At 36.9% G+C, this 121,896-nt stretch overlaps 8 protein-coding genes and 1 pseudogene across 17 annotated transcripts; 3 read left to right on the top strand and 6 right to left on the bottom strand.

Annotated features, from left to right (window-relative positions):
- Positions 1 to 1,260: 1,260 nt before the first annotated feature.
- LOC306868869 (peptide YY-A-like) lies at positions 1,261 to 3,393 on the top strand (the record flags this gene model as incomplete). Its single annotated transcript, XM_079415304.1, has 3 exons — positions 1,261 to 1,448; positions 2,766 to 2,846; positions 3,369 to 3,393. The coding sequence occupies 3 exons, from the start codon at positions 1,261 to 1,263 to the stop codon at positions 3,391 to 3,393; spliced, it is 294 nt and encodes a 97-aa protein (XP_079271430.1).
- A 942-nt stretch (positions 3,394 to 4,335) lies between these two features.
- Positions 4,336 to 24,843, top strand: LOC306868929 (MAGUK p55 subfamily member 2-like). The gene is made up of 13 exons (XM_079415406.1): positions 4,336 to 4,380; positions 9,977 to 10,019; positions 13,992 to 14,092; positions 15,134 to 15,286; positions 15,379 to 15,534; positions 16,695 to 16,922; positions 17,693 to 17,824; positions 18,011 to 18,113; positions 20,544 to 20,612; positions 20,708 to 20,869; positions 21,052 to 21,254; positions 21,381 to 21,506; positions 22,680 to 24,843. The coding sequence occupies exons 2-13, from the start codon at positions 9,989 to 9,991 to the stop codon at positions 22,854 to 22,856; spliced, it is 1,641 nt and encodes a 546-aa protein (XP_079271532.1). The 5' UTR covers positions 4,336 to 4,380; positions 9,977 to 9,988; the 3' UTR covers positions 22,857 to 24,843.
- A 10,506-nt stretch (positions 24,844 to 35,349) lies between these two features.
- On the bottom strand, positions 35,350 to 47,395 carry LOC306862378 (abl interactor 1-like). Of its 4 annotated transcripts, none has more exons than XM_079405161.1 (11): positions 47,133 to 47,395; positions 45,936 to 46,106; positions 43,884 to 44,063; positions 41,876 to 41,934; positions 40,779 to 40,877; positions 40,386 to 40,684; positions 38,124 to 38,243; positions 37,770 to 37,901; positions 37,459 to 37,554; positions 36,206 to 36,331; positions 35,402 to 36,041 (listed from the first exon to the last, which is right to left on the bottom strand). In XM_079405161.1, exons 1-11 carry the CDS (start codon positions 47,262 to 47,264, stop codon positions 35,878 to 35,880), a joined length of 1,578 nt encoding a protein of 525 aa, XP_079261287.1. In that variant the 5' UTR covers positions 47,265 to 47,395; the 3' UTR covers positions 35,402 to 35,877. The 4 variants fall into 4 exon arrangements, with proteins under 4 accessions (XP_079261288.1, XP_079261287.1, XP_079261286.1 ...); XM_079405160.1 differs by having other exon boundaries at positions 45,936 to 46,109; positions 47,133 to 47,366; XM_079405162.1 differs by lacking the exons at positions 37,459 to 37,554; positions 37,770 to 37,901 and having other exon boundaries at positions 35,350 to 36,041; positions 45,936 to 46,109; positions 47,133 to 47,389.
- An 896-nt stretch (positions 47,396 to 48,291) lies between these two features.
- Positions 48,292 to 51,046, bottom strand: LOC306865816 (dynein axonemal assembly factor 19-like). Its single transcript, XM_079410643.1, has 3 exons — positions 50,774 to 51,046; positions 50,241 to 50,370; positions 48,292 to 50,127 (listed from the first exon to the last, which is right to left on the bottom strand). The coding sequence occupies exons 1-3, from the start codon at positions 50,899 to 50,901 to the stop codon at positions 50,119 to 50,121; spliced, it is 267 nt and encodes an 88-aa protein (XP_079266769.1). The 5' UTR covers positions 50,902 to 51,046; the 3' UTR covers positions 48,292 to 50,118.
- LOC306865814 (Ig-like V-type domain-containing protein FAM187A) lies at positions 48,324 to 49,632 on the bottom strand (annotated as a pseudogene). Its single transcript has one exon. The product of its transcript is annotated as an Ig-like V-type domain-containing protein FAM187A (transcript).
- Positions 51,047 to 51,679: 633 nt separating the features above from the next.
- LOC306865808 (large ribosomal subunit protein uL14) lies at positions 51,680 to 53,765 on the bottom strand. The gene is made up of 5 exons (XM_079410615.1): positions 53,708 to 53,765; positions 52,672 to 52,755; positions 52,255 to 52,383; positions 52,053 to 52,166; positions 51,680 to 51,804 (listed from the first exon to the last, which is right to left on the bottom strand). The coding sequence occupies exons 1-5, from the start codon at positions 53,718 to 53,720 to the stop codon at positions 51,722 to 51,724; spliced, it is 423 nt and encodes a 140-aa protein (XP_079266741.1). The 5' UTR covers positions 53,721 to 53,765; the 3' UTR covers positions 51,680 to 51,721.
- A 1,268-nt stretch (positions 53,766 to 55,033) lies between these two features.
- LOC306866258 (brorin-like) lies at positions 55,034 to 57,734 on the bottom strand. Its single transcript, XM_079411351.1, has 3 exons — positions 57,319 to 57,734; positions 56,852 to 56,981; positions 55,034 to 56,006 (listed from the first exon to the last, which is right to left on the bottom strand). Exons 1-3 carry the CDS (start codon positions 57,670 to 57,672, stop codon positions 55,756 to 55,758), a joined length of 735 nt encoding a protein of 244 aa, XP_079267477.1. The 5' UTR covers positions 57,673 to 57,734; the 3' UTR covers positions 55,034 to 55,755.
- A 1,875-nt stretch (positions 57,735 to 59,609) lies between these two features.
- Positions 59,610 to 72,502, top strand: LOC306869009 (GTP-binding protein 1-like). Of its 4 annotated transcripts, none has more exons than XM_079415539.1 (13): positions 59,610 to 60,131; positions 61,964 to 62,075; positions 62,154 to 62,334; positions 63,923 to 64,271; positions 64,659 to 64,782; positions 64,881 to 64,995; positions 65,083 to 65,227; positions 65,301 to 65,483; positions 68,421 to 68,556; positions 68,645 to 68,823; positions 68,936 to 69,100; positions 69,401 to 69,439; positions 71,360 to 72,502. In XM_079415539.1, exons 1-13 carry the CDS (start codon positions 59,943 to 59,945, stop codon positions 71,456 to 71,458), a joined length of 2,016 nt encoding a protein of 671 aa, XP_079271665.1. In that variant the 5' UTR covers positions 59,610 to 59,942; the 3' UTR covers positions 71,459 to 72,502. The 4 variants fall into 4 exon arrangements, with proteins under 4 accessions (XP_079271665.1, XP_079271667.1, XP_079271668.1 ...); XM_079415541.1 differs by having other exon boundaries at positions 68,990 to 69,100; positions 71,360 to 72,501; XM_079415542.1 differs by lacking the exon at positions 69,401 to 69,439 and having other exon boundaries at positions 68,990 to 69,100.
- A 2,832-nt stretch (positions 72,503 to 75,334) lies between these two features.
- LOC306869008 (small G protein signaling modulator 3-like) lies at positions 75,335 to 97,029 on the bottom strand. Of its 3 annotated transcripts, XM_079415538.1 has the most exons (22): positions 96,847 to 97,014; positions 90,306 to 90,392; positions 90,125 to 90,213; positions 88,350 to 88,413; positions 87,481 to 87,614; positions 85,922 to 86,133; positions 85,464 to 85,571; positions 84,691 to 84,834; positions 84,404 to 84,599; positions 84,129 to 84,274; positions 83,768 to 84,001; positions 83,466 to 83,648; positions 82,471 to 82,626; positions 82,330 to 82,384; positions 82,163 to 82,212; positions 81,920 to 82,072; positions 81,536 to 81,606; positions 81,401 to 81,449; positions 81,208 to 81,293; positions 80,988 to 81,110; positions 78,532 to 78,592; positions 75,335 to 76,565 (listed from the first exon to the last, which is right to left on the bottom strand). In XM_079415538.1, the coding sequence occupies exons 5-22, from the start codon at positions 87,485 to 87,487 to the stop codon at positions 76,482 to 76,484; spliced, it is 2,118 nt and encodes a 705-aa protein (XP_079271664.1). In that variant the 5' UTR covers positions 87,488 to 87,614; positions 88,350 to 88,413; positions 90,125 to 90,213; positions 90,306 to 90,392; positions 96,847 to 97,014; the 3' UTR covers positions 75,335 to 76,481. The 3 variants fall into 3 exon arrangements, with proteins under 3 accessions (XP_079271664.1, XP_079271662.1, XP_079271663.1); XM_079415536.1 differs by lacking the exon at positions 87,481 to 87,614 and having other exon boundaries at positions 96,847 to 97,029; XM_079415537.1 differs by lacking the exons at positions 87,481 to 87,614; positions 96,847 to 97,014 and adding an exon at positions 90,610 to 90,823.
- Positions 97,030 to 121,896: the final 24,867 nt, after the last annotated feature.

The raw sequence follows: 121,896 nt of genomic DNA, 5'->3' as shown, positions 1-121,896 counted from the left end.
GTCTTGTCTGAGTTTTGTTCAGCCGCTGCAATCAATGTAATCTTGCATGGAGCATCATCTACTGTTTTTGATGTAAACTGAAGGCCACTTGAACTTAATTCCTTTCATCAGAAACTGAACTGAACTTGATGAAAATTCTACTTGACAGACACTTGTTGCTACCTATTAATAAAGAATGGGGTATTAATAATAAGCAACTTTCATGGGAAAATCATGTATATAAATGAGTTTTAAGAATGTTATTGATATTAATTTAAATTAGCCTAAGTCTCAGATTCAGGTAATTGATCTGCAGCTGAACAACAGCAATCTTCATGAAACTGTCTCGTGAGTCGTATTACGAATGTGTTTATGATTGACGCTGGAAGTGGTGCTGGGGGCAGAGCTCCTGTCATTTCCACCGCTCGTCTCGTGTTTACGCAAGGACCTGCACCGTATATAAAGCGCTTGAGGTGCGGCCAGGACAGAACAGATCCGTGAGTGGAGTGGACAACAACTTATTTCTGAAAGACCTCGCAAAGACTCGGGAGACGCGAAAAAGAACATTGGAACACGAAACTTCAAGGTTCCACTCCAGAGAAATAACTGTAGACTGCGCTGAAAGTAAGTTTGTCTTGTGGTTATCATTCTGCATGTGGAGGTGCCAAATTAAAACTTTTGAAAGATGTATAAATTCTAGCCTAGGCATTATTGTTTTCATTCCTGTTAAATTCTGTTCATTTTGTGTGTGTGTGTGTGTGTGTGTATACAAAAGATGTTTTCAGAGTCATTTTTATTAGTACTGGCACATTCAGCACCATGGACAGCAATCACTGTGACGATTAACGATTTAGATTAGTTCATACTACTTTTAATTAGCTGCTGTGAAACCTATATAGTCGTTTTTATTTTTATTTATGCTATATAATCATTCAATTTATACAATTATTCCATTTCACATGTGCTTTTAAACATACACAAACTAAAGTGATTCGTTTCTTAATGCGTGTGTTTTTGTTTCTGATTTTCGATTGATTTGAATAGTTCTGTGAAGTCATTCCGAATTTCAAAGAGATATATTTTTATTATTGTTTAAAATGAAGTTTTTGGCGTCGTGTTGACTACTAACTCGCTAAACTATTACAAAACTGTATTTTACGCAACTACTACACTTTCCCGATCTATCCAGACGTCTTATAAAACGCAGTTTCTTTTAAAGTAACCACATTAAATATACATGTTCATTTGATCATGGAATTAAAAAACGCGAGTTTTTTTCAGATGGCTGTCATGCTGAAACCCTGGACCGTCATCGCTACTCTCCTCTTCTGCGTGCTCCTGTGTCTCGGGACATTTGTGGACGCCTATCCTCCTAAACCAGAGAATCCCGGAGATGACGCTCCTCCGGAGGAACTCGCCAAATATTACACCGCGCTGAGACACTACATCAACCTCATCACGAGACAACGGTGAGAAAGGCACCTGTAACTATGCATGTTTGCTTTAAATGTTCTTATCACCCCACTTCGGATGTCGACTAGGTGACCATGATAAAAATGATTTCCCGTTGGTGCCATTGCACCATCTCCCATTAATATGTCAGAAAAAAATGACCAAGTTCTGCAGTAGGATTGTGAAATTGCATTATGGTCCACTTTTCAGTGGCCAAAGGCTCTTTGTATAACAAATCTGAGTGGTAAAACCCAAACAGATGCACCTCGGAGAAGCCTCAAAGATTGAATAGGCTACTCATCCATCATAGATTGATGTTTCTTTCAGCCCTGCTTTATAGAGGACTACATTTATTTACATATTTATAGTCTTCTAACAGGCCTTTGACATTTAGGACTCAGAAAATGAGTGACACATTCCAATAAAAAAATTACAGTAAATCATTTATCTCCCCAGAATATACTTTAATTCCAGTTTATTCCAAGAGAGGAACTAATTTCAGCCTCATCTTTTTTCCAATGCCTTGCTAGTCCATCAAAAAATCTTACGTCTTGCCTGTAAGAGGTTTAAATAAAAATCTATGATGAATTTCTAAGAGAAACCAACAGACATGATGGTTCAAGTAGCTATGTGTGCATCACAGTCGTGACTGCATTAAATGAAGCCTGGCCTCTTCACAAAGTATTGCTGACGTCCATAATGGGGAGCAGGTGAGATTCTGTAGAGCTCATGTTTCAGAAATAGCTTTAACATTAGTTTGGTCTCAGCCTCATTGATATAGCTCGTATCTATCGAGGAGGAATCTGAGCATGAAATTGCTTTGTTTTTTCGAGTGCCAAACCGTTGCCCTTAGCTTGATTTCAGTGTAGGCCTATTCATCTTGCAGATGCCATTCTGAGAGAACAGAACTAGTCAAGTATTATTGTCTCAGCTCCATAATACAACTTTTTTTCTCCATTTCCACTAAATGTTCTCTAGAACTGACAGTCATGTTTTGTCTGAAGATAGAGGCTTTGTGCCTTTCATCTGTGTGATCAGTGTCAGAGTCTTCTCGGTGATGTGTCTCAAGCACATTCAGCTGTCAAGCAGTCAAAAAACATTTAACTGCTAAATTATATTCATAACGTCTGGGGTGAAAAGACAGTTTGCATTTGTATCAGTGATTGGTGTCTGACAGATAAAGTGGGCTGACTAGTTCTTTTCACTTCCCGACACTTTCACACACCACAATGAGCGATTTGAAATCATTATTTCAGTACCAAAATGTTCCCAGCTAAGCTACACGGCTGGAATGAAGTAATGAGGGAATAAATTGTCACAATTCTTACATACAGGTATGGAAAAAGGTCCCCTTCGGAGGATGTGATGGCTGAGTTGTTGTTCGGAGATGACACAGAGCACAAACAGAGATCAAGGTGGGACTCTTTCTTTTAATGGTAGCTGCAATTTTAAAGTTAAATGCTAATAGAGTTGTCGTGCAACAATTAGATGGACAAATAAGTTTCCTGATTTAAATGGTATTCTAAAGGTATTTGGGGTAAATGCAGTTTTTTGAATCCTCAAGGAACACACTGGGTTGTGTGTTAATAGGAAGGAGGAACAACTCATGAATTTTTCACACCTGTTGAGGAATCAGGGGACAGATGGGATCCCTGGCTTCTTTTCTCTCTGTCCGTCAGGAAGGGAGTGGGTTAGGGAACATGACGCACACTGAATATTTGAAAGGCCTTGACATTTAACAGCCCTAATTAGGCCTCAAAAAGGAAGAAATCGCACTGTGCTTACTAATTGAAAACTGTAAATCACTGACAGAAATTGGAGCATTAATGAAATACTGAAGGTGAAATAGTATCAGTGAAACATCCTGATATTCCTTATTGATGTCAGAATAAAACTAGCAATATTGATTGCAAATTAATTACATTAATCTCTTTCAGATATGATGACTCTTATATGTGGTGAAGTTCAGAGATCCCTGTGTCACCTGTCCTGAGCTAAGCCCACCTGTGCCTCCCACAGAAAACCTCCAGACAACTATATGAGAACCATCAGACAACCTCATCCACCTCTTTATTAAATACATCCTCTCTTTGTCTTTCATGTGCACAGAACAAATTTCATTAACAACTGTACATAATATATTATAATAGGAACTAACAATGGAAATGTATATGTGTATACTTCATTGTGTCATACAGAAATTATGAGTTTTTGATTGTACCATGTAAATTATTCTATGTGATTAAAAGTTTATTGGATGAATCGGGATATTTATTTTGCTCTGGTGGTTTTTGAACAAGCTGTACCATATGCCATAAAGAAAAAGAGCAAGTCGTTTTAAAACAGTTATAATAACAGTTTGATCATAGTAGATTTTCAATACTTAGTTTTTTATGAGGTTATTTCTAAATGACCAGCAGATGTCCCTGCTGTAATATAAAACAGAGCTCTGTTAGATCCCACACGGCAATAGCATAACATTTACTTAATACTCTAATTTTATTCATTTCTTTGACCACAAGTCAAAACAGCAACTGCTCATTCAATATTTAACAGCACAATTATATAAATAACAGTTAACACAGAAAACTAGGGTCACTATATTATTAGCTAATATTTATTTAATGCTGTGAGGCTCTCTTTATAAATTTATATAACATGTTAAACAAGTTAATAAAACTAGTTGAACCTGCTATTGCATGTTACTGAACTGATTAGCACTGTTATGTAAATTAGTGAAGAACATTTAAAGCGGGTTGTCGAGAACATTCTATTGTTGACACAGCCCTATAACCAAACACTGGCTGGTGGGTCCCACCTACTGAGTCGCTTGAGCGTTGCCCCTTTATGTATACGCAATGGCTAGACTCTGATTTGATGCTTTGTAGCGGTTCAGACAGCTCTCACATAATCAAAACAACGATACGAAGCGTCTACGATACTGGAAAGGTTAGTATCTCTTTTTAGGATTCACATATTTCCAATTTTATGTATTTTTGCTTGTTGACGCATCCCGAAACGCGTGTTCCATTCAGGAATGCGAACCATATAATCGTTCCATCTTCTGTGATATACGTTAGTATAGTGTTGTTGTCTTATTGTTGTTATGCGGTTAGGAATTAAGCAAAATTATGAATTCATCCGTTGTTTGATTCGTCTGGAGGTTATTGCTGTTTTTTATCAGCATGATTTTCTTTCATTCATCATAGTTAATTTCAGATGAAAATGCCAATTTTGTGTAAAATGAAGGCTGCATCAGATATGTTTGGTATCGCTTCCGTCCATGTTGTTGGTGGTGAGTGAAATCATTGAACTTCTGATATTTATCACTATCATCAGCAAATTCATTATAATATTAAGACTAAAGTTTACAATTATTAATTCCTAACTGCAAGTGATCAAAATGTAGAAATAGACACTGTACTTTTTTTCCATATGAATTCAGCTATAATATATTTGGAATGTAACAAAGGTATAAAATAGTAACTGAAACATTAATATTAAGTTTAGAAGACATTATACAGTATTTAGTTCTGGTCCTCTAATCAGATAACAAGAGGTCTGATATTTATTATAACAGCTCTGGGACGGGACGCTTTACTTGCTTTGCCTAAAATCACCTTTATCTCTATGGTGTTCAAAATCATAGTAAAGTGGGTTGTCTAGTGCACTCATTTAATAACAACAATAACCAAAAAAAACCCCACAAATAATCAACTAACAGTTGACAGCTGGTGGTGCTTTTGTTGTGTGTTTTGTGAGTGCACTAAAAACACTTTCTTGATACCATTACAGTTGCAGATTAAAGCGTTAGTACACATGAATATTTATGTGCTGTCAAAACCATAACGAGTTTCTCGTTACGGTTCCTTAAAGGGGGCGCAGGCCTATTTGTGTGTGTTGGAGACAGATGGGCCATGCCGCCTTCTGGCTCGAGGGAGCAGATGGAGATCATGGCTGCTTGTGATGTGGGCTGGGCCAGACCAGGGTGTTATTAGCGCAGGGGCTCAGCGGGGTCTGCAGGAAGAATGGGAATGGAAGGAAGTGGGTGCTCAGGAGTTGCCGAGCCATGATAAATTCACCAGCCTTCTCTTTTGTAAAGGGCTGGAGGAAGACCCCCTCACACTTTCTCTCAGGGGATCTCACTCAGATGCTGAGTTTGCATTCATACCTGGCCAAAAAGCACTAGAGCAAGTTTGTTGGTAATGAGATTGGAATGTGAGCTTGAGCATCTCTCATGTTTGGCTGACAGCATTCAAAGACTTTTGAGATCAAGAATTAGAAAACCCTTCAGCTAGAGCCAGTCTGAGAGTGATTTGGGCAGCTGAATGAACTTGACAGTAAGAGAAAATGTAAGAAAGAATGGGTTGAATATTACACCAACATTAAATAATATTTTTTTTACAATTTACAAATTCCTTATATTATTGCTAATATAATAAAATAATGCTATTTTGACAAATTATAAAAAAATTAAATATATACTTTAAATTGTAACATTTAAAAGTAGAAATATATAAATATAATAATACATCAATGTATGTATATATATATATATATGTTTAAACTGATGTACTAAAATAACTACAACTAAAACCAAAATTAAAATGAATAAAAACTGTATAGACATATAAAAAAAAAACTCTAATAAAAATGACAAAAAAATTCAATATTAAATGAAATGGAAACTTAAGATATAAAATGTAAAATATTAATACAAACTATAATAGTATCACAAAGATACTATAATAACACTGATCTGGACACTTTAAAATAACTAGCATAATTTATTTGAATATTATTGTTTGTAATTGTTTTAATTGTCATTTATGAGTTCAAATACTTTTTGGGGCTCATTTTATTTTAAATTGTAATACTATAATTTACTTTATTGTTTCTTTGGCAACATTGCTAATATTAAAATGCTAATATTGTGCTGTGATGTTCAATATTTAAAGGTTTAATCAAATGCCTTGACCAGAGAAGCAATTTATGTCCTGTTATTGTGCCTGTAGGTTAACAATAAAACCTGTTTGTGTTGTTTGGGTTAATACAAGCATAGACGATGGAGCCCTGAGGGGGTCTGTGATTAAAGATGGTGGAATAACTAGGGGAACAACAAAAAATCAGAGGCGCTTGAGGCGTTCACAGCACCTATATATCCAAAGAAAGCACATCCAACACCCATTAATATAGACCTGCAGGAAAGGAGTTGCTGGAAATGAGCTAGGGGAAACATTTGACTCCATTTAAATGAGTGTCTGTGTATGCCTGAACTGAGCTGACACTTCATCCCAGTATAGCAGCATCACTCTGAACACTGTCGTGCTTGTGAATAAGCCAGAGTGTGTGAAACAGAGGTGTGTGTGAAGTCTGACCTCTCCGTCCCACTGGGACTGATCTCAGCTACATAAACAACAGATCCACACTAGCATCACAAATCCACATCACCAAAGCTCCCATGTTTTTTCCTCTGATTAAATGTGATGACGGCCCAGCAAAATCATAGTATTTGTATATAGTAAAGTGAATAGAATAAGTCGTCAGTCAAAGTCTCTCCAGGAGTTTACATTTATGCATTTAGCATATACTTTTATCCAAAGCAACTTATAAGTAATTTGTCCTACTACAGATGGCAATATTCATAGTTATTAGAAAGCTACACTATAAAATAAGCTAAAGTGAAGGTGAATTGCAATAAAAATAATTTTTTTTATTTTTTCAAAAAGCCGATTACCTCAAAAGTAGGTTTATTTGAACTTGTTTAACCTTTTACCTCTAAATATATTGAGCACAGGCTTTTAAAATGAAGATCATTTAAACCTTCTCAAGTGATTTCAGGACTGTTCTTGTTCATGTTTAATAGGATAGTTATATAACTCACCCTCATGTCATTCCAAACCTTTATGACTTTCTTTGTTTTGCGATACACAAAAGAATATATTTTGAAAAATGTTGGTAACAGTTTTGGTGCCCATTGACTAACATTGTATGGACATTTCTCAAAATATATTTGTGAAAAAAAAGAAAGTAAGTCATACAGGTTTGGAACGATATGAGGGTGAGTAACTGATGACAATTTAAATTTTTGAGTGACATATCTGTCTAATAACTTTATAACGGCAATCAAATAGTCCAGATTTTTAAGTAAGACGTTCCAGCTTCCTGAGCTTCTACTTGAATTCCGGGAAGCTGGAATGTAAGGCATCTACTTTACCCTTTAGGGAAGCAGGCTACTAGTCACTTAGCTCATAACCTACGTAACGTGGGAGAAAAGGGATCACTATAGCAACCACCTCCGTCATACAGTGTATGTGAAAATGGTTCATGGTTGCATAGGATTTTTGAGAATACTTTGCTCCCATTATTTGTATTGAAAGCCTCATAATGTCAGCAGAATGGTGTGTTGTTAATGCTCCCATGGGAAGATCCCTCTTTGAGCTGAAGTAATGAAGGCAGTGTAGTCATCTCTAGCATAAACACGGCTAATTTATATGCCCACTGTGGGCTGTATCAGTACATACGTTACATAATACATCCTGTTTTGTAATATGATTGACAGCGCAGCTACTGTTTGTGAGAAAGTGTCGCAAAATCACAACAGATGTCCAGAGAAAACAATTGTTTGCCTATTAGTTGGATTAGCATTTGTGTGTGTGTGTGTGTGTGTGTGTGACAAATGAGAGAGAGAGAGAAGGTGTGTCAGGTCTTAACCTCCTCTGATCCTTCAGGTCTTTGAGGGATTACTTCTTTCTGGGAAAGGTTTTCACAGTTTTAGAGCAGGAATTATGGGAAAGAAAATTTTACGGATTAAGCATCATATTGAATTTGAATCTGTCTGTCTGTCTGTTTTTCTGTCTGTCTGTCTGTTTTTCTGTCTGTCTGTCTGTCTGTCTCTCTGTTTAACTATCTATCTATCCATAGTGTAACTATTTCAAATACTTTATTAAAGTAATGTAACCGATTACATTTTATTACTTTTTGAATACTTTTCATTCCTTTTTTCAACTTTTAATAATTTTCATGCATTTAAAGCAGACAGGGTTAACCTTACAGTAGTACTGTAATGTCACTCAAAAAAACAGTTAATCTTATAAAATAAAGCAAAAAAGCATAAAAATCAAATATACGATAAACCAAATAGGAAATAAAACAATTATTGAATAAGCATGTGTCCCACTCTGTGTCCTAAACTCCTCAAATACTGGTGTCTCATTTTAGAGCAGTCAATGAAATTTGGGAAAGAAATCAATAAAAGTGTGTGTGTGTGTGTGTGTGTGTGTGTGCGCACGTTGTTTTGTGACAAATGAGGACATAAATTTGTATAATGACACAGGTATGACATAGGTATTACTAGGTGAAGGTGACTTATGAGGACATTGCCCCATGTCCCCACTTTTCAAAACGCTTATAAATCATACAGAGTGAGTTTTTTGGGGGGAAAGACAAGTAGAAGCACAGTCTCCTGTGAGGGCTAAGTTTAGGTGTAGGGTTGGTGTAGGGCAATAACACATACAGTTTGTACAGTATAAAAACCATTACGCCTATGGGATGTCCCCACTTTTCACAAAAAAACAAACGTGTGTGTGTGTGTGTGTGTGTGTGTGTGTGTGTGTGTGTGTGTGTGAAAATATTCAGATGTAACCCCCTTTGTAATCATTAACATTTTCATAAGTTACTGTAATTTAATTACACTTTTTTTTCTCAGTAGCTGTAACTGATTAGTTACATTTATTTTGTAGTACATACATATCTATCTATCTATCTATCTATCTATCTATCTATCTATCTATCTATCTATCTATCTATCTATCTATCTATCTATCTATCTATCTATCTATCTATCTATCTATCTATCTATCTATCCGTACGCCTGGCAGTCTGTTATATGGCGTAATGTACAGTCAGTGCTCAGTAAAGCAACTAATCAGGACCATGTGTTTCAGTTACTTCATAATAATGACCAGCAGACAGAACATTACCATGCCTAATAACACGAATCACTGATTTAGTTGTTAGAAATGATTTTATTATATTGGAACAGCACCTGGGACAGCACAGCGGCCATTTATACAGAATCATTTGACAGTAGGATGCAGCGATTGACCAAACTGAATCAAGTATTCCAGAAAGTCTATAATGAATACAAATAATAAAAATCATTCAGTCTTATTCTCAGCACTTCTGTCACTCCCACTCTCCATCTCCCCTCTCCTCCTCCTCCTACTGTGACTCGTGTCTCTATGCACCTGCTCCCTGTCATGCTTTCATTTGGAGGACAGGGCAGAATCTAAGCAACCCCCTAAAAACCATTCATTCTCTCCCTCCCACCTCTTAACACACACACACACACACACAAGTCTGCATATCTCATTTTATTGTATATATTGTCATAGCAGCTGCAGCTTACTAGTGAATTCCCCCACTCTTTTACATTTCTTTTCATTTCCCATCTTTCTTTTGCTTATACTTACTCTACCCTCTATTCCTAATGATGATGTTAAATATTAATGTTAAATGTCTCTCTCTGATGCTTTGGTTGCAGATTTCAAACATCATGCCTGTGGCAGCCACCAGCACAGAGCATGGTAAGTATCATCATAAATAAGAGTGTTTTTGGCCCTATGGAACTTTATAAAATAAACTTATAAAACACATTTTTTACATTCTCACTGTTGAATGTTTATTTAATGTATCCAATAACAATATCTAACAGTGAACATACTGGCATCCAAAGAAATTCCTTTCACTTTTGTCACTTTTTCTGTGTATATTTCCACCAGTGTCATTTCCATCACATTTCAAATCATGTATTGTGTTCAGTAGCATTCTGTGATGAAATAACAGTGGTGAAAATGATGCTTTAAACATTTTTAATGACAAAGCTTATTTGTCCTGCTCAATTTAATGTTGTAGTTAGTCCATCCTAAATGCCCTTCATTTAAATATTTTTTTGAATTTTTAGCTGTTTGCCAAATAAAGGATGAATGCATTGTGACCAAAATGTGGTGCTTTAATGTTATGTTTAGTCAAACAAAACAAGTTTAAATCAATTTATTTTAATGAATGATTTTGATCTACTATAAAAGCATTTATTTACAGCATATACAGTGCCCTCCAAAAGTATTGGAACAGTAAGACCACTTCCTTTATTTTTGCTGTAGACTGAAAACATTTGGGTTTGACATCAAAAGATGAATATGAGATGAGAGATTAACATTTCAGCTTTTATTTACAGGTCATTTTCATCTGGATCTGATACACAATTTAGAAGATAGCACCTTTTGTTTGAACCCACCCATTTTTCATGTTACCAAAAGTATTGGAAGAGACAGAATTAACATAGATTAAAGTGAAAAAGACTTAATATTTAGTTGGCAATCCTTTGCTTTCAATAACTGCATCAAGCCTGTGACCCATTGACATCACCAAACTTTTGCATTCTTCTTTTGTGATGCTTTTCCAGGCTTTCACCGCAGCCTCTTTCAGTTTTGGGGGGTTACTCCCTTCAGTCTCTTCTTTAGAATCAGAATCAGAATGAGCTTTATTGCCAGGTATGTTTGCACATACGAGGAATTTGTTTTAGTGACAGTAGCTCCACAGTGCGACGGAATGACAGCAACAGGACAGGACACAGATAATAAAAAATAAAAATAAAATAATGTACAAATATACAAAAATGGACAATGTGCCAAATAGCACAAACACAATAGACAATTCGGTATGTACATGTATGTTAGGTGCAAATTTGAAATGTAATAAGTATGTGTGTAAAATAAAATAAAAAGTATGATAGTGTTGTGTGTTTCATGTTTATTGTTAAGAGTTCAAATGTTCATGAGATGGATTGCCTGAGGGAAGAAACTGTTACTGTGTCTGGTCGTTCTGGTGCACAGAGCTCTGTAGCGTCGACCAGACGGTAACAGTTCAAAGAGGGAGTGCGCTGGATGTGAGGGGTCCAGAGTGATTTTACCAGCCCTTTTGCTCACTCTGGATAAGTACAGCTCTTGGAGAGTGGGAAGGGTTGTACCAATGATTCGCTCAGCAGTCCGGACTACCCTCTGTAGTCGTCTGAGGTCAGATTTGGTAGCTGAGCTTAACCAGACAGTTATTGAAGTGCAGAGGATGGATTCAATGATGGCGGAGTAGAACTGTTTCAGCAGCTCCTGTGGCAGGTTGAACTTCCTCAGCTGGTGAAGGAAGTACAACCTCTGCTGGGCCTTTTTCTCAATGCAATCTATGTGAATGTCCCACTTCAGGTCCTGAGAAATTGTGGTGCCCAGGAACCTGAATGACTCCACTGCAGTCACAGGGCTGTTCATGATGGTTAGTGGGGGGGGGGGGGGGGGAGCAGGGGGGTTTCTCCTGAAGTCCACGGTCATCTCCACAGTTTTGAGCGTGTTGAGCTCCAGGTTGTTGAGACTGCACCAGACAGCCAGCTCCTTTAACCTTCTGTCTGTAAGAAGAATCGTCACCATCCTGAATGAGGCCAATCAGTGTGGTGTCGTCTGCAAACTTCAGGAGCTTGACAAAGGGGTCTTTAGATGTGCAGTCGTTGATGTAGAGGGAGAAGAGCAGTGGGGAGAGAACGCAGCCCTGAGGAGCTCCAGTGCTGATGGAACGGGTGCTGGATGAGAATATTCCCTAGCTGCTGCCTGTCTGTCAGGAAGCTGTTGATCCACTGCAGTCTGTAGTCGTTAAATCCTGTAATCTTGGGTTTCTTTGGGATGGGGATTATGGTGGAGCGTTTGAAGCATGAGGGGACTTCACACAGCTCCAGTGATCTGTTGAAGATCTGTGTGAAGATGGGGGCCAGCTGGTCAGCACAGGATTTCAGACAGGCTGGTGTCACACCGTCTGGGCCTGGTGCCTTCCTTCTCTTGTTCTTTTTGAAGACCTGGCGCACCTCATTTTCTGTTATCTGCAGTTCAGGTGTGGGGGAGAGAGGGGTTGCAGGAGGTGTGGATGGTGCTTTTTCAAACCTACAATAGAACTCATTAAGATCGTCTGCCAGTTGTTGATTCTCCACAGTGCTGGGGGATGGTGTCTTGTAATTGGTGATGTCTTTCAGACCTTTCCACACTGAAGCCGTGTCACTGGAAGAGAATTGGATCCTTAACTTATCGGAATAATTCCTCTTTGCCACTCTGATCTCCTTTTCCAGTGTGTATTTGGTCTGTTTATACAAGACTCTGTCCCCATTCCTGTAAGCATTTTCTTTGGCCTGACCTTAATGAGTGGTTTGCATCTTCTGGTGTAGCCTCTGTACTTTTGTTCATGAAGTCTTCTGCGAACAGTAGATTGTGATACCTTCACTCCTGCCCCCTGATGTCACTAACAGTTGTTTTAGGGTCTTTCTTTACAGCTGTCACGATATTTCTGTCATCAACTGCAGATGTTTTCCTTGATCTACCCGTTTGAGGTGTGTTACTTAGTACACCAGTGGTTTCTTTCTTCCTCAGGAGATTCCAAATGGTTGTACTTGCTATTGCCAGTGTTTGTGCAATGGTTTGATTGATTTTTCATCTTCTCTCAGCTTCACAATTGCTTGTTTTTCACCCATAGACACCTCTCTGGTTTTCATGTTGGTTACACGTCTAACTAACTATAAATGCAGTCTGCACGGATCTGAAACTGAGCGCAGACATTCAGTGCTATTTATTGTTTGAATAATCAATTAATAGGACACACCAGGGCAACAAAACACACCTGTCAGTCACATGTTCCAATACTTTTGGTAACATGAAAAATGAGTGGGTTCAAACAAAAGGTGCTATCTTCTAAGTTGTGTATCAGATCCAGATGAAAATACCTGTAAATAAAAGCTGAAATGTTAATCCCTCATCTCATATTCATCTTTTGATGTCAAACCCAAATATTTACAGTCTACAGCAAAAATAAAGGAATTGGCCTTACTGTTCCAATACTTTTGGAGGGCACTGTATATTTTTTCTTTGCATGTCTTTGGACCCTAATGCAGAAGGCTTAGCATCATTTCAGCAAACTAGTGTTGCTTTGTGCCTGTAGCGTAAACAATGGCCACAACAAAGTTGTTTCATTCTATGAATTTGAAGTTGAGTCAAAACAGTGCAGATCACAACAGATGAATCACAGATATGATGGTCACTAAAGGTAATTTGGCTGTTTGCTGAGAGGATTTTCCTGGCGCTGTACTTATAAACATGGACACCCTTGTGCCACAGATGGCTGGTACACACAGGGATACCCAGCTTCAATGATATCATTCCCTGGAGATCCACTTGACATTTTTGTGCTCTGCAGTGTCTGCTAATTAATACTGTGTGATTCTGATATATTAAGGTGCAGTGATCTACCCTTATTGTTTACACACCCAGTCATATTTCAGTAGTTAAAGACATAGCTCAAGGGGGCTTCACAAAGTTGTGGTTCATATTTCATATACATTTGAGCTGTACATATAAAAAAGAACTAATATTGTCCATATGGTAAGATGTAAGTATAAAACAGATTTCGGGTTTGATCAAAGAGCACAGTGTTACATAAGCAGCTGTATAATCAGGTCTCTGTCCCCCCCACAGCAGTGCTGCAGGTGCTGGACACACTGAGTGACAGCACCAGCTCCACCACTGCCAATGACCTGGACCTCATCTTCCTCAAGGGCATCATGGAGAGCCCAGTGGTCAGTTTTCAGCCCCAAACATACCACAGTCATTATTTACAAAAAAAACCCCAAAAACAGTATCAGTATCCCACTTATAGCTACTCAGAAAGTAAATACATTTATGAGATATTGATTTAAAATTAAGTTAAAAATAATTTATACCACCTGTCAAAAATGTGGAATAATTAAGATTTGTAATGTTTTTGAAAGGACTCTTTTATGCTCACTACGGCTACATTTATTTGACCACAAGTACAGTAATACAATTTAATTTAACATTTTTCTATTTGAAAATGTTTTAAAATGTTAGTTATTTCTGCAAAATTCCTAAAATTTAAATGATTAATAATGGTTCTTATTATTATAAATGCTGAAAATTTGCTGCTGAATTTGTGGAAACTGTGCTACATTTTCTCTGGATTCTTTAAAGAATAGAAAGAAACAATTCAAATTTCTTTTTTTTTTTTTTTATCTTCCTTGCTATAAACTATCGAATGGTACTAGTACCAGTTACCTATTAACAGTTTTCAACATTAATAATAATAATAAATGTCTCTTGAGCACCAAATCAGCATATCAGAATGATTTCTGAAGGATCGCGTGACACTAAAGACTGGAGTAATGACTGCTGAAATAACCATTTTCATAATTTTCACTACAATTAATAATTGAGACACAAGACGGAGACATTTGTATTTGTATGAAACAAGAGTCTACGAGCCTGCAGATGAAAATAAATATGATGAGAGGTAGTTTTAGTGGTTAATAAGTTGTCGATTCTTTCATGTATTTTGATGTATCTTAACCAGTATCAGTTTGAAAAATATTAGAATAATATTGTATAAGAAACATGCATGCACACACATAAATAAGAGAATAGTAAATAATGTGTAAGAATAAATACATGATAAATGTATTTTAAATACATCTGAATATGAATAAAATAAGAAATTATCTTGTCGAAGTTATCAAAAGCAAGAGTAGCAATATAGGCATTCTCTCATGACAAACCAATAACTGATCATGAATATGGCTCTTAAAACCTGACTGATCTTCTAGAGTGCAGAGAGTCTGGAGGAGACACGACTGGAGGCCGTGAGGGACAATAATGTGGAGCTGGTGCAGGACATCCTGAGAGAGCTGAGCCCATTTACACACCATAGCAACACCGCCGCAGAGCTGTCAAGCATACTCAACCAGCCGCACTTCCAGGTACACAGCTGCAGACCAGTAAACCGGTCAAATCAAATGGGAATAATAGACAATCTGATTAGTGACTGACGCGCTGTGCTTTTGATGATCAGTCTCTTTTGGAGACGCATGACTCTGTGGCCTCTCAGACGTGTGAGACTCCGCCCTCGAGCCCCTGTGCTTTCATGGAGCCGCCCATCAACAGTGTACCGGTGCCAGCTGATGCCATCCGCATGGTGGGCATCCGCAAAGTGGCTGGAGAGCATTTGGTAAGATTGCATTCACAGTGTTTCTATGTGCAGATCAGATTTTGAGCTTTGCTAATCTCTCATACTCAAGATCTCTCATACCTTTTCCTTGATATTGGTTCCCACAGTAACAAAACTTGTATATTTTTTTCCACACCTGGAACAGAAATGAAAAAAAAGAAGAAAAAAAAGTCGGTAACACTTTATTTTAAGGTGTCCTTGTTACACGTTACATGTACTTAATATTATAATAACAATACATTATGCATAATTACATAGAAGTAACCCTAACTATATAGTAAGTACATGCAATTAATATTACTCAGTCCTTAAATGTATAATTACACTGTAACAAGGACACCTAAAAATAAAGTAACCAAAAAGTCATATAAATTTCTGCAGAGAATATACATTTTATAATTATGCTGTTCTCTAAAGTATGAAATTGTACAAAATTGTAAGTGATTATGCTTTGTATATTGATTAAATTATATAATTACATATTTTATCGTATAATACTAATGCTATATTAAATTATGATATTTAATGTAATTTTATAATATTATTAAATTGTAATACTAATATTATATTTTAGAGCAAACCATAATGATAGCATAAAACAATATGTATGGTTATGCTCTGCTTTAAATTATGAGAATAATATACATTTTACAAGGTTTCTGTTTGTAATTATATATTTTATAACAATAAATGATTTAATTATAATTATATAATATATGATATTTCCATATATTTGTAATATTATATTAAATTATCACATAATTTTATTTGAATTCTAATATTATTTTTCAGAGCAGAGCATTATGAAATTATTAAAGCAAATTTATGGTTATGTTCTTGTTATATTATATTATTATATGTTAAATTATATTATTATTTATTATATGTATGTATATAACACTAATATTATATTTTAGATCATAATAATAGGATGAAATGTAATATGTAGTTATGCTTGCTTGCTCTAAAATATTACGTTAATATTCATTATATGAAATTCTACAGTGAGTATATAATTTTTTTGTTAGTATGCTTCACTCTAAAATAGTAAATTAATATATAAAGTTCATGGAAAAGTCATGGAAACTGATTGATCAGATTCCAAATGTGCTTAGAGTGTTTTGACTACTAGTTTCTGACTTGTCCTGTTGTTTTGTCAGGGTGTGACGTTCCGTATCGAGAACGGAGAGCTGGTGATCGCCCGCATTCTCCACGGGGGGATGATCGACCAGCAGGGTCTGCTCCACGTGGGTGACATCATCAAAGAGGTGAACGGGCGAGAGGTGGGTGACGACCCTCGTGTGCTGCAGGAGATGCTGCAGGAGGCCAGCTGCAGTGTGGTGCTCAAAATCCTTCCCAGTTACCAGGAACCGCATCCCCCCAGACAGGTACCATGTAAATACACAATGGGACATGTTCAGTGTACTTGCATGCAAAGGGCATCAGTGACCCTGTTTTCACCTGGTATTATGTCTCAGGCCACCAGTGGTTTAGAAATGCTGGTGGCTCCACATATGCACATCACTGCTACCTACTTTCCTCTTGTTTTTCTCTGCTGCTCTTTCGTGGTTGTCATGGATACCAGAGTAAGGAGTGAGCGCCGTCTCACTCTCGGTTAAAGCCAGATGTGTTCACTGTCATCTCAGATCATTTAAGGGTTGGATCCAGACTGAAGCTTCTGTCATTCCTAGTCATTCCCTGTCATTAAATGTATTAGAATAAATTATTTGAAAACTGACCTATTTTCTTAATGTTAATCATTTTCAGATTTTGAATTATTGGAAATAGTCAGTGCTGCGTAGTACCTGATTGCATGTAATCTGGATTACATAATCAGATTCCGAAAATTACAATTTTAAATTTTAAAACGCTCATAATCCGTTTTTCAATAGGTTACCTGATTACTTATTATTCACACAATGGCAGTAAATTATTCATAATTTATTGATTCTCTCTACTTTTCTTCATTACATTTTTCTTACAAAAAAATATTACAGGTTATATACATAAATCTTTCAGTTTAATGGAGCAGCGCTCACCAGCAGTTTCTGACATTTAATTTGTAATCAGTAACAAACTACTGGAAATAGTTCACATCTGTAACTTGTAAATGTAAAATGTATTTCAATCATGATTGTACTTATCGTTGTCTCTACAGGTTTTTGTGAAGTGCCATTGTGATTATGACCCTGCCAATGACAACCTCATCCCTTGCAAGGAGGCGGGACTACAGTTTTCCAGTGGAGACATTCTGCAGATTGTTAACCAGGAAGATGTGAACTGGTGGCAGGTCGGTCAGTCAACTTAGAAGCACTACGGTATCTTTGTGCTAAAAATTATGTGTTCATTTACCTTTTTTGAGGACCTAAAGTCACGTTTGCTTTTTAGTTAAAATGTAAGATCTCAGCCTAGTAAAATTATAACAAACAAACTAAAAATATGCTCAGTGGCTTGTTTGTACATGATGTCTCCACAGGCACGTCATGTAGAGGGAGGCAGTGCTGGCCTGATTCCCAGTCAACTTCTGGAGGAGAAGAGGAAAGCTTTTGTGAAGAAAGATGTTGACCTTTCACCAGCAGGTAATAATATACAATTTAAAGGGGACCTATTATGCAAAAATCACTTTTATAAGGTGTTTGAACACAGTTGTGTGGCCGCAGTGTGTGAAAACAACCAGCCTATAATGGTAAAAATTCACCAGCTCATTTATTTATCATCTAAAAAACTCATAAACAGTGTCTCAGAACGAGCAGTTTCAGATTCTGCCTCTGTTCACGTCACCGAGGGGAAAAAGTCCTGCCCATTTGTGACGCTGCCCTATAAGCATAGATACAGCCCTGAGTGAGAAGCTGTGGTCCGCCTCTGCCATTACTGATTACTTGCTGTAGCTGCTGGAGATATACATGTCAGCGCCAAAGAGGCATTTCAAGTGATCTGTTTTGGGATGCACTAATGAACATAGGATTCTCCATAGACTCCCTCCATATGAGCCGCTGAGGACACAGTGGTTAAGTTTCATTGTCTAAGGAAATCTCCTGGAAAAAATCCGTAAAGCCCCCAATACGTGTAGGGATCAATACCAACGCTTCGTGCGCAAACGTTTCTTTCGGAAATGTCCGATTTGAGAACCGATGATTTGATGATACTGCGCTTGCGTCATTTTTTCAAGCGGACGAAAAGCTATCCAAGTATTTTGTTAAACATCAGAAAGTGTGATAATATAAAACATATTTTATAAAAAAAAAAAAAGAAAAAGATGAATGTAATGTATCTAATCTGTGTATTTTGTTCAGTTGAAGATTCTGTTAGGTTATAGGCAAGAATCGGTTGCAACGGTTTTCGGATCAACTGTACACTGAACCGAGAACTGTTTCTTTCGGACACGTCCGATTTGAGAAGCGATGAGCTGACACAGCACGTCTGAACCAAACTAACGTTAGTTCTTTTGGACTGATTCTGTGCTAATGCTATATGGCGCGGGTAAACCGAGGACCTGAATGAGGGCGAAACGTAAGTTTATTTAATAAGAAATAAATCGCAATGGATTATGTATACATTTACATTACATTTATGCATTTAGCGGACGCTTTTATCCAAAGCGACTTACATTGCATTCAAGTTACAGTTTTTTTTGGTTTGTTTTTTTTTATCAGCTCTTGCTTTCCCTGGGAATCGAACCCATGACCTTGGCGTTGCTAGCGCCATGCTCTACTATTTGAGCTACGGGAAAGCCTATAGTATAGTAAGTGGATTATGGTTTCTGCGCTGATGACAACTAATTTATTCACTTTATATCTTCAAGACTTTAATCCTATGCACATCACTCCCTGTACCAGTATTTGGGTGCTTGCGAAACTTAATTGTAAAGTTTAAAGATCATGATTATGATGTTTTAACAGACTGAAGTTATGATTACTGACTTTATATTTTTGAATATGTATTTTTATCCCAGCCCAGGACGATAGATTATATCATTAGGTCATCGCGAATGATGTCATTACGTTAGGGCGTAAAAGAACCGATGATCTGGTTTTTTGAACCGGTTCATTGAAACGAACTGTCCGAAAGAACCGGTTCGCAAAAAAGAACTGGACTTCCCATCACTATAATGCGGAGCTGGAGCTCTTGAAGCTCCGCCCTCTTCTCCGGGAGCACCAGCTCATTTGCATTAAAGCAACATACTCAAATACAGTGCGTTTTGGCTCATACCCTAAAAGTGGCAATTTTAACAAGCTATAAAAAAATGATCTGTGGGGTATTTTGAGCTAAAACTTCACACACACACACTCAGATATCAGATACTTATTTTACATCTTGTAAAAAGGAGCATAATAGTTCCCCTTTAAAATGTCTATTTTTTATATATTTTCAAATATAATTTATTCTTGTGATGCGAAGCTGAATTTTCTGCATCATTGCTCCAGTCTTCAGTGTCACATGATCCTTCAGAAATCATTCTAATATGCTGATTTACTGCAAAAAAGAAAACAGTTGTGCTGCTTAATATTTTTTTCAGTATTCTTTGAACAGAAAGTTTAAAAGAACTGCATTAATTTGAAGTATTGTTTTTATTAACATAGTAGATGTCTTTACTATCAATTTCGATTAATTTAATGCATCCTTGCTGAATAAAAGTATTATTATTGTTTATATTTTTAGTTGTTTTTTAACCCAGCCCTATTAAATGGTTGGTTTGTGCATACTGCCCCCTGGTGGAATTAATGTGAACGTTACAATGTCTAATCCTCTAACCCAGGGGTGTCAAACTCCAACACATAAACCATGTAGTTTTCAAATAAGCCTGAAGGACTTGATTAGTTGGATCAGGAGTGTTTAATTAGGGTTGCATCTAAACTCTGCAGGGCTCCGGCCCTCCAGGAACTGAGTTTGACACCCCTGCTCTAATCAAACGTTCTTAAAGCAATGCAAACAGTTAAGGTGCAAACTTTGTTAAAGGTACAGTAATGCAGTAAATATTTGTGTATGAATAATATCACTGTGTATTACAGCCAATCTCTGCACTGGAATGGTTGGCAAGAAGAAGAAGAAAATTATGTATCTAACTACAAAAAATGCAGGTTTGTTTTTCTTTTTACTTAAATACATGTCTTTTGAAACTGCATGTCTTTTTTGTTTTCCAATCTTTTATTCTTTCTTTTTTAATCCCTGTCAGAATTTGACAGACATGAGTTACTGATCTATGAGGAGGTGGCAAAAGTCCCACCTTTTCGCAGGAAGACGCTGGTTCTGATTGGTGCACCTGGAGTGGGCCGACGAAGTCTGAAGAATAAGTTGCTAGTGTCAGACCCTCAGGACTACGGCACTACCGTCCCCTGTGAGTCGTCTCTTGGTGTATTAGGCACAGTTTTCATTAGTCTGGGGGTTCAGACTCATTCCTGTTGCAAATATTTCTTCCCTTTAATGTGAGACATTTTTGGACACAACCAAAATGTTGTGCTAATCTGTTAATAAACATAAATGAATGATTCATCTGGGCTGCCACGTACCTGTCCACAGACACCTCTAGGAAGCCCAAATCAGCAGACAGAGAGAACATGATGTATGCCTTCACATCCCGGAGTAAGATGGAAGCTGATATTAAAGCTGGCCACTATCTTGAACATGGTGAATATGACGGTAACCTCTACGGCACCAAGATTGACTCCATTCATGAAGTAGTGGAGGCTGGACGCATCTGTATCCTGGACGTCAACCCACAGGTAAGGGACTCTCAAGCTGAGGACAAGATCAGAATCTATGAGATTTCATAAGCACATGATGCTGTTTTATATAATTCTTTATGAAAACCACTTTTTGATTCTGATATTTTAATTTTTTTGCCATAGACCCTGAAAGTTCTCAGGACATCAGAGTTTTTGCCGGATGTGGTGTTCATCAAAGCCCCAGAGTTTGAGGTGCTGAAGGCCATGAACAGATCTGGGATGGAGGCAGGAGTGACCAAACTCCGAACAGTAAGTTTAAAGGGATAGTTCACCCAAAAATGAAAATTACCGCATGATTTACTCACCCTCAAGCCATCCTAGGTGTATAGGACTTTCTTCTTTTAGACAAATACAATCAGAGTTATATTTAAAAACGTCCTGGCTCTTCAAAGCTTTAGGTGTTGAGATTTTAAAGTCCACTAATTTTTATTTTAAAGTCCATCCATCCATCATAAAAAGTACTCCACGCAGCTCTGGAGGTTAATAAAGGCCTTAAGCAAAGCGGTGTATTTGTGTAACAAAAATATCCATATTTAAAACTTTATAAACCGTAATCTGTAGCTTCTACTAACTGTGTACACACGTTCACGAGAGAGTGGTGTCCAGCGGGTGACGTAGGATGTAGGCGTAGCGTAAACTCCGGTGAGAAGTGACGAACACGGAAGCACAGAGGAGAGAGCAAAACAAAACAAAGATCATGAATTAGAAGTACAAAAACGAGAATTTATAAAGATAAATGTGAGAGGATTTCAATATAAGCCCAGAGGAGAATGGTTTTCCTTTGCTGTAAACAAAACTTGGTTCTCACAAGACTAGCATCTTCTCACTGGAGCTTACGCTACACCTACATCGCACAGGGGCTAGAGATTACGGTTTATAAAGTTGTAAGGTAACACTTTATTTTAAAGTGTCCTTGTTATACGTTACATGTTCTTGCTTTTATAATAGCAATAAATTATGCATAATTACATGCAAATAACCTTAAACCAAACCCTAATCCTAACACTAACCATATAGTAAGTACATGTAGTTAATTAATATTACTTGGTACTTAAATGTATAATTAGTAACAAGGACACCTTAAAATAAAGTGTAACCAGTTGTAAATAAATACAGATATTTTTATTACACAAATGCATCGCTTTGCTTCAGAAGCCTTTCATTAACCTCCCAAAGCTACAGTATGTGGAGCACTTTTTATGATGGATGGACGGACTTTATTGGACTTTCAACATTTCAACACCCAAAGAAGAAAGTCATATACACCTAGGATGACTTGAGGGTGAGTAAATCATGGGCTAATTTTCATTTCTGGGTGAACTATCCCTTTAAGTCCAATTTAGTAGCTGTATTCTAAACATGGTTCTCTTGAAACTCTAGTTTTGCCTATCCTAAAAACCTTCATCTGTCTCTTCTCAACAGGACGCTGAGCTGAAGAGGACAGTGGATGAGAGCGCCAAGATTCAGAGAGTGTATGGACACTACTTCGACCTCACCATAGTAAATGACGATTTGGAACAAGCGTACAGGGACCTCAAATCTTCCTTAGAGAAGTTAAAGGGAGCTCAGCAGTGGGTTCCGGTTGGGTGGGTGTTTTAGAGCTCAGTACAGCAACTAGTGGATGATTCATGTGACACTTTATACCAGTGTGAACTGGTTTAAATCATCAAACTCGTGCCAAGGGTGTACACTGATCAGAGAGCTTATATGAGTGCGTGTGTGAGTGTGTGAAATCACTATCTATACTTTACAAATACAGCGACATACTGATACAAACCTCAGAAACAAGCTTATAGCTAACTCTTGTGTCAGAATTTAGCTACAGTCTCATCTTTTTGTTTACAGTAAATGTTCAAGTTTCAGTTCAGATGTTTTTTCAAATTTTAGATAATTTTTTAAATGTTTTACACAAAATATCTGAACATCCTTTAAGTTAAAAATAGTAGTCTCTCAAAGAAAAAGATACATTTATTTTAGAAACAAAACTGTAAGACAAGACTATATTTTGCAGAATATATCTTGAATTTATAATGAAAAATGTTTTTTTTGTTGTTGTTGTTGTTTGTTTAAATGTAACTTTTTCAAAAGTTTGTTAGATTTATTGGGTTAAAACAAAGAAACACATTTATCAAACTTGTACTACTGTTCAAAAGTTTGGGGTCAGTAATATTTTAAGAAATTAATACTTGAATAATTGATTACAAGTGACAGTAAAGACATGTTACAAAAGATTTCTATTAAAATAAAAGCTGTACTTATGAACTTTCTAAACCCCAAAAAATGTATCACAGTTTCCACAAAAACATTTAAGCAGCACAACTGATAAGATATGTTCCTTGACAGCATTTTAGAATGATTTTTGAAGACTGTAATAATGGCTGCTGAAATTTCAGCTTTAATATCACAGGAATAAATTACATTTTAAAATAAAAACTTAAAAACGTGTTAAATTGTAATAATATTACACAACTGCTACTGTTTTGCTGTGCTGTTTATCAAATAAATGCAGTCTTGATATGCATAAGAAACTAAAATCTAAATCGATCCCAACTTTTGAATGATAGTATGTATTCTCTAAAAACAAATCTTATGCGGATTTGCTTCTCAAGTAAATTTAACAAGTTACATTGTTTAAAAATTATTTTCATTTAAAATCCACAGTTTAGTACATAAATTCTGTTAGCATAGGTGGTAGATGATTGGACAGTGTTTCACCTCTGAATTATATTTTTATTATAAGGCTCTATTTTGCTCAGCTCCTGTTGTTGTGTCAGGAACATGACTTTTGTACAGCTTTTTTTTCATATGCATCCACACTACAGCATTATTATTTTCTGAATGTAGTGCAGGAATATATGGGAATGTGATCATATACAGATTAAAAGCACACTGAGAAACAGAAACAGCGGGCAGAAAATATTTACACAATATAAACTGTGCAGAAGGTCAATGAAAGCAGCATATAATTGATTTCAGATCAATTCATTTGTATTTACATATTTAGTTATGTTAGAAACAATATACATATGTATTTATGTATTTGAATAAGGACCAAACCTCATTGTTACACTTTAATTGGACAAGAACCTGTGAATTGAAGGGAAGAACAGTGCTAGAGCACGACATTAAGACCTTTATATAAATATCTATGAACACGCTGTCAGTGTAAAATGTTGTGACTGCATGTATCTGTGTATCTGCTCTTATTCACAGCTATTTATTCTAATGCTGTTTATGCTTATTGGATGAAAATATCTCTTTTTCTTACAGACAACCCCTCTCTAATTTTTTATTACGAACGATCGTTCAAGTGCTAATTTATATTCACTGATTATCATTCATGCCAATGATATTTGGCTTGAATATTGGCAGCTATTGTTTATTTATTAGTTTTTTTATCATTTATATCTGTGTGTGAGGTGTTAGGATTTAAGTTTTGATATTGATATTACATTTTCTACATATCAGATAATGGAATAAGCTAGAGGCAGATACTGTATAGTAGTCATGTTTCATGTACAAAATCAGTGAATGATTAGAAGAACAAACTGTAAACTGCCTGATTTCTGAAATAAAATGTTTGGGTAAATAATGTGTTAATAAATGAATCATTAATTGAATGAGTTTAACAAGTCAGAAAAAATGCGGAAAGCATTTTATACACCTTTTAACTTCAATCTGTATGGCTAATGAATTAACTTTCTATAAATGTAACTAAAGTAGCATCCATATAAATCTGTCATTTTTAAGATTTTTTTAATAAGAAATTTCAGAAATATATTTAAACGTAAACGTGAAATTAACACATTGTCTTATGATATATTGTGTTTTTCTGTCTGCGAAAGGGAAACATATGAATATCTTTTATATATTTAGCATTTATAAAGATATGAACCGATTTATCATTCAGGTCAGCTCACATAATTGCTCGTCGTAATTTATTCTGAGCAGATTATTTAACTGGTTTCACCAGCAGAGGAAAGAGTTGGTCCCACAAATACATCACTTCAGAGGCTGTGTGCCAGTCGAGTGTGTAGTGGAAATCCGACCAACATCGAGGTACATGAACATTTGTTAAATATCATGATCTGCCAAGCTGCGGTATTGATAATGTATTGTTTAGAGTCTATAAATGAATCTTTATTAATAGTTTGTTTATTTGGAGGGAACGGCTTGGTTTTCCATTTGATTTAAGCATAAGGTACGAGAGAGACCACGTCTCAATACTGTAGCTGCACTCAGCTTCTTTAACCATGAAAATAATAATAAGCAAGCAGCGATGACGGGGCCAAGCACATCAGCAGCAAAATTAGGAGCTAAGCATAGCATGGAGCATCAGATCAACTACAGAAATGAGTAATAAAAGCCATTTTAGGATTATTTTAGTCAAAATAGCTAAAAAATAATAAATAAACCTCTAGTAGATTTATTGTTTTATCACGTTTGACCAACAGGTGGCACCGTTATCAAATCGATGTGGTGTTTTCTGTGTGAGGTGACAATGGCACGCACAAAGATTGGTGTCAATATGCCAAAGCATTTTTGCAGAGATATGGCCTCAAGTGTCATTTTGGCATCATGCCTCAAATTTGTTGTTGTGATATGTGAATACCGTTTTGTCTATCAACATGAAATCCATAACTTTTTGTCAGCATGGTCTGAAGATGACATGATTCGATTTTGGTGAAAATCGGACCAACGGTGTAGGAGGTGCATTCCGCTTTTGGATAATAAGGCACGACCATAAATGGAAAGATCACGCTGTAACCAGCAGTTTAACAGGTACTTCTTGGCCAATCAGATACTATGACTATTTGCATGTTATGTGCGTTTCATTAAAATAATAATAATAAAAAATCTAGCTCTAAATCCTTTCACGGCCTTATGTTAAGAGATAGTTTATCCAAAAATGAAACTTCTGTCATCATGTAATCACTCTCATGTCATTCCAAACCTGTATGTGTTTCTTTCTTCTTTGAGCTCAAAAGAAGATATTTTGAAGAACTGACAGTGGCGCTGACTTCCTAGTGTTTCCTCCTTGCCCTCCCCCCTGCCATCAACCAACATTCTTCAAAATACTTTTTTCTACTTTTTTTTGTACTCAAGAGAACAAAGACACATGTACAGGTTTGCATTGAAATGAGTAACTAATGACAGCATTTTCATTTTTGGGTGAACTAACCCTTTAACCTGTATAGGCTACTAAAAAAAGCTGCTTCCTTGAACTCACTTAATGCAAAATATATGTGTATTTATAATATAACTCCTTATTGCCACTCCCCTCACTAACCTGATTTATCTTCCCACACATGTGGAGGTAAAAACAGGACGTATTCCTTCTTAGATAACCTGTAGAAATGTAGATGCGTTTAAAATGGCCAAACTATTCATTAAGAGAAGATCATTTATAGCCTGAAAGCAAGTCCTTCTCTGCAGCAGGTTAAGTTGACCTTGTACTTCAGATATGTTCAGCCATTTACTTTTATTGACCCAGTAGCTCTGAGAAAACTATGAGAGGCTATGCATGATGTTACCTCACTGGACCCACAGTCTTCCATTTGTATATTCAATACTTTATTCAGTTTTCATCTAAAACATATTTTAACTGCAAGCAAACAGGAAATAGCTATCTTTTTATGTTTCTATTGGTCATATAGTGGATGATGGCGGATCATTGGGGTCATTTCTGAGAATATGTGATGATATGATGACATGGGTGTGTTTTATGTTTTTTTCCCCACTGACTTAAGACGTGATGTACAAGGACAATAGTCTACGTAAGACGTGATGCACAGGTACAATACTAATGTAGACCTTTGTACCGGTAAACATTCCATTGCAACCATATTTCCATTGCAGTTACAACACAGACACAGTAAAAGCTTTAACACTTCCACAGATTATGTGTCATGAGAAATGAGGATGATAGTAAAGATGGATTATTTAAGCATGTTTTCTAATCTAGAACTCTCAAGCCTCTTGAATTTGCAGATAATATAAAACATGCCACAAACTGAACTGTTCTGAAATGATGCAGTTTTGATTATCATCATCTTGTATTTTCTGAAGTCATAAGATATTATTTCTAAATTATAAGTAGCCCATGTAAATAATGAATTGGCATAACTTAATTTGGTGGTAGATATTTAATAAGAAATCAATTAATTAAATCAATCAAACTGACATTAAAGTGTTTGAAGAGGTAGATAGAAACTATGCTTTTATGTTGCATTTTTCTATTTTATGTTGTATGTTTGCATTTATTTTAATTTTTTGGTTTTACATATTCTGTTTACTAACAAAATTGCACTTATGTGACTGTGTGTGTATTTAACAGTCAATGCACCTTCATAAATAGCCAAAGGTGTGAATCCTCCAAAGGTGACGTTTTAACTATATGGTTCATATTTTATGAGTTATAATAAATGCATCTGCTTCTGTCTGTGAAGGACTGTGAGGACAGTGGCAGTGGTAATGCAGGAGGCGGAGCTTCACCTCCTCTGTTGTAACAGCGCTGGACTTTGGTTCCTGAGGGTGCAGCTCAGGAGGCATGTTGACTATGAAGAGTGACAGTAAGAAAGATGGTTTATACATTGTTTCTTATCTCTCGATAACTTTATCATATTCTCAGGTATATACTGAGGATATTATTAAGTGGCAATGTTTATACAACATTATTTTAATCATACAGTTTCAGCTGTACACAGGTCAACCATTTACAATATTTATTATAAATGAACACATTTCACAAAGTTAACAAAAAAGGTTTAGCTATAGCTTTATTTATTATACAAAATTGATAAATATTCACAAAACAAAACATTTATATATATATATATACTTTTACATTTTTAACCAAGTTCTACTGCTCATTCTACAAGAAAGTCTTTCTTTGTGACCCTGTTGGACATGTTCAAAATCCCAACAGAGTTACAGATTATTATAACTGACATTTTCTTTCTCAGCATTTACACCTTCGCATAGGTAGCATGAGTAGTAGTCCTTGGAAAAGTCATGAGAATATGATGTTGCCTGTTATTTTTCCTTTAGCCAGTCCAAGTGCTTGAGATGCGCTTATGATCATGAATGTGACGGTGAAGGAGAGACTGATTCTGAATATGCAGGAGGGGGTTCCACAGGACAAGCCTCGGGCTTCAGGTTCAACTGCAAATGCAGGAATTAATCGTGTATTATCATTAACAGTGAAGATAAAAACATTTCAGGACAAGATATTTTAGATGATGGTGTTGACAACTTAAACTTAATATACTGAGGTGCTTGATGTGCTTGATATTATACACTTTAAAATACTGAATACACTTTAAAGCTGTGAAGTCAATGAATCCATTTACCTTATGAACTGAATAAATTTAATTAAGTAGATAGGAATAACAACTTTTGGTGTCATGACAAATACAACTATATATATATATATACACACATACTATAATACATACTATACTTTTTCATACTATAAAAGTCAGACAGATATATATATATATACAGCAGGTAAAATAAGTATTGAACACGTCACCATTTTTCTTAGTAAATATGTTTCTAAAGGTCCTGTTGACATGGTTTATTACCGACATCTGGTAAACATTTCAAGTAATCCACACATACAAACAAAACAAACAATTTCAGAAATTAAGTTCTGTGTAATAAAATGGAATGACACAGGGAAAAAGTATTGAACACGCTTACTGAAATTGATTTAATACTTTGTACAAAAGCCTTTGTTGGTAATGACAGCTTCAAGACTCCTCAAGTCGCATGCATTGCTCAGGTGTGATTTTGGCACATTCTTCCACAGAGTCTTCAAATCTTGAAGGTTTCATGGGCCTCTTCTATGAACTCTGATCTTTAGTTCTTTCTATTGATTTTCTATTGGATTCAAGTCAGGTGATTGGCTGGGACATTCTAGCAGCTTTAATTTCTGTCTCTGAAACCAGTTGAGAGTTTCCTTGGCTGTGTTTGGGATCATTGTCTTGCTGAAATGTCCACCCTTGTTTCATCTTCATCATCCTGGTAGGTGTTGGGACTGAACCAGCTAATATTAATTGACAAGGGGCAGGATGGCTTACTAATTACTGATTGACTTTCCATGCCTTTTTGCACCTCCCTTTCTTCATGTGCACAATTCTTTTCCCGGTGTCATTACATATAACTTCATTTCTGAACTTATTTGTTTTGTTTTGTTTGCATGTATGGATTACATTTGTTGTTATCGACATCTGGTGAAAATTTCATGTCAACAGCATCTTTAGAAATATATTTACTGAGAAAAATGGTGACGTGTTCAATACTTATTTTACCCACTGTATATATATATATCTGTCTGACTTTTATAGTATGAAACAAAATTCTATGATCTTGAAAATATCTTATTTTGTGTTCAGTGGAAGAAAGAAACTCATACAGGTTTGGAACAACTTGAGGGCGGGTACATGATGACAGAATTAAAATTTTTGTGTAAACCTTAGTTTCCTAGATTATTTGAGTTGGAAATACCAAATACCATATCCTATACTGTATTTATATGTTCAACAGAAGAACGATACTCATACAGATTTGGAGCAACTTGAGTAAAAGATGACAGGCTTTTCATTTTTGGGTGAACTATTTCTTAAAGTTATTATTGTGATATTTACAAAGCCACTGAATTGTTTTACAGTATATTACACAATATGTGCAAGGTTACCTCGTGATAAGCAGGAGGCGGCTCGTAGAACTGTACAGTGCTGTAGCGCGGTGGTCTGTGCAGCTCATCTTCAGACAGAGAGATCGGAATGACGTAGACAGACGGTTGATCCATGGCTCGAACCTGAGCCTGCACATGCTCCTCGCGCTCCTTACGAACCCGCTGGAATATTTTACAGAAGCCAACACAGCAGATTGACAAAAAACCAAAGGTTACGATAGGTACGAAGATCCTGAAAGAACAAAGATTGAGTTTTGTTAAGATACAGCATGAGTGTGAGCATGTGTGCTCATGTGATTTGGAGTTGTTAGTGATGATAAAGAACATAAACCATTCATATATCCTACAGATACATAAAAAAATAAAAGCAAATATTATTTTTTACATTTCATGATCTTCAAATGTCAAAAAAAAAACTAATGCACAATAGAAAAATGCCATTTAAATCAGCTTTTAATATATTGTAAACACAAATATATAATACCACACAAACTGATCTTATGTGTGGTTCAGTTTTATTAAAGAGTATTGAAACCTACTTAAATACTAAAAAAGGATTTTCACTCCTCTCCATGGCAATGAAGAAATTCACAACTCAGAAGCAACTCTGTTAGGGAAATAAATAAATAAATTATATTCGGTGATGACATTTAATTTGTGTATAATCATTAAAATACATATACTATTGAATTCATTGTGGACTGGACAGGCAAGAGCTTGATATAATCATCAAATATAATAGTATTTCATACCTAAAACATTTAAGAGGCAAATTTATATTGGACAGTACTTGAAACTACTGAAATGCAAAAACATACAAAAACCCTCATTTTACTCATTTCTGTTAGAAATCTGGAATTCCACAAGGCTTGTATATCATTTAATGAGTAAATGTTAAGTAAATAAAGAATTTTGCAATTCATAGACCGTTGAAAATCAATGTGCGAATATTTAACCGTATTTAACCACCATAATAAACTTTTGTAACCTAATGAGTCAAGACAGTGATGTGTGGCGTCTTGCTAACCGGAAATGTCCCAATTCTGTATTGAGGACAGATGAATGATAACAAACCAGTTATAAAGCAATATATATAAACTCTTTGGAAGTCAGATACATTTTCTGAAGTAAAGAACAAGGTTTTCCATTCATCATTTGTCATTTACTATAAGTCACGGCTGTTGCTAAGGGCCATCAAGGTCATCTATATGGGATAGCTTACTCACTGGTCCCAAGTGGGCTAAAAATCTTGTCCCAGGCCCTGTAAAGTTTTGTGAATGCCTTGCTGTAGGCCTATATGTTAGAGCAGCACCCGTTCAACACCCATCAAGAAACACTTCTACTGACACCATAAAACAACAGCTGCCATGTTGCTTTCTCCTATGTTCACTTACTGCCAGCAGTGTGTTCCAACAAAGGAATCACAGAATCGCAAAACAAAAAAGAAACTCTTGCTAATATAGAAAAGTTTAAGCTGTCGGAAAACTATGCCTTTAACATTATTAAAAAGCCCACAGATCCATGTATTTATACAAGCCCAGTCACACGTCAGTGATATTCTACTAGGACAGGTGAACATCATACACATTTTATGTAGATAGTTCATTTCTTAAACCCAGCAAGTTGTCAAGCACATCTATGAAAAACAAATAGAAGTCTTACCTCAAAGAACACAGGTGATTACGGCAATAAAGTAGATGTTGAATTGCACTGCTCTGATTTGAGACTGAGCCTTATCTGAGGGAGGGTTTAAAGTGCTGATAGTGAATTTTGAATACTTTTATGGTGACTGTCTGGTGTTTAAAGACACAGTGCCTATATTACAGGTGTTTCTGTATGGAAATTTTGGTTTTGCATCACTTCATTAATTTCAGTTATTGCACACTCTCAGGAAAAAAAGGTATAAAAGTTATCACTGGGGCAGTAGCCTTTTAAAAGTTACTAAATGATTTACTAATGAAGTACTAATATGCACTTTCGAGGTACTAATATGCAGCTTTTGAGGGGTAAATAAGTAACAAATTTGCAAAAAGTTACCACCTCAGTGACTGTTTTGTTTTTTTAGTACCTTTTTTTTCTAGAAGAGTGCACCATCAACAGTGTGCTTCATTATTTGTCTTTTATTTACCTCAATTACCTTACCATTAAAGAACAGGCATTATATCGCCTCTACCATTATATTGCCTCTCCCTGATGAAAGTGAAAGCTTCCTTACAAAAAAGTCCAGGCTGGTTTGTGGTGTTTTGGTACAGCTGGTGGATCAATATGACCTTTCTGGCAAAGACAGCTGATCAAGAACGTCTGACTATTTAATCTAGATAAGATGTCTGGTGTAGTGACTCAAGTACATCAGTGTTCAAAACAGCTGTGCTCACATTATATCTAGCCAGAATTTCCCCTTTCATTTATGTGAAATAAAGAGAAACACAGTTAAGTTTAGGAATGGTGCTGATGAGCCAGTTCCCCATGAATGAACTCCTAAAATAAACCTACCATTGTATATTATGAATTTTGTTGGTTCCTTGACAAACTGCTTTTGTTTTATCGTTTGTAAATCGCTTTGGATAAGTGTTTGCTAAATGTAAAATGAAGAGGTCAAACGATCTTATAAATAAGGTGAAAAGAGAGAGGATGGTTAGAAATGACATAAAAAATGCAACTTCATTCCCAGACATTACCGTCAACAGTTTATTGATTCTATGGACTGTAAATGTTAACTTTGTATCATAAAACATTGAAATTGTGACTGAATTGGGCCAATGTGGTGTACATTAACATTTAATTAGGGCTGTAGTACTCGAGTCCGGTTTTTCTGTCGTCTCGGACTTGTCTTGGACTCGTTGGTATTTGGACTCGGACTTGTCTCAGACTTGGTCATTGGACTCGCCAAATGTTCTAGTTGGTCTCGACCGAGTCATATATGCTTTTTTTTCTCTTTCAAAACAAAACCATTAATCTGGCTCGCTTGTTCGGAAAATAGGTAATGCAATTGGTTTAATTTACAATCCATCTAGAACGGGCATTGCCATTGGTTGCCTGGTAAATGCACGGCTGCGTCATATGCCTGGCTCTGAGTGTGCCATTTTTATTGTGGCCACAGACAATGTCGGCGACTTGCATAATACAGTTTGGTTTTACAAAGTTTGTTGGAGTTTTCCCTCTCTTCCACCAGACTTTCCTTCGCTTTTATATAGCTTATAAATGCCCGAGCGCATTTTAGCCTACTTTTACTTTCAATAACGCAATTGCGCGTCAATTGCTTATCTATTACTTACAACGACACATTTTCTGCAATAAACATGGTACTTTTATTAATAAAACGAATACACCATATGCTATAAGCCTATATAAAATAACAAACTTACAAATGTTTAAAAGTAAAAAAAAAAAAAAAACGTTGTGGAACCAAATGAATTAGAACAGAACGAATAAGGGCAAAATGAATAAAGCCTGGAGGATCAAACACCTTGAAGTAAAATAAAATAAATAAATTACACAAAATTTAAATAAATTAAAAATAAGCAAACACTGGGGCTATGGCTGGGCGATTTTTTCAGATTTTATGGATTCATTTTATAGAATTTAATGTTTTGCCACAAATTTATTTTTTTGTAAATAGAGGAATCGCGATTTTGAATAGAAATATTACCAAACGCTAGAATTAGACACTTTGACAATAACAGTAAAGAGAGAAGAACAATCCAACCGCATGTCATGATTAACCGCTCTCTTGTGATGCTCTCTATGCCATTCACACAGAATGCGCTTTTGTGTTGACAAAGATGCGACGCGGGCAGTGGAATAGGAAAAAATGCAAGAAGATTGGAGTTAAACATCTTTTAATAACGTTTTTAGAAAGCTGTTTCATGCACGAGACACTGCAAGAGAAGCGAACAGAAAAAACAATGGAAAAGCAGCGTAATCGAATAAAAAACCCGCGAAGAACTACTACTGTATGTCTGATATTTCATGTTCGCATCAGGGTGACAGGCTGAAAACTGAAAATTGTTTTTACAGAGCATAGTTAATAATAGCCCTCTAGGTGTTATACCTTCAGTCATTTTGAATTACTTAAGAATTTTTAAAGCATTTTTCTTGTATTATTTCTGAACATATATGCATAAGAAAAGTTTGTACAATATGTAGTTGTAGTTCATGCATCTTTTCTGCAAAGATATTTAGTGATTTATTTAACATTTACATCATGATGACAACTTCATGTGTGTGGTGCACTTAGAATATAATTTTCTTTAACTAGAGGTTTAATAAAGAAAGAGTTGCTTGAATCATGTTGTAGTTATATTTTCAAGTTGACTAGTTAAAATTGTACAAAATCGAGAATTGGTCAAATATTCTATGAATTTTCTTCTTTTTTTTTTGCGCCATATCGTCCAGCCTAGAAACAAATAAAAAACCTTCCAATTTTTAATTTCTTTAATATTTTAATCTTTAATTGTCTATTCTCTAACCAAACTAAATGATTTTTATTTCTACTATTAAAAATGGCCTCAGCTTAACACCTGTAATACTGTCTATATCCCCCTATCCCCGGGGGATATATATTGCACCTATATTATATGGCCTAAGGTAAACAGCAAACAAATGCATGCGCAGCCACACACAGGCACACAGACCTGAAGGTGTTTATATGCTACACAGCCTTGCTTGGGAGGGTTATATTGTACTGTGGTTTCTTTAGGACAGGGGTTTCAAAACTTGGTCCTGGAGGGCTGGTGTCCAGCAGAATTCAGCTCCAACCCTTATCAAACACACCTGAAACAGCTAATCTAAGCGTACTAGAAACTTTCAGGCAGGTGTTTTGAGGCAAGTTAGAGCTAAACTCTGCAGGACACCGGCCCTCCAGGACTGAGTTTGGACACCCTGCTTTAGAACAAGTAACAAGTTCAAGAATGGGAACGTGTTCTTTGTAATATTTTCCATTGGCAGCCCAGAATGTGATTGTTACACTATAATAAAAATGCTGAAAATGTGAAGTTGCACTTCAGCTTATGTGACTTTAGTGAAACTGCTAAACCTAAAGTAAATAAAATAGCCTAATTTGATCCTACAGTGTTGCTGCACATGCTTTTAGATCATTACAAATAATAATGCAAAAAGATTATCTTAGAATAGAAGATATGCTGTCTCTCGTATCACATAAATGATCAATAGTTAAGCATGTGGTTTTGAAGAAGATGCTTTTATTTTCTTTCTCTGTTTTGACTGTCTCATTTGGACTTGACTTGACTTGGACTCGAACCTCTTGGACTTGGACTTGAACCTCTTGGACTCGGTCTTGACTCAGACTCGATAGTCCTGGTCTTGGACTCGACAATGGTGGACTTGACTACAGCCCTACATTTAATGAACTAAATAGAGCATAAAATGTTTGGGAAAATACTGTATTTGCAAGGGAATCAAGAAAATGATATCAATTAAATGTAATTTATCATGAGTAATAAAGGTTTTTAATTAGGAAACTGCATTATAATATATTACACATATCTGTTATATATTACTTCATTATTTACTTTGCACAATTGCCTATTCAAACAAGCCATGAAAATATGTTTACAGAATTAACCACTAAACATCCGACTTTGTGAACTTAACTTATCAAATACATCTAAATGTACAAAATGTTTCTTAATATGTTGTACATTACGATTATAACTTACAAGTCCTGAGAGATCAATTATGATCATCATTATTTAAGACCAAAGTAAACTTTCAAATACAAACTCATCTCTGCTGGAATCAGTCAGCATGTTAATTACATTTAAAATATTTTAAATGGTCAACATGGTATAAAAACATTCATATCATACAGCTGATTTCACTGTTTTACTTTAGAAATAGAAATACAAGGTGCCTTCGGTCTCAGTAATTCATTCACTGACATTGTCTTCTCACGGCCAGTTAAGCGGTGGACTCCACATAGTTGCCAGGAAAATATCCCTTTACTCCGTTGAGAAAGCCCTCACACCATCCATCCTCATTCCTGCTGGTGAGGTAGATGATTTCGCCCTCATGAAACACCAGGTCACCTGGCTTGCCTGTGTCATAGTTATATAGTGCCACCACTTGGTAGGAAAAATAATTACAATGACAAAATCAGTACCTGAAGATATTTTTAATATCTCATGTTCTGAATGTGTTATTACAGAACGATCTGTCTTAGATGTCAAAACAGTCATTTTCACAGTGCTAACTCTTTACCTGAAGGAGTCATCATAAATGAGCCTACCTTTCTCCAAATAGTCGGCTGGTGCAGTTATATCGTAATCAATGGGGGGAGGTAGAGTGGGCAACTCTTCAAAGTTGTCAAAACTGTCTAGTGGTGGTGATGGGGGTGGTGCTGGAATCTCAAGGTCTAAATGTGCATTGACACACAAAGTTAACAAACTGGCAAAGTGCAAATCCACCTTTGTGATCACAAGTGTGTTTGAAGGAGAAGTGGGAGATTTCCGTTCAACATGCCACAAGCAAAATTGTGAAAATAATTGTTTCCATCTGAAACATATGGATGCCCACACAAACAATACAACTAACAACAATGCATCTATAATTTGATCAAATACAATTATGTCAGACAAATTCAGACGCATCTCAAGTCCTAACCAGTCTGCCCACACTGAACATTAAAGTAAGATTAACATTAAACGTTGGTACGATTTTTATTTAATTTTATTTAATTTTATTTATGTAAAACAGTATTTAATAGTTTAGGATGTCTGATGATGCCCTTGAAGCTGGTCGAAATTGCAGTTTTTTTTTTTTTTTTTTAAGTTATCTACAGTTGGTTGAGCACCTGCTTTTCAATTTTGGTAATAGTTTTACTTAATAACAACAATGTTGTAATGCATAAGTTGCATGGATTTTTTTCTATGATGCCTTTTTGGTTCTTCTATTTCCTCTTGGCAGCTAAAGGCTAGAATACACTAAATGACTTTTTCCCCCGATTTTCCCCCATTCACAGTTAGGATAAGTCGACACTAATTGCCGAAAGTCAGAGCTAGTCTGCAGATTTGAGTTGACAGATTTAATAGAAAATTGTGTTTGTGTATGATAGTCACAGATTTTTTAGCTTTAGACTAAGGATATCAAACATGTTTGATATTTTCAGCCGATTTTAGAACTTTGTGACTGTTCAAGTCAGTAAGTGTATGTTGTGTAAATGTAATCTGTTCAGATTTTAAAAGTCATGTAGTGTATTCCAGTCTTAAAAGTTGAGTTGAGTACAGGTTTGAGTACAAGTTATTAGACTGTTCATTTTTGGCTGAACTATTCCTTTAAAATCACTCAACTCATTGAGTTTATAACAGAGAGATCTAACTTGGCTGAGGATGAAGATCAAGTGTCCTGTTGTGTGCAGGGTGGTGTGATATATGAGGTCGCATTATGTGCTGTTTTTGCTTGCTGAAGAGCAGACTGGGGAAGTGGCAATTATAGAGGAAGAGAAGAGCGTCAGACAGCAAGGCAGAGAGAGGCCTCACTTACCCAGGTGCTCCAGACGGGCAGGGATCCTGCACAATGGGCTGAACGAAACCGGCGGAGCCAGAGGAGGTGGGTATGGAGGGGGTGGGGGTATCATGACTGACAGGTATTTATCAAGGGAACAAATGTGAGACTTTTTTTAAGGGTTGAACAAAAAAAATGAACTAAATGGTCTTTGGATGGTATGCATGGCTAAATAAGAATCTATTTTTGGTATGTGGTGTCAATATATTTGATACCAAAATGAGAAACTATCAATGAAATCTAAGGGGTGGCTTTAACGAATGAGGTCTCAGGAAGGAGGGGGGCCTTACGTGATTGAGCAGAAGGCAGAAAAAGCGAGCGCGTGTACAGCGAGCGAGCGCTGGGGCCCATGCGGACCCTGAGAGACAGCGAGCGAGAGCTAGGAGGATGACGTCGCACCCGTGAGCGGCGAGAGCGCGGAGCTGAGTGAGAATAGAGAGAGACAAGTGTGAAAATAAGAGCATAGAGTATAACAGCTCACAGAAATAAGTAACAGCAACACAAAGATAAAAAGCATAGATAAGCTGCCTGTAAGACACAGCAAACATGCAATCATACAAACTGAGCATTCTGAAGCAAGATATAATGCATCATACGAAACAAAACCTTTAGACAAACGTGCTTTTGTTTTGCCACTTTTGTACCTTCAAAGCTCTCATCACACGGCAGAGGCGGTGGAGTTGGAAGATCAAGGCCATCAGGAGCTGGTGGAGGAGGCATGTCAATGGGAGCTTCTGGTAGAGGAAATCCATTCTCCTCGGCCACTAGACACAAACATTCTCTATTCAATTTTATTACACTATAGTATTTTCAATTTTTAACTGGTCATTGGATTCTTCACTACAGAGTACAAATATGCTTACTGACTGGATTGTATCCTTACAAGACATTTATATTTTCAGAACATACTTTATTTTTATTTAATTTTTTTTTTTTTGTGGATAGTTTATCATTTTTCTAGTTTTTAGTCGTATACATTTTTTTTAAGTGTAAGTTCTATATCAAATGTAGTACATACTCGAACAGTACACAATTTCAGATGCAAGTCTTAACCAGTCTGTCCACACTTAACATGAAACAGCTCTGCAATATGATAGTCACAACCTCTCAGATAATAATTAATGTTTTACACTCCTGTTTAAAAGTTTGGGGTCAGTAATATACAGGTACATCTAAAAAAAATTTGAATATCATGAAAAAGGTCAATATTTTTTGTCACTCATTTCAGAAAGAGAAACCCGTATATTATATAGATTCATTACACATAGAGTGAAATATTTAAAGCCTTTATTTCTTGAAATTTTGATGATTATGGCTTACAGATAATGAAAACCCAAAATTCAGTGTCTCAGAAAATGAGAATATTACATCAATAAAAATTTCCTGGTAAATGGCTGCGTTGACTGTGGACTTCAGAAAACACAGTGGACCAACACCAGCAGATGACATGGCAGCCCAAATCATCACTGACTGTGGAAACTTCACACTGGACTTCAAGCAACATGGATTCTGTGCCTCTCCACTCTTCCTCCAGACTCTGGGACCTTGATTTCCAAATGAAATGCAAAATTTACTTTCATCTGAAAAGAGGACTTTGAACCACTGAGCAACAGTCCAGTTCTTTTTCTCCACAGCCCAGGTAAGACGCTTCTGATGTTGTCTCTGGTTCAGAAGTGGCTTGGTAGCCCTTTTCCTGAAGATGTCTGAGCGTGGTGACTCTTGATGCACTGACTCCAGCTTCAGTCCACTCCTTGTGAAGCTCTCCCAAGTGTTTGAATCTGCTTTGCTTGACAGTATTCTCAAGCTTGCGGTCATCCCTGTTGCTTGTGCACCTTTTCCTACCCAAATTCTTCCTTCCAGTCAACTTTGCATTTAATATGCTTTGATACAGCACTCTGTAAACAGCCACACCTTCCAGTAATGACCCTCTGTGACTTACCCTCTTTGTGGAGGGCGTCAATGTTAGTCTTCTGGATCATTGCCAAGTCAGCAGTCTTCCCTATTATTGTGGTTTCAAAGAACAAGAGATACCCGGAATTTATACTGTAGAGATGGTCATTAATTGCAACTCAAATGTAAATATTCAAATATTTTGAGATACTGATGATAATGAGCTGTATCTAATCATCCAAATTAAAACAAAAAAACTTTTGAAATGTTTTACTTTACATGTAATGAATCTAAAATATATGAAAGTTTCACTTTTTGAAATAAGTTACAATAAAAAAAAAAAAAAAACTTTTTCATGATATTTTAATTTTTTTAGATGCACCTGTATATTATTTAAAGAAATTAATACTTGTATTCAGCAAGGACGCATTAAATTGATCAATAGTGACAGTAAAGACATTTATAATGTTACAAAATATTTCTATATCAAATAAATGCTTCTTTTTTATATATTTATATATAAAATATTAATATTACGAAAATATTAAGCAGCACTACTGTTTTCAACATTCATTATAATAAGAAATGATTCTTAAGCAGCAAATTAGCATATGAGAATGATTTCTAAAGGATCGTGCAGTAAGACAGTAATGACTGCTGAAAATTCAACTTTACCATCACCTGAATAAATTACATTTTAAAAATGCATTAAAATACAAAACATGCATTTTAAATTGTAATAATATTACTGTTTTATTCTTTCTGACCAAATCAATGCAACATAAATCCAGCTTTGATGAGAAGCTTATTTTAAAATATAAAAAAAAAAAGAAATCTTACAAACTCCAAAAATTTGATCGTTTATATTTAGTAGTTGATCAACTGGTTAGGACAAAACATTTATCACACCTTTATCACACGTCACATCTAGCTGTGTAGTCATATGGTGTAGCCTCCTGGCCTCCTTTAAATGACCTGCCGTGAATGCTGAAATCTGTCAAGCAGCACACACTAACCTGTTTCAAGAGGTGGAGCTGGTGGAGGAGGTGGTATGGTCATGAGGCTGCTGGGATCAGGTGTATTCACTGAGGTGGGCATAGTAGGGGGCGGGGGGATGTTGGTACAGTCGAGGGGTGGGGGTGGAGGTGGAGGTGGTGGACTGGTCTCCAGCCCATGATCCTGTTCGCCCTCTGCCTCCATCAGTGGGGGTGGTGGAGGAGGCCCTTCACCCAGCAGCGTGTAGATGATGTCAACCTCAGAGCTGGTGGGACAGCTGGGCACTACAGGAGGCGGCACGGCTTTACCAAAACTTGAACTGCAGTGATGGAAGACATCCAGTTATGATAAGTGATATAAATATGATGTTAGAATTATAATCAGAAATTATATAACGCTTTATGTGCTCTTACGCAATAGACTTGTCATTGAGTGAGGTGAGGGACGCTCCATGAGAGAGAGTGGGAGCCACAGGACACTGGACAGGCTCAGGAGGTGGACGGCTGCCTCGACTTAATCAACATACAAACACAGACACACACATTGAGCTGTCAGAGAGTTCATATTAGGCATGTACTTCTGTATTTTCTGCAGAAAGCCACTTAGGACACTGTTCTAAAAAGACTCAATGCTCAAATGCTCATTCAGAGAAACTAAAGTTACCGCAATGCAAACCGTGTTGCTTTCAGGCAGTGCAAAGAGGGGAAGTGGGTAAAACAAAACTAAAATCACTTTCTGGAGAAAGGCCCTCTAACTGAGAAGGAAGAGGAACAGAAGTCTGAGACGTGAGGTTAGTAGAAGTAATATATCAGATGTATTTTCTTTTATTATTATTAACAACAGACATTTTTGGTGGAGTATCTAATCCAGAATAAAAAGAGATGTGATGACTACCATTATAGTTACTCATAGGGTGGCTGTGGTGATGTGGGTGACAGGTGATGAATAAACACAGGATGCATATTTGTGATCAAAAACAGGTGGATACTGCATTACAATGAAATTGTACAAATGTCTCGAGATAATGTTTTTAAAAGTAAACCGCATCACAGCACTCAAGGCGCAAGATGCTGAAAAAATATTCAGACACTTCTCAGTGGTCACAGACTCCCCATATATAGCACATATTAAAACAGAAATGTTGTTTTATTGTTGACTAAAAGTATTAAGAATCATTTTCATTATCTGAAATAAAATAAAAAATATTAGAACTTAAAGAAAACTTATATTAGAATATTATAACTTAAAGGACTTAAAGAAAACATTAAAAAATTAGAAGTCATACATAAGTATTAAAATGACTAAAACGGAAAATAAAAGCTAAATGAAAATATTTATAAAAAGTAAATATGACAAATGCACCTAGCAAAATGACTACAACTAAAATGAAAAGTGAAAATGTAAATATAAATGGTAATTTAAAATATTAATGAACACTATAAACTATTATAGTATATACTATAATAATACTAAAATAACACTCGTCCTGTGTGAACAGAACTGGACGTACCTCAGTGTGCTGCCGCTCCGCGTCATGGTAGCTGTTTTTAGCTGCGGCTGACCAGAATCCTGAAAACAACAAATCTGCAGATTAGCCATTTTTTAATGGAACTAGATTATAATATCCAAACAAAAACAATCCACAGACAAACTAAAGACTGACCACCCTGACTCTTTCTATTTGCATTAGCCAACCTCACATGTTTGCTGTGTTTTCCTGAGAATGCAGAATATATTGAAAACAAAATACCTGCACATTTACTCCAGGAATATAAACTATATTTACTAGCTAACCCCAAAAGGTGTAAACACTGTGGCTTAGTGATGCTATCAATACATTTCTGTTTGTTTGATCAAATCTACACAGCAACACTGGCTCAACTAATAGAGTTGAGTCTGTTTGACTGACTAGTGCGTGCAGTGTTCAGGGAAACATGCTTGAAAACATTTTCATCATTATTTTTGTATTTCTTTTTAATGAAATCGCACACTTCAGCTTTACATTCAAACATGAAGTGAATAAATATATATTTATATTACCAAGTTTCTGCAAGAGGTCTTTCATGCTTATCAAGGCTGCATTGGTCAAAATACAGTAAAAACAGTAATATTGTTAAATATTTAAAAAAGTTCTAAATAACTTTTTTAATTTGAATATTTTTTTAAATGTAATTTATTCCTGTGATGGCAAAGCTGAATTTTCAGCAGCCCTTACTCCAGTCTTCAGTGTCACATGATCTACAACGAAGTCGTGCTGCTTCACAGAACAGAACGTTTAAAAAGCAGCATTTATTTGAAACAGAAAAAACACTGTAAAAGCCTGTCTTTTTGATCAATTTAATGCATGATCTTGCTGAAGAGTGTAAAAATCTTGCACTAACTTGTGTAGAGGATCAATTTATGATTAAAACAACACTTCACATGAAAAACTACCTTCTATAAGTATATCAACACATAAAAATATGTGTTTGTGTTTACATGTGTTAAGTCTTCATGTGTGTGTGTGTGAGCTACATGATAGACTTCATATAAATGTGTGCCTCAACAATCTTCTGTGGCTTTGTGCCAATGTATCTACAAGCCTGACAAGTGCATTCCTGTGAAATTATTGAAGCTTTGTGTTTGTTTGTCTGCTCACTGCAATAGGGACCTAGCGGGGGTACCAATGAGCTAGCTTAGCATGGGTAACACCAATTAATGACTAGCTGCTTTTCCCACGCTGCTTAGTGGCTGGTAGCCAGCCAACTGTGTGTGTGTGTGTGTGTGTGTGTGTGTGTTTGAGGGAAAAGAAGTGTAGAGGAGGTAGGAAAAAAGAGTGATCTGCATGTGCCGTTGCTCTGAGTGTGTGTGTATGTTAATTGATGTAAGACAAACTGCTGTATAACAGGATGTGGTCAAGTGTGACAAAACTAACAAAAGCTAAACTAACATCGAATGATACTTTCACCAATTTGCCTTTTTGTGATGGGAAGAAATTGAACGTTACATGATGAAACAGTTAAAATGCTCTTTCTTAAAATTTCTAAATGTTAATTGTTAATCCTGTGTCATAGTAAACATTGGGTCATCTTGGTGTATATTATTCCATTTTGTTTGTACTTTACCCTAAGCAACTCAATAATCTTGGGTAGTCAGGTTTTGAGATTTCACATTGTACAACTGTAAACCCTGGGTTAACATTTCTTTTTGCATATTTAAGGTGTTCAAATCAGTACAGAAAGCAACAAGCATGCAATTTCTGTGGGAACAATGGCAAATGCACCTGATATAGTAGTATTGAATGTTTGGATAATACAAAAACACTGTCTCTTCTTCATTCCAGGTAATGTATTTGCCATTGCATTTGAATGTGTTTTCCCCTCAGACACTAAATCTAAAGAAAACATTATGTATATATTTAATGGGGAAAGCACTGATGATAAATAACATTCTAGCACCCCAATGCATACCTTTGGCAGCACAATTTAAAGGGCAAACTATGCTTTGTACTCACTTCATGAAATTATATGTGTGCTCACCTTCACACCATGGCCGACTGAGTCCAGGCTAGAGAAAGAGATGGGTGTGCGAGAGTACTTGATCTTGGCTTCTTTATTTTTTGCTGGGGGGACCACCTTATGATTGCGTGGAACCCTCTTGGCAACCGTGAAAGCGCCGATCTCTCGGCGGGCCACCTTCTCCCTGTGCATGTCCACTGTCTGTATACAAGTACAGATATTGGGGGAAAAATTACTCCTAGAAATCTCTAAAACAATTTTTTGAAAAATTAATAAATATTCCCAATCTGCATGCCACATTGTCATCACTCATTAAATGGTTCTCTGGAAAACCTCATTCTGAGTAAAAAATATATATATTTTTATTATACTATGGATCTGTTGAGGAAAGATGTACAATTATATTTCAGCAAACACAGCAGACTTTCCAGGCATATTTATTAATAATGACTGATAAATTATTGTTGCAGATAACACATAAAATATTTAAAATGCTATGTATTCACATTCATTTTTATTAATTTATTAACTAATATTAAATTTAATATTTTTACATCTAGTTTACTAACCATGTATTCACAATTCAACAATGGTACACCTGCTGTTAACTAAAATATAAATCATTACAAACATTAAAATAGAAATATTAGAAATATAGAAAATAGAAATATACCTTAAAACTTTGAGTTTTAAAACAAAAAATAAGTAGTTAATTTAATAAATAGTTCAAAATAAATACATAGAAATAAATGCTTATTCAAAATATTAATAAATACTATAATAGTATATAAATAATACCAAAAAACAATCTACTGGAGTGTAATATTAAAAATATGCTTTTTAAATACAAGAGAGCATGCTTTTACATAAACTGGAGCATAATCTAGTATTTACACCCACCACAAAATAAAGCTCATAGCCATTTATGCTGTTCCGGTCTACTCAACTCCCTCTGTAAAAGTTTAGTTTGTCATGTAGGAGGAACTGATGTTGATCGGCCTTGCTAAGACATTAGATATTTCTTAAAACACAAATCTGGCCTTCCTCTGTGAGCCCTGAAACAGGGTGAGAACGCCATTATTCCAGGCCTGCTTGTTACAGCTCTTCCTGGGCACCGGGCAGACAATGGAGAACATCAATCAGGGTTCAAACTTTGTTTCTGAGCGAGAGAACAGTGGCCCTTTCATTCCAAGTCTGGGATCTGGCTTACCCCCGCTTTAGCCCTGCCTCAGGTGACCTGGTTAGGCAGGCTGGGCACGGAGCGCGCTGGAATGCTGTGCTGGAGTCCCAGCCGCAGTGAGAGGAGCCAAGGGAATCGAGGGGGCCGTGGTGGCACAAAGTATTATCACCCGGGTGACAGGGGCCCCAAACAGTGACTACCTACACTGAGCTTTGGGACACTTCCACAACAGCACTCTGTCCTTAACCACTTGACAGTAGGAAAGCTTTTACCAAGAGACCAGGAGTAATTTTGCAGTCAAGCTATTTTTTATTTTTACTTAAATGTTCTTACAAGTTTTTAGCAAGCAGATTCATGCTCACTTAAAATGTATCACAAAACGGATGGTCATCATAATAATTTAGAAGTCTTATCACATTCTCTTATATATCTTATAGTCTTATATACCTAGGATGCAGAATTGTATTTTGAAACTAAAATAAAAAAATAGAATTAAAATGGAAAATGGAAAGAAATTAATGTAAATGCTGCAAATATAGTTTTTACGTGTTTTCATAGGCTACCTACAACACAGGTGTTTTTTTTGTTTGTTTTTTTACTTTCAGAAACCAGGTATTTGAAAAAAAAAAAACATTTGTATTTAATTTTTCAATCTTTTTTTATTATATTTAATAACTTATTATTTACTTTAAAATGTTGAAGTAAATTTTTATTTTTTATAAAGCCAGATGTCAATATGGTCAACATTTGGTGGTGATATGGCACAATTAAAATTAATTGTACCAGTATTCAATTACTAATGGAAATGAGGAACCAGCACATGAAAAAACAGCTGAATTCAGTGTAGGACAACTTCCATCTCCCTAAGAGACAAAGAGGAATGGGCCTGATACCTGTCCGATCTGGTTGACGGAGGACTCTATCTTGCGGAGCTGCAGGGTCTGTGCATCCAGAAGCTTGAGCACATTGGCGGCCATAGAGCTGATCTGATAGGCCACACTAGCCAAGGACTGAGTAGTGAAGGCCTTGGTCTCCTCCAGGGCTTTGGTGGTGTCATTTCCAGCCTGCTGAATTACAAACATACTTTAATTAAACTGTTAAACAGATGATATATGAAATCATGTTTCAACCAACTTCATCTTAATGTACATTAATAGCTTTCATGGTGTTGCATGTAATACGTGACCTTAACATCCTGCAGCAATTAAAGAAAAGGGAACAAACTTTTTGTGTGTGTAGATAAGTACATTTTCATTTGTTGTTCTTCTTTCCATTTACTTCTATTGTTTGTATACTATGCCAATGGTATTATTAACTGGCTAAAGCCTACTCGTCAACGCAAAACTTTTAGCATTATTACATTTTCATCATTTAATATATTTACTAAGCAATTTCTGTCGTTTTGCTGTCTTTGTGGGGAGCAAATGTAATGTGAAAAAACTTGACCGCACACAAGGTTCGAGTCAGATACTGTCTCTATTCTTAGGTTGACAATCTTCTCACTTGTTGAATGCTGTACAGCAGCACATTTACACTGAACACCAGTCTAATAAATAGCAACATGAGTGTCAATAAGAGTGTAGGCTACTGAGGGACTTCAAACACTCCTGAGGAAAACAGATACACCAATCTGTGTATTATTTACATTCAGTAACACATTTGAGTAGGCTACTGTTCACACACTGACTGTATAAACTGATTTTTGCATTGACGTGTTAGACGTGCCATTCACACATAATGCGTTTTGGGACGCAGGGCAGAGGAATGGGGTAAAACGCAAGGTTCTAGTAACTGATTTTAATTTAAGTGTCACGTTTTTAGGACGCAATGTCTTGCGAGAGACGCTGCGATAAACGCGAGCGCAACGAGCCAACACATCTGTCAAGCGCGTTTACATGAAAAATAATAAAAAAGCAGTGCAGTGGATATGCAAAAACGCATTCTGTGTCCAATGCACTGACGTATCACTCAAGTATGCTGTAAAATAATTAAAGTGTTTCTTTGTAAATAACACGTCTCATCGTTTCTCTACCGGTGTCAGAATGACTCTGTGTGGGATGCGAAGCTGCTCGATCGTGCGAGTGTCTTACCTGCAGGTAGTTGCTCTCGCAGTACTCCGCTACTTTGTATAAATTGTCGTAGTTGTCTAAAAGTGCTTTGCGAGCGGAGGGGGCCTCCTCCAGTATTTTTGTAACTTCTTCGGAGTAGTTTTGATCCTTCATTGCGCGACGGAATGACAGACCGTTCAGGAACAACTCCGGAAACCTCCGTGCGACAGCAGCCTACTGATATCTGTCAGTCAGACTCTGACCCCATCCGCCACTGCCTTCCTCTGTCAGCACACACTAGTTCTGCTTTGATGCTGCAAGAACATATCTGCACAAGGGCTCTGCGACCATGCGGAAACGAGAAAGTCCAGCCATTTATATTTAAACCTGCAATAAATTAGCAGCCGGAGAGACTTCTAGAAACATAAAATAATTCTATTGATAGTACTTAGCTGTTTCAAAAATAGGTGGTCCCCCTCAGCGGTGAAATCACGCCCTCTAGCGATTGTGACCAAGTGTGTATATACTGTATAAATGTGAAATATTTGAACAGCGATGGAAAATCTTATTATTTAACAGCAGAAAATAAAAAGAAGCTCGCAATAAAATGAGCTAAAACAACTAAAGATCAAGATGTTTATTATTTTAATTACAACACCTTTTTTTCTTTGAAGAACCAGGATTCCCCCAGTCTCGTAAAACCTGAATAATGTAAATTAGTAAATAATAATAATAATAAAAACTTTTAATCTTTACAAATCGTACGCCAAGCTCTATAAAATATTTTGAAATATTCCCAAAAAATATTTTATAAATAAAAATATTTATATGAATCACAAACGAGTGGAACATTCACAAATTCATTGGTTAAAAAAATTACAATCAGCTTTTAAGTCTTGAATTCTAAAATTATTGATTATACAGCATCGAGTGTTCACAGATTAAAATTAAGAGAGCATTGTTTTTGAAACTATTCACACACACACACACATATATATATATATATATATATATATATATAAACAATCAATTAGTAACATAACATAAAATAGATTGTAAAATCACTTTTGAACCCTCACGGTTTATGTAATGTTTCTCTCTTTTTTCTTCAATTTTCACAATAAAATAAAAATACATAGTGATTTATTACCAGTCACTCTCAGTCTGAAACAAAAACAAAAACATTAAAATTCAGAAAATTCATTTAACCAGCATATTTATTCAATTCCACCTTGCACTTCACATTAAATGTGCATCAGTATAACTACAGCAAATTCAAGTTAATATCTACAGATGTTTCTTCCTTGCTTATCTGCCAAATAAATCTGACTATCACAGTGAGGAGAAACATAGCAGAAATGCCAGCGTAGCAAGCAAGTATAACTTGTAGTGCGTAGACAGACTCTGGGTCCGAGATTTGACGCAAACGTCCCAAGAGCAAATACACCCCCAATCTGATCTCTGCAGCCAGCTCTCCTTGGAGCCAGCAGAAATAGGAGCCTTTGTCTTCCAGCCGCACGGGTCTGAAGTGTAGGTGGTGACCGGTGTCAATGAAGACACAAGATGTCTTATTAAGTCCCTCCATATACTGAGAACGGTAAAGCGGTGCTGGACCTTTATCCCAGGCCACAGCGTACTGCGGTTTGGCGCCAGGACAGGTCAAGACCAGATCAGAGTCTGTGGGGTGGTTTTGATAGTGGATGGTGACACCTGAAGAAGATCGATCGTCAAACTCAAGGAATTTCATCAGAGCTTGTCTCTCTGGAGATGTCATAGGTTTTGGAGGACAGGGGGTGTGACACTTCCTCACCTCAAGCTCGGCTCCGTAGCTACTACCAGGAAGGCCATACTGTTGGGGAACGGCTGAGGAACCACAGGGAGCCTCTGTGTCCGTTTCACGCTGATAGCGTACATGGAGGTAAATGCTTTTGATGTAACAAAGTCCTACACGCATCTGCTCCCCCCGGACGTCACAGCAGTCACATTTAGACCACGGCCCGTACCTGGTGAACACCTGAAACTTTTCAGTTTTTATGCTGATGATCTCTGCTTCTTGTACTTGAGTCCTCTGTTTGACGTTCTAGGGAAATAAAACGTTATGGACCTCCTGGACATCAACATCGTAGCCGTAGAAGAATTCACCAGAGGACGTGCCGCAAATATAGTGCCCTGAGTCAGCTTTCTGCACCCTGAAGATGAGAAGACTAAACAAACGGATGGAAAAGTGACTATGCAGATCGGACCCTCTGCCGACTTTGGATGATTCCACCACCGTAGTGCCCTCGAAGTCTGTGAGGACTTTGGTGTTCATGGAGCCAACTTGTTTTTGATAGTACCATACCACTGAATGAGTCTCCTCTGGTTTACAGTGACAAGGAAGTTCAATGGTCATATCAGCTAGGAAGCAAGCAGAGTCAAAGACAAGAAATGCAGGACAAGCCCTGCAGGCAAAGATGTCCTCCTTATCTTCAGGAGCCTCGTAGGCTGAAAGTAACAATGGGTAAATGGCCCAAAAACAAATGGCCAGCACTTCTCTTAACATATTTCTGCCAGCACAAAAAACGAAAAAGTAATAAAATCTGTTTATTTTATAAAACTGGAATTTCAATATGAACTATTTTTGGATGCCATATTTTCTCATTAATGCTTTCAGTTTTGCTGTAAGACTGGCCTCACGAACCATTGAAGTGTCAGAAGAATCACCTGCTGCAATTTGTAGCTTGTGGAAAAGCTCCTCACAGGCTTTTTGTTCTGTCTGACTAAGAAGAGACAGGTTAAGGCCAAAACGGCCAGTTCTGGAAAGTTCGTCCAGCACTCCGATCACTATTTCCTCATCCCCTGACTTAAGACACTGTGACAGAATCAGAAGGAACTCTCCGAGAAGACCAAGGCCAACCTCAGTTCTGAAGATTTCCTGCAGAGCCCTGCCTCACAGACTCACGAGGAGTCTGTACTTTTCCAACGAGCTTCCTGCAAACCTGCGCCAGTCACGGATGAATTCTGATGCACTTCTTGGCTGGATCTCAGATCACTTTGGCTGAAAGTAAATTCAGAATTTAGTTAGTTTTACACTTCATTCTCAGGTGAGATGATGTATTGTTGAGATCTAGCATTTAACATATAGATGATTTGTATCATAAAATGTCTCACCTGGACCTCCTCAGATAAAGTACTTTCATGCTTTGAGCCAAAAGCAATAGGATTCCATGGCTGCTTTCTAGGTGCACTGGAGATGTCCTTTCTGTCAAGGGGCTTTAAGTGGGATGCAAGTACTATGTCCCTAAAATCATAACATATAAAACGGTTAAAAGAGGCACCAGTTTTATTTTAGTATCACTGAGATACAAAAAATATTTTATTAATATTTTGAATATTGATATTTTCTGTTTTCATTATCATTTAAGTTTTAGTACATTTGTTCTTTTTAGTCAATTTATTAATATTTTTTGAATGTCTATAATAGTTTTTTTTTTAATTAATGATCCTTTTAGTTTTGGTTAATAACTTCTGCATTGTCTTTTTATTTCAGTTAACGTTTATTTTATTTCAAATATCATTTTGTGTGTGATTTTAGCTTTAGTTTAATAACTCCGAGACACATGGAGTTGCTACTCGGTAAAATGGAGAGCTAAGGTTTTACAGCTATTAAATGTAAATTTTAGTTCTATAAAACACAAACGTACCTGAATTCTTCATAACCGGTGACATTTTGGTTTAAAGCACGAAACTTGGCATCATTTTCCCTCTGATATTTCCTGGCCGCTTGTAGCTCTTTTTCAAGAGAACTGAAATTTATATCATTTTTCTCCATACCTGCTCTTAATGTTACGTTAAAAGCCCCCAATTTACTTCTATGAGGAGAACTGATGTTATTTACCTCAAAAGACAGAAATTCAGCAACTGAATACCAACAGCTAAGGTTAACTTGCTAGCTCAAGCCTCCAACCACGCAACCTATTCACGCTTTGGAGGTAACGTTAGCGAAACGTATTTAAAACACATGTATATTTTACAAGAAATACTGTGCAACATTATAAACACACAGAAGTACAATTTACCTACTTTAAAAAGATTGAATTATCATATAGACGTGCAGCTCAGATTGTATTTAGCAACATCTCAAAAACAGTTGAACAATGCATTTTGTATTTTCTGGATTTATTTGTGCATAATCATCTGGTGTATGAGGTTTAAAAACGTATTTTACCTTTCAATTTCTTAAATGCATACACTTTTTAACCAGGGAGTCTATTAATATGAAATATTAATTTCATGTTAACATTACTTATCTGTTAAGAATGAATTGTAATTTTAACATTTCATGCTCTTCAAGTTAATGCATTAGTGAATATTTAGTTTTCATATACTCATTTCTGAAATGTCAATACTCAAGACAATATTTATCACGGAAAACGTATTTACCACATATACTGAAGTAAAAAAATATATATATATACTCAGTCTGTAAAACTTTTTTGCATTAAATATCTATAACGATATAAAACGTTTACACAAATTAAAAAAAATTGCAGTTTTAACTTTACAGCGTCAAGACCAAACTCCCTGGAATCAACAGACAGGGACACATGTAATCTGAGGATTTTATTGAAAACGACAAGCCACATTTGCGCTCAGGCGATGCTACCAGCATTGGAAGCAATCCTGGGCCACAGGTCTGCGCATTCCTTGGCTACGGGTCCTGTGATAGCCGAGCCTACAAAAGACAACAAAAACAATTTAGCACTGCATCGGAGCAAAACGCAGAATATCAAGTTAAAATGACAGGTCTCAAGAAGAACATGTTCCATCACGGATTGAGATTTAACAGCACATGGCGACTGCCATCTCACCCAAGAGCAATGGGATTTACTATTCCTTCATTGACGACTCACCCAGCCACAGAGCAGACAAAGCAAGTGCTTTAAGAAGGGTACAAAACAAGATCTTATATTCATAACTCACCTTTCATTTCTCCTTTGTTATTCACTATGACCCCTGCATTGTCTTCAAAGTATAGAAACACGCCATCTTTTCGCCGATACGACTTCCGCTGTCGTATCACCACCGCAGGATGCACTAGATTAAAAGGGGAAAGTTGTACAAGCATACATATCATTCAGATCAGCAATACTCATGTGATAAATCCGGTTCTGCAAACACTCACCCTTTTTCCTGAGCTCTGGCTTGCCTTTCTTCACTGTGGCCATGACCATGTCGCCCACACCAGCGGCGGGGAGCCTGTTCAGACGACCCTTGATGCCTTTGACGGATATGATGTACAGGTTCTTGGCACCTGTGTGCGAGAGAAAAGCCAAAGATCAGCGGAGGTCAACTCAGCATTTTATAATATTTCTATGCTTAAAGTTAGACGTACAGGTCTGCTAACACTCAGCTGGGCCATCAAAAACAAGCTAACATTTGTTCCATCACGGATTGAGATTTAACAGCACATGGCGACTGCCATCTCACCCAAAAGCAATGGGATTTACTATTCCTTCATTGACGACTCACCCAGCCACAGAGCAGACAAAGCAAGTGCTTTAAGAAGGATAACAAGCACAAATGCTGGCAGATCTCATACCTGTGTTGTCAGCGCAGTTGATGACCGCTCCCACTGGGAGACCCAGTGAAATACGAAACTTGGCTCCCGATGACCCACCACGTCCTAAACAAGAGGAACACATTGAGAGTTTACAACAGTAGGATAAAACAACCATTATATGCCAGTCACATTTGCTTTTTGCTTAGCTAGTCTTCATTTACAATTGATTGCCAAAATGCAGCGACTTTAAATACCAACTACATACACAAGCAGACAGTTGTCTACTCAAGCAGAGAACCGTTCTGCCAGTAACACTGCAAAGACTTTGAAAGTATTTTCATCCCATCATGAAGGAAAGATCTGGTGCAATACTCTTTGCAGTGATAGAGGCATCAGTCACTATAGGCTTTCACGGCCATCAAAAAGACCCAACTAACGTAAATGGTGGCTAAGGTTGTCATTCTGCATAAAGCAATTGTTTTCCATAAAAAAAAAAAAAAAAAAACAGGTTTATAACAACGTGTTTATTTTAGGGCGAGCTGTTCCTTTAGGTCTGCAAATGTCTCATTCGATACGGTTGTGAATTACAGTAGTGAACTACCTGGCTGATTCCACTCGACACAGTTATAATATTTAAGCTATTAACCCAACAGCCTGTTTGCTCGGTCTATAGTCGCAGAAAATCTCAAATATGTGCATTTCGCCATGAAGTCAACGTGCGACTGGACAGCAGTTTGTTACCTGCTCCACTGCTCTCTAGCTTTTAAAAGTCACACTGCTTATTTTATATCACAGTTAACGTACAGCCATGTTTCAAAACTCGCTTTCGCACAGCAAAGTTTGTGTCTGAAGGGTTTAAACAGCACACTGCTGAGTCTCCGTACTTAGCAAACATGGCTCCTCCCGCTAGCGGCAAATGTACTAAACTAGTTTCATCTAAAATATCCTTGACTACCAGCGTCAATATATCGAAATTATAAGTTCTCTATGATCAATTAAACCCATTTATTCCTTTGAGGGGCTTCAGCGCGTCTCATTTTAAGGATGATTATGGATTTTCATATGTGTTTCTTACCTCTCTTAGACATTGTCGCCGAAAGGGAAAGAGGAAGAGCGAGAAAGGGATGCTGGGATATATTCGTGCGCGTGCCACAGCATCCGGCGCGCACTTCAACGCCATCCTCCCTACATCGCCACCTAGGGAGCCGTATGTATATCTAGCTAATGCATTTTCGTTGTGACTTTTAACCACTAATAATAGAATTATATATACTGTAGCCCAGGGTTCCTCAAATCTTACCCTGGAGGTCCAATGCGCTGCAGAGTTTAGCTCCAACCCTGATCAAACTCACCTATTTGTGACTTTCTAATGATCCTGAAGACACTGATTGGCATGCTCAGGTGTGTTTGATTAGGGCTAGAGCTAAACTCTGCAGGAAAGTTGCTGTATATATAATCATTTTTTACTTATTTAATTACCTTTTAATTTTTTACTGTATGTTCTTGTTCTAATGTTCATCTTTCTGATATTTATATATATATATATAATAATTTTTTACTTATTTAATTACCTTTTAATTTTTTACTGTATGTTCTTGTTCTAATGTTCATCTTTCTGATATTGTTGATTATAATAAACTAATATTAGTTCCAAAAGTATGATCCAAATAAAGCAAATACATTGCAAATATACAGAGACTTGTACGTCTGACACATTGAAAATGATCATCGGGTTTTGAAACTTTCATGAGGCTCAAGTGTGCCTCACATTAGACCAAATACTAAGATATACATGAACAATATAATCTATGAATAAAAAGTTTATTAAAGTACAAAAAAATGAAATAATGTTCAAACCCCACTATATTTTAGCTATACATGAACTATTTTTGATTGAAATGAATGTTTTAGAATGTTGACTCACAGTTGCAGATACAAAACTTCTTTTTTTCATGTTTGTAATTCATAAAGTTGCCATTATATTTACATGCATTTTGTAAATTATCTGTGTTGAGGCGTTCATTGAAATGATTAAAATCAGCAAAACATAAAATATGCAAGGATTCAGATTTTTAAATAATGAGACAAGGAGAAAATACTCAAACCTGAGATGATTTTAATACTTAGATTATATGTTTCCATTTGACCAGCCCTTTGAAAATATGTTTCTTATTGCGTGCTCCAGAATGTTAATCTTCTTTATGGAGAACGTCATTTTACTGGTTATATCATTAAAATATGATATTTTGTAAATGTATCAATTTGGAATGAACATTGATTTTGTTAATTAACGTGTCTTATTGGACATGGAATAAATAATTTAAACATCAAACAATATTCAAGACTTCAAAAGTATGTAATGTGCCCATTAACACAACATGCAACAAAAATGAGATGGAAAAATGGGAAATCATTTTTTAATACAATGCTCTATATTTAAATGTAACGCTACATAACTGCTTCTTAGTAAGAAGTAGACAACATGATATACAGTAATATACACATAATATACACATATTTACACTACCATTCAAAAGTTTGGAGTCGGTAAGATTTTTAAAAATGTTTTAAGTACGTAACACCAAGGCTGCGTTTATTTGATCACAAATACAGTAATATTGTGAAATATTATTGCAATGTAAAATAACTGCTTTTTGTTTTAACATATTTTAAAATGTAATTCATTCCTGTAATGGCAAAGCTGAATTTTCAGCAGTCATTACTCCAGTCTTCAGTGTGACTTCAGAAATAGATAGATTATATAATAGATGAATAAAAAGTTCAAAAGGACAGCATTTTGTTTTAAATTGAATTTTTTTTGTAACATTGTCAATGCCACTTTTTATCAATTTAATGTGACCTTGCTGCATAAACGTATTTATTTTAAAATTTACTGACCCCTAATTTCTGAACAACAAGTGTACCATGTATAATAATGGAACATTTTATTAGTGCATGTTGCTTGTCAGTGGGTTGCCGATCTGGGCCAGGATGGGAGGGGGTGGTAAAGTTGGCTAAAGAGGTCAGCATTGGCAGTTATCCCAGCGTAGGTTGTGTTTACCCTGGGCACAGACACCTGCATGGTGCTCTGCATCCCCTCCTGCCTGCCAGGCACACTTCGCTTCACGGGATGGCTTCCAGCCTGGGCAAGAACACTCTCTCTTTCTCTTTCTCTGTCTTCTGCTCCTCTATCTGTTTGGATGTGTCGTCGGAGTCAGTGGCTTCATTATCTGCTCGTTGGTGCTCCTCACAGGTAGCGTGAGGGTGCATCTGCCACGTTCCGTCCCGGTAGGTGCAGAAACACACCGTCTGCTCATCAATCTCAACACGTTCTGCAGCCGAGATCACGCGATTTCCAGCAAAGCAGTTTGGCCCTATGAAAAAGAGACATGAAGAGCATGAAGCTCAAGATTTGGTTAGAATTAGAGCTTCTCTTATAGGAATAGTTCACCCAAAAATGAAAATTCTGTCATCATTTACTCACCCTAATGTCATTCCAAACCTGTATGACTTTTATATGTTCAGTGGAACCCAAAATAAGACAAGTCAGTGGAGTCCAAAACAAATATCTTCTATTGTGTTCTCCAGAATTAATAAAGTCATGCAGGTTTGGAACAACATGAGGGTGACTAAATTATGACAGAATTTTCATTTTTGGGTGAACTATCCCTTTAACCACTATTGTCTATTGAATGTTTGATCTCATATAGAAATTGCCAGGCATATACACACACAAATGCATTACGTATTTCGTATATAAAGCATCTTTTGTTTTGAAATCTGTACACATACTTACCAGATTCTATATAAACATTACATACTCAAACTATGACACACAATCTGTCCACCTCATGCCTTCTGTCGTCAGGGATGGCCCAATGCCCCATAGTGCCTGTGCCATCCCAGCATGCCGTGAACTAGTTCCTATTTATAGACGGCATGGTAGTAAGCAATCCATCGAACAATTCCATTGCATCATTATTTTTCCATGACATCACCATGAACTATGCATTAATCAAGAAGAAATCAATCAAAAACGAGAGGTGAGGGCTCCACACATCATCAATGAAACTTCATTATTGATCCTCAAAACATAACCTTACAGGACTCTCAGATCACAAACAGGTCTTGACAGGTGCATGTGATGCAGATGCAGGTGTTTGTTAAAACATTACAGTGTTAATAGCGTTGGAACAGACATGCACATGTAAAAACTCACCATTTTTGCACACAGGACAGCAATGGTTGGGCTCGTATACAGGATTCACACAATGTAAAGCAGGGCAGCCGGATATGGTGCAGTAAACTTCTCTGTTGACTTCACACCGGCAGCGCTCACAGGGTGACAACTGTTTAAAACAGGAATAAACAATCACCCTGGATTATACCATTTAAATTCACTGAGGACATATTGATGCAAGGAAATCTCACATATTGTCAGATAACAGAAAAACAGGTGATTGCAAGCAAACTTAGATCAACAGCTCTGAATGGATTAATGTCAAATAATTTCAAAACCAAACAATGCAATAGGTCACCATTACATAGGCTATTGCAATTTCTGCATTGTTGTAATAAACCTAAGAACGTTAATGAAAGACAAATCAAAACGAAACATTATCATCATCATATAAATGTGCATAGAGAGCAACATAGTGCAATATATTTTATAAATGTATTGCTCACCCTAAATTCCTCCAGCATTCTGTAAGTTTTGCCCCCGTACACACAAACTTTACTGACAGCTTCACACACGGGGCAGCAGGACTTGTATGCGATGCGAGTGCATCTCGGGTGGATACGCGGACACTTGGGTCTGACACACACGGGTCCATCCTCTGTGCAGGTGCAGGGACACGCTGTGGAGCTCGGATAATAAACCTCACCGATGCTATAAACAAAACCTTGATCGTCGATACAGAACTTGCCGCGATAGTCGCCGAATTCGTATTCCAGCTCGGATTTTGAAGAATACTCTGATGCGCTTTGGAGAACGAAGCACTGGAGTGCTAACGAGATGCAAAGGGCGAGAGATCGCATCCTTACCGGCAGTATGTTGTGGTCTGGATTATCATCCTGCGCGTGGGGCAGTGCATAAACATATGCCCAATGACATACACAAGAGAAAATGACCCTCCTCTCAATGTCACCATCAACACCGAACAAACAATCTTATGCAGGCACCTGTATTTTTATGTTAAGTATGTCTTCAATAAGAAAACGTTTTCTTTGCATTTACTTTTTACATTAGGAATAGCACGTGCTTGTGTTACACCTTTAGAATAATTAAAAATATATTATAATGTTTTTAACGTTTTCAAAACTATCCCTAAAGACCTTTCCCTTAAAATATGGAAGTGGTGCATGGATGCACACCTGGCCTGGGGTACATGTATCTCACGTGAAGAGCTTCACAGAAACGGTGGTGTTACGTTCAAATCTACAGCGAAGATTTTTTTCATGATCAAATTACACTACTTTTATTCCTTTTTCGCCATCTGCTGGTCAAATGACTGAAATGCACCACAGTTGAAGAATTCAATCTCGTTATTTGTGCATTTCATGTAACTTTGGCATGCTTTGTCTTTTATTGACATGCGAAATAGACAAAATGTCCCAGACTTGGAACCAAACAATTTAGTAATCTATACCTGAAATTACATTGATTCTGAGAGCTATTGACTTCTGAAATTAATATTTTTTTAATGTAATTTTTTTAAAGAACTAACAAACATTTCTTGCGTAGATTGTAGGGAAAAGGATGACAAGTTCAAGCCAGGGCTCCATTAAAAAGTTGCATTCTAATGACCAACAACTATGCTAACAAAGCACTTTATACTCTGTCAGACATGATATTGTTCTGTCCATTCTTCTGGTTGGGTTGCTTGCTTTTTGTTTTTTGGTGGACCACGTGGACTAGAGCATCTCACCAGCCTTTAAATTCTGCCTCTGCTAAAGTGTGTCACTGCTTCTTGGCTCACTGAGACCTGAATAACTACTAAAGATGATGCCTTTTTTTTTTCTTGGGGGTGGATTTGTTGATGAAATGCTAATGAAATTATATTTACAAAATTACCATAAATAATTTATTAAAATAAAAAATAAGTTTACATGTTTACCTGCATGTCATGTGACCATTAATTGATATAAGAGAACCATGTGGATATAATATTACATTATTTTTTTAAATATTAAGTATTTAGGGAGTACTTCATGTAAATATTTTAGGTTAAAGGGGTTCAGCGGAACCCTCTTGATTACAGTCCAATTACTACTCTTTCTTTACTGTAAATTCAGGCTCAAGAATTGATTTCACATTTTTGCTTTTGTTCCATTGACTTGTGTCACATGCCCTACAATGCAGCCAAATCAGCCAAGCTTCAATCATTTAACACGTTGCCTTTATAGGTTCAGAAACCTAAAGTGATTTCAATGATCCAGCCAGTATTTTATCACAAACACAATACTTATACAATAAACTTTATGCAGTACAATACTTACATTATTATATCAGATGAACAATTAAGATTTAAATACCATCTGAAAGGGGTGAAATAACATATCGTTAGCCTGACTTGACATCACTCAGATTCTTGCTGACACGTTTAGTAGTTTAATCCAATTACATTACACAATCTGCTGACTCTTTTCTGTGTAATATTCTGGTTACAGGTTTTTCTGTAGCACGTGGATTCAGAGTTAGTCAACTAATGTCCGTGTTCTACTCGCTCGTTTTTAAATAGCATATTTTTATTTATTAGTCTGACTCTTTTTTTTTTTCCAATTAATTTTTTATTATTATAATTATTTATTTATTATTATTATTATTATTATGTATTTTGTTCTGTCAACCTAAGTATGTACCAAACCAAACCTTGCGACTTTACAACTAAATGTTGCATAATTTACATCTTAATTATATTTTATTAGTAATGACATGCACCGCCCACGAACTTTCATTGGATAATAACACAAGTGATTATAATTTAGGAGAAAATGATTGGCCAGGACCACTGATCAATAATTCATGAGGAGAAAGAAAACAAAACTATTTTTTTTAAACTTCACATTTAAACGTGCACAGTGACAGGTTGTCCGACTTTGGTGTGCTCTATTATCAGTTTAGCATATTATTGTGATAGCAGTAATATGTAGCGATACTTGTGTATCTCGACGAGGCATGTTAGTCTAGTGGCGAGCGGCGTTACAGTCTGAATGTGTTTGTGCTGCATCAGCTTACAATTGTCCCCCCAAAATCCGCATCGTTTTAAAGTTGTTTTAGCTTGATTTTAAAAACCGCTGCCCCAGAGATGGCATCAGCAACAACGACGGATCCGGTTTTTAATCCCGGAGCCATAGGGCTACCAGAGTCTGTAGTCCCCGCTAGCATGTTTGCTCCTGCGCGGGGATGCGGCGAGGATGACGGGGAGGAGTGCTTCGAGGACGGGGAGATGTTCAACGGCGAGGCCGTGGATCTCGGCATTGACTTCTCCAGCAAGGTAGGCCTCAAACAGTCAGCCTAGTCGTAGTAAATTAATGCGTTTACAAAAAATATATTATTAGTAATGTGACTTCACGTTGGAATTTTGAACTGGCAGTTTTAATCATGTTATTTGATTTTCTTCACTGTTTTACGAGCTGACTAGAGTGTTTGCTTCTGTAAACCTAAGCTAACACGGCTATCTTTAGCGATATTTTTAACAAATTTCTTATCGTCTGTATCATATGCACCTGTCGTAGTGCAGTATTGAAATATGGCTTTCTGATTTATCCATCTGTGTGGGGGGTTAGCTGTAAAGCAAGCTGATTATAGACCGCAAATCTGCATTCATTGCAGTGAATGAAATATGGACAGTTTTCAGTTGTGAAGGAATGACAACCTTACAACACAATACCTGATGAAATATCAGCGCAACACAGAGGGATTTCCCTTTAGAAGGAGGGAGACACGGAGGAGATAAATAGATCACAGAATGAAGAAGTCCATTTTATGAATTGATAACTTTTGTTGTAGTTGTTTATGGTCCCAAAGTTTTAACACCATGTAAACAATGAACAGCATTTTTCTTCCTTGAAATAAGTTAACTGAAATAAAATATCATATTTCAGCTAGGGATGCAACGATACCATTTTTTCAGAACCGATCCTGAAAATTCTGAGTATCTGCCGATAAATACTCATAGCTATATCTCGTCTGACCGACACCAGATCCGCAGAAAATGACCGTATCGGAGCCGATACCGATCCTGAGTATCGGATCGATGCATCCCTAATTTCAGCTAGTTGCCAAGACATAATTTTTCATTTGGTTTAACTCGATGTACTAAAATATCTAAAGCTAAAACTGAAGGTAAATAAATAGACATTATAAAAGACTAATACAAATGACAAAAACATGTCAATGTCCAATGTCACTAGTAGCTATTTATTCCAAATAGCTCCACTATTTATTCCAAATAGTATGAATTTGATTGCTTTTGGCACCTATTCCAGTTTTAATAATAACTATTTATTAGTTCTGGTACTTATTTCTTAGTTACTAGTAACTATTAAAATAGTATATATTACAGTTTTCCTTGGTTTAGGCACTAGTGTGCATAAGCAATTTTAATCTTTCTAGTAATATTTTTAATTGAACTCTAATCATGATGCATGACAAATGTTACCATACAATATATTTGTAAGCATTTGTGTGTGTTAATAATTATTGGCATGGTTACTAGTAGTAAAGAAATAAGTACTAGTACCTACTGTTTAATAGTACAGAAGTGCAAATATTCCATGTAGTCTTTCAGTTATTATGAGGTACTATAAGTTCATGCGTTATATTTAAACGAGAATTAGAAAAATGTTGTCTTAAATGGTTTTAGAAGATGTATAGCATGTTGCTGCACGACCCAGCTTGACACATCAGCTATTCATAAATTAGTTTGTCTACATATTCACCAGTGCTCAATCTTGATGGGTGTGGGAACCAAGGCAGATAACTCTTCATGTTTTCCATTGGGGCAGCTGCCGTCTTATCATTCATCAGACAGTTTCAGAGTGAGGGGAGGATCTGTTTTTGTATGGCTGGAGCTGAGCACTGTGTTTTGCATGAAGCTTCGTCACTTTGGCTTGTGTAACATTACTCCTCATAACAACTGATGAAACATGCAGTAAAGCCAGGCAACTCTGTTCAAGTCCATTGATGACTTTGTTCTATTTACACTGGTGTTGAGTCAGACTGAGCCTTTTTACTGCATTTATGACTGTAATAAAACAAACCGATGGAATGTTGTTCCACAGCCGTTCTGTGTTTAATAAGATTCTTTTCTGTTGTATATCATAGCTAGCCTTGGTCAGTCCCAATGGGGAACAGTATGACTTACTACTACGGCAGCTGCGTGAGAGGATGGACGAGGGCTGCGGGGAGACCATCTATGTCTTGGGGGTGGGCTCAGGTGAGAAACTGAGATGAGAGACTTGACTCTTTTTATTTTCTAAGAATACCCACCTGCTTGTCTCTCACACTCTTTCAGATGGAGGAGACTATGGTTTAAATGAGAGTGATATGCAGGCGTCTGTGGCCACAGTAAGGTCCATGTGTGAGCAGATTGAGGCAGACCTCATCCTGTTGAGAGAGCGTGCCGAAGCTGGCGGCCAGGTCAGAGATTATCTTATTCGCCGTCGAGTGGGAGAAGCTGACTTCCTGGAGGTTAGGTGAGTGATGAGAAAAGTGACAGTTCAGTTTAAAGGGTTACTCCACCCCAAAATGAATATTGTCATTAATCGCTTACCTCCATGTTGTTCCAAACCTGTAAAAGCTTTGTTCGTCTTGGGAACACAATTTAAGATATTTTGGATGAAAACCGGGAGGCTTTATACTGTCCCATTGACTGCCAAGTAATTAACACTGTCAAGGCCCAGAAAAGTATGAAAGACATCATCAGAATAGTCCATCTGCCATCAGTGGTTCAATCTGAATGTTATGAAGCGACGAGAATAGTTTTTGTACGCAAAGGGAAAAACCCCTGACTTTTTTCAACGATTCGTCTACTCCGCGTCACGAAAATAAACACTTGGTCTCATGTACTCATGGTTGCTCAAACATCATATACTTTTTTTTGTGTAACATAAAATGAGGTGTTTAGGAGAATATCCAGGCTGCTATTTTCCATAAAATGAATGCTGACAATGCAAAAGATCAAGAAAAGTTCATCCAAAAGAACAAGAATATACACAACCTTTGAAAAGTTAATGTAAACTTGTATTTAGAAGGAGACATTAAATTGATCGAATGTGACCGTGAAGACATTTATGATAGACATAGATTTCCATTTCAAATAAATGTAGTTTAAAAAAAAAAAAAAACTTTCCATTTAAGGGATTTTTTTCACGGTTTTCACAATATTAAGCAGCATAACTGTTTTCATCATTGATAATAATAAGAAATGTTTCTTGTAGCAGTCCACATATTAGAATGATTTCTGAAGGATCACGTGACGCTGAAAACTGGAGAAATGGCTGCTTTGCCATGGCAGTAATAAATTAAATTTAAAGATATATTCAAATAGTTATTTTAAATTGTAAATGTTTTACAGTTTTGATCAAATAAACAGCCTTGCTGAACATAAAAGCCTAGGCCTGCTGTAATAGACGGAGTTGATGGTGTTGCCGGTGTTACGCTGCATCACAGGTTACGTCACTTACGCGCCGCCACAGAGGACAGACACTACAATTAAAAACTGTACGTGGCCACACAATGCAGCGAGCCAAATGACAGTCGCATCACAGATCAGCAGGATTTCATTTATCACATGAAGAAAGTGAGTCAAGAGAGGCAGACTAGATGATGGAAGATTTAGTTTCGAAATGAAATGCTAAAGCGCCTGTTTGGCAATATTTTGGTGTGTTTTTATTTTTGTTGTTAAAAGTTCTTTCATAGTGAGTTTGTCGCTGTCCATTCAAGGACTTCATGCAAAATTCGAAAGTGAATGTAAAATGCGCACAAGGATTTATAAGCTATTTAAAAGCAAAGCAAAGCGAGGAAAAGCGGGAAAACTCCAACGAACACAAGGCCCCAGTGATACCGGTATTACCAGTGTTGTCACACAACAACCGGTGGGAAAATGTCCTCAATGTCACAACCCTATAAGACACTTCTTTCAAAAACATGTTAAAAATGTATTTTATACTATTATATTAAAGGGGCATCTTTAATATGTCTTCAAGTTCTAAGAAGCTTTTACCTTATTGACTATAGCCATTTTGCATTACTAACTCAAAGTCATGATGGTGTTTTCCTCAGGGTGGCTGTAGTGGGGAATGTGGACGCCGGTAAGAGCACTCTGCTGGGTGTGCTGACTCATGGAGAGCTGGATAATGGACGTGGCTTTGCACGACAGAAGCTCTTCAGGCACAAGCATGAAATGGAGAGTGGCCGCACCAGCAGCGTGGGCAATGACATCCTGGGATTTGATCAAGAAGGCCAGGTAGTCAACAAACCTGACAGTCACGGAGGCAGCCTGGATTGGACAAAGATCTGCGAGAAGTCTTCTAAAGTCATTACCTTTATTGATCTTGCTGGTCATGAGAAGTATTTGAAGACTACGGTGTTTGGAATGACCGGCCATCTGCCTGATTTCTGCATGCTGATGGTAAGGAGGGGGAAGAGTTCAGTTTCAAAACCTAGTGAGCTGCCTTGATACTTCATAGGCAGCTTTGTTTCCTGAGACATGAGAAATGACTATAAATACTCTAAGCACAACAAATCCTGGTTAAAGCAGTCCATTTTAATGCATTGTTTCATTAACTTTAAAAACAAAAACATTTTTAGTTCTGATTAAAATACGTTTGTAATAGATATTTCCTTCAGATGTGAATTTGGCATAAAATGTGGCATAATTTTGGACCAAACTTCATGTTGGGAGCACATTTATGAGACATAAAAGTGCTGCCAAAGTGGGAAGCCTATTAGGGTTTGTAACAGTGTTCTAATGATTGTTGACCTCTTTAAATTTATTCCATTTCTCTCTCTTGCACAGATTGGAAGTAATGCAGGAATTGTTGGCATGACCAAAGAGCACCTGGGTTTGGCATTAGCTCTTAATGTTCCTGTCTTTGTGGTGGTTACCAAGATTGACATGTGTCCAGCTAATATTCTTCAAGGTGAACCATAATAATGCCATTGCTTAATTGACTGTAAATTATGGAAAGCTGTAGGTACCACCATACTAATGAACATTAATGTAACACTGTCTTTTCAGAGACCTTGAAGCTCCTGCAGAAGATATTGAAGTCTCCAGGATGCAGAAAGATCCCTGTCCTAGTCCAGAACAAAGATGATGTCATTGTCACAGCATCCAATTTCAGTTCTGAGAGGTGATGCCCCACAATACACGTTTTTGCTTCTCGCTGACTTTTAACCCAGTTATTCTCCAGACTCACGTATATTTGTTTGTTTTGTAGAATATGTCCCATCTTCCAGATCTCTAACGTCACAGGAGAAAACATGGACCTGCTGAAGATGTTCCTGAACCTGCTCTCCTCCAGAAGCTCATTCAAAGACCACGAGCCTGCCGAGTTCCAGATAGACGACACTTATTCAGTACCAGTAAGCATGCTTTCTGTCTCAGTTTATATATTTATGAGTCCCCTCTCTCAACAGTCTAATTTTTTTTGGCCAGGGTGTAGGAACAGTAGTGTCTGGGACCACGTTACGAGGGCTGATTCGACTCAATGACACTTTACTTCTTGGACCAGACCCTTTGGGAGCTTTCCTCCCCATCACTGTCAAATCCATTCACCGCAAGAGGATGCCTGTGAAAGAGGTCCGTGGTGGACAGACGGCCTCTTTTGCTCTGAAAAAGGTATGTGGTGTGGGTTCCAAACTAAATGCAATTAAATATTTAGGAGCCAAATTAAGGCCCCGTTTACACTAGTGCGTTTTCATTTCGTTTTTCACCCTCAAAAAGTGAGACTTTTGAAAACACTGCAGACCCCGTTTTAGTTTGAAAACGGGGTTGCGTTTCAGTGTAAACGGAGACTCGTTTCTGAAACGCTAGTGTAGACAAGGATCGGTTTCATTCTAAAACGCCGTTTTAAAACGAAAACGCATTTGTGTAAATGGGGCCTAACTCTTTCTCCACCAGCATTTTTTTAACAAAAAGTTGCCAGCCACCACCAGCATTTGTTCGTTTTCTCTCAAATTACATGGCCCCAGAATATTTTGTTGTACTGAATATCTGAACATGCAATACATCAAAATAAAGAATAGTTTTATTCAATTTTATTCTTGCTTCAAGAATTCTTTTATCAACACTTGAATGTAGGTAAGTTTCATAAAAAAAAAAAGCAACATTTTGAGCAATGAGCTGAGAAAATCTTCTTTTTTTTTTTTTTTTTTTTTTTTTTTTTCAAATACTACATATGGATCACATTCATTACGATGATCAAAGCAAATATGCAGTAGGTCAGTTCCATCAGCACTCCCAAAGCTTGCACAGTACTTCACAGTAACATTAGGCAGTTTCATTTATATGCTGTTTATTGTTGATGATCGCATTATTTTTCATATGCATCTGCTTACATATGAGATGGTTTGTTTCTGTGTCTTCCTCGCACATGTTTTTGATCAGGAGATGCATAATAGCACCCCCAAGTGTATAACAGTGAAAACACGGGGAAACAGAAAATTCTTACAGAATTGTTCAATAAAGATTGTTTTTCAGAAGTTCCCAGATGATGTTGTCTTTTTAGTGATCCTGATTATATTAAATATTGAAATGTACAAATAAACTGTTTTGTAAGAATATTTATACCTGTTTGGAAACGAATATTGTTTAAATTTACAGTTGGACCTCACTACTGTTATTCAGTGAATCTTTTTGACCAACACATTAAAAGCTAGTGTTGTCGAATGATTAATCGCAATTAACTGCATCCAAAATAAGTTTTTGTTTACATAATATAGCTATGTGTACTTGGGGTTGGGTATCGTTTGAATTTTATCGATTCCGATTTCCCAGTTTCGATTCCAATGTGATTAAATAATAATAACAAACATTTATCCTGTGTCTCTTTTTTGCAAACCATTTATTGGAGCTGAATACATAAACAAAAATCAACAGGCTACATAAAAACTGGACTCCACGAACTGGACTCCTTGAATGAATCTCTTGTATGTTTCAAAGACAAATACATTTTAACAGACCCTTTTCACCACCTACTGGCATAACAATGTAATCGATAAATCTTCATTTGAAGTGTCAAATTACTCTCAAAAGGAGATTTACTCTATTTTAATCACTACTGTACATATCAGAGTTTATATCTGAAGGGAACTATAAAGTTTTATAACAGTGCTGCTGTGATTTGAATGTTTGTAACAGAAATAATGACAGTGTGTGTGGTTGGGTTGAAAAGACTGAAGCTGTTTCATTCATATACATGACAGCTGCTCTCTTTAGGTCAGCAGCGGCACAAATGCAGATTTAAATGTTCAAATCACACTGGTGTGATCGCACGCTGCACGGACGAACCAAGAGATCACTACATTGTGTTCGCACACGTCAAAGGTTAAGGAATGAAACCGATGAATCATTCCTTATGTGAGGTCACACCGGTCCTCACAGATGAAGAAAAAAACATAGGAATCGAAGTTTTAATTAGACACGTATCCGATTCTGGAATCCAAATTGATTTTCGATTCCTAACCCTATGTGTACTGTGTATATTTATGTGTATATAAATACACATGCATGTATATATTTCAGAATTTTTTTTATAAATGGAATATATTTAATAAATTATATTAATATAAATATACATGTATATTATATGTATATAAATATTTTCAAAATATAATGTATGTGTGTGTATTTATTAGTGCTGTCAAATGATTAATCGCGATTAATCACATCCATAAAAGCTTTTGTTTACATAATGTGTGTACTGTGTATATTTATTATGTGTGTGTATATATAAATACAAACACATGCTTGTATATATTTCAGAAAAATGTTGTTTATATTAAATATATTTATATATAACATAAAATATAAGAATATGAATGTATAAACATGTAAATATTTTTTTAAAACTGTATGTGTATCTATATATGAAGAGTTCAGATGCAAAAGCCTCTAAGTGCCGTCTGAAATTTACTTCTTAAATGAGCATTTTCATCAGACTCCTATGTTTGGGTTCAGTTATTTCCCTTTAATTGCATAGAAAAGGGCCTATACATTGCTATTAGTGTAAAATTACTGAACCTAAACATAGTAGCCTGATACAAATGCTCATTTTAGATGAAAGTTTCAGATGGCACTTAGAGGCTTTTGCATCTGAACTCTTCAAATATACACAGTACACATACATGTAAACAAACTTTTATTTTGTATGCGATTAATCATTTGACAGCACTATTAAAAATTGAATAGGATCTCATATATACATTGATTTATTTGTGGCGGCCCGCCACAGTATCAAAACTGACCGCCACAAATAGATTTTGCAAAAGGCTTTGACTTCGATGAATAAACATGGGCACTGCACGTTTCAAAATCGAAACCCGATCACTGTATTTCTGAAGGAAACCGACTGTCTTCAGAAAGTTTTAGATGTCATTTTTATTTCATCTTGCATGTAATGCCCGCAGTGTTTGTGAGCGTTGTGTATCTCTAAAAGCGCCTCCTGCTGGCAGAGAATGAGTTTGCATATATATGCCGCAACAAATAGAGTGTAAGTCTGTGGGAATCACTCTTACTGTTCATTACAACATTCCTCCTCATTTCTGTCTCCTTCAGATCAAGCGTTCATCAATAAGGAAGGGCATGGTCATGGTGTCACCACGATTAAACCCACAGGCATACTGGGAGTTTGAGGCCGAGATACTAGTTTTACATCACCCAACGACCATCTCGCCTAGATATCAAGCAATGGGTGAGATAACGCACTTGCATGCTTTAAAATGCAAATATGTGAGATTTGTTTCTAACCATTTCTCTCACTTATCTCTTCCTTCCCACAGTGCACTGCGGTAGCATCAGGCAAACAGCCACAATCCTCTCTATGACCAGCGACTGCTTACGCACAGGAGACAAAGCTACCGTACACTTCCGCTTCATTAAAACCCCAGAGTACCTGCACATAGACCAGAGGCTCGTGTTCAGAGAGGGAAGAACTAAAGCTGTGGGCACTATCACGAAGGTCAGCTTCATGGGGCATAAGACTTTGAGGGTGTAGCTTACAACTGAATGCATGCAAGTGTTTCAGTATTTTCCAGATAGCAGTTAGTCACTTTTGCTCTTTTGGCTTGTAGTTGCTTCTGTCAACCAATAATCAGCCATCAAACTCTAAACCTCCACAAATCAAGATGCAGTCAACAAAGAAAGCCCCGGCTAGAAGAGAGGATGGAGTGGCCCCGTCCAATGAGGAGAGCGCTAGCACAGGATCGCCAGCCGCCCAGCAAAACCTACCGCAACAGGTAATAACAACAGACGAGGGGGAAAATACTAAATATAAGCTGTGTTATGCTCAGATTTATGAGTATTGGCAATTTGTCGTCTTGCTGTGTTTTGTCTGATCTGTCCGGTCTAATAGCTTTCTATCACTTTTTTCCCTTCACTCCACGTTTTAATTTTCCTTTTGATTCTCACATGAAATATTTACTTTGCTTCACCTACATCGTGCTCTTCTGTTGTGCTTTCATCCCTCTTTATTTCTCATAAATTGCTCTGTTTTTGCTTTCGTTTACCTTTTTGTTTCACACTTCTTACTGCTTCAGACAGAAATGGAGGAAGATCCTCAAAACAAAGAGAACAAGGTAAAACAGCAAGTGACTCACTCATTCCCAAGACTGCTAATTACCCCCTCACAGGAACTGTGCTGTTTATAGAGTCTCAGCATCCTGAAAGCACAGTGCACGATGCATCTTTTACCCAGATTATACTGTGGCATGGAAATGAGTGAGGCTTGTGACCGAGAGGGTGTCGTGTTTAATATTCGCTAGTTTGAGAGTTGTCTCAGTACACAAGATAATGAACACTGTAGTGTTCCCGTAACTGTGCATTTAGGCACAGATTAGTATTTTGTGTGATGATTCACATTTTCTTGGGCAATCTGACAGTGATCTGTTTGGTTGACAATGACAGTTGGATGAATATTTGGATTTTAATTTGAATTTTGTTGAAATTTGAATTTTAGACATTTACCAAAATATTATTATTATTTTTAATTTGAATTCTGCATGTGTGGTATTTTAAAGATTTACATAAAAAAAAAACCTTTGCAATTTATTTATTTTTTGTTCTGAATTTTTAGAGGCAACGTTTTTGGCTGATGTAATTTTGAATGAATTTCTGAATACCATCTCAAAAGTTGTAACATTTCAATTATTTTAAATTGATCCATCTAGAATTCCAGTGAACAAAATTCAAATCTTTCTGTAATTTTTATAGCTGCATAGAAAATTTTAATGTGTGGTTATATTTGAAAATCAAATATTTATTAATATTTGTCAATCAAAAATATTCATTAACTTAGAACTACCATTATTTTAGTATGAAATATAGCTTTTTTAATTAATATTTTGAATTAGTTTTACATTTTCAGTTTTTAATTACATTATAGTTAAACTCTTATGAATTGTTTGCTTGTTTTTATTTTTATAATTAAAAAAAAGTCTTTTAGTTCTTTTTAGTACTTCAATTTAAACTGAAATGAAAAAGAGAAATGTTGCCTTATCAACTAGCTGAAATAAAATGTTTTATTTTTTATTTATTTTCATGGTTTTGGGTTTCATTAACTGTATTAACCCTATAAACTACATGTACTTACTGTGTAATTATGTCGTGCTGCTTATTGTTACTATTATATATTTATAGTATTATGTATTTTATACTTCTGGGGGCGTATTACAGAAAGATCCTAACTTTAAAATCTTATCTGTTTGGTAACCATGGTAATTTCAGTTAGGACCACATTTAGGACAAAAGCTATTACAGAACAGCATGTCCTAAGTGTGTTATCTTATCTTAACTACAGATAGGAAAGGGGTTTTACAGAAACCTCCTAACTTGACAAAAACCTTAAAAACGGTCTTAACTTTAGGACAACCCCACAGCTAACGGAAAAAACACATACAACTGTGCTGTCAAACAATGGTATTACATTTATTAATAGTTGAAAATGAAGAACGAAGATGTTTAATGGTAGAAAGTCTCTTGGAGGACCCTGAAGATGTTATGTTTTGATGATAAAACACTTAAGTAATTACAGACTGCCGCACAACATATTACAGTTAGCACAGGAACTGCAAGCAGCATTATAGAGACCAACAAAAGTGGCACGGAGCATTACTGGTTGTAGTGCTAGTGAACAATGCCTTACGTTTTTTTTTTTGTTTTTTTTAGCAAAAGGCGATTTTCAAAGGGAAGTAGCTTCTATTAGTTTGTTTACCTCATCAGCAGTGTTGGTTGCTTGGTAACAGACCTGAGAGTGGATTGTCGAGCTTGATAAGATTTTTGTAAGATAGGATAAGAATCCCAAATCAAGTTAAGATTTGCTTCTGTAATAAGAATTTCTGAAAAATCCTAATTTAACATATATCTTAAATTAAGACCTAAGATAAGAAACTTTCTGTAATACGCCCCCTGCAGTATAAGTGGTAGATGTTGCCATAGCAGGATCAAGTGTAAAGTTTTCGAAGTCAGCAATCATCTTATAACTTCCTTTCTTCTTGAAGCCAAAGTCCGGAGGCAGAAGACGAGGAGGTCAGCGGCACAAAGGCAAACCTCAAAGCAACTCCACAGTGACCCTCGCTGGTGCGGTCGGGGGCTGCTAAACTCCTCCTTTCAAGAGTCCAGTTCACCCTCCATGTTTTACTCTCGCCTTTCACCTGCCCACACGGACCAGACCACTTTGATGACCAGGCTTAAGAGTTCACAGAACCAACGTGCGCATTGTTTTGTGAATTTTAATTTATTTTAAGACATGCGTGTGTTCGTAGACTGTAAATACCGTAGATTTTGAGACTATAGGACACATTTGCATAGTAGTTCTGTTTTGGCTGTGAATGTCAACTTAAGAAGGATAAACCTGAAGTCCGTTTCTTGTTGAACATGACATCATGTACTTGCTCTATGACTGTCATTCTTAGGTTAATCCCATTGGAAATGATGTAAAGCTCTGGCGGCTGAACTGTTCATTATGTAGCTAACTGTTTTTAAGGGACATGACTCGTCACACAATTGCATTTAATTTGAATTAGCATTGTTATTGTGGACCATAACGATGAGAACTGGTTGGATTCCAGAAGATTTCGGTGTGCGTTATGACCTGAATTCATTGGGGGCTGAAGACACTGTGATTGCAGAGTTTTCTGGCAGCTAGTTTAGTGTGAAATGCGAATTGGCAATTAAACACGCTTTGAAATCTAATCACGCTCATTGCTAAATACCTTATATTACAGTTTATTTACACTTCCCCAAATCCTTGGTCAAGCTGAGCAAATCACTCGAGTGTTTTCAGGCCTGACAGATTTGGTTCAGGTTCTGGGAACATACTCTATTATCAAATAAGATACGTCAGACTACCCAGTGAAATATACACAGAGTAAGGGACGAAGAACAGTATGTAGATCTTAAGGTTATAAAATGTGTATAATAGTTCATGATTGGGAAACTTTAAAAACCAGTGCCAGTTGTTCTTAAGATTTTTTTTTTTTCCAGCTGTGATCTATAGGCCTTCAGAACACTTGCTGTAATTTCTTTCAGATGGTTTTACTGTTTATTGAGCTTTAGTATTCACACCCTTGAGACAATATGATACCTGGACCATTCTCTGCGTTTACCTGTGAAACTCATATTCAAATAAACTGATGTTCACAAAATCAGCAGCGTGGGATTCTTATGCTAGTTTTACTGGGTTTGGCTATTTAGTCAAGGGGTCTTGAACCTTTGTTAGACCAAATACCCCATTGCTGAATTAAAGATGAAGCAGGGACCTCTGCTGTATACCATTACCGATGTCTAGCATTTTAAATTTGCATTCCGAGACAATGAATTTAGTTGACATGAACTGAGAATTAATTTTATCAATATTATTGTGAATACTTCATGCCTGTTTCATTTTTACAAAATGTCATATTTCAGTCCTCCACTCTTTTCTCTCGTGAGCATGGCCGTAGCCAGGGTTTGAAAATTGTCAGATTTCTCCAATCAGTCTGCTTCCATCCATCCATCCATCTTCTTCCGCTTATCCGGGGCCGGATCGCGGGGGCAGCAGTCTAAGCAGAGATGCCCAGACTTCCCTCTCCCTAGACACTTCCTCCAGCTCTTCCGGGGGGACACCGAGGCGTTCCCAGGCCAGCCGGGAGACATAGTCTCTCCAGCGTGTCCTAGGTCTTCCCCGGGGTCTCCTCCCAGTGGGACGCGCCCGGAACACCTTCCCAGGAAGGCGTCCAGGAGGCATCCGGAACAGATGCCCGAGCCACCTCTGCTGACCCCTCTCAATGTGAAGGAGCAGCGGCTCTACTCTGAGCTCCTCCCGAGTGACCGAGTTTCTCACCCTATCTCTAAGGGATCGCCCAGCCACCCTGCGGAGAAAGCTCATTTCAGCCGCCTGTATCCGGGATCTTGTCCTTTCGGTCATGACCCAAAGCTCATGACCATAGGTGAGAGTAGGAACGTAGATTGACCGGTAAATCGAGAGCTGAGCCGCACGACAGACCGGTACATCGACCGCATTACTGCAGAAGATGCACCGATCCGTCTGTCAATCTCCCGTTCCATCCTTCCCGCACTCGCGAACAAAACCCCAAGATACTTAAACTCCTCCACTTGAGTCTGCTTAAAGGGATAGTTTCATTTACTCAAGTTGTTTCAACCCTGTCTAAGTGTGTTTCTTCATTTGAACACAAGATATTTTTCCATACTGTGGAAGTCAATGGGGACAAGCAACTGCTTGATTACCCATATTTTTCAAAATATCTTCTGTGTTCAACAGAAAAAAGAAACTGAAACTAGAATAACCTGAAGGTGAGTAAATGACAGAATAAAAATGTTTGGGTGAACTATCCTTTTAAAATCAGTCCTTTCTTACCATAGACTGCAAGCTATCATTCAGACGGTTGTGGCTAGAAGGGATTAGGGGTGTGCTCAAAATATCGATTCTTAGATACATACCGATATAATAAAAAAAGATACAGTATCGATATTCTAGCCCTTAGTATCGATACTCCGCCCAGCCATTAGGGGGCGCAGCGGCGCCCGCGAGTTTCAAAAAAACTCATGGAAAATGTTAAAGCAAGATGTAGCATTTAAGTGATTTCATAGTGAAATATGTTATGGCAGTACATGGTGTCACAAAAAAGAATTATAAGAAGATTTAATAAGAAGTTAAGAATAATAAGAAGAAGATTTTGTGCTTGTGTGAGCTCAGACTGTACCCTTGGAAAGTTAAATGTTGACTTGTGGTAATTTCCAGATTAATACAATTTGTGTACAATTAATCAGAGCACTTAAAGTTGCTAATATTTAAGCAAAATGCACTGTTATAATGCACTTTTGTCTTCATTAAATTGAAGAAAAATGCAGAGTTCTGTTTGTTGAGTAAATGTGTTCAGCACTAACTAATTGGCTCTGGCCCATGTATTTTTATTGAATCGTATCGAATCGTGTCACATTGTATCAAATCGTATCGAGACAGCTCTGTATCGAGGTACGTATCGAATCGTGACCTGTGTATCGAGGTATGTATCGTATCGCCAGGTTCTCCAAGGTATACAGCCCTAGAAGGGATGCAGCTCCTACCGGAAATTAACAATGAAATTCATTTTCTACCTATTAGATTGGTACTATCTTATGTGCACTGTTTTATCAGTACTTTCGCTTTCAAAATCGATCGCGTTCAACAAGGAGGAGGGAGGATGGAAAGTGGTGGGGCACAGTAACTCGTTTGGGGGGGACACGGCCCGCGAGTGCCCCCCCCCCCCCCTCTCCTCTTCTACCAGGGAGTAATGGCCAAAATGGCAGCACAGAGAGTTTCACATACAGATTAGACACACATAGAACAAGAAAAATAAAGAATAAGAAATATCATCCAACATCATAAGAATGAATGAATGATGCATTTATATAGCGCCTTATTGTGTATTGCTGTTCAGTCAACCACAGTGGGTAGAACCAAGCCTATGCCCAACATATATTTTAATAATCCATTTTCAAGGTTGTGCCATCTAGTGGTGTCTTTTTGTAGCCCAGGAATGGGTATCTTGACAATAATCATCTTTGTCAGTTCATCCATGCAGGTGTCAAGTTAAACTTTTTTCTTGAGTTTGTAGGCAGCAGGAAGGCATCTATGCCTGAAACACATTGATTTGAACATGATTTATTTTTTAATTATGAAATAGCCAGTTGAAAAAAAGGCTTTTAACTTTTTTTTTTTTTAAAGGCGCCTTTGATAATTTGTGGTATTTTTCCAAAGATCAATTTCACATGAATGTACTGTATGTCACAATACAGAAGAGATGTCTTCTGTTTTATTACGACTTCGATACATATTTTTCAAAATCAAAAATCTCAAATTGAAGTTCTCTGGGATTATGCCTAGTGTCACTTGTGGGAATGGTTCCACATTTCTTCTCTGTTGACTGTCATATTATAGAAGTCAAGTCACACACACACACACACACACAAAAAGACAAAAGCACACAAATTCTTACAGATATAGATTTTTATTTACGTACATATTATCAGTGATCGTGGATATGATCTAAAGCCCTGCGAGTTTGGTCATGCTCAACCATTACAGACTAGTTTTTGGTTCAAAACAACCATGTCTACCAATTACAAGAACTATAAAATGGATCCTTTTTCTTTCATTTACTCTAACATCTAACTGTGCCACTGCAGGCTCTTGCAGATAAGACACAAAGCTCTTCTGCATCACTCATTCATAGTGGCCCATTATGACTCTGTAGACTGTAATGCAGCACTGGACTTTCTTCTATTTCACATCTCAAAAAAAATGCTAAATACTACTTCACTCTTCTTTATACTTTACATGGTTTATAAGAAATAGCAAAATATATAACACAAAGCTGATTCATTGCCACACCAACAACACTGAATCAGTGATGTCCTTCATGTTGAGGCAGATTCAATCAAGTGTTTTAATGCTGCAGTCAGAATGACAGAAAGAGACCTGTAAGTAGTGAATGAGTTTCCTGTCACCTGCCATCATTAGTTTGCTGTGGATGCAATGGGATATTACGGATGTGGGGTGGTGGTACCCACAGGATTTATTTATTTTTAATTATACAGCTATTTTGGAAACAATCATATTTGGAAAGTCCTCTGAAGATATGTTTAATCACATGTGATTGCACATGTCTGATAAACACAAACGTGATCATCCAGACAATGAATTAGCTCTTCAAGACAATCCTTCAGGAACATAAGAGCTGGACTTACATCTTCCCCACTATCCAGAGATCACTGGCAGTCAAGACTACTTAAGAGTAAATGGACAAAAGGGTGAAAATCCTACATTCATTCATGACCACTCTAGTCGTGCCCCAAATGGTGCAACATTTATTTAGCTTTGGAGGAGAGGAAGTGTTTGCAGGCAGTCCTTAGTCTGATTCTGTGTGAAATCTTGGCAAAGAACTTCTCCTTTGTACAGACAGACTCTTACAAGAGTCACAAAAAGTGAAACTATTGTGCCAAGACACACAAACACTCACCATTTTTTGACATAAAGCAGTACAACGAGTGAACATGAATTTCACGTGTGATCCCGGTTTTTCTGCAGATGGAGAGTGATTTGGTCTGTGTGTTTGCAGCGCACAGGAAGTGTGTGATGGTTTAGCCATCAATATCCCAGCTGAAGAGGTGATGTTTCACCAACATGTCCTGAACTCCCTCCTTCAGAGGCCTCTGCTCCTTCTCCTGGAAAAAGAGTGGGGTAAAGTGAGCCATTAGATAATGTGTCTTCACATCTGCACTGCGCTGATTAAATGATGCTCCGTTGCCTCGAATGGTTGAACTAATTAAAAACAAATGGCTGTGCTCCGCATTCCTGCTGATTTTCACGACGATCCTGCTGTAATTAAACATGGCACTCTATCAGTGCTTGAGAGCTCAAGACAAGAAGGTCACGGTGACACGAGAAGCACGGTGCACAAACAACACATCTAAAGGTCAGGGTGGAAATTCCTCTACAACTACAAGCTAACATTAGCGCTAACGGTCTCATGTTTCAGGTGAATGTGGAGTCACTGAGGAGTCTCAACACCAGGTAATGCCTCCCAGTGCTACTTCCAGACAACAGTGATGATTTCCATCAGCATCAAGTCTAAATCCAGACTGAAGGAAGGATGTAGAATTCATAATTGCAATATCATTCCATTAAACACCAGGCAATTCCCACCCTGAATGTGAAAGCAACTTATCACAGGAAGTCTGTCAGACACCCAGAATATTCACCCCTAAAACCTTTTCACATAAAGTCCGAATTTATGCATGACAAAATTTTGAATTAAACTATCAATTCCTATCCCAAAATGATTTTTCAAATGTTAAGGTGCCAATAAATAAAAATTGAGTGGCATCTTCCAATGAGCTTATCAACATATCATATTTAACACCACCACTCAAAAGTTTGTAATCAGAAAGATTTTTTTTAAAGAAACAAATACTTTTATTCAGCAAGGACACATTAAATTGATCAAAAGTAACAGTAAAGACATTTGGAAATAAATGTTGTTCTTTTGCACTTTCTATTCATCAAAGAATCCTGAAAAAACTATTTATAAAAATATTAAGCAGCACAACAAAGAATCCTGAAAAAATATATAAAAATGTTAATCAGCACAACTGTTTTCAGCACTGATTATAATAATTGTTTCCTGAGCATCAAATCATCATATTAGAATGATTTCTGAAGACTGGAGTAATGATGCTGAAAATTCAGCTGTCATCACAGGAATAAATATATTTTAAAATATATTAAAATAGAAAATTCTTAAAACATTTTAATAATCCTTAGCAATAGATTTTAATGCAATTGTGATCAAATAAGCGCAACCTTACTAAAAGACATCTTTCAAAAACAAATTAATTATTTATTTTATTCACATGATTCAAATGGAGCACTGGTAAAAAGTGAAAAAAAAAAAAATCAGTATTAGTTTCATTGTGAATAGTGCTGGTGCAAAATTAGTTTTTGCCATTTAGTTACATAGGACTTGGTGTGAGCAGGCCTTTATCTTTCCAAGCACACAGGTATACAAGCATCTGTCTGAACTAAACATACACTGTAAAAAAAAAAAAAAATTAGCCAACTTAAAATTAAGACAACCAGCTTCAGTAGATTTTTGAGTTCTCAACTTGTTTTAAGTTTATACAAAAAAAAAGTTGAGAATCTCCTACAAAAATAAGTTGAGATAACTCAAAAATCTGCAGAAGCTGGTTGCCTTAAAATTTTAAGTTGGCTCAACTTTTTTTTTCTTACAGTGTAATGGAGAGTAGCATTTGCTTTAGAGTTTCATTAGCATTCCGCACAAAAGCTGCTGAACTGGTTTTTAAAGATTTAGTTCACATTATGTGAAGCCACTATGTAAACAGCAGTGAACTGGAGAGCGGGACACACCAAGCACTACTACTACCACCACTGACTGCTTCCACAGCTAATTATTAAGCAGCAGGCTAGTAACTAGTTGCTAGCATTACCAAGAGGTCCCAACTAAAGAGGTGATGTTGCACCAAGACATCCACCACTTCTGATTTGAGAACAGGAGACTTCTGGAATGGCAGACAAACACGCAGACGCATGTTATCCTGTCTGTGTGTGTGTCTGTGTGGGAGGACATGTGAGATGTTGAGTGAATGTGAGGAGGAAGTGCCAATCTCTCACCTCTTTTTTGGCAGGCAGCTCACAGTCTTGGGAGAGACTGAAGGCAAACTTTGAGAGAACTCTGAAAGTAGGACATACAAACCCTTGTCAGTAATACACTCCAAATAAAAAAAAACATTTATGGAAGTCATTTCAGCATACATGATTGACCAATTAATTCAGATCATTTAGCAATGAATCAGTCAGACCAACTTATGAACTGAATTTGCTCAAAAAATAATCTCTATGATTTATGAGAGCATGTAATGTTTACATGATTTTTGAAGTATATTAAAACAGAAAAATAATTTTAAATTGTAATATTTCACAATCGTATGGTTTTACTGTATTTCTCATCAAATAAATGCAGACTTGGTAAGAGATTTCTTTCAAAAACATGAAAAATTATTGAGTTGATCTTTTATTCAGGTGATTAAAATGGAGCACTGGTAAACATTTATTAAACTAAAGAAATCATTTAGACCAATTTGTGAAGAGATTTGCTCCAAAAATAATCACTATGGCTTACGAGAACATATGTTAATATTCTTTTAACAATAATACAATAAAAATGTAGATCAACAGAATTAATATATGAATATTGCAACTATTTCTGTGACTAGTCTTGACTAGACCAGAGGTCCTCGGCTCAAATTTTTGATTTTGTTAAACTTTTTCTGTTGAAAGAAATACATAAAGAAGAAAGCAAAAAAATATCAAAAGTCATCAATGCATATTTACAGAGTAATCCACTATTTTTTAGAGGGGGGTCAAAATAAACCCTGGGTTCCTGTTATTATTTGAATATTTGCAGTGTCAACAGTGATGACTAGATAGATAAACACAAAATCACATTTGGTTTTCTACCATTGAAAATGGGTAGGGTTCAACAATATCTCTGGGATTAAACAATACAGGGCCTTAAAAATGAAAAGAAAATTTTCTTAGAAACCATAATCAAATATCATACACTGAACAAAATTATAAACGCAACACTTTTGTTTTTGCCCCCGTTTTTCGTGAGCTGAACTCAAAGATCTAAGACATTTTCTTTGTACACAAAAGGCCTATTTCTCTCAAATATTGTTCACAAATCTGTCTAAATCTGTGTTAGTGAGCACTTCTCACATTTTAAAGTGGCCTTTTATTGTGGCCAGCCTAAGGCACACCTGTGCAATAATCATGCTGTCTAATCAGCATCTTGATATGCCACACCTGTGAGGTGGATGGATTATCTCGGCAAAGGAGAAGTGCTCATTAACACAGATTTAGACAGATTTGTGAACAATATTTGAGCGAAATAGGCCTTTTGTGTACATAGAAAAAGTCTTAGATCTTTTGAGTTCAGCTCATGAAAAATGGGGCAAAAATAATGTTGCGTTTATAATTTTGTTCAGTGTAATTAAATACTTTTTGTGTTACAAGCACGCAAACTTCTGAAAAAGTATTTATGGCACTCCGACAGGTATGTTCAATGCAGTTGTTTTGACAGAAGGAAACAAGACACATTTCTAGTTTCAACATTATTTGCTCTTCAGATATTCCTCTTTAAAAGAAAAGTAGTATCATATTTATGCAAAGTGATGCACATTTGGTTTTTGACCATTGAATATATGTACAATTTAACAGTTTACTTCTGGAGCCATATTGAATTTCTAATATCTCTGGAACAGAATTATACAGGGCTTTAAAATGAAGATGTCAAAAGGAAAGTTTGTTGAGACCCAACATCTAAAAGGGAATTAAGATATCTTTAATACTTCTTGGCCCGGTTTCACAGACAGGGCTTAGACTAAGCCAGGATTAGGCCATAGTTCAATTAGGACATTTAAGTAATTTGTATAAAAATGCTTAGAAAAAAACATTACTGGTGTGCATCTTGAGACACTGGTATGTTTTAAGATCAATCAATGCAAGTTTATTTCAGTTGAAACAGCTAAGACTTACCTTTTAGTCTAGGACTAGGCTTAAACCTTGTCTTTGAAACCGGGGGACAGAGTTACAGGCAAGCCAACATTAGAGAAAAAAAATTTGAAAAGTGCTTTTTCCGCATTTTCGAATGGTCACCATTGGCCTATAATGCAACAAAGACTGCTAAAGCCATCAGATTTCACTAATAGAGCTACCAATCTCTGTGTAAAAATAACAATGATGCTACCATCTTTCTTCATTTTTACACCAATGTAATTTGTCTCTGAATTGTCATTTTGACCCCCCCTACATAAAACAGAAACTTTTATAGTAAATACAGATGAAAGATATTTCATATTTCTGCTTTCATCACTATATATGTTTATCTTTCTTGAGAACAATATTGACAAAATAAAATTAAAATTTGGTTGATTTTTACAAGGAATGACCCATCAACAAATTAGAAAGTGTCTTTATTTAAACTGTATGATTCCATTTCAGTTCCCACTTCTTTTTGAACAAATTATGAGCTCAGTTTCAGCCCATCAACAGAGGCTCAGTCTTACCTGAGTTCACATTTTATCTGAACCCAGCCAGGACTGCGCAGGAAGGACCAGGGATAGTACCATTTCTCCACGGCACTCATACTGGAACACAACACCTCCAGCCACAGGTGCAGCACCTGCTCACTAACACAACACACGCAGATGAAGACAGTAATGCCGCAAGCTTGCATTATGGGAAAAGAAAAGAAAACAAAGATGGTTTAACAGCAGGTTGACTTACTTTAAGCCTACACAGATGAGCGAGCGAAACTTGATGTCCATCTGAACGTGTGCAGAGTCGTGACTCATGTTGACAGACTGCACTGCCTAAAATGACAGACAGAGAGCGCTCGGTGTACAAACGTAAAACCAGTGCTCAACCACCCTTATAGCTGATAAAACATTTTTCAGGTTTATTCTTCTGTAAAACTCACCCTGTAAAGAAGCTCTTCAGGTGTGAGCACCTTCCCATCTTCATCCAACCTAAAGAGATGAAGTGGCTATCATATCAGCAAAACACTATCATGAAAATTAGAGAAGGTGAGATCTTATGTAACTACATGTCTCACCTGTAGGTCTTACAGAGCACCAGTCTGGAGTAGACAGAGTTGAAGTCTCTCTCCACTTCTCTGCTGGCTGCCTGTGATCAACACACACACCTCTTTCATTCACTTGACATTTATTTATTCATTACATTTATTCATTTAGCAGACACTTTTAGCCAAAGCGACTTACAAATTGAGAAATACAATAAGCGATACTCATTGTAAAGAGGCAAATAGACACAGGAAGTGCTTGCAATACAAAGTTTCAGGCATTGTTCAGAGTAAGTACTAGCTAGACAGGGAGAGTTTAAGGAAAGAAATCAAAGGTTTTTTTTTTAAGATGAAGTCAAGTGATGACGTGTATCTAAATGTATATTAATTTCTATAGGAAACACAACCTGCTCCTACCTCCTCGATGAAGAGCCAGGGGTGACAGGGTCCTCCCAGTATGGAGGGCTTCTTCAGGCCGTGCTGAAAGATGGCCTTGAGAGCAGGACACAACGTGCCTCTGACCAAGTCATTCACTGCCGCAGTTACAGTGTCATCTCCAGCCAGAGAGTACTGAACGACAAGAACATGTGCATGAGACAGTTAAATCATTTATCCCCTATTAACAGGAATTCGGACACAATCCAAAAGCAAAGCTATTACCTCTTTACTGCGTTCATCCAAGACTTCCACAAATTTAGCAGGAAACCAGCCTAATGGGACAAAAGGTTTGTGGGAAATACCGGTTGGTGTAATGAGTTGTATGTAGGTTATGTGTAGTTGGAATCATTTCTGAAAATCAAAGATATTATAATGGCATCTCAGCTCACCTCTCAGGCCGTTCAGCTCTCCAACCCAGCAGTGCTCATCTTTCTGTGAGATGATCTGAGAATAAACACAGACATACAGTCAAAAAACAAAGGCAAGGTATCAGTTAACAAGTTTAGATGAAGGCAACAGCAGGTGCTCACTGTGATGATGTCATTCTTCCGAAAGCCCAGTTCATCATCGTCGTGCCGCTCAAAGTCCAGCAAGGCTTTGGCTCGTCTCCGACGATTCCGAGACACAACCAGGAAGTTCTCGTGATCCCTTTGATGACTCTCCATAGTATAGTCTGGAGTCAACTCCTAGAGAGAGAGAGACAAGAAATGTATAAACAAATGTTAATATAAATACAAACATTTTAGGGGTTGAAATAAAAATATTGCTACTACTACTACAAATTATAATTAAATGACAACATATGTTTGTAATTATTATTATTAATAAACATTTACTATAATTGTTATTGTTTTATTAGTATTATTATTATTATAATAATTCACAACCATAATAATAAGAATAATAATTTACAAAATAGTAGTTATTAATAAATAATAATAATAATAATAATAATAGCAAAATAAGCCACACAGGTATGGTAATAATAATAATAATAATAATCAACAACAACAAAAACAACCATATTAATGATTATTATTATTCCAATAATTAAAATATTGTATTATTATTTATTCAAATATTGCAATAATTACAATTATTATTATTATAATTAAACACAACAAACAAAACAACAATAATGATTACTATTATTATTACTGGAAAAAAGTACGCTGGACAAGAGTTTTTTTTCCAGCTTAATTTTAATATGGCAACTATAAAGAGAAATTATTATTATACAGCATTATCAAATGAGATATCTGGTTTGACATCTGACTAATTAATGATTATAATTGATTAATTACTCGAGACTCTCCATGACTCATGGTGGTCTGTTTACTGGGAATGCGAGTGTGCAGCTAATTTCTTGATGCATAGGCCTAATTCATGCAATTCAACAAAAAAAACTCAGTGAGTCATCAGGTACATGAGTCAGTGTTGCTGTTTCAGTGCAAATGTTCTGTTTCTAATTGAATTATTCCTGACAGATTCTAAAATGTGATTCATGTGATCGAGTGGCTCTTACAGTGCTGCAGTTGCGGGGGTCCAGGCAGTGAAAGTGCTCTGCGGTCCGACTGATGGCTTCTCTCAGTGCTGCCACCAGCTCCGTCTGTTTAATGTTTTTGGCCTTCAGCGCCTCCACCTCGTCCTCCCCCCAGAGAAGCGAGCTCAGGGTGGATTTCCTATGCAGGCTCTGTCTGCGGACCACCTAAACAATGACACACGCGTACGAGTGAGCCTGAATTCACATTTTGTATATTGCAAATAAAGTGTGTCAAAATGTGGGCATCACAGATGATGACCCAAGATGCTGTTCATGTTCTCTACCTTGTTGAGGTTGGTGTGGAGGGAATGGGAGTTGCCAGAGTTGAGCTGGGCCTGCTCTGCCAGAATATAGGCAAGATGCTTGTGTCTGTGTGCATCCAGGCTTTCCTGAGACAGAGATCCTGCCAGACGCATAGCCTCGCCCAGCACTGCCGCCCCATCCTCTAGTTGACTGGGCAGATCTGAGAGTGTGTTAAAGATGGAGGCCGAGTTCTCAGATGATACCAGTTCTTCCTCCTTTACAACACAAAAAAACCCCATTATTATTGACTGTGTGTCAAATCAAACACTCATCACTGCCTTGTTTAACCATTAAAGGCTTAGTTAATAGAAAGATAGAAGTCTTTGAATAAAGTTAAACAACCTTGATCTTCAGCATGCTCAGCGTAACCTGGAAGAGCACCACTGAGGCCTCGTAGAAGAGCAGGTCCCAGATTCGCAACAGGATGCGGATGTCCACCACACTGGCAAAGGCAGTGAGGAACCAGTGCAGCGTGATTAAAGAAAGCTCTGAGAGGGAAAACGAAGATTTGAATGCTCTTTACTGTACATATTTTGGAGGAATAACTCTTTGGAGCAAAACTGATAAAAAAAAAAAGTATCCTGCGTTAGATATTTTTGAGGCTGTTTGTATCTCACCAATGTCATGCTCCTGTAGCAGCTGGTCTAGACTCGGCAGATACTGCACTATGAGCTGTCTGAGCACGCGCTGGTCGGTTTGAACTCCCAACAGCGTGGAGGAGAAGTATGAGGGAGGCAGCAGGTCCTCTATCAGAGCACACATCATCCACAGAGCATCCTCCTCCTCCAGAAACAGCAGCAGACAGGACACCACCTGTATCAAAGAGAAACACACACCTCAGAGTCTGACAACCGATGAGCCAAATGTTAGACAACAGAGAGAATGTGATTAGGTCGCTTCCCACCATGCCTGTGCCCTGACAGTAGCCGATGTCTGGATACAGCCACGCCAGCCCTCTCAGGACCCGCCTGAGTTTGGGGACCCCAACACTCGACAAGGTGCTGAAGCACGCATTAGTGGGCATGGTCCGCAAAAGATCCTTTTCTATCTGCAGCACAGACAGAGAGACAAGCATAATAAAAACAATACTGGAAGACGGCTATGTAAAGTCTGAGGTGTATGCATGAACTGAGCTTTCAATTGAAAAGAAAAATTTCTAATGAAGTAATCAAACAAATCACAGATAAATTCTTATCAATGTTACCTGCAACAATCTCCAAATTAAAATAAATCAAAAACGATTATTGAAGAAGATGTATCGGTTTTTAAATGCATATCGAGTTCCCTTTTGATGTGTTTATTTATTTTAAGATAAATAAAAATTTAAGCTTTACGTATGTTTGCAACACAATGTAAACCTACTGATATATATTTTTTAAATGAAACACTCATTATTCATCAAATTTTTAAATACATTTATTCCTGTAAATGGCAAAGCTGAATTTTCAGTGTCAAAAATCAGATTCAGAAATAATTTGAATATGCTGATTTGGCGTTCAAGAAACATTTCTTATTGCTATCAATGTTGCAGTTGTGTTGCCTAATATTTTTGTGGAAACCGTATTCCATTTTTTTCCAGGATTCTCAAAGCTGAACAGAACAGCATTTATTTGAAATGTAAGTCCATTTCAAATAAATCCCTGATTACATAATATCTGTGGCAGAGATGACATGTACCTGTTTGGCTGCTGTAGTGTCATCATTAGAGCTGTTTTTGACGATTTCCCTGTAGGAAATTTCTGATGTTCTCTTTTTCTGCAGGGCCCCTGACAAACGCATCCACAACTGAGGGAATGCATATGAAAGAGACAATGAGGAACAAGACAGATAAACACACAAAGATCCAGCAGAGATGCAGGTTGGAAGATCTTAGATTTGAAACGCACCGCTGTTCTCATGGGAATCTCTGAAAATAGCAATACAGCATAAACAAGATATTACCAAGACATCATGTCCTATTTCAGCGACACAAAGAATCCCTCAAGCATTAACATGGTTGCCATGGGAACATTACATCAGCAGATTAGCTGCCTGATGGTATGTAACAATACAAAGACAGCCTTAAATATGTGGTGAGGTAAAAACACAAACAAAAGCACATTTAGAGGTTTGATAAACAGGTTTTCAGTGCTAACTTGTGGTCTCATGCTGTGTGGTATGCCCCCCAGCACCAGGGTCCGAAGGCGGTCAGAGCGAGCCAGGGTGGGGGAGATCTTTTCCCATGTCAGGTCTCCTACAGTATGATTGTGTGTGAACTCCAGATGGGCTTGCCAGCGAAGTCTTTGCTGAGGGTCCTCTCTCTGAGGAGCTCCCTCACCATGATGCCATTTACTTGTCTCAACCCCGTCTGAAACAGAAAAAACAACAACTCTCAAAGTGCATATTGCAGGTTAACATTTTTTTCAAATGAATATACAACCTTGTATGAAAATACCACATGAACCGTTAATGCAGGATTTGAAAATGTTTTACAAGACGCAAGTGCACAAATGTAGATAAAGTGAGGCTTTCCTTGACAAGTTCTTAAAAAACGTTTTTTTTTAACATCGCGTCATATTACGTCATATAAGGGAGTCGTGTGCCGCACTCTGCTTTGAGCGCGCGCAAGTCAGTGTGTTTTCGGTAGTTATTTTTATTTCAATTTATCGTTGTCATGGTAAATTACTGTGTTTGTGGAGGTTGCACAAACTCCAGCCTGTCAGGACATCGAGTCCACAGGCTTCCTAACAAGAAATAGGACGGTATCTACCGGGCCTCGGTGCGTTAGTGCAGGTGAAGAGACTGGACTTCACTAATGCATCTGCTTCAAACACCGCGGTGGTGTGTAACTTAACAGATGTGATGGAGGCCAAGTGGAAAAGCATGGTCAGCAGTGAATGTGATTTAAACTTGTGTTTGCTTCTCCCAGCATATGCCGTCTGAGAGAGGAATACTGCAGGTCACCACAGACTCCAGGAGAACATAGCACTGTCATGTCCACTACACCTGCTCCTCTCTCCAGATCCCTCCAGAGGATCAACATGATGAGGCTGTTGGTGTATCTCTAGCACAGCCTTCACGATTTAACACACTTTAACAACACATTAGTGTGATACCCAGACTGAAAGATTGTTAAATGTTTTTAAATGGGTCAGATGGTATTTCTTTTGGTAGCATATGTTTGGTACATCTACATCTATATACAGTGGGTACGGAAAGTATTCAGACCCCCTTAAATTTTTCACTCTTTGTTATATTGCAGCCATTTGCTAAAATCATTTAAGTTCATTTTTTTTCCTCATTAATGTACACACAGCACCCCATATTGACAGAAAAACACAGAATTGTTTACATTTTTGAAGATTTATTAAAAAAGAAAAACTGAAATATCACATGGTCCTAAGTATTCAGACCCTACTATTCTTGCCTTATCGTAACACCTTGTCTACACCGGACGTGAGTGGCCCGGCGCGACAAAATCCTATAGAACTCATTATAATCAGTGATGCTGTCTACACTGGATGGGACACCACAAATCCCCGACAGTAAACTGCTGCCCCGTTCTATTTATGACGTATTAACACAAATTTCAAGTGATTTTCAACGGTCGATTTCTCGCGTCCAGTGTAGACAGACTTTAGCTGTTTGGCTCGGCGTGACACGACAACTGTCGCGTCTGGTGTAGACACGGTGTAAGCCTTCTTTTGTTTTTTACCTGCCATCTCTATCTTTCTGTCGTCGCTCGGCTAATGTCTGTCATGTTCACTCAGACCTCTCTCTTCTGTAGACACGCCCCCTTAATGCTGATTGGCTACAAGTTTGTTTTGGTACTCGGCCCGACTCAGTTTTCTAAAAAAATACATAGTCAGCATTTTTTTTTAAATACATACCCCACCTTTAACCTCAATAAATTCCTAATTTGCTGCTTATTAATAGTTAGTAAGTTATAATACGGTCATGCAGAATATGTGCTTTATAAGCACTAATAAATAGCCAATGTTAATAATAGCTATGCTAATAAACAACTAGTTAACAGTGAGAATTGGTCCCTATACTAAAGTGTTACTGATTTTTTTAAAGGGATAGTTCACCTTGCTGTCTATCCTTGGAACAACATGAGGATGAGTAATTAATGACAGAATTTTCATATATATATATATATATATATATATATATAGCAGTCCTTACTTCAGTGTCACATGATCCTTCTGAAATAATTTTAATATGCTGACTTAGTAATGAAGAAACATTTCTTATTATTGTCTGCTGAAATCAGTTGTGGAAACCATGATACATTTGGTAAATAGAAAGTTCAGAAGAACAGCATTTATTTTAAACAGAAATATTTTGTAACAATATAAATGTCTTCACTGTCACTTTTGATCAATTTCATGTATTATTAAAAACTACCTGAGATGGTTCAAAATAATATATTATGCAAAGTTCAGCCTAGGCATAAATTCTTTGCAATGTAAAGACAGCTTTAGTTCTTTAGTTGTTTTTTTTCTTCTGTGGTTGTCCTAGATATGCGTTAAGGTTGAGTCCTGTTAAATTTTTTATGAGTGTTTATGTTCCCACACTAACCTTCACTATCGATCCGGAACCCAAATTCATCATACTTCAGTTCTGCTTCCATATTGGGGTCTTTCTGCAACAGTCAGAACAACATCTCTGAGAAATGAACCACTTCCCATAACAATGAAGATGTTACAATAACAGAATAACATTTAGGGTAAAGGTACCTATTAAGCTCACCAAAATCTACATCGAGACATTTTTAGTGCACAAGATATTGGTTTCAGTACAAAACAATTATGTTAAAATAAAATATTAATTTCTCACACAAAAACATTTAATTTAATTTTAAATGACAAAAGCATTTCAATTAAGATATACATCATTAAATTCAAAAAGTCTGGCTGTGCTGCACACCCCTGTTCCCATTAAGCCCACATCATGTTTTATTAAGAATTCTTGTTTATTTTAGGGGATTTTTTTTAAAGAATAATTGTAAAAATATTTCTTTGAAGGTACAAAGTCAATCACAAAAAAACAGAACACTAAAATCAAGCAACAAGGCATTCGATTCGATCAGTTATATATTCATCGTGAAGAGTCATCTAAGCACATTGCATCATCTAGACTAGTCCATGTTCAGCTAAGTAACACGCATTCAAAAATCAAATAAAACAAACCAATAAAACATTTAATTCATGGGGATGAACACAGAATCTAGCCTCATTATGAAATCTCTTTTTAAATGGATATTAACTTATCTAGAGTCTCTTATGGATAGAATACACTACACAATTTTCCCCCGATTCGACAGATTTACAGTCTGGAGAAGATGCCAAAGATCAGAGCCAGTCTGTAGATTTGAGTTGACAGAATCCATAGAAAATCGATTAACTTAACTTAAAGTGACAACCATCAGTTAATAGCTAAAGTCTGTTTCTGAAGTATTTACATAGACGTTCAATGTGGAAGAGCTTAAAGAGAGCACACTGAGCTTAATTAAAGCAGCAACAATTTTTTATAAATTTCATGTAATATTTATTAAAATGACAGGGTTTTGCTAAATAAATAGTCTAGGTCATGTATTAAGTTCATACATATTTGACTATGAACAGCTATTATTAACAATATCTATGAAATTATACTTTTTCTTATTAAAGTCACACTGAATCTGTGTGGTTTTCATAGTAGCGTACCCTTTAAGCTCACCTTACAATAATATCAAATCTTTAAAAATTACAGTACTGTAAAACCACAGACCAGCAATAAAGTGTAAATTGATAATATTATGGATGTAAAAGTACAAGCCAGTAATGCCTGTGAAGTAATATGTTAGCGTAGCACACAATCTTATACAGCTAGTCAGCTAACTGTGTTCTGTAGCATCAGCGCTGTGTTGCTAAAACTATCTTTTGGATCCAACTCTAATTATTTCACACATCCAGGTTCCAGGTTATAATATGCAAAAGTCTAAACATTAATCTCTTAAATTTTACATAAAGTAGTGAAAAATACCCAAAATAAAGGCTTAAACATCTAAAAATGCACATTTAAGGGGTTTCAAAATGGCCGCCAGACAGAGTGAACTCACAGAGACCCATATCTCAGTGTGCAATGATCTGATTGACTTGAGATTCTAGGAGGTATATAGTAACAAACATATCAATTGGTTAAGACATCAAGTAGGATAATAAATTATTTTTTCTTTTTATAATCGGAGCACAAATATGGAAGTGTGCTTTATGGGTACATGAGCTTAATAGGTACGTTTACCCTATCTGCCACAGAGCATTTTAAACAAGGAACAAGAACAAAAAGAAAAATAATATATATTAGTAAACTACCTGACAGTACTTTGCCAAAATGTCCTGGGGCCACATGCTGGGTGTGAGGGCCGAAAAAGGGCCCCCTGGGGCTGGAGTATAATTACCCGCTAAAGAGAACAGAAAACCATATTAACTGTACAATACACAAATCCAACTGCTGCCATTTTTATTTTGTGTATTCATGCAGCAGTAAGCTTACTTGACATGGTCCTGGAGTTTGAAGAGTGTTTCTTTAGCGTCTAAAGAGGAGTCCAGCTGGAGCAGGTCAGGTCAAGGTTCACAGGCCCTAGATAAGGAGACCAAAACAATACAAAGCCATACAAAGTGCGTAATTACTCAAGTGATCAATGCCATTCACAGCCTCTAGAAATAATCACCTCAAAATAGGCGTTTAAAGGACTGAACTAGGCAGAATATCATATAACAACGTCACTTTAGTGCAATTAAAAAGAAAAAAAGAAGTCTGCTATGAGGAAGTGAAGAGTCGCTTGAGCTGCAGGCACCTTAATACTGTCCTCCTTCGTGCTCCAGTTCTCCAAATCAACACAGTTACACAGGACTGCAAGCTAAATCTTCAGCAGCACAGCATGTTCGGATAAATTAATCATGCCAGTGAGCCCATAGACGACACAGTACCTTACTCGACTTCTCTCTACATGACACTGACATCAGCTGCGTGTACAGCATAAGGCAGCCTTTGTTTCTCCACTAAACTGCGTGAGAGAGGGGGATACGTGATTATAGACCCACCCACATCAGAAGGAAGGATTGCAAAACTGATACCAGGATTCGCACCTTTAAGCCCTTCTACAGATCATTTGGTCTCTGCTCCAGTGTTTCAAGAAACTCAACAGTTTATGACTGCTGAACCAGCCAGAGGCTTTTAGAGGGTATGCTAATGCACAATTCAATTTCCTCATTTGTTTAAAATAAATCACTTCCTTGTTGAACGAAAGCCAACATCTCTTTGGGAATGGAGCGTAGGACTGCTCTATAAATGCACCAGAGCTTATCTTCCTGCTCTGCCAGTGTGTGTGTGTTCAACATCATGTAAGAAAGAGAGCAATGGAAAAAAGTAGATGTTATCTGGACATGCATAATGCAAGCACAGGACCTCCTGGAAACAGCCTTTCACTGGTTTCTGTGCCAGGCATTGTTACTTCACATAAAGGACAATAACAGAGTCTTATAGTCACCGTAAAGTAAAAAGACCTAGACACCAACGTCCTGTGGTTGTGTATTGATTTATGTGGGCCTGGATGAATGGTGAAAAATCTAGCCTTTAACAGATCAGCAATAAGAAAGACCTGCCATCAAAAAATGTCATCCTTGTGCATCCATTTTTATGTCCTGCAAACATGGTTTTCTGTGATTCAGCCTAAATTCCCTACTACAATATTCAAAGGCCCCATTTCATGTCCAGTTCATTTAAGATGTAATTTAGAATTAAGGATAAGGATTTTTACAAGTACGCCTATTTTTTCCTCTCAATTTCTACCCAATAAAATATTGGGAGCTTTGAATTACTAGAAAACTCTATATTCCCCATACAAATGGCCATGGAGTTACATAATTGTATTAGCATGCTTGACTTTCCAGGTCTATAAATCAAAATGACACAATTTTATAATTGTGATATGAAATGATTTAGTATATCCTAGTTTTCCAAAACTGTGGGGATCCAGATTCTTCTTCTTCAAATAAAAAAAGTTGTTGAGGGGGTGAATTAAAATAAGAATAGGTAACTAGATTTTTCGTTGTTTTAGTTTATTTCAAATAATTTTAAGTCATTTTAAAATTTGCTCTTCGCCTGGTTGAGAACAAGACAATGTTATAATTCCAGAATCGATTCTGAGCTGGGGTTTTTCTCGTATATGACACATGTGCGCGCTAGAGATGCGGTGGGCTTCATTGCACAGAATTTGCTCTGTGAGACACGTGCACATTGCTTGACGGTGTTGTGCTTCCACCCGCCGTGTTTTACTTTAGATATGCTTTCATTTATGCAGTTTGGAATGCAGTACTATTAGATGCACGAAACTCGCGCACTGACAGACTTTCACGCGCGCTTTGTGTTTGTTGGTCCTGAAGCTTGATTGCGGCTGCGGTTAAATGCACTGGCATTTTCGAATACTTTCATACGAAATTGATGAACACACAGTCAGTTATGTTTTCAGAGCAGGACAAAACATCTGATATATCAAAATAGATCTGTGCATTAGTGTGAATGCAGCCTGTTAAAGCTGCCACTGTCTATGATCTCATCAGTAATAATCAAACGGCAATAATTATGAGGAAAAAAAGAAAAACCCTTAACTATTGTCTGTAAACTTTCGGATACTTAAAGAACACTTATTCTAAATAAGTATTTTTTTTTTTTAAAGTAGCCTGCATATAATAAAACAAAAAAAATGAAGTAAATTTTGCACAAAATAAATTTGATATAAAATGTATATGAAAATATAGCCGTGTGCAGTAATACTGAAAACTGAGACGCATCTTGATATTGAGCTGATAGTGATAATCGTAATTGAATTGCATCGTGAAACCAGTGAAGATTCACACCCCTATTTTTAAGATGGCAGTACTGACATACTGAGATTCCAACTATAAACAAAAAGCATAGAAACTGCAATTTTGGTTCAAATGTAAAGTTGTAAAGATGGATTTACACAGCAGAAGAATTCATTGGGGAAAAAAATGTAGATCAAGAATCGGACCGTGACTCCCAGAATCGGAATCGGATCGGGTCGTGAAAGGCCTGAAGATTCCCACCGCTAGTCAATATAGGACAACAATGACTTGTAACAATCTTGAAATCATCAGTAAGAGTGTAAAATTGTCAAGTAAGTTTTGCATTGTAAGCAAATTTTCTTTCAATTTTGTAAATAATTTTCTTTTTACATTTTGCAAAGAATTCAATGAAAAACATTTATAATTTTAGTCAATGAAAATAATGTATCTGAAAACATAAATACAGAGCGACTTAAGGCCCTTGAATAAAAGTATCACTTCATCCAATTACAAACTCAAATTAATCCAGATCCATGCACAACAGACCTTTCAGTGTGTTTGGGCCTCATTAGAGGACAGTCATGACAACACTGCCGACTGCCATCCATCAGCTGCTGGCTCTCTGTAGGAGTCTCCATCACAAACAAACACTTACTAACAATGACATTCCTCATCAAGCTGCGAACGCCACTGCTAGCATCATCCCTATGGCAACAGACCCCACAGCAACCAAAAAGATAGAGGCGAGGAGCTGAAGGCACCACATTAGCGATCAGTGAGTGAGAGGAGTCAATGCTCCCTGAAGACACTCTAAGAAACTCTGAAATCTTATAATATCCTCTAACAGTAAATTACAAATCCCAATACTCTCAGGAAATATAGTCTGGACTGCTAGCTGCTAATGAAAGTAGACCAGATCACATCAAAGTAGGCAGAATAATTATTCAGCTTATTATACAACAACAATAACAACAAAAAACAGTTTTGTTACTTGAAGGCTAACTGAATTAAAAACTAATGTACAACATAATATTAAAAAAAAAAAAAAATCACACCACGAAAACAACATTGGTGTGTGTGTGAGACTGTGGTTGAGAGAGACGCCTGCCAACCGAAGGCCATTCATGCCATGAGCGGAGTGAGGAGGCACGTGGCTGCTCTCTGACGACAGTGGGATGGGGAGAACAGAGGGAGGGATGGGGGCAGCGTGCTTCATGACTCACTGTGTGTTGTGACTAGAAGAAGCTGGAGGAAGGAAAGATGGAGGTGGGGCTGATGAGAGACAGGGGGAGCTCTCTCATTGAGGTTGGCAGTGCTCATTTTTGATCACAGCTGGACACATAATGCACTCAGAGGCCAATCCGAAGAACTGGGTGTCATAAGCTGGTGCTCTCTGCACTCTCAGAAATAAGTGTACAAAAGTTGTCACTGGGGCAGTACCTTTTCAAAAATTACATGTTTGTAAGGGTCCATTTTGGTACCTTAAAGTGTACATATTTGAACCTAATAGGTACAAAAGTGTACCTTTTGAAAAGGTACCACCCCAGTGACAGCTTCTGTACCTTTATTTCTGAGAGTGTGCAGGATCTCCTGACCTGCCCTGTAATTAATGAGGATGTGAACCACACTAGATAAACAGAGCCGAACCTTACAGCCACACTACACACATGTCAAGGGAGTGGCCGATTTAAAGACAAATCCAAAACTTTAAACAAATGAAGGAATCTTTAGAAGCAAAGTTGTTGATTACTTTGGAAGCACAATCACCCCCGGTTTCACAGACAAGGCTTAAGCCTAGTCCTAGACTAAAATGTAAATCTGAGCTGTATCAACTGAAAGAAACTTGCACTGACTGATCATAAAACATGTCAGTGCCTTTGTTTCGTCTTAAGATGCACACCAGTAATGCTTTTTTCTAAGGCAAGTTTATAAAAATGACTTAAATGTCCTAATTGAACTATGGCCTAATCCTGGTTTAGGCTAAGCCCCGTCTATGAAACCGGGCCTCAATCTTTCAAACCTTAGAGCAGTGGTTTTCAATCCTGGTCCTGGGGACCCACTGCTTTGCACATTTTGTGTGTCTGAACTGAGTGTGTCAGATAAGGGAGACATAAATGTGCAGAGCAGTGGGTCCCCAGGACCAGGATTGAAAACCACTGTCTTAGTGTACAACAGCACCTTCCCACTTCAGCGGTTTTCCCATTCATTTTCCCAATAAAGATTTTTTAAGTTTTAGTTTAAGAGTTACAAGCCATGATCCAAACCAACCAGCTACAAGGTGAATCACAACACAAACTTCGATTTGAAGCAAAAACGTATTTGAAAATCGGACAAAAAAGAACTACAATCCCATGATGCGTTGTGAATGACAGTTAAATTAAAAATGATATAAAACTACTGATTTAAAGATTTACATTTACAATAGATTTGATATTTTCTTGTACAATATGCACATACAGTGGTGGCCAAAATTGATAGAACACCTGAAAATATTGACCTTTTTTTGCCTCCAAAACATAATTTCATTTCATAATGTTCTACCTTAACTCAAGCCATATAATGATTGTAATGTGCTGAAACATTAATATAATAAACATAACCAAATGATGGCACTTATTAACATAACAGTCCGTCGATTAGCATAAAACAACTGCTCATAAGGCTAGGACATTTCCATTTAAAAAAATGGAACCCCTAAAGGGAATACCAGATGGAAGAAAAAATATACGTCAATATCTTGGGTAATGTAGTTTTTATGAATTCTGTAGAATCCATGAATTCTGCTATGAAACACGATTATTTTGAAAATAAGTTGAATCAATGTAATAAGATGGGTATATAAAATCAATGAACAACTTCAGAGCTGACAACAGGTCTGTCTTTAAAGGTTTATCAGTCATGTTGAAAATCAATTTCCTTTTGAACTTGCGGAACTGGACGGTTTGCACTCTATTAGTGAAGATTTCTTTGCAGAGCCATGGGCAATGTAGATTTTCACCAGGAATTCTGCTGATAAACAATTTAAATAAGTTGAAATAATGCAGTCTGATGCTTCAATGTTGTACTTAACAACCTAACATCTTGCAGTAGGTTTGTTTTTAAAGGCTTACAAGTTAGTGTTAAAAATAAATTCCTTTATGGAAAAAATACATGTGATTTTTATTTAGGGGACCCAATTGTTGCACTCCATTCCTAAGGACAGAAGGAAAACTCACTTAAACCCATTCAGTGCAGTTCAAATGCTGTTTGAGCCAATACATGCTTACATCTAATTGTATTAAATAAGATTAAGTAGTCATGATGAAGAACTATTATTCTAGTAATTAAAGTGTACAAGCAAAAATGTCAAATGTCACCTTTAATCTTTACCAAAGGTGAAAAGTAATTCATCATTCTATCACCTTTATGACTGACTTTCTTCTGTGGAACACAAAAATAGATGCTAAGCAGAATGACAAACTTGGTCACCATTCACTTTCATTGTATGGAGAAAAGTGTAATGAAAGTGAATGGCGACTGAAGCCGTTTGGTCTAACTCGGTCTAACATCATATTTTGTGTCTTACAGAAAATAAAAGAACATCATTCATTCATAATTCATAATACAGCATTCATAATTTACAGTCGATAGAGTCCTTAAACAAAATATGCAAATAATCAATGGCAGGGCGAGTCATTTACCATATGGCACCTGAAATGAGTTCACAATAATGAATCAGAATAACGGAGCGGTACCAAACCTAATAAAAACACGGGAAATTCATAATCACTGCGGCATAAGACAAGCATCTCTAGACTGACAAGACTAACTTACTGCGTTTGAAGTAAATACTGAAGCTGTCGTCAAGCAAACTTCGATGCACTATTGAGTTGAACACCTCAGAACAAGACGAAATGTTCATGGGTGTTTCGTGCCAAAACAGTATTATTACACTTAAATGGCAAATCATGTAACGAAGCTCTCTAAATATGAACATATTCTTCTTAATAATATACGACACTCTCAAAACTACCGCTGAGAGGACATTGAAATCTGTGTGCCACTTTCATAGTCAATACCGTTACTGAGTAAAATACATCTGACATAAACAATACACTAAAACATATAAAAGCGCTCAGAGATACTAACAGTCATTGGCTAAAGCCACCCAAGCATCAGTAATCAATACACTTTCCGCTACGATTAGCCACCGAGCTAGCAAACCAACAAATCTGATGTCTTCTTACCTTACGTCATGTTGAATCTCCTTTACAGCTGTGCTTCGTGATACAATTACACATATATTTAGCAAATACGGTGTAAGTAAGAGAGGTGTACTTGTAACTAGGGTTTTGTGATGATGGTGAACGGTTGCATTGACTGACTGTTTCGCGTCATACACCTGTTCGTGTTTCGCACTGAAGGATTGTATCCCTCCGCCTACAGAGATTTCCTGAAGAAATAGTTCCCAACCTGCTAACAGATTTTGTCGCTTGGAAGCAAAATATATTTTTAGCAGTAACTATTATATATTTTTTAAGCAAGTCAATCGTATTCTGACAATCTCTGCATATTTTCCCCATAACTGCGCTTCATATAGATTTTATGTGAAGCATAACGTGCTAATTGAAAGAGAGTATTTTTTAAATTAATTAATTTTTTGGCAACGAACTGCTCACGCTGTGTGGCCCATTACAGTAAAATAAATTCTGTACCACTGACGTTCCTCTCAATGCTCAGAAATCATGAGGCAGAGCAGGAACTAGAGCAGACTGCCAACACAACATCATATCCATCCGCCAGCTTGATCAGACTTCATGACGTAGCCTTTGATTAATCAGTTCATCCATTTACTTACTTACTTTTACTTTTGTCATTTAGCAGACGCTTTTGTCCAAAGCGACTTACAAATAAGAAAAAGTAACTAAAACTAAAAAGTTACAACTCTATAAATACTATCTACCCACATATTTAAGAAAATAAAGAAATTAAATAAAAAGCTACTACTATCCCTTGCCGGTGTCCCTGCCCGGTGGAGTCGCACGGTAGAGTCGATGGTCTTCACACTAAGAGGGCTTCACACGACGACTGCCGCGACCGCTGCCGCGGTATAATAACCTTTATTATACCAAACCAACAAATGATCATTTCAATTCAGCTGGACCCACTTTCCTGTTTATCAACTACAAATGGCCAAGCAAGTGCACACACTGACAAGATACACGATACAGTACGAGACCAAACGCGATTTCAGCAACTCTCATCCTAGTAAACAAAATAAGCGTTTCCTAGCAACGGCAAATGCGCTAAACACTGAGACAAGTAAATACACTTACGAGCTGATTTTAAACTTCCGCTGATAGACTGCTTCTCTTAAAGACCACTTCATTACACTGCCTTCTGCTGGCGCTTGAACCCACTTTCCTGTTTATCAACTACAAATGGCCAAGCAAGTGCACACACTGACAAGATACACGATACAGTACGAGACCAAACGCGATTTCAGCAACTCTCATCCTAGTAAACAAAATAAGCGTTTCCTAGCAACGGCAAATGCGCTAAACACTGAGACAAGTAAATACACTTACGAGCTGATTTTAAACTTCCGCTGATAGACTGCTTCTCTTAAAGACCACTTCATTACACTGCCTTCTGCTGGCGCTTGAACCCACTTTCCTGTTTATCAACTACAAATGGCCAAGCAAGTGCACACACTGACAAGATACACGATACAGTACGAGACCAAACGCGATTTCAGCAACTCTCATCCTAGTAAACAAAAAGACATTTCTAAGGTCTCTCTTACCTCCCAGGCTTTTAGGTTTAAAGCTCATTCTTTGCTGCTCATGCAAGTATTCTAGCGTTTCCGTCTGCTCACAGGGAGCTGACAAACATCCACAGACATGTAGTTTTGGTAAAGAGTTGCTTATCTTTGAGGAATGTTCGCGTATTTTGTGTTCCAATGTTTTTAAACGTCATAAAAAGAAAAGTAGCCTACGGTTAAAATACGTTTTTACTCAAAAGAAGGTATCTTACGTGATGTAATATTTTGAATAACAAATATATGGACCGTTTTAAAAGGCACTAAATACAAGTATTAATTGTAAGTATAAATCGTTATATTAATTAATTAAATCTACAAATATAGGTCGTCATTTCACTTAAGCAGGAATATAAATAATGTGAAAAGAGCCAATACCAATCTTCACCACATGATGTCAGGATATTACAAATTATTTGAGGAGGGGAAACAAGCCCACTGGCTCTGACATTTCATTACTGGATTAAGGCCTATTTTATTTATGGCTAACTTCAACCAAACACAGAGAAGAAATAGGGCGCATAGGAGCAAAAGACTGAAGCTAGGAGTAAAGTTAGGTGTAGACATGCTGAGAAACTGGTCATGTAATGTAATCTGTACTGTTTTTGGCACACGATGTTGCTTAACTGCATTTCTTAGAGAAAACGAGCCGTCTTTCTCACGAGGCGTTCAGATTTTCATAGTGAGAAAATAAATGGCCTACTTCTGAATAAGCTTACATTATCAGATCCTTTAAAATGCAATAAACATAACAAACACTGTAAGGTGTTAGGGGAGTACAGTAGTACTGTATGTTTATACACATTAGACAACCCTTTGAACCTTTAGTAGAGCAGTGAAGACCAACCAACTTGAGCAACTGGACTAAAAGAGCAGAGAAGTAATCAAAGGGAAAGCTACAACACTGCTGAGAGCTTTGACTGAAATATGAGAAATTTTGCAGACATAACCAATCTGTTTAGCACTTCATAGATTCAGCCTCTTTGGGAGAGTGGCTAGAAGGAGACCACTTATGAGATGAGCCAACATAAGTCATTCCTGGAGTTTGATAGAAGCCATGTGATGACCTGAAAAGTTGTGGAGGAAAATTGAAGTCTAATGAGATGAAAGTTGAGCTTTTTCTTCCTGAAAGTGAAGACAAATCTAGCTCAGGTAGCACCATCATCAACCAAGTTTTTTTTTTTTAAAGTATGCTTAGTAGTTTATTCTTTATAAAAATGCACATAAATAAATAATAAAATACTAAAATATTTATTGGTAACACTTTACAATAAGGTCCCATTATTTAACATCAATTCATAAACTAACAACAAGCAATGCATTGCATTCGTTACAGTATTTATTCATCTTTGTCAACGTTTTTTGATTGTTAGTTTGTGTTAACTATATAGCTAAAACAAAGTCAACAAAAGGAACCTTAATGTAAAATTTTACAGATTTATTGTTAAGATGCTCACAACATCCTACTTTGTTATTTGATACTTTCACTCATGAGATCAATTATCATGGCTTAGTTTTTCTACGATGGCATTAATAATTGACAAATTTTACACAATGCTTCACTCTGCTTTTACTGCAAGTCCAAGATGACAGCCATATAGGTCAGGGCAACACAGAAAAGAAAAAAACTACTGAGTGAACTGGGCTACATGGAAGGAGGTCAGACCCTAAAATGAAGAAAATTGCTGTTCACTGATATATATTTTTTTCTTTAAAGTTCTATTAAATATAATTTCCAGATGTTATTACTTCTAGAACACTGTTCTGTCCAGTCGATATTGTGTTCTGTACACAAATGTGCAGTGTGAAAAGACATCAACGACGTTTCTCATCAGCATTCATTTTGAGTTTATAGTGTGTCTGAGTTGCAGGTCAGAGACTGGTAGGCATGGTAACAAGTCTTTGTTAGTGGAATATTTTAGTGTAATGTGCATGTTTGTATGTGTATATCGTTCCTCTATGACGTATTCCCAAGATAAAATCCTTTTAGATGTAGCTATTCATCAAGAGGGCAGTTGTATTACTCAGACCCCTGAGTCAGCAGCAGTAGCAGACTTCACAGAATCCTGATCAACTTACCATTTGTCTGCACTGTTTGTGTCTGTATTATACATCAATGCAATATCTGTATTAAGCAATGTCACACAAGCAAGAGTGCTGTTGTTTTAATTATCAGCTGACATTCAGACCAACAGCACAGCGTGTGTGATATTGATTTTATACTGATAGCCTATCGGTATGATGTATAATTATAATACAGACACACAAACATTGCAGACAAATATGTTGATCAGGATTCTGTAAAAAGTGTGCTGTAAATTTTCGTGCCACATGTCCCTCACTATTTTTTTTTAACGTGTACAAAGGTAAATGTGACAACATCTTTACTATGTCTATTTTGGCTCTGCCAAATGATCTGTTGCATTGCAGAGCAACACACAGCAGTGTTGTTTACTTCCAGAATGAATCAGTGTTTTTGAACAAATCAATAAGGTTCATGATTTAATGATTTATTAATAAATACTGATACTTTTTCCTGAATTAAATACTGTAGTGTTTCGAGGAAACTAATAGAGCAAATGCCTCAGTGATTCACTCATAAAAACAGTTCTGTCATGACAACTCTCTTGAGAGTTTTTGCATGGTAATGTACATGACAATGTTAATGTGTTTGGTCTTGGCAGAATATATCTGCTACGCTGCTGCTGCTGCATCAGAGCAAGTACTGGGACTTGCTACTGCCAATACATCCACAACATGCTGCTGTGAGCATGGTAGAATTACTGCTGCTGCACATATAACAAATGAAATAACCCCCATAAGCATGCATGAAATCACCCTGTAGCAGATCTATACAGGTGGAGCTGGGGAAGGCTGCTGATGTGAATGATGTGATTATGTCAGATTAAGTTATAGCCTGTGCCATCTAGAGTTTGTCATGACAGAACTTTGTATTTACTTGCTAGCTCCTTAATAAATAAGTGTTTTGAATGTATCAGCTGAGTGAATGATTCAGTGATACATTCATTAAGACACTCATTTGTCGCCTACTGGTGAAATTATGTAACCTGCAGACACTGTCACCGAAACAGCTGCTGACTTTGGAACCATAGGCTAGCACACTACTCTTACAGTTTCTACAATAGAAATACATATACTAGTAGTAAGAGTACAAGGTTCCGAATATAGCAAGTGAAAAGTCCCAGTGCTGTTTGGCTGTTTTATAAGCTCTCTTGGAATGCCGCGAGACAAATCATATTCAAGGACTGAAACTATAGGATTATGGATAGTTTATGCATTATTTAGTCTTGTGTTTTATTCTGCGAAATCTGGGTATTTTTCTGTTGCTGTGTTTGATGGACAAAGCCCGATCCATCTCCCTCTCTTTTCTCTCTCTCTCTCTTCTCCATCTGTGTGCCCTTTGTGCCCCTTTCATTCTTTTCCTTCTCATGTTCCCCCATTTGCCCTGTTGCTTCAACAGTTTTGTTGTTAGCTTATCCTTCTGCCCCCTCTCTCTCAGTCTATCTCTGTCCTTCTCTTTTCATTCTCTCCGTTAGTCTTAAATTCTGTGTCTCTTATCTTCGCCTGATCCCCACTGCTCCTGGCTCATCAGTGTGTCAGATATGCACTAGTGGCTCAAACAGCTGCAGTCCCTGTGACGTCAGTGGAAGAGTTAGAGAGAGAGATGGCAGGTGATTTAAAGAGAGACTCCGTACATTTTTCTTTCTTCCATGTGCCTGTTGAATCGATGGTATTAGGCTATGTGGACGTGAGGTGACTACAGGATCAGCATGCGATATTGACCCAGCTGGCGGTGTTAATATTTATGGGGTGTGATTCAGCAGGTCTCGTACACGGAGAGGAGGAGAGGAAGAAAAGGCTGGAGGAGAAAGAGAGGGATTTTTTGATCCTCAATAAATCCTGGTCCTCATTTGCCCACCCTGTGCACTGCAGTACTGTAGCTACTCATGCTGATCAACAGATGGCGCTGTTGCATTCTGCATATTACATGTATGTCTGCACGAGCAGTATGCAAATTTAATGTATAGTGCGTGTACTTGCCAACTCGTCAATTCATAATTCATACATTTGTATGTTCTGTGCGCAGGCATACTGTGAATTACTTTTCATATTTATGTCACTATAATGCACTTGAAGGATATATATATATGTTTTGAAGACAAACACTTTTGTGTGCAAGTTTCACTTATGTGTGCAAGTGTGAGCAAATGTTCATTCCTGAGGATTTATGCTCTTGGGACTCTTAAACATCCCAAACTAGTCAACCTGAGCGTGTCAGGAGCTAAGTTATTATTACCTATGGAATGTGACTGCTGCTATATTGCATCATCTGGCTTGTGAGTTTGTAGTCTCTTGAGTGTGAGTCTTTCAGCAGATTCACAGATGCACTGCTAGGCTCTCACATGGGGTTCTGTCACGTTGATTGGCTCACATGTGTGATTCTCTCTTGTCTATGGGTATTTTCAGAGTGGCAAACCATACTACACACATGCATTTTAGCGTCTACATTATGCAGTGAGTAATACTCTACTAAATAAATGGAGTAGCAGGGCCAGATTAAAGTCTCCTGAGGCTCTTTGGGAACACATCTTTAAAACCAGTGTTTTGACAGGAACAGTAAAGTCTTGTTAAACCAGTAAAAGCTGAGAATTGATCTGCCCCAGTTTTTGTTTTTTAATTGCTTGCTGTCCTTCAAAAATCCACTAATTCATTAACAATAAATACTAAATACCAACCAAACCAGGTCAGTAAGATTTTTTTCTTTTAAATTAATAGTTAATACAGCAGAAATGCATGAAATCAAGAGTTGACAGTCAAAGATTTATATTTCAAATAAATGCTATTATTTTGAACTTTATATTCATCAACGCATTCTAAAGAATCCTGTCATGGTTCTACAACAATTTTAATCAGCCCAACTGTTTTCAACACCGATAATAATAAGTATATAAAAAATAATGTTTCTTGAGCAGTAAACCATCATATTAGAGTGATTTCTGAAGGATCTTGTGGCACTGAAGACTGGAGTAATGATGCTGAAAATTCAACTTTGACATCACAGAAATAAATGATATTTTAAAATATAAAATAATATTTCACATTTTTACGGTATTTTTTATCAAATAAATGCGGCCTTGGTGATCAACCTTTGAATGGAACATTTTAGACATTTGACTTTTTGAATAAAGATACCTGTATCAATTGGATAGGATGATCATATTATGTTTAATCTATTTGTTCAATATTGTGTTCCTTGTTTTCATTATGCTCTATTAAGTGTATTAAAGGAAACATAAAATCAATGACTCTACTAGTCTTACTGTGAACTATTCTATAATGCATGATTTCATGAATGCATGAATCTTGATAAATCTTTTTTTTTTGCCTAATAAATTATGTTCTGAAGGCTGTGCAATGTCATTACTAAAGTTATGCAGTTACCCAGTATGCAAACAAACTAATGTGCTGCAAACATTACCAGAAGCTGCAGAAGCAGACTTGACCGTACGTGCTTCAGTGTTTAAAAAAACAAACGCTGGCTATAGTGTACATTGATCTTTTTGCATGATAATATTTGAAAATGCATTGTTCCAGAAACATTGTATACAAGTAAGATTGGATTACTCTGGAGGCTGAGGTGAGGGGATGTGCAGAATCATTGTTGTAACTTCCAAACTATAGGGGCTCAGCTGTACGTGCTGACGGGGCCAGTGACCCTGCTGTTAAGCCTGTGCTGTGTGTGCCGATGGGCCTGGGGGCCCTTGTGATCCTGGTGTATATGCTTCCGGGCCTAGTGGCCTTAGTGGCCAGCTTGAACTGTATGTGCCGAGGGCCCTCATTATGCATGTTCGTCAGAGTCCGGTGGCCCTAGTCATCACCTCACAGTGTATGTGCCAAGGGTCCCGGAGGCTTTGGAGGACACTGGCAGTCCGAGGCCCGAAGCACTGACCTGGTCCATGATTCAGCTTTATGGATGACCTGCTAAATTAATCAAAATGCACAGCCAGAACCTACTGCATGGAATATTGTATCTCACAATGCAATGCACTAAACTTTCATGACCAACAGCAAAGATGAATAAACTGCAAGCAATATAATATAACATTTTAAAATTTTTAAAGGATTTAAAAAATAATATTTCAAATTCACAAAATAATTATATCTATCTTTACAATCAGTAAGATTTTTAAAGAAGTCAAAAGAAATTGATGTAGTTAATCAAAAATACAGTAAACATTTACAGTTTTTCCCAATTGCAAACACACTATAACTGATTCATTTGGCCCAATTGTCCAAACCATTCATACAGTTCTTGAAACAAAGACACGTTTCTCAAAACTTTTAACACATTTCACCTGCTTTCACTACCTCAAGAATCACAAAATGAACACAAATAACACACATTTATCCTTGTTTGAACATTCAGTAGCAAAACTGATGACACCGCAGTCAGAATCTCAGGACGACATGAACAGGAGCACAAGTGATTATATGTTTTGCAAAATGAATCCTGCGAGACAAAGAGGAATAGGAGGAGAAAAAAAAAGAAAAAAAGAAGGGGACTAGGTCAAAGGTCATTTGTTGCTGATGGAATTTAAAGCACTATAGTTGAGCATGTTCTTCTGCATGGAATGACCATAAGGAGGGCTACAGGGTTTTTACACTACTTATGCATTACACTTGCAGTACACAGTAGCAGTATTTCAGATGAAAGGACATTCACTATTCTCTGTACTGTAACTGCTGTAGCACACACCCTCAAACTCGTAACTGTTGAATTGATTTGTAGCCAAGTACTTCTCACATGTATTTGTGCAGAACTGAGAGTCAACTGTGTAGGGGAGGGCAGAGAAAGTCTTTTGTCAGAAGACTAAGAAACTGCTATAGTATAATATATAAGGATATTAGCAATACTGTAATGCAGCTTGGCAGAGGATGCGTATTTATCTATTTATGCCGTATACTGTAACAGTCATTGACTTGCAAAAGGATCCCTATTTCCCAAAAGGAGGTTTTTGTAAATAGTTTTGAATTGATCTCACTAGTGTTCTCTAGTCAGGAAAATAGTCTGTGTATTTGTCAGGTTTGTGTGTCATCTGAGGCCAAAGATTAGATTCTGACAAAAGAGAATGTGTTTTTGACTAAAATGTTTGACTTTGACCTGGAAGTTTGAAGTTTGCACAAGCTGGTGTGTAGTTTTGAGATTGTGTTTATAGTTGTGAGAAAATGGTGAATTGTTTCATGAATTGTGTGTTAGCAATGGAGAAAAACTTGAATCAAAACTAAAATCATTCTAAAATGCTAATTTGCTGCTCAAGTAACATTTCTTATTATGTTGAAAACAGTTGTGCTGCATAATATTTTTGTGGAAACCATGATACTTGTTTTGATAACTAGAAAGTCAACATTTGATCAATTTAATTGGTCCCTGTTGTAGAAAAGTAATTTATTTTATCTTTAATGACACACACACAAACACACACACACACACACACACACACACACACACATGTTGTTTTTTGTGGTTTATGGGGACTCTCCATAGGCGTAATGGTTTTTATACTGAACAAACTGTGTGTGCTATTGCCCTACACCAACCCTACACCTAAACTTAGCCCTCATAGGAGACTTTGTGCATTTTTAGATTTTCAAAAAAAACACCATTTAGTATGTTTTTAAGCCTTTTGAATTACGGGGATATAGGCAGTGTCCTCATAAACCACCTTCATATTGCAATACCTCTGTCATACCCATGTCATTATACAAATTTGTGTCCTCATAAACCACATAAACATGCACACACACACACACACACACACACACACACACGCACGCATGCACGCACACACACACCAATTTAATAATTAATTCAAAATTATGAGCATGTATAACCTAGTAAAATACATTTATTTCATACTAAGTAGTTCAAATCTATTAACATAATTGCTGACATATCGCTCGAGACTTACTGATATGAAAATTATAATTAAACTTTATTTGGAGTACTACTTGTGCACAATGCACATTTCTTAATATTAAGGCTAAATGTGTTTTAATGTCACTATTGGCGAGGACTGTATGATCTTTGAATAATATCAGTCTTTAAATGCAAGATATTTAAAGTTTACCTGAAGTATGCTTGTAATATTTCCACTTTAGCGCAATCAAATATACTTCAGTATATCTTTAGTTGAACTTCAGCACTACTTCTGCACAATTAAAGTGCATTACAGTTTTTTTCAATTGCTAACAAGCATAGTTCAATACTGAAGCCTGTTCACACATTGAAAACTGTTCACACTTTCAGCGATACAGAAGTCCATGTGGACCAAACTGTGAATAATTTTTCATTGCTTTCAGACAAAATGCATGCAATGACCGTTCTTCAACTCTTTTGTCATTCATACTCTACAACCTGAAAAACACATTTTCAGCACATTTTTCAAATGCTAACAAACTGCTTTCAAAACTGATAAAAGGACATTCAAATCAGAACAATGACAAACTCTGTCCATTTCTGCAGGAATTATATTGAAATATAAAATCTGAGCAGAATATTTATTATGAAATTGAATAATAATTATTCTAAAGACAACTAACTGCAATTTCAGCTGAAAGCCAAGCCAGATGTCATATTTTTACTTGTTTCTTTCTTTTTGGTTATCTTTTGATATGGATGGCTTCGAATGATTTTGTTTGGATCAAGGAAGACACATGGGTGGGGAAAAAAAGAGTGGCAGAGAGAGGGAGGACTAGAACCCTCACAGAACTGAACATCCATCTATTCCATCCATTTTCCAAAACACTTGTCCTATGTAGGGTCATGAGGCTGGAGACTTTCCTGGGTCATACGCAGGAAAACCCCCTGGACAGATGCACACATTCATATTCACACTCACTTACAGTCTCCGGTTCACCTGTCCTGTATGTCTCTGGATTGTGAGAGAAACCCAGAGGAAACTAACGTCAACACGGAGGGAACATAATATAAACTCCACACAGAAAGACCTGCACATACTAGACATGCTATTGAAGGGGATTTTGACTTTTTTTAATAAAAATAAGTAATTATTGCTTCAAGAATTTATTATTTTTTCTGCTTTTTATTTTTATAGTTTTTTAGTTTTTATAAGTAAATTTTGTAAATGTTGATGGGTTTTTGTTAGAGGTGAAAATGCTGCTTTTCTCCCTCATTCTTTGTGCTGTAATACAGTCAGTAAAATGAAAAGATGTTATTCTTATCCTATAATGAAATACTTATGTCACAAATCATTCAAACTTCAAAGATAAAAGTTCATAGTTTATGTAATGCTCCCTGTTGTTAGTATTTTTTTTAGATCAGTGTGTTATGAATGAAATGTATGTTTTCTGAATGAGAATTGTTCCCAGTGTTATGCTGAAACAAGCTTATTTTGAGATCTATATGAACTGTTTTGTTGGTCTGAAGGAGTTTTGGAGGTGAGATAAACAGTTTGGCCATTCATGTTGTAAATGCAGACTTTATGAACATGTTTTGAAAATGTGGCTTCAGTATTGAACGACGCTTGTTAGCAAACTGTAAGCACAAAATTAGTTGTTCCAATTTAGCAGACTTTTAGTATACAAGTTCACTATAACAAAAGTAAATTGTAGGGTATTTTTATTAAGTACATAAATATGTAAATTTATTTGTAGTATACTTGGCATGAAATAAATGCATTTCAAATACATTTTAGTATATTTCTTTTTCACTAAAGTATGAGCAACAAAGCCTCCTAGTCTTCCATTTTGTAGGTTTTGAGGCTGTCGCTGTCTCTTCAAATATTCCTAATTGTTGCACAGGTCAGATCACATGGATGCTAGTAAAAGAGCTGCGTTGATGTGCTCAGTGATCTGTGTGTACGTCTCTGCACATATGCTAATCATTGCTATTCACTTTGACAGTCAGGCTCAGACATTTAAAAGGCAAAAGAAAAAAAAAGCCATATATTGTACAGCCCCCACAGCTCATGCCGTGAACTCCTTTATTATACCTATGAAAATAACCATGTTTGTGTCTATGCATATAAGGCTTGAGTGAGCGATTAATACTCTGAAACATGCTGATTGCATTACATTATGGACTTCACAAATCTGCCCCTGCTGTCTTTGCGTGCGTGTTTAAAGATGTGAGAACTAGGCACTGGTCATACTCTCTAGGTATACAGTGTGGGTGATTACATCACAGTATATAAAATCCCAAAGGCTGTGGGTGTTCTTTGTACTTGACCATCACATGAAGAAATATGACTGGCTTTGACAAGCCTTAATCCTTCATCCTTCAACAGATTACGTTCGTCCCTACTCCATCTGTTTGATTGTGACATGCAAAGAATTCAAATAACGCATTTTTTTTTCGGTCGGGGCAGGCAAAGCTGGATTTCTAGTCCTTAAGGAGCAGGTCAAGAGTTCAGTGTCTGTGCCGCCTTCATACTATCCAAGTAACACAGAGGCTGATGTCACCATTTCATACTCGATGAATCAGCCTCGGAATGACAATACTGGTTATTCTTCGCTGGGTCAAATATGACAGCAGAGATCTGACAATGAGAAAGAAGCACGGCGTTTACAAATGTGCCCTTGAGTTTTTAATTCCAGAAAGCATGAATAATGTGTTAACTGAAGCCCTGTTTCTGCATGGAAGAAAGAGACAATGATTTAAAAGTCAGCAGCTCTTGTTGAAGGATAATTTCACCGAAAAAAAAGGGAAATGTAATTTTTTACTTACCCTCATGTCATTCCAAAACTATGACTTTCTCTCTTCTGTGGAACATAAAAGATAATATTGGAAGAATGTTTCAGTTGTCCATACAATGAAAGTCCATGGGTTGGTTTCAAAATCCAAAAAGGACATAAAAAGGTAGCATAGATGTACAAACAACTTTAATCAAGTTTTCTAAAGCACTAATCACTCTCAAATCAAATCAGATCACTGATACATCAATAACATCGAAACTCATTGATGCCATGCCAAGACCTTCAGAGACTTGAATGATATAATCCGGATCGCTCGTACGCAATTCTAATACAGGACCCGTTTGAGACAAGTGAGTGATGTAACAAAGACAAGCAAGCAGGATGTGTCAGAACAGCAAATCAATAGCTAGTGACAAACTTCTCTTTTTTTAGATTATTTTCTGTGAATGAAAGATATTGAAATGTTACATTGTAAATAGCTTCATAATAAGGAAAGAGATAGACTTTTGCTGCTCTGCTGCAAGGTAGTTACTGTTGGGCTCATGCCAACTCAGTAGAGATTGACTGATATGGATATAAAGTAATTGAATGAATGGATCGCTGGGTAGCTAAAGTTATCTGGGAAAAGACAGACCTTGAGTGCACAGATAAATCCACTTACAGTATAGTCTAATAGGATGAAATAGAAAGCGAAAAATCTGTTGGTAAACACTGCGGGAGACAGCGCTATTCAGTGTTGAACATGTGACATTGTTACAGCGCCACTCGCACAGCACAGTCCACTAAGACTTTGTCACCTTCAGTAAGGATTTATGTGCTCAATGCTTCATAAAAACCAACACACTTCATGATCTCACACTGTAATTCAATGGCAATACAAGCAACTTGTAACAGGACAGTGAATGATTAGGGTCTTTAAAGGGCTTGTTCACCCAAGTTCTGAAGATGAACGAAGATGAAAGAAGGTCTTACGGGTTTGGAACCATATGAGGATGAGTAATTAATGACAGATTTTTCATTTTTGGGTGAACTATCCCTTTAATGAAATTACCACGTATTACAAGAATTAAAATGAAACAAATAACAAAACAATAAAAAGACATATTCACCACAATTTCAAAATAAATATTGCAGTGATCAAATACGAAACTTCTCTGATCTGAACTGTTTATACAACATTAGTTCTGGACCATTTCCTGATAGAGTGATTCCTACAGCATTAATGACTTTTTGATTTGTGGCCACATCACCACATTTGTTGGGTGTTGTATTTTAATTGTATATTTATATTGGATCAGTGGCACAGCATTGGCACACATGGCTCTATGATTTAGAACTGGATGCTCTGGAGAAGGTTTGAGTCTGGTCTGTGTCATTTCTGATTTGCATACCTATCCCTCAATACTTTTTTGACTCTCTTTTTCTTATCAATTGAAGGCATACATTTTAAGGGATATTTGTGACCCTGGACCACAAAACCATCAGTCATAAGTAGCATGGGTGTATTTGTAACAATAGCCGACAATACATTGTATGGGTCAACATTATAGATTTTTCTTTTATGTCAAAAATCATTTGGATATTAAGTAAAGATAATGTTCCATGAAGATATTTTGTTCATTTCCTACCGTAATTATATCAAAACATAATTTTTGATTAGTAATATGCATGGCTAAGAACTTCATTTGGAAAATATTTAGATTACAGATTACAGATTTTCAAATAGTTGTATCTCAGCCAAATATTGTCCTATCCTAACAAACTTTTTTTTGACTTTTTTGTGGTCCAGTGTCATATTTGTGAATTGAATAAAAGGTGCTAGATGAATTTGTTTATTCAAATATTTCTCTGATCTCTCTCAATATTTCCTAAACTTGCCTGCACAGTGGCATTGTCCAGACTGAAGTAAAAATCTCAGCACTAAATAATAAAAAAGAGAGAAAGACGGTCAGCATAATAAAAACCTATTAAGATAGAATTAATAGAATTTCATAGTTATTAGAGAGACGACTCTAATTATGCACCTGATATCTAATCATGGTGCTGTTACACTAATGACCTTTAGAAAAGGTAATAGACTTTGGAAGAGATGATTTGGGGAGATAGCACTGCTGAAATTTATACAATGTTGCCAAATTGTTCAAACAAAGATAAATGAAAGCATTATGGATAATTTTATTTGATGTTCATATTCACTATTTAGGTGAATTAATGTTCTAATTTACATTATTCAGAGTATAATGTAAAAATAATTTAAAAACTATAAAACAAGGAACATAGGGAACATAATTGTGAACCATCCATAAAGGAATGATACAGTAGGAAAAAAACTGGATGTGAAAAGCATAGTATGTCCAGATTCACAGTAAACAGCAGGGAAGGCATCTCATGGACAGTTTACTCTGCCATGAGATGACGGGAGTGGATTGTGGTAGGTCACATGACAACATGACTAATGTGTATCCGATTACATTCATACTACATACATTTATACTATATAGAACATACATTTTATTGGTAGCTAAGTATTTATAGGCTACCTAGTGTAACGCGTCTGTGGTTGTGGATGAAGGCGCACGACGAAAAGAGTAAACAAAAGAGTAGTCTTTAATATACAGCATCAACTCACTAAGACAATAAGTTAACTCAAGATCAGACAAACACAAAGGCAAAACTGAGGACTTATAAAGGGGCTGGAACAAACGAGGAAACAAGGTAATTGAATCAAACACAGGTGATGAATATAACTAATTAACAAAACTAGGTCAGAAACTAAAACAGGAAGAACCAAATAAGGACAAAAAGGAAACTAAACAAACAGTTCTGTTACACCTAGTCAGAGAGTATATGATTTCGGATGCAGCCAATGACACGGCTGAAAGCAATAAGACTACACAAGAGGGAAACAGGAAATGAAGGCACAATACTACCTGCTAAAAGTCACCATAAAAGAAGTACAGACAGAACTATGGACAGATAGATAGATAGAGAGACAGAAATAATATATTATATTTATTGTAACCTTCATAGAAAAAGCTCAGTAAAACTGACTGGAGGACTGCTGAGACCAGATGTCACAGGAAGTCATAGAAACTCTTTGAAGTGACACATCTGAGTACACTGAGACTATGATCGGTCAGGTAGGGCAAGTGAAAAACCATCAACTTTTCTGTCTCTCTTCACCTGAAAGGATTTGAACATTCAGTGTGCAGAAAACCGAGGAAAAGTACAACTATCCATATTCATTCACTGCATGTAGATATTCACTGTATTTTGCATTTTTTATATAAATATTAAATTGACCGCAGGACTCCACTATGCTGCTTTGTCAGTCTCTGTCTGACATCATTGTCTAAAAGCTGGCATTAATTAAGTAGGCTTGTCTTGACATTTTTAAAATTTTTATGTAAATGCCGGTCATAACTGAAACAAACATGTAGGGTACACAAACCCTGCGTACACATGACAACAACAGATTCTGTCCCCTCCTGCAGACACACGCATCTCGCTGCGTTGTCTATTTAAGACCAGTGACTTGGCGGGTGATATTCTGCAGGAGTTTTTCAGACTGTGAAACTGTGAAAGATGGCTTCGCTGAGCCTGGGACGTCATTAAAGTTTCCTCTCTGTCTTCCAGACGCCGACACCATTCAAAAGATAATCTGGGAATTATAAATTATTCACGGCCTTCAATTAGGTAATATCACAAAAAAGAAAGGAAGCGGAAAGAAAGCGGATTTTCATCAGTCTGCAGTATGCGTTATGTTTGAGGCGCTTGACGGGTAGGACTCTAAAATTCAGCTCTCTACCCCAGGAGGTATGGTTTAACTTCAGCTGCATTTTTATGTAAAACCAAATTTCTATCATGTCAGATTCAATTTTATTTCAGAGATACATGATTAGATTAATAAGATATAGCCTATCTTACAAGAAAAAAAATAGATGCAGTCCGTATAATTGTCTTCAGCTTTTGGTAGTTAAAGGGATAGTTCACCCAAAAATGAAAATTTGATGTTTATCTACTTACCCCCAGGACATCCAAGATGTAGGTGACTTTGTTTCTTCAGTAGAACACAAACAAAGATTTTTAACTCAAACCGTTGTAGTCTGTCAGTCAATGGGACCCACGGCTTTGAGAGTAAAAAAAAAAACATACACAGACAGAACCAAATTAAACCCTGCGGCTCATGGCAATGCCAGAGCATGTTGACATGTCATGCACTGGATGTTGCGGTCGATCAGAGGTAAAAAATTATATTAATACTGTTCAGTTTCTTGCAATGTATCGTCACAAGAAGGGTTTAATTTGGTTTTGTCTGTGTATGTTTTTTTTTTTACTAAAAATCTTTGTTTGTGTTCTACTGAAGAAACAAAGTCACCTACATCTTGGATACCCTGGGGGTAAGCAGATAAACATCAAATTTCATTTTTGGGTGAACTATCCCTTTAAATCTGATGAACTACATTCTGGTCCGAGTGAGATGTTATGTATATTTTTTACTCTTTTCTGCTTCTAGCATGGCCTGGCTTGAACCTTTGCAAAATACACAAGCAATATGTTATCCAGGCCATGACTCTGAGACATGATACTGCATTTGATTATACAATCATAATCCTCCAAAAGGCCAAAAAGACAGAAAGTAATACTAACACACCAGTCTGTGGTTGGAGTTTTTTTGCAAAAGGTAAGCAAGCGATGCATGCTTGTGTCAATTCTTTTAGTTTTTCCTAGTGCTTCCATAAAAACTCACACAGTATCACTACCCTTACTCTCTTTTTGAACCTGGTAGATACATGCACTATTTTGTAGAGATTTGCTTTTTAAATGGTCCATCTTAATGCTTGGGAGAAAGTTTAACGCTTGGCTTGTCAACTGCTCTCTCTCTCTCTCCCGCCTGTGCAAATGTTTGCTCCAGTGAAAGAAAATTTCATCATGAACAAGAATATGAACAACAATATCACATTAGACCACAGAAATTCCAAAATGACTTTTCCCTTACATTCAACTTCCGAATGTGCATTGATCTTTGCCATGTAATATTCATTTAGTTGACTAGTGCTATGCGCTGTATATAACTAAAACATTAATGGCATTAATAAAAACACTTACACTGACAAGCTACTCGATATCGCAATCATAATCGAATGCGATTCATCTGCGTTTATGATGGCGATATTGCATAGCTTGTCAGTGATCTACGGCTCTGTGTATTAAATGCCACTCCATCTGAAAGCACGCGATGGAGATCACAGAACCAATATATTGTGCCCATTGTCGACTCCTTGTCAAATTATTACCCCCCCTCGTTGAAATCGCTACCTGATTGCCTAATGTTAACCCCTCCCCCACACCACACCAAACCTAGGGGGGGTAATAATCTGGGGGTCAGAATTGGGCACAACACCGCCAAAAATCAGTATTGTATCTGGTCGGTATTGAAAAGTCTATTTTTAATTTTTCGCAAAATGCGATATCTGCCGTGTTATTCTGTCATGTTTCCTCCCTTTTTTTCCAAACCGCGACAAACGCCAGTCTCCTTTCTCTGCAGAATGCGATAAATCCACTCAACCAATGACTGCGCACCATTCTACGCACTGTAAACAGTACAGGTGTTGTGCCCATTTTGCCAAATTATTACCCCCTCTCATTGAAATCGCTACCTGATTGCCTAATCCTAACCCCACCCCTAATCGTAACCCCTCCCCCACACCTAAACCTACCAATACTAGAGGGGTAATAATCTGGCTGGGGTCAGAATTGGACACAATAGCGGAAACAAAAAAACAAAAACAAGGCATTTATCGCATTTTGGAACCAAACTCTTCATATATTCTTTAAAAAAATATACACGTTAAAGAGTTTACATCTACCCAGAGTTTGTCATTTCCACATTTGTATACAAATACCAATAAAACACATCAGGTCTGGAGCAGACATCAAAATGCACACATTGCCTCTTCAGCAGCGTGATGCCATTTCTGTATAGTACAGATTAATAGACTGTCATTGTCCCTGTTGAAATGGACTGTCCAAAACAACATAAACCGAATCATCATTCCTCATCAAAATAGCCTTAATGATATGTTTTGAATCTTCATTAAAATGATTAAAGTCACTTAGCACAGCCTAGCACATATTTTGATGCACGAATTTATAAAACTAATTTTGTTTTCTTTAATAGAAGTGTTCAGTTGTGACATCAGTTTGTTGGCAAACAGGAAAAGGGTACAAAGCGGCTGTACTGTCCCATAAGGTACAAAAGCTAAAAGGTACATCTTTGTGCCTTATTTACCCCTAAAAGGTAGCCTACTTATTACTTTAAAAGTACAAACTACAAAGTGTACTTTTGAAAAGATACCTCTGCAGTGACAGTTTTTCCGAGAGTGTTGGTGTGACATTCCTATGGGATTTTGTAGCTATTTTTGATCTAATCTGGTCTGTGGTTAATATTGCTTCAGAAGAGACATGTTTTGTTCAACATAAAAGGCAACATTTAAGGGAGGGAAGTGGTGTGTGGCCAAGTACAGTGACCCATACTTGGAATTTGTGCTCTGCATTTAACCCATCCAAGTGCACACACAGTAGTGAACATACAGAGCAGTGGGCAGCCATTTATGCTGCGGCGCCCGGGGAGCAGTTGGGGGTTTGGTGCCTTGTTCAAGGGTCTCACCTCAGTCGTGGTATTGAGGGTGGAGAGAGTGTTGGTTATTCACTCCCCCCACCTACAATCCCTGCCAGACCTGAGACTCAAACCCACGACCTTCAGGTAACAAGTCCAACTCTCTATCCATTAGGCCACAACTGAAACTCAAATGTAAATATTCTAATATTTTGAGATACTGATTTTTGAATTTCATGAGCTGTAAGCTCTGATCATCAAAATTAAAAAAAAAAACTTTTGAAATGTTTTACATTACATGTAATGAATCAAAAGTTTTGAAAGTTTAACTTTTTTTAATAAGTTACAAGAAAAAATTAACCTTTTCACGATATTCCAATTTTTTGAGCTGTACCTGTATGTCACGGTCTATAATAAGTGCTACTGCTAATGAATGAAAGTAATGGCTCTGGCACTCTTTGATGTCTTGTTCAAATCTTTAAAATGATCATCCCGAAGCCTGGCACAGTCATAAAGGACTGTGACTTCTCTTTCCTCAAGACATTGCAGTGAATTATACGCATAATGAGCACTCTTTCTGATCCACAAGCGATTAAGCGGCCTTTTTTCCCAGGCAGCGTTTAACAACCATATGCTGCATCAGTTCCTCCATAAATACACTGCTGTAAAACTGTGAATGTATTTCAAGTGATCTATATTCATCTCAATCTGTCTGTTAGAAGAACATGTTCACCTGCTGTCTATCTTTCTCTACGAGAGAACACAAAACAACACAGAATCCAAAGAACAAATTCAAGACCTCTATACGAGTTGCAGACATCTGAGGGTACCTTCCTATTTAAGAAGCATGTGGTGAATATAATGCTGTAAGCACTTCAGTTCTAGACCAGGGCTTTTATTTAATTCAGATATCTTTAAAGAATAAAGGAGAAAAAAAATCCTGTCTCTGATTATAAGACTGGCATATCAAGTATTTAAAGCTGTGCTAGCTGAACTGACTCAAGGTGAAATGAAGACAACGTGTGTGCAAAACGCACCTCCACAATGCTGTTTGCTAAGTGTTCTGTGTGTTTGTTAGGTCCTGGGTTACTGGCCCATTTCAAAATGTCTACATATTCTGCTTACATGTGTGCCTGCTTCAGTCATGTCTATGGAATTATTTTTTTTGTCTGTATAATTGTTCACTACATGAAAATTGTGAGAATACAATTTTATGCTTAATTTAATCCTCAAAAATAATTAGAAATGCACCAGTCCTGCAAGATAACAAAATTCTGGCAACATATAATTTTTATAGAATGGCAGATGACAGATTTTTAGATTATTTTAAGATAACTTTTAGCAATTATTTAACAATATAATTATTAGTATTTTTCCAGATTAATTTTGAGTATTAGATGATGGCAAATGTAATCTGTTTATGAAAACATGGCAAATGAACATGTAAACTAAATGAAAGAAATAGGCTATCTAATATTTGTTGATTACCAATATGGCTCTGATTCCTGCATTCCTAATGCCACTACTGTCTTTTATTTATATCCACCTAATTTCACTTGTAAATTTTATATGACTGTAATTGTGTAATTCGCTTCCAGCTATTTTTACCTGTACAAAATAGCAAATTTTTCTGCTTGATATTGCAAATTGTTGTATCTTACCATGTTATTTTAATGTATTATCTTAATTATGAACAGTAGTGAAAACAGTTTTATCGTTTACTGCACTTTGTTATCTTCTCGTTATTTCCCTACAGCGGCTAATGAGCCGGAAGTCTCGCACATTCACAAAAGGTCAAAGTCACTTTACAAACAGTGCATATTCAATCAGGGCTAGAGATTGGAACAAATATGAACATCTGTAAGGGTGCCTCATCAAGAACTACAAACGAAATAGCAGCGTGAACATTCATAGTACTCTATCATTTTAATTCTCTGTTTACCAACAATGTTCTAACTCACACAAAACACATTCATATTCAGTTGTTGCAGGGAAACAGTAATTAGATTATTAAATAATTCAAAACAATATTATGATTACTGTTGGGACAGTATTATTATTCTCATTACAGCATTGCAGGGAGTAGCTGTTGCTTGATTTAAGTATGCTTCACACATAAACACATCCTGTAGACTGCAATAATGTGGGGCAGGAATATTCATGCTACCCCTTCTCTGTCAGCTTTGACAGCTGAACGCTTAGCAGTTGAAGCACAATCCTGTTTGCCCTAAGGCAACACAAAAGGAGCAATTTACACAACCTCTAACAAAAGGATGAAACAGGAGAAATAATAAACAGGACTATTACAGAAGCATTATGAATTGAGGATCTTTTTTGCAAGGCTAACAAGAACAGTAACAAATGTGTAGTTATTAAACAACTGAACCACCTGAAGTCCATAAAAGCCATATGTTGACTTATTCAGTCGTGGAATGTTTCAGCATCAATTGTTACAAGCCCTTTACTTATCAAAGGAGGATTTAATTCCTCTACATACTTCAAATTAAGTAGAACAATCAAATCACTATTGCTACTGTCACATCCCTAGCTTAGCTCCCTGCTGAAAAAACCATCACAGAAATTCTAATGGTTTCCACTACAAACACCATTACAAACCATCAATTTTAACCATTAAAACCATTAAAAATTGGTTTCCTGTAGTGTGTTTTGGGACATATTACATAAGTATTTAGTGGTTTTAACAAGCCACCAATAGAAGGAGATCAACAGGGACCATTACAGTTTCCATTAAAACCAGTACAATTCCTGTTATAACCAGTAAAACCATTACAAATTCTGTAATGCTTTCCATTGTTTTGTTTGTTTGTTTTTCTGCAGGGCTAACACTTCTGAAAGAAAACTTAATATTTTGGGTAAATAGTTATTGATATTCAATTAGTGCTTTAAAACAACAGTTAAATATAAGGTACTTACATTTTAGATGCCAGACACGTTATCCAAACGCAGTAGTGGTGTTTCATTTCTGAATGAATTAGTGTTGTTGAAGGAATCGGTTGAGTGAATGATTCATTGACTCGCTCATATAGACAGTCATATGTCTCCACCTACAGGGGTAGGAGCAGCAGAACTAACTGTTCTATAATGTTTTAGTATCTACATGTTTTAGTCATTAATATTGAAATAGTCATATACAGCAGGGGTGGGCAAACTTTTTGACTAACATCAAGTTTTCCACATTAAGTGAAGGGCCGCATAATATGTTTATGACAAATTAAGCTTTGATTATTTTTTTTAATTCTAAATTGACACTACTGTACGCTACTGTATATATGTATACTTGTACATACATGGCAGTTCTTTTCTTCTACCATTTCTACCTATTTTTATGAGCACTTAATGACACACAGATAAGTTGCATTGGTGTAAAAGTCGATGTATAAGACACATTTTATAATTTCATTCAGAAATAATGTAAAATAAACGAAACGTTTACAAACATTAGAAACATGTTTTTATATTCCCCACCCTCCACAAAAAAATCCTGTAAATTTAGCAGTGTTCAGAATAGAAAAAAAGAACGAAAATATAAGTAAAAAACAAACACAAATTATAGTGGCATTCCCTATAAACATAAACGCCGAGCCTTAAATATTTAACGCGAAACTGAAACTAGCCGTGGTTGCTGGAAAATGCACATCACCAATCCTAATGTGCGCGCTTTGCGCTTGACCTTGATAGCTTTATATAAATCGCCTTGGAAATCGCAGCACGTTTCAGATGAAAAAAAAAACAAAAAAAAAACGCAATTTATAATCCAGATAAGGAGAGCCGCTTCTGAAACGCGCTGCGGATTGACTGGAGTGGCCGGGACAGTGTAAATCAGAGGTTATATACTGCACTACAGGCTACAGTAGACAGTGATATTACACATTTCATCATCTGGTTCCAGTGGCGCCCAAGAGGTCTTGATGCTTTCAGATCTGTTCAGTCTGTTCTTGGTAGTGAGTGCAGAAAGGAAGTGCATAAAGAAACAGAGGGAATGGCAAAGTAACATTATAAGTCTCTCTGGAACGTGTAATTAAGAGTAATTATGAATAATGGATTCTGTTCATAGTGTTGTTATTGGTGCTGGGAGAGGGTGACACAGAGAGCAGAGCTCATCGCTGAAACACTTTCATCACTTTCTTTCTCCTCCAGAGTCTCTGCTGTCATGATCCATGGTTACATCTTTCATCACTCTTTTGACCATGTCTTCGGTTTTTCCCTCTCTGCCCTAAGGAACTCTTATTATCTCTTTATTTTAAAAGCTGGATATGGCACTCTCTGGTCTGAATGGGAAGATGGCTGTTGAATGCAGATGAGGGTTGGTTATTGACTTTAATATTATTTGGTTGGTTTCTGTGCTTGTTCCTGAGGGCTGGTTCATATGCATGTCTTTTAATTTGTGTTTTCTTCTCTTACACCCTGTAAAAATATTTTGGAGGGGCTTGGGACCATGTGTGATCTTGACATCAATCAATGTTTTCGAGATGTCAGGCATCCCCAGAGTGAGTGCGTAGTCACATGACATGGTAGTGGTATACCATGGCTATGGCTATGGCTATACCAAAAAGCATCTTTCTTCAATGATGGCCATTCAAAAGTAGCAGTGTATTCTGATGCCAATATTTTAGTACAGGCCTACTTGCTTAACCAGGGTGCAATTTTGTTTTGGAGGAAAAATTTGGATTTTTTTTTTTTTTTATGTCTGAATATGCTAATTTAGAAGCCTGTTTAAAAAGGTAAAAAGGTAATTAAGACATTTTATCTCACAATTCTGCCTTTCTTTCTCAGAATGTGTAATATAAACTCACAATTCTGAGAAAAAAGTTAGAATTGCGACTTTACATCTCGTAATTCTGACTTTATACCTAGCAATTGTGAATTCATATCTCACAGTTTCGAGAAAAAAAGTCAGAATTGTGAGATGAAAAGTCACAATTACCTTTTTTCATTTTTTTTCATTCAGTGGCAGAAATGGTCTTAATTAACATGGCACTGCTAAAAACAAATGAACAAACAAAACTCTCTCTCTGTATATACTCATATACTATATAAGAATGATTTCTGAAGGATATTGTGACACTGAAGACTGTAGTAATGACATTTGAAAATGACAGTTACATTTTAAAACAGGTAAAATAGAAATAACTTATTTTAAATAATAATAATAAATATATTTTACAATATTGCTGTTTTTACTTTATTTTTGCTCAAATAAATACAGCCTTGGTGAAAAGATGAGACTCATACCATACCATCTCTATTATCTAACTCTGTCTCTGTTTCTTCCCTCTCTTTCTTTGTGCCGCCAGTCTTTTGTTGTTAGACTAATGTCTTCCTGTTCGCAGCAAGGCTTCTTTCAAGACAAGGTCTTTTCACCTAAATTGTAACTCATTGGAAACACGTCCAGTGAGTCTTCTCTCTCTTATTTTTGCTCATCTACTCTCCAGTGGCTCTGTGTGAACACTCTGGCCTGTGTTTGCTCTGTGGAACTGACAGCTCTAGAGATGACCTCTGCTTCAGCGTCCAGGTGAGGTGGGAAGAACATACTCTTCCTCACCGCTCACCTAATGAACGCAGGCAAGAGCTGAATGCCAACAACCTCATCAGAGAACTGTCCTGTGTCCTTTATACGTATAATACGCCAGTATTTGTATTTTCTTTCAGTTTTGCCATGAACTCTTGATTGTGCAAGTGAATGATTTTCAGAATGATTCATATCTCATTTTGTAATTGGTTAGGCTCAAAATGGCATGATGTGTCATCAAATTAATGATACTCTGGTTATAATTATAAGTTATAATGATGTTGGATATAATTACTGTAAATTGCAAAATAGGGTCTTTCTGAGAGTCTCTTATAACCTTGGCAACATGTAAACTATTAAAATGATCAGTGCCGGTTCTTTTTGAAGTCCTTTGAGAGAAATGTTTTCACAATGAAATTAGTAAATCACACTGTCTGATTTCCAATACCATACTAAATGTGTTCATACCTTGATGTGGATTGATCTCAGCAGCCCCGTTTTCATGTTTTATTTAATAACTGACAGCCAGTTTGTTTGATTGTTTATTAGATTAACCTCGTTCAACACCAAGGGATTCATTCGGCATGTTT

Source organism: Barbus barbus, assembly GCF_936440315.1.
Source record: "Barbus barbus genome assembly, chromosome: 4".
NCBI classification, from domain to species: domain Eukaryota; kingdom Metazoa; phylum Chordata; class Actinopteri; order Cypriniformes; family Cyprinidae; genus Barbus; species Barbus barbus.
The sequence above is the reverse complement of the archived record's forward strand: the minus strand, read 5'-3'. Positions and strand labels throughout refer to the sequence as shown.

What these genes read in the sequence shown, in the direction of transcription:
- LOC306868929 (XM_079415406.1), top strand. Translation starts at nt 9,989, where the DNA reads ATGCCTGTGGCAGCCACCAGCACAGAGCATG. An exon ending in AACCGCATCCCCCCAGACAG is followed by an intron (nt 16,923 to 17,692) that starts GTACCATGTAAA and finishes TTGTCTCTACAG; the next exon opens with GTTTTTGTGAAGTGCCATTG. An exon ending in TCCTGGACGTCAACCCACAG is followed by an intron (nt 21,255 to 21,380) that starts GTAAGGGACTCT and finishes TTTTTGCCATAG; the next exon opens with ACCCTGAAAGTTCTCAGGAC.
- LOC306862378 (XM_079405160.1), bottom strand. Translation starts at nt 47,264, where the DNA reads ATGAAGGATCAAAACTACTCCGAAGAAGTTACAAAAATACTGGAGGAG. An exon ending in CAGTCGGCCATGGTGTGAAG is followed by an intron (nt 41,935 to 43,883) that starts GTGAGCACACAT and finishes TGTTGTTTTCAG; the next exon opens with GATTCTGGTCAGCCGCAGCT. An exon ending in AGCTCCACCTCTTGAAACAG is followed by an intron (nt 38,244 to 40,385) that starts GTTAGTGTGTGC and finishes GTTTGTGTCTAG; the next exon opens with TGGCCGAGGAGAATGGATTT.
- LOC306865816 (XM_079410643.1), bottom strand. Translation starts at nt 50,901, where the DNA reads ATGGAGAAAAATGATATAAATTTCAGTTCTCTTGAAAAAGAGCTACAA. An exon ending in ACCGGTTATGAAGAATTCAG is followed by an intron (nt 50,371 to 50,773) that starts GTACGTTTGTGT and finishes TTATGATTTTAG; the next exon opens with GGACATAGTACTTGCATCCC.
- LOC306865808 (XM_079410615.1), bottom strand. An exon ending in CAACTGCGCTGACAACACAG is followed by an intron (nt 52,384 to 52,671) that starts GTATGAGATCTG and finishes TCTCGCACACAG; the next exon opens with GTGCCAAGAACCTGTACATC. An exon ending in TAACAAAGGAGAAATGAAAG is followed by an intron (nt 51,805 to 52,052) that starts GTGAGTTATGAA and finishes TGTCTTTTGTAG; the next exon opens with GCTCGGCTATCACAGGACCC.
- LOC306866258 (XM_079411351.1), bottom strand. Translation starts at nt 57,672, where the DNA reads ATGCGATCTCTCGCCCTTTGCATCTCGTTAGCACTCCAGTGCTTCGTT. An exon ending in GAATGCTGGAGGAATTTAGG is followed by an intron (nt 56,982 to 57,318) that starts GTGAGCAATACA and finishes TGTTTTAAACAG; the next exon opens with TTGTCACCCTGTGAGCGCTG. An exon ending in CTGTCCTGTGTGCAAAAATG is followed by an intron (nt 56,007 to 56,851) that starts GTGAGTTTTTAC and finishes TCTTTTTCATAG; the next exon opens with GGCCAAACTGCTTTGCTGGA.
- LOC306869009 (XM_079415539.1), top strand. Translation starts at nt 59,943, where the DNA reads ATGGCATCAGCAACAACGACGGATCCGGTTTTTAATCCCGGAGCCATA. An exon ending in CTGATTTCTGCATGCTGATG is followed by an intron (nt 64,272 to 64,658) that starts GTAAGGAGGGGG and finishes TCTCTTGCACAG; the next exon opens with ATTGGAAGTAATGCAGGAAT. An exon ending in TCCAATTTCAGTTCTGAGAG is followed by an intron (nt 64,996 to 65,082) that starts GTGATGCCCCAC and finishes TTTGTTTTGTAG; the next exon opens with AATATGTCCCATCTTCCAGA.
- LOC306869008 (XM_079415536.1), bottom strand. An exon ending in TGGATGAACGCAGTAAAGAG is followed by an intron (nt 82,073 to 82,162) that starts GTAATAGCTTTG and finishes CTTGTCGTTCAG; the next exon opens with TACTCTCTGGCTGGAGATGA. An exon ending in CTGAAGAGCTTCTTTACAGG is followed by an intron (nt 81,294 to 81,400) that starts GTGAGTTTTACA and finishes CTGTCATTTTAG; the next exon opens with GCAGTGCAGTCTGTCAACAT.